General features: G+C 43.1%; 5 protein-coding genes, 3 long non-coding RNA genes, 1 other non-coding gene and 1 pseudogene across 18 annotated transcripts in view; 3 read left to right on the top strand and 7 right to left on the bottom strand.

Annotated features, from left to right (window-relative positions):
• LOC115548315 (uncharacterized) overlaps nucleotides 1–8,794 on the top strand; it is a 20,336-nt gene extending 11,542 nt beyond the window's left edge. For both annotated transcript variants that reach the window (XR_003977571.1, XR_003977570.1), the window contains 3 exons: nucleotides 2,927–3,033; nucleotides 3,505–3,571; nucleotides 8,658–8,794. This is a non-coding gene — a long non-coding RNA (uncharacterized LOC115548315). The remainder of the gene's footprint in view (nucleotides 1–2,926; nucleotides 3,034–3,504; nucleotides 3,572–8,657) is intronic.
• Nucleotides 308–4,430, bottom strand: LOC115548316 (uncharacterized). Of its 2 annotated transcripts, XR_003977573.1 has the most exons (3): nucleotides 3,592–4,430; nucleotides 761–941; nucleotides 308–663 (listed from the first exon to the last, which is right to left on the bottom strand). It is a non-coding gene; the product is annotated as an uncharacterized LOC115548316 (long non-coding RNA). The 2 variants fall into 2 exon arrangements; XR_003977572.1 differs by lacking the exon at nucleotides 3,592–4,430 and having other exon boundaries at nucleotides 761–3,030.
• Nucleotides 7,695–17,773, bottom strand: LOC115548313 (acyl-coenzyme A thioesterase 3-like). Of its 7 annotated transcripts, none has more exons than XM_030362844.1 (5): nucleotides 17,661–17,764; nucleotides 17,484–17,578; nucleotides 12,996–13,485; nucleotides 10,928–11,130; nucleotides 7,695–9,191 (listed from the first exon to the last, which is right to left on the bottom strand). In XM_030362844.1, exons 3-5 carry the CDS (start codon nucleotides 13,453–13,455, stop codon nucleotides 8,583–8,585), a joined length of 1,272 nt encoding a protein of 423 aa, XP_030218704.1. In that variant the 5' UTR covers nucleotides 13,456–13,485; nucleotides 17,484–17,578; nucleotides 17,661–17,764; the 3' UTR covers nucleotides 7,695–8,582. The 7 variants fall into 7 exon arrangements, with proteins under 7 accessions (XP_030218704.1, XP_030218701.1, XP_030218702.1 ...); XM_030362841.1 differs by having other exon boundaries at nucleotides 12,996–13,497; nucleotides 17,661–17,763; XM_030362842.1 differs by having other exon boundaries at nucleotides 12,996–13,497; nucleotides 17,484–17,531; nucleotides 17,661–17,763.
• A 14,134-nt stretch (nucleotides 17,774–31,907) lies between these two features.
• Nucleotides 31,908–32,513, bottom strand: LOC115548588 (acyl-coenzyme A thioesterase 1-like). The gene has a single exon (XM_030363337.1). The coding sequence runs from the start codon at nucleotides 32,511–32,513 to the stop codon at nucleotides 31,908–31,910; it is 606 nt and encodes a 201-aa protein (XP_030219197.1).
• Nucleotides 32,514–37,903: 5,390 nt separating this feature from the next.
• On the bottom strand, nucleotides 37,904–38,495 carry LOC115548314 (acyl-coenzyme A thioesterase 3 pseudogene; annotated as a pseudogene).
• Nucleotides 38,496–48,800: 10,305 nt separating this feature from the next.
• Nucleotides 48,801–75,392, bottom strand: LOC115548311 (acyl-coenzyme A thioesterase 1-like). Of its 2 annotated transcripts, none has more exons than XM_030362836.1 (5): nucleotides 75,101–75,392; nucleotides 72,967–73,515; nucleotides 69,487–69,689; nucleotides 66,248–66,859; nucleotides 48,801–48,954 (listed from the first exon to the last, which is right to left on the bottom strand). In XM_030362836.1, exons 2-4 carry the CDS (start codon nucleotides 73,424–73,426, stop codon nucleotides 66,251–66,253), a joined length of 1,272 nt encoding a protein of 423 aa, XP_030218696.1. In that variant the 5' UTR covers nucleotides 73,427–73,515; nucleotides 75,101–75,392; the 3' UTR covers nucleotides 48,801–48,954; nucleotides 66,248–66,250. The 2 variants fall into 2 exon arrangements, with proteins under 2 accessions (XP_030218696.1, XP_030218697.1); XM_030362837.1 differs by having other exon boundaries at nucleotides 48,811–48,964; nucleotides 66,258–66,859.
• LOC115548312 (acyl-coenzyme A thioesterase 1-like) lies at nucleotides 48,811–55,704 on the bottom strand. The gene is made up of 3 exons (XM_030362838.1): nucleotides 55,230–55,704; nucleotides 50,049–50,251; nucleotides 48,811–49,566 (listed from the first exon to the last, which is right to left on the bottom strand). The coding sequence occupies exons 1-3, from the start codon at nucleotides 55,687–55,689 to the stop codon at nucleotides 48,958–48,960; spliced, it is 1,272 nt and encodes a 423-aa protein (XP_030218698.1). The 5' UTR covers nucleotides 55,690–55,704; the 3' UTR covers nucleotides 48,811–48,957.
• Nucleotides 75,393–76,950: 1,558 nt separating the features above from the next.
• Nucleotides 76,951–77,033, top strand: trnal-cag (transfer RNA leucine (anticodon CAG)). The gene has a single exon. It is a non-coding gene; the product is annotated as a tRNA-Leu (tRNA).
• A 3,248-nt stretch (nucleotides 77,034–80,281) lies between these two features.
• Nucleotides 80,282–84,801, bottom strand: LOC115548322 (uncharacterized). Its single transcript, XR_003977574.1, has 4 exons — nucleotides 83,961–84,801; nucleotides 83,518–83,630; nucleotides 82,595–82,646; nucleotides 80,282–81,264 (listed from the first exon to the last, which is right to left on the bottom strand). It is a non-coding gene; the product is annotated as an uncharacterized LOC115548322 (long non-coding RNA).
• A 16,948-nt stretch (nucleotides 84,802–101,749) lies between these two features.
• On the top strand, nucleotides 101,750–106,615 carry LOC115549392 (SLAM family member 5-like). Its single transcript, XM_030364540.1, has 6 exons — nucleotides 101,750–101,861; nucleotides 102,210–102,512; nucleotides 102,600–102,887; nucleotides 104,089–104,205; nucleotides 104,288–104,337; nucleotides 104,516–106,615. The coding sequence occupies exons 1-6, from the start codon at nucleotides 101,774–101,776 to the stop codon at nucleotides 104,648–104,650; spliced, it is 981 nt and encodes a 326-aa protein (XP_030220400.1). The 5' UTR covers nucleotides 101,750–101,773; the 3' UTR covers nucleotides 104,651–106,615.
• The last annotated feature ends 2,655 nt before the right edge of the window (nucleotides 106,616–109,270 follow it).

Raw genomic sequence — 109,270 nt, 5'->3', positions numbered from 1 at the left:
AGCACGGTCATCCACTTTACTTTAGCCCCATTGTCTATTGGAATTTCTACTACACACTTCCAAACAAACTTTGACAACATACCTGTCTCTACGGGTCGCTATGCAAGAGAGGAACATAACAGAGATACATAACCAGACTAAATACATGCAGCAATGAGACACATATACAAACAGGCGGATTCACACTGTGGATCATTGTAGAATGAGCAAGGATCCCCAGGGATACATGCATTACATCGACAACCAGTGTGCGACTTGTATCCCACCAGGGAGAGGAGAGTTAAGGCTTGCAGTACCACCACCAAGATTCAAGATTCAAGTTGGTTTTATTGTCATATACACGACAATTACAGAGCTGTCGCTGGCAATGGAATTCTTTAGCCTTCTTTGGTCACCAGACCTAGGATGAGACGCACTGTGTCTCTGAATGTCAACGTCCCCTCTGACAGGCGTCTCAGAGGTGAAGCTGTCCACGGCGCTTAGCATTCACCAGCAGCCAGGCTGACATCACCGGACAGACTTGATGTAGTGCGATAGGAGTAGAGGCCGTGGAGCTAGAGTTGAACCTCTTTAATCTCCTTCCCGTCGCTCTTTGGGTGGATGCCGTTGTTATTGCCTCTGAGTCATTTTTGGAATCTGCCATCGTGAACCCGATAGCCACAGCTGAACACAACGAAACGAGAATGTCAATGTCTGCAGAAAAAAACAAGGTAATACTGAATGCGTAGTGCAAGCACCAGCACCACTCAGGTACACAGACCTGAGAGGTGCCCCGGAGTCAGGAAGGGGGACGTCAGCGCCGTCGTTAAATGGAGATCATTTGTGCAAATTCATTAGGGTTTTACCAATGAGTAGAAACTCATTAGCAGGAATCGCATACTGCTCTGAAGTCATGGGCCCCATGGTTCTCTTTCCAAAGCTCTCTTCTCCTCTCTCTTCTCCTTCACAAACAAAAAGAAAGGCTGAACAACAGCTGAGTAAAAGTGAGTGTGTGTGTGTGTGTGTGTGTGTGTGTGTGTGTGTGTGTGTGTGTGTGTGTGTGTGTGTGTGTGTGTGTGTGTGTGTGTGTGTGTGTGTGTGTGTGTGTGTTTCTGTCGTTCTGTTTCCCTACATCTGTCGGTCCCATGCCTTCAAAACAAACGACTTTATCCCCCATTGTGCAAGTCTTCCCGTTAGCAGCCCCTAGTGGCCGGAGTTGTACCTACAGTTATAGATATATCATTCTCAGACGGAAGTTAGTTACGGCCCACGGTGGAACCGCAGTTACATAGAACAATTCCCTGGATGAAATGACTCGGGTGGGTAAATAGCTGCAGTAGAAATGTTACGTAGCATAGCCTTAAGTATAGTTTATAGTACCATACTAGATAGTTCAGTGCTGAAATGTACTGACTCATAGGATGCAGCTTACCAGAGCTCTCTCCAAGGTTACAGTAAGGGGTGTGTGCCATTATGCACCACACTAAAACACCTATATATACCTATGCAGGGTTAGCTGGTAAAGAGGAGGAGTCCCCAGGAGTCCCTGGGCGTTGTTACAGAAAGACTGGCCTGTTGTGGGAGCACAACAGCAGGACAGCCAGTAAGATCCAGTCTATGTACCTGTCAGCCCTAAATGATAGTTCACTTCCTGTAGCGCAGGAGATAGACTAATAGGCCCCAGCTGGAGGGTGAGACCGACAGAGTGTGTGTGTGTGTGTGTGTGTGTGTGTGTGTGTGTGTGTGTGTGTGTGTGTGTGTGTGTGTGTGTGTGTGTGTGTGTGTGTGTGTGTGTAAGAGCGATAGAGATAAGAAAGAGAAGTCTGGGGAAGAGATTGGAATAAATAGTGAGTATGGATGTGTCTGGGTGAGGAGGTGGGGAGGGGGTTGCGATTGGTCGAAAGCAAACGGAACGGTTGGCCCCTCTGTGGCTGGATGATGAGTTTAACATAACAGTGTTCTGTTTTTAGTTTTTCTGTCAGTTCACCTGGTGGTTTCTTTCAGTGAAAGCGATAAGCTCTGGTGGACACTACAGCTATAATAAATCAAAGAGACGATCTATAAAGCAGACTTTTAACATTGGTACTTTATAAAACATGTTTCTAGGTACATTTTCAGATTTGAGATTTAATGCTGTTGGGGTCCAGCATAAATGAACTGGGTTCTAACTCCAATGTGTGTCCATATTAGCATCCTACGTTACCAAGAACGAATTGTGCTATCTCCCTCTCTTTCATGAGCTGCAAAGCCAAGGTGCATTCTGGGAGTACGAGGCTTATAGTCTGGCTACTATAATGGATATCTCCCGTTAATGTGCAGCGATATATTGTTGTTGATCATACAGGGATGAAAGTAAGATATCAAAATAATGGTGCTACAGCTAGCTGAAGACATTCTCTTATATTAAGATCAATGTATAATATGCAACATTTATATTTCAATTTTAACTAACTCCAAACTAATTTAGCAAAGAGATGACAGGGCAACAACAGTTGCAAACACCATAATGAAAACTTTGTTCAAAATGTCAAACTTCAAAATGTATATCTGAAATAACTGCACAAATTGTAAACGTAAATATTAAGAGTAAGTTACAATCCAACCACTCAACCTGGACACCTCATGGAGCAGCGTGACCAACGCTCGCGACAGGATTCTTGTTGACCTTGCCGTAATGGCGTCTTAAACATTTTACTGTGCTGCTCCTAACCCTGTGCCTTGGACGAGACACAGCTTCACACCAGATAGGGAAGAATTAACCACACCGACTAAATGATGTGAAACGCTGCATTCTTTGACACATTTCTAATTAGTGGTATTGATTGCAACCTATGTCTTAAGTGCTTTTTTTTTTTTTTTTGAGTGTGTGTTGTCTGTCTGTCTTTCCTGAAGCTACATATTTCCAGTGTTTTGCGTGAGCCTCGGAACCTTCTGGTTGTGATTTCAGACACCCAGGGTCGGACCAGACGATCAGCGCCTCAAACGCTGGCCCAAGACAAACCCTGCCCAACGGCCAGACTCGTTCAATCTATAATGCATGTCTGATACATAAAGGTACCCACAAAATAACAACACAAACACCCTGAACGTGTGTGTGTGTGTGTGTGTGTGTGTGTGTGTGTGTGTGTGTGTGTGTGTGTGTGTGTGTGTGTGTGTGTGTGTGTGTGTGTGTGTGTGGCCACGCACACACAAACACACTACCAAAGCAGGTAATGCAGAGACGTATATCAAATCAACCTTGCTGCATAGCTGGGATGTCTGACTCAGGAGGTGTGTGTGTGTGTGTGTGTGTGAGGGGGGGGGGGGGGGGGGGGGGTGGAATGCCTGCACCCCCTCCTCCCTACCCCTTCCCCGCCCCCCAACCCACACACATACTTCCACCAAGGTTCTTCACACTATTTTCTTAGTGCCTGTGTGTGTGTGTGTGTGTGTGTGTGTGTGTGTGTGTGTGTGTGTGTGTGTGTGTGTGTGTGTGTGTGTGTGTGTGTGTGTGTGTGTGTGTGTGTGTGTGTGTGTGTGTTCAAGGTCCCTGCAGGCCAAGAACAGAGATTCCTGCTCCAGGCTCCTTCCTCCACATTAAAGACACATGACGGTGAGGGGGTTTTCCTTTACCTTCTGCGTCTGCCATCTTGTCACTACCAGAGATCCAAAACCCACCTGATGCCTTTTATAGCTTCCGTTTTTAAGGACAACGATGTATGTTATCTATACAAGAAATATGACACAAACACACACACACACACACACACACACACACACACACACACACACACACACACACACACACACACACACACACACACACACACACACGTTCTCTTTCAGTCCTGGTACTTTCATTTTGCCATGGCTGCGGGTGTTGTGATGTGTTATCGACGCGTCCTCGCTGAGTAGCACCCGTTTTGGTAAGTACCGCCCAGGGACCTCCAGCCAGCCGGGGTCCAATAAGGACGCTTCCCCGGAAAGGCTGTGGCCCCCTGGTGGTCACTAGCAAAACTGACTTGGCTACAACCCGACCGTAATCAATTGATTTATGGCTCTAATAAACACTTCAATCCATTACATCCACAAATATAAGGGATCTGAAGTCACTTGCTTATCGGTGCTTGGCTATAGCTAATTTAATTATTGGTTATGAAGAAATGATAACACTTTTCCATGAACATAATGGCACATGGGACGTAAGCAACTGCAATATAATGTTCTCAGAATATGGCAAAAAATACCGGCGAGGAATCATGGTGTCGCCCTGCCCCACTGCCCCCCCCTCCCCCCCATCCCTGGCCCGTCCCTCGAGCCGTTATCTTAATCACTACCAGACCCCTCAGCTCAGACCTTACATAAACACCAACAGAGACGCGTGCACGTGTGGCTGCATGTGCACGTGCACTCATGCACACACCACACACACACACACACAAAAGTGCTGTGTTTGTGTAATTAAAGGGATGCAGGCAATGCTTGTGTGTGTGTGTGTGTGTGTGTGTGTGTGTGTGTGTGTGTGTGTGTGTGTGTGTGTGTGTGTGTGTGTGTGTGTAAAGGGGCGCATGGTGTTTAGTTAAAAAGCAGCCTCTGTAGGTTTGTTATTTCTTTTTGTTTTGTGTTTGTGTTGTGTGCTCTAAGTGCATATCTCCGAATGCAAGTGAGCTTATCTCCATGTGACTTTGTGTGTGTGTGTGTGTGTGTGTGTGTGTGTGTGTGTGTGTGTGTGTGTGTGTGTGTGTGTGTGTGTGTGTGTGTGTGTGTGTGTGTGTGTGTGTGTGTGTGTGTGTTCGTTCTGGTCCTGATTACATTCTGTCCATCCTCTGGTCCCTAGGGACAAGTCCAAGCTAGTCTGTAGTTTTGTGTAAATCCATATCAGACGTACAGGAACACATAGTGTTGCTATCAGATACCAGACTGTTGCCAGCAGTTAACACCATCAGTATGATGCAATGCATTGTGGGACATACACCTAGCCAAATGCTGCTCCCCAGTGGTACTATTGCGTAAAAGTGGATTGAGTCAAGTCAGCAACAAGGACACTTTGTGTGGATGGCCGATGGTTGGGAAATGGATGTGGAGGGTGTGTGTGAACACGCATGCCAAGGCCAAAATAGGAAACCGATGAGAATGATGGCATTGAATGAGGCCATCATTCTCTTATGAAGAAAATTGTGGCATGCATTAACTTAACACATTGCTTCAAAATAGACATTGTTTTGTATATTTTGTTCACAGCTAATGAACAATATACTAATACACCAACTCAGCTCCTTGGATAATAGTCTGCTATTCAAAATGAACTTAGTGTTAAGTAAGTTAAGGACAGAACATATAAAAAATAATGATACTTTTGGCCAGTTTTGTATGTGGTCCGAGAGCTGAGATATACCTGGTACGTGTATGTGTATATCTGGCTTGTGATACATCATATGTCAAAGGCATAATCTATCACTTACGCCTGTTTCTCCTCATTGCTCTTCTCTATTGCTACTTCTATGTTCTCATTTCAAGTAGTACCCAAATATTCCTCCTTATTCTCTCTTACTTCCTTGTGCTTCGCTCCCAACGGTCTCAAAACCGTTGCTTTAGGCCATGTTAGAAATCACACCCACAAACTACATTGTCTACTCTGTCACAATCATGACCCTCCTAATTCAGACAGACACAGAATATAGTGGCAGATATGAGGACCAGATTGAGTGTGCATGCGAAAACGTTGGGCTCAATGATAATCCCTTGATGAAAAGGAAGCCTTTGATGAGTTTAGATCATGGAAATTCTTTGATCTGGAACTCCGTAAGCCTGGCTTAGTCAGTGTGTCTGTTCTCCCTTTATCACCATCAAGAAATTGGAGCAAATGGGACAGTCTGAAGATGATGTGCAGTAGGTAAGATACAAGAGTTGTAAATAAAGATAGAAGAAAAGAGCGGAATTGTCCCCTCCCTTCATTTCTCCCGTTTAGAAATGTCGCATTTCATGCACCTGTGCTTGATTACAAGATGGGGTCCCCAAACTAATTATTAACGCAGCTTGCCCACTGCATCCGTCTGTCAAAGGACGACGGAAGGTATGTCTGACGGATGGGGGAGTGTTATTCGCCGACGGAGCCACTTTCTGATTGGCTGGCGGATCCGTTGCAGCCTGAAAAGTTAACATTTTCTCAACTTCTGAACGCAAGAGACGGAACAGACGGACCCACCATGCATTTCGGGATCTCCCCATGCAAAGTCAATGAGATCCATCAACGGACGGATGCAGTTGGCACAGGGGGTAACGACTCGTGCCCACTGCCTCCGTCCGTTGACTGATCCCCATTGACTTTGAATGGGGACAGACGCGCAATGCATTGTGGATCCGTTCGCTCCGTTTAGTCAGAAATAAGCCATGAACAATGAAATATCAGAACGTGGTCAAGCAGAGGCAGGCCAAGTCGACTCAAAACAGATATTCTCCCAGAGCGTTTCAATCACTGAAAGCCGACTGATGGCTGTGTACAAATGACATTCTACAAAACGTACCTCTTTTAAATCTTACCTACAGTACCTTTAAACAAGTCCTGCTTTTCATCATGGTTCCTAAGAATTGATTAGGTCCTGAGCTAAGAACCATCAACGCCATGTTTCATCAACTTTTGTATGCATCAGACAATAATCTTGTAAAGTAGTCCCCAGCCCTTAAACAGCCCTGACATCTAGACTTGCTTTACTATGATCAGAGAGCAACCAGGACATGTGTCATGCGAGTGATGACAGTCGTCGTTTCGATCCGACACACTGACTTCGTCGACAATGCTCAGCGTAGGAAGATTATGGATAACCTGATCCAACACTGCCTTGTTTAACAAGCAGCGCACACAGCATACACGTGTGATGCATCATTGAGCAACTTGCAAGAGGCTGTGGAGAGTGTGAGATCAAGGACTTTTGGAAACCCTAAGTAGTTTTTGCTCAAGTTTGTTGAAGTGTTAATCAAGGCAGCACAGACGAAAGTGCAGATAGAATCTGTGTGTGGGCCTACTCTCCTCGGTTTTCAAACAGAGAAAACCCAAGCAATCGGTACACTGATTGCTGAGGTGAGATGTAGGTACGGAGTCTGTGTGATTGGTGGCTGATTTAGGCAGCCTCACCTGGCCACCGTCAGGCTGATTACTCAGGCTGGGGGAGGCTGCAATGCACACCTGTGGTGCCTTGGGCAATCAGGGCACACAGACATCAGCCATCGCCACACACAAACTCAAGGGAGAGCTGGGACATGCCATCGTTTACCACCTGCTCTGGCTGTAACATCGTGCCAGCTCTTCAATAAAATGATAATTTCTGCATTATGTGTGACGGTGGAGCAGAGTTAAGAGTGGGGGCGTATGGCAGGGTTAACTGCCGAAGAAGGGTAAGACACAGATGCAGACACATTGAGTCAGGAGACGTCCTAGCTTACATACAGTTGACTCAGAAGCCCTGATCCAGCTGAGTTAATGACCGGGGGGCTTCCGCTATGTATAAACCTAATGACACAGAGAGGAGCGCGAAGACAGTGGCCATTGACAATAACATCACATGCTGCCACTTGGCTCCCTGTTTTAATGAGGGCCATAATTAGTTTCTAGACTCAAGTAAAGTAAACCAACAGATTAGCAATGTTGCCTACACCCATGTAGCTAGAACGCAAAAAAGCAATAAGGCACTTTGAAGTTATACACACATACGAACAATATCAGTCAATGGAAACTGGGGGATCAGCAACAGATTTATTAGTCTCAATAATCATGGCAACGTAATCAGTTAGCTTGGTAGTATCTCAAGAAAAAAAGAACAGGAGAAAATGAAGTGCTCTGAAGATTGGAAAGTGACCAAGTAGATTACGCATTTTGTGTTATGCCTTTTGTTTTTTTGTAGTCGTCTTTCATTTCAACACAAGGGGGCAAAAATCACCACCAAATTAGGAACTTTGTGAGGCCATGTTTAAGTGCAAAGTGTAACAACAGTACAACCGTGTCATTGATCGTTGACGCTACAGCTTTCACATTCTATTGGATTCCGGACAGAGGTACAGCTTATGCAAGAGACGCCGTACATGAGTCACATGGTCTGCATTGGCAACAGAACCAAAACCAATTCGGATCAGATGACATATTACCAGTGACTCAAAGCAGCAGAGAGTAGATAGAGCGCCTTGTGTCTCAGGACAGCCAGATTGGCGTCTTCCCGAGTCGGTCGTCGGCTAATGAGGCCCCAGGGACACTGCTTCTGAGGGCAGTGAGAGAAGGAGTAGTAGTGCGGCTACTATTGCGCTGCCTTCAATGTTGCTACAGTTCTTAAGAATCGTAATACTTCTAATGATTTTTTTAGGAAACCCTTGTTATATATGCTTACCTGAGAGACCATTTGCCTGATTGTGCTGTTATCGTACAATAATTATAAGATCTTTGACATACAAAGGCATAACAAGTATGAAGGTGTTAAGTGCAAGCTAATTTTGAGGATGAGATAAACAAGCCTATACGCCTGATGTAAACCAAATTACATCATCAGATAGTGATTTTGTAAATAAATTGTAAGGTTTGGGAATCAGGTCATTCCTATCCTATCAGCCTTGTTCCACGGTTAGAGGGGAACAGCCTCCTATAACCTAGCTTTGGCTGCCCCAGCCTCTGGGAACAGGTGCGTTCTGAAGAACTCTTGGATCTTGTTCCACAGGTGCATCTCAGCCTTGGCGTGGGCCTTGGGTTCCCCGCCCCAGGCGACCGGCGCCCCCACCACCCCGTGGAAGCTGGACGGGCAGTACGGCCCGAACGGCGGCTCCAGATAGTGCCCCGCTCCTGGGTACACCACCTTCTCAAAGTTATCCTTCCCCTGACGTCTCAGCCGCTCCGTCATCTGGTCGGCAAAAAGACAACTGTCCCAGTTGAGGTCGTCCTCGGCGGCCACGAAGAGGAAGTGCCCTGTGGCTCGTTCGATGGGGATCAGGGATCCCTCGTTCTCCGGAGCCAGAGGGTCGTGAAGGCCGTGCTTTATGTTCAAAGCCCCAGACTTGGTGACTGTGTTGTGCTTGGAGTCGTACATCAGGGCAGAGTGTATTTGACTTCCTCTGTAGTAGAGGGGTATGGCAACATTGGAGCAGCAGCCGTTTATCCATGCGGTGGCTTTAACGTTTGGTAAGTGTGTGGCGATAGAAAGTGCCAGATCTCCGCTCTTGGATATTGATATTATGCCAACGCCCGAATCCATAGCCTGTGAGTAAAAAACACTGTTAATGTAACATGCAATATCCCAGCATATGAGCCACTTTTATAGCTACATAGTTAATAATAATTAATAAACTTAAACCAATTCGACCAATCAAAGCAGACTGTGCTACTCGGGAGGGGGGCCTTAAAGCGACATAATTCAAATCAGACCGTTTTTGAGAGATGCTGTAAATGGTTGAGCAGAAATGAACCGTGTGAGAATAATAAGAGGTATTTCTAACATACAGGCATGTATTCTAGTAGTACCCCCAAATGCCATTATTACCCTTAAAAAGCATGATATGGGATCTGTAAGTCTAGAATCTATGTTTACTATAATGCTTCTATCATTGAGCGGAGCACCTTTGACACCAATTTTTCTAGGGATCAATTAAGGACAGAGACTCTGCATCGGCTTCTGAAACAGACCTAGCTCAGAGCAGAAGAACATGGAAGGCAGCACACAAGATGAACTAGAGGCTGAAACTTCTTGGGCCCTATCTTGCATCTGGCGCAATTGACTTAATCACTGGCGCATGTGTTGTTGCTAGTTTGCAACTGGCGCAGAGTGTTCTTTTCCCTCCTGCGCCACGCGTCCGTAAATTAGGGAATGATCTTGCGCCCCAAGGGGCGGCTCGGCGAAAGGAGGAGGCGTGTTCTGGCGCAAACGTTCCCTGGTGCTATCTTGCAGTTTCAGAAATCACTTGCGCCATAAACCAGGGAATACCTGGTTTAAAGTCAGTGGCGCGTTGTTCAGATGCTATTTTAAGGGCGCATGCATAATGTTGCTTGTGCAACTCGCGCATACACTTTGCTCCTCTCATCTACCTAGCCACACATTCCTGGTAAATTATTTGGGTAATAAGTTGTACTTTTAAATCAATGCATCTGCAAACATCGTACAGCAAACACATATTTTCTTGACACAGACATCGTGTACATGCCCATAACTTTTAGGATTGATGAGTATTTGATCGTGAGAAAACATTGTTTTACCGCGAGTGAGTGTTAAAAAGAATGAATGAATGCGGGCGCGCGTGTGTGTACGTGTAACACACACACGCGCGCCCATCTGTTTAAACACACGCAAACTAAACACGTAACGCATAATACAGTCCATGGCAATGTATATTAACGAGGGAACACAAGTCGAAAAACGATAATGCATACAATACTGATAAGAAACGATGCTTATAATGTATTGCGTATATAATTAAATAGAACCACAGTTACCGCATATCATATGTTATATCATATACGTTTTCTTTGCTGAAATTTATTTGAGGACTCAGTATTTTTGAAGTTGTGGAAGATAACCTTATTCCATGTGTGAATTAGGCCATATTATTTGGCCATAAACTGAGCCATTTTAAGTTTGAAATTCATGTGCATCTGTCTCATCAGACTGCAGACGCGCTGTCAAAATATCAACTCGTCAGATTCAAATGCGCTCATGGCTCTTAAAGGGGATGGGAGCTGGCACTCTCATTGGTTAATTGCACGTTACGCCCAAACCACACCTACGCATAATTACGCTACTTCAGACAAACCCTTTTTAGATATGCGCCGGTAAACTAGCGACATCGCCGTAGAACCGCCCACAAAGCTACTTGCGCTTGCCGCTTCTCACTTGCGTTTCAGACCGTTGAAATAGGGCCCCTTATCTCTATCTGCATTTAGATTTCATAATTTTTTGGTTTAATATTTTTCTTTTTAAAAAGGTAACCTTAGGGTACTCACCTTTGGATGCTTCCCTAACAACTGTATTGCCTCCTCAAAGTAGTCCAAGTGAAGCTTTGTGACCTTCTTGGGCTGGTCGTCATGGCCGTACAGCGCAAGGGTCAGAACCATGAGGCCACAGTTGGCCAGGAGAGCGGCTCGTCTCTCAGACAGCCCACCACCAAATGTGTAGAGGTCCAAGACAGCAGGGAAGGGGCCGTCTCCTGCACAATAGAAAGTATAGTGCATTACAAGCTTGAGAAATCATGGGTTCTACAGGCTTGAGCTTCAGAAGGCTGCTACTGCTGATACTGGTTGCACTACTACACATCTTTAATTTCATGACCATCACACCAACACAATGAAACCAACTATAATAAATGTTGGTGAGGGTTGGATACATCATGAGGTTAGTGATGTACTTATAATATATATACAGTATAAAATGTAGAATGATTATTATGGAATTTATTTGTTCGGGACTTTGTCCCAAACACGGGTGTCCCACACGGCTCCATTTCGGGCCCATTATTGTTTACACTGTACATAAATGATATCTGTACCCCATTAGAGCAGTGTGAAGCTCATTTTTATAACACAATCCTGTATGCTTATGCAACGATTGTAGAAGAAGCAGTGTCCAAGCTTCAATCTGCTTTTGATGGCATAGAGAAGACTCAAACTCGTCCTAAATGAGTCCAAGACCAAATTCATAATTTTATCGAAATCAAGGAAGCCCATCTCTCCAGCCAATAAGATTTGCTCCTTCAATGGTACTACAATTGAGCGAGTCCCTAGTCATAAATACCTGGGTATTTGGCCAGATGACAGACTGTCTTTTAAAACTCATGTACTTGAACTTAAAGTTGAAAAGTACTTCAACTTGAAAAAGGTCAAAGTAAAACTGGGTTCACTTTATAGAATCAGGCCATGTCTTACTGTAAAGCTTTGGACAGTGATGACATTGGATAGATGCATGCTGCCCCCTCAGTTATAAAACCACTTGACACTGTCTATCACAGTGCCATTCGTTGTATCACTGGAGATCATTTTAAAACATGGTGCACTTTAAAAAAATGTGGAGGGGACCTCATTGTCTGTTATGAGGGACAGGCACTGCCTTCTTTTTATTTACAATGCCCTATTTGGGAAGCTGCCTTTTTACCTTACCTCCCTGTTGAAATTCACGTCTGCCTGTCTCAGTACCCGGTCAAGAGTCTAATTTACTCCATACATTAGATCTGATTTTGGAAAATTATCTTTTAGCTTTTTTGCCCTATATAGATGGAATGCTATTCAAGAAGCTCTTAAAAACAAATATGCCAGTAAATTAATTTAAGAGTTTACAAAAATAGATGGATGTAGCTCAGTGCTGTTGTTTTAAATTCTCAAACTGCACTGTTATTTATTTATTTTCTTTTTACCTTTGATTTCTCTGATTTTATTTGATGTAATTACTGATGTTATGTTATTTCTACACCCTGTATTTCTGTCCTCTTATCAAAGCATTTCTGTAGAAGAGCCTTGAACTGAGCCAATTTTCCCTGAATAAACAATGAATTAAATTTAATTGAATTGTCATTAATGTTGGGAGATTTAAATGGGCATGTCTGACATTCCAACTTTAAAGTAAAATAAATATATATTTAAACGGATAAGAAATATAACCGCAAGCGGTGATTAACGGGGTCTGAGCAAAATTAAAAGTCAAGAACAAAATATAACATTTAATTGTCATATTTAAGGAAAGATTTTTCACTTATAAACCTGAACTGCAGCCTCATTCACATGGTCAAAATGTTTATTGAAAAGCACTGATTCTAGAGATTAATATTCTGAAAGAATTTTGATTCCAGGTCAATCTGGTGAGGAGAAATAAGGCTAATTCATATTTTTTTATAATAGCGCCACCTTTGGGTGCAGTAACACAAATTTGGGTTTATGGGTAGTGGCAGTTATTGGTAACCATACCTGATTTCAAGAGTTTTCGATTTACAGAATGGGCTGCAATACGACTTTTACAAAATTTGAGGGGAAAAAAAACTTTACAGAAACAATAGCTGACCCAAATTATCACTCTGCCACTCACCAGGGGGTACAAAGAGAACTCCCCGGATGTTCCCTTCTTTGATTGGTTGCCGTTCGACCCCATCCGCCAGCAGACGCCTCTCATTGGTCGCCTCGGCCAACAGGGGGCCGGCCCCCGCCTCTCCATCGTGCACGGAGAACCTGACCACGTGAGGCTGCCGGGAGTCGCTCTTGCGGAACTTGGTGTGGAGGGCGTCGGCCCTCAGGGACCACAGCAGACCCATGGGCTCCACCCCCGTGTAGCTCCCGCCCAGCGAGGGCTCCCTGCCGAGGTCCACGGCCCCGCCCGCGTCGGCCCTGTAGACGGCGGAGGCGTGGAACGGCACCCCCTTGTCGTCGGTGGCCCTGGCCTTCATGGTGACCACCTGGGACGGGCGCAGGCCGTCCACCAGCACCCGGACGGGCTGGGTGTACAGGCACTGGGCGCTAGGCAGCAGCCTCAGGCGCACCACGGAGGACATGCTGGAAGCACAGGGACTCTGCGGGACCAGCTGGAAGTAGAGCTGGGCGATTTAATCGATTATTAATCGTAATTGGATTTCTTTGTCAATAATCGATTTTTTTAAAGGAAAATCAATTATTGAAAAATAAAACAATATATATAAACAGATATTTGTCATATATAGAAAAAATAATCAATTAAAATTGATTATCAGGTTTGGCTTGAAAAATCAGAGATTTTATTTTTAGGCCAAATCGCCCACCCCTAGCTGGAAGGTGATTGGTCTAGGACAGCCGTTCTCAATCTGTGGTACGCGTACCACTGGTGGTACGCGAGCGCCCTCTAGTGGTACGCGGAGTATGAACGATTTTTTGAAGCAATTTTTTGAAGTTGAAGCAACCGTTAAAAAAAAAATCAGGGATGGGCGTGGGGAATCGATAACTCGAGTACTGCTCGTTACAAATGAACTCGGTTGGTGGACAGGCAAACTCGAGTTTGCATACACACAAACAAACAAAGTTTTCTGAAGCAAATGTATCAATTTTCTGTGCGGCGCCACTAACGCATGCCGTGGGCACAAAGCAAATTAAATGTATCCATTTCTGTGTGGCGCGTTCCGTGCCGTGTGCAGGCACGCCAGAATTCAAAAAGTTAAGAGATGGCGGTTAAAGCAAAGCGCAGCGAAGAATTGAAATAGGCCTACTTTAAAGAAATAGGAGATCATAAGGTGAAATGTAAAATATGCCAAGCGAAATCGAGCTACCAGAGTAGCTACTAGGCCTACAAGTAGGCCTACTAGGCGGCAACATATGCTCCGTCCTGAAACACAACGGTGAGTTCGGGAAAGCAGACCCGCAGCAACCAAGTGTGTCGGCTATTTTAACCGCCGCAAGACGCAGCCGTAATCCCGGCCGTGTAGAGAAGATCACAACGCGTAATCCATAGTCCATTTGCTGCCATTTTATTTGCATTTTTAAATTATTTGCAATGGTTAGGCTACTTGTTTCGTTTTAGTTTTTTTTAAACTGTTACAGGCCTTGGTTCGACGTGATTTAAATTGTGAGACGCATAGGCCTATTTATTTTTGTAAGGAAAATGTGTTTTGAACGTTTGCAAAAATAAATAATGAATACTCTGATAACGCTGACTGTTTTGATGGAGAATAAGCATTGCATGTTTGGTTGGTAATATTGCCGTTCATCATCAGGCCTATTCCTGCTGCAGATGCGTTGCATTCTAAAAATAGATTTGATTAAACGAGTACTCGATCTCGATTGATCCTCGAGGATTTCCTTCGATCACTCGAGTTTACTCGTGCCCATCCCTAGGCCATGTACCCATCATATGCAATCATCTTAAACCTGCATTGACTTACTGCTGTGACGACGAGTAGGGGAAGCAACATTTTTGCAAAATCGTCCTGTGACGAGACGTTGAAAGTCTGCTTTCAGAGGCCAGACATTTCTGGACTTTTGGATGCAGCGACGCAGCGAATATCATGCGCTTTCAGACAAGGCTGTGCGCTTTCTCATTCCATTTGCGACCAGGCTTCTCTTGGTCGCAAATGGTCGCAAATAAGAGCGATGACTACTGTCATGTCATCGCTCTTAATTTATCCCCAAAAACGCAGCTGATCGGACACATCACACGATTCGGAGGCATGCATCACATTTAAGGATTTTAAAAACTGATTCTTATTATTTTTTTAAAAAAAAATGCATTCGGAAGAGACTAGCGTTGCTCACGGGTTGGAATGAAAGGGAGAAAAGGGGACAGAGTTGCCTGCGGAAGCGATGTCTGAAATGCAGAGACTGCTTCACGCTACCAGCGTCAGTTTCGTACGGTGTGGAATGAGAGCTCGGGAAGGCACTATTGCGCAAGTACGACTGCGTGCTTGCGCAATAGCATACTGCCCGAGAATGCCGTATCGCTGTCAAATCTGTCCCTGGGAAAAGTAACGTTGCTTGCGCCGAATTGAAAAAGGAAACCGCTATAATGAAATGGCGGTAATATTTCCACATTAATTGATAAAATAACAGGGGATGGGAAGGGGGGATGGCTGTTTCAGAAGGGGGATGATTTTGATCATTTTAATTCCAAAGGGGGATGCCATCCCCCCCTCAACTTGTGTGCTGGAAGCAGGTTGGATACTGAACCAAGTCTGAGGCTAAAGCTAACCTCAATCGACCCAGACATCACACCCCTCCCACTAAGCATGATAGGCCTAATTTTTCAATGTGTGCCTGAGTACATTCTCCTTCAAACCTAAACATAGTTTATATTCTGACCTTATGGCACTTACTGCAGTATTTTTTAATACTGAATACGTTGTTTTTCTATGATACACTTGTTCTTACTCATGATAGTTTGATTACAGTGTTATCGCAGTACACATGATTTCTCTCTTTGCTGCGCATGATTACTTATAACAGGATTGTTTGACTCCAGTATTTAAATATTCATGTTCAATTCTTTGAATGTTTTGATGCAGTACAATTTACCTCACATGATTGGTTGACTGCAGTTGTTAAAATTAATATTCAGTGCTCTGAATGCTTTAATACAGTATACTTGTTAATAACCTCACTAGATTGACTGGTATGTTATATGCCAGATGATATCCCCATTTGCTGGGTAGCCCTATTGAGGCAGTTGTTCAATTGTTAGTATTATCCCGTTGCAAGTGTTTAAATACAATACATGAGTTATAGACAGTTGGTTGCTTCAGTCAAGTCAAGTTATGTGAATAATAAATCGTGTTATTAATATTAATGCCTTCTGTGTAAACTCTATGTAGTTATAGGCCTACGCACTTTATTTTAATTCCGGTGGTACTTGGAGAGCCAAATCATTTCTAAGGTGGTACTCATGGTAAAAAGTTTGAGAACCACTGGTCTAGGAGGATCCGTCTCCAAGCAGAAGAGGGGGCGTTCTTCAACCTACAGTGTTTTATATAAGTTATAAAAATACAAAGCTTTTGTGATGAGAAATATATATTTCAGAAATATATGTTTGCCACATGAAGGAAGATGTGTAAACAGAACGTATAACCAAATCAAGGGTCCATTAAATGGACCCTTGAACCTTATCCTTACATGAACGGACAAAATAAGCACTTGCCTAATACTGGTTCAACAGTAAGATGTAAAAAAATTGTCTGACATGAAAATCCTTCAATTTAAAGTATAAAAGCATATCGGTTTCAGATAATGCAGATTTGCAATGTTAATGTAAGCTGTGAACATTTGCTAGTATAATGTTATTCTGCATGTTTCTTTTAATACAGACAGGAGGTTTAGTCTCAGCTCAACAGGTCAGTCCATGTCTATTGGGAGTCTGTGATGCAGGCTATCGAACAACTGCAATGTCAAAGTTGTATAACTGGGTAGGCCCGGGCACCGTGCCTAAGGTCACGGTGCCCGGGCCACAGGGTTCTCTCTCTCTCTCTCTCTCTCTCTCTCTCTCTCTCTCTCTCTCTCTCTCTCTCTCTCTCTCTCTCTCTCTCTCTCTCTCTCTCTCTCTCTCTCTCTCTCTCTCTCCCTCTCTCTCCCTCTCTCTCCCTCTCTCTCCCTCTCTCTCTCTCTCTCTCTCTCTCTCTCTCTCTCTCTCTCTCTCTCTCTCTCTCTCTCTCTCTCTCTCTCTCTCTCTCTCCTGTCGCTCTGGAAGTTTAATTGCATGTCATGAATATTCATTACTATTTTTCTATTTTTTGCACCAAAACCGACTCAGAGGGCATTCATTGCTATTAGTGACCAACGCAAAATCAGAAAGTCAGAGTAAGGTCAGGGGGGCGTTTGCTCAAAAAAGGTTGAGAACCACTGTCATAGACAGTCATACATTACCATCGAAAACAAATGAAAGACTTGATAGATTATTTAGGCTACACAATTGTTTCGCAGTTAAATATTCGTTGCAAACTAACTTGTGGCAATTCCGCTTGTTGCAATTCATTACGAACTAAATCAGGCTGCAAGAATATCGATTGATATTTATTTGTTCAAATGTGTAGATTGCATATTTGTGTGGAAAAGAAACTTAAATATTTACCAACAGTTTCGTATCTTCGTGACCTTTACTCCTGATACGAGTTGGTCCCTTATAGCCACACAGACAGGGCTCTTTTTAGTGCATAGCCTACTTGCCTGGCAACCGACCAAAAACAATACTCATTGATTATTTACCGCTTTCCTCCTGTTTTCTTGCTTGGTGTCGAGTATAACCTACCTAGTTCTTACGCGTTTCCTCGCACGGGGTGAACCTCTTCGGAATGTACATAAGAGCTACAATGCACAGAGTTGACCAAGTGGTGGTTTATCCTGATGACGTCATGAACACGCCCACTAAAAGTGCAGAACAAGATCTAACAAGAGCAGGTACGTTTTATTACTGTTTTCTGGGAATAATTGACACAAGCAGAAACCGAAAACCACCCGTTTTTTCGTTTTTTCGTTTTGTCCAAAAAAACGAAAATCAAAATTTAAGTTTGTTTATTCGTTTTTTGGTGCTTCTTACCAAAACGAGTTTACCACTCAATATCTGGTTTCCGCCGGTGGGCGGGTCCTCTTGTTGGCTAGCGTGCTTCATTGCCCTGTGCTCTTCATAATAAAAGTTCTTCCGTTTGATAATGTCGACAAAAATATTACTGTATTATAGACCCTAGCAGACACAGAGGACCACACCACCCACAGTCAAGACTGACACGGCTTCAAATAACAATAATAGTATTCATAATCATTTGAAAATGAGAACTTATGAAGTTATGATGACTTCAGTGCAGTTGATGTTTAGCCACAGTTAATACATGCAGAGCAGACCTGCGATCGCTGGCTGCTGATTTCCTCAAAGCCTGAGAGCTATGAGGAATAGGCCTACAAGTGATCACAACACATTACTGACAGCTGAAAATTGCGCATTTGTTGACCTTTATCCATTTAAAATAAACAAATTATTTTTTCTTGTTGAAAGATATTTTATATTGTTTTCATATTATTATTTACTGATGGTGTTTACAGAATGCGAGTGCGTGTTATATTGAAAGCGAGGCTGAGTGTGCCTATGAATATAGGCTACAGTGAGTTTTTTAAGGTGCTGTACAAGCAAATCATATTGTCTACTCTGTACAGTGACAGGGAGTGTAAAGTAACCTACTTCATTCAATATCGAATAGGCTACTGTAGCCTACACTATGTACAAATGGTTTTGCTCATTGCAGTTGTGACAGTCATTCTAACGTGTCAGCAGGCAAGCTTCACTCATTCCAGGATGCATTATGCGTTGTCCTATAGCCTACTTGGAACATGTTTTGGAATGGATCTATAGTAGCGTAAAGAAATTTGCTCATAACAGGCCAGCTGGAATACAAAGCAATCTCTTTGTATTCCAGCTGTTTTTTTTGTGATGTTTTATGATGTTTCAATGTTGCGTTGGTAATGTGTTAGACAGCTTAGATGTTATGTTTTGTTAACCTGATTCCTATCCCACTCTGTTTAAGTAAAAGTGTGCTACTGCTGCAAAATCTCTTTGCTTTTGTTTTTTTCTTTTCTTTAATGTGTTTGGAAATGACTTTTAATGATGTTAACTAGATCTCATAACTGGCCTAAACACATAGAAATTTGTATATACCCTATACCGTTTGACTATAAGACCTCTATAAGAATCTCTATTCATGTAGTCAGTCAATGATCAAACTAGTAGCATGAATATGAATTACAGTCCAAGCGGGTTAGGCAAGGCAAGGCAATTTTATTTTTATAGCCCGTTTTTACAAACAGTTTGTCTCAAAGGGCTTTACATAGCATGAGCATCATAACAACATCCTCTTCCCTTAAGCCCTCACATCGACTGAGTAAAAACTCCCAGGAAAATGGGAAAAATTGCAGTTGGTTCAGACTGGGGGTGGAGCTGTGGAGAATATATGGAAACACAGAGAGACTGCGAGACGCCAAGGCCAAACTACAAGGTGCGAAAGGTGAGGGGGGGGGGTTCCACAGTAAAGGAGCCCAGTAACTGAATGCTCTACTTCCCAGTCTGTTTTTAGAGATAATGGGAGTCACTAACAGACCTGCATTCTGGGAGCCAATAAAAATCTTGGATAAGTCATAATAAAGGTAATGATTCATTATTGTGCATTTAAAGATGTATATTATTACATTGCAGCATTATTTGGGGATGACAATACAAGACTTCCATGAATGTGCATTTGAAGGAGTTTGCTTTGTATTCCAGCTGGCAAATTTCTATAGGCTACTATAGATCCATTTCAAAACACGTTCCAAGTAGGCTATAGGACAAAGCATTATACATCCTTGAATGAGTGAAGCTTGCCTGCTGACATGTTAAAATGACTGCCACAACTGCCATGAGCAAAGAGCAAAACCATCTGTACATAGTGTAGGCTACAGTAGCCTATTCAATATTGAATGAAGTAGGTTACTGTACACTCTTTGTCACTGTAGTCAATATGATTTGCTTGTACAGCACCTTAAAAAACTCACTGTAGCCTATATTCATAGGCACACCCAGCCTCGCTTTTAATATAACACACACTCGCATTCTGTAATCACTGTCAGTAAATAATAATATGAAAACAATATAAAATATCTTCCAGCAAGAAAAAATTATCTGTTTAAGGTAAATGGATAAAGGTCAACAGATGCGCAATGCAGGGCTCTCCAGGGGGGGGGGGGGGGGATATATTAATATGTAACTGCATACAAATTTGTTCACAGACATGGTGACTAATGTTATGTATGATAGTAGGCCTTATTGGCCCTTAACACTAATATTCAGAAACAACACTGCCTCAAAAGGATATTGGTCTAAGCAACACCAGTAGAGGCATATACTTTCCCTGAACTTTTAAACGTTGCAAACGTGCAAAACATATATTATATTTACGCGGCATTCAGTCCAATGCTTAAAAATATATCTGTGGCATTCAGTAGGCCAATGCTGTGGTAAAGTGTGCAAAGTATGAGTATGAATATTTGATGGAGTATGAGTAAGTGTTCCCTTCTGTTACATAGATAGAACTTTATCAATCCCCTGCAGGAGAAATGTGTTAATGTTTGTCCCTATAAAACAATAATGGTAAAAAAATATAATACAAAACATGACGGTAACTCTAAAGTCAAACCGTCCAATCTGAAGGCTTTACTTAACCACTCCCCCTACTCACTTCCACCAATGCAAAGCGAACAGAACTGAGTATGGGAGGGCGTAGCCCAACTAGTTTGTGATAGACCCAGAGGAACGCAACGCAAATTAAATGTCAACATGTATTGAGGCTTTATTAAAATCCCTGAAATTTCACCCGGACGCATTTGATTCCTACCCTTCCACTGTCAAATAGCGGCGCAAGTTGTGTGGCGTGTGAGCGTGTGCATGGGTTGAATTGCGTGCGTCTCACGGAGAGCCCTGCGCAGCTCTGGCCCTGCGCAATGTGCAGCTGTCAGAAATGTGTTGTAATCACTTGGATTCCTCATAGCTCTCAGGCTGTGAGGAAATCAGCAGCCCGCGATCTCAGCTCCTTTGATGTGAACGCGTACAGAGCGCATAGTTCAGAGCCGGACAATGATGTCGTAGTAAAGCCCTCAGGTCTATTCTGCATGTATTAACTGTGGATAAACATCAACTGCACTGAAGTCATCATTACTTCATAAGTTCTCATTGTCAAATGATTATGAACACTATTATTGTTATTTGAAGCCGTGTCAGTCTTGACTGTGGGTGGTGTGGTCCTCTGTGTCTGCTAGTGTCTATGATAAAGTAATATTTTTGTCGACATTATCAAACGGAAGAACTTTTATTATGAAGAGCACAGGTCAATGAAGCACGCTAGCCAATAAGAGGACCCGCCCACCGGCGGAAACCTATTGAGTGGTAAATTCGTTTCGCTCAGTAAGAACCAAAAAACGAATAAACGAACTGAAATATTGATTTTCGTTTTTTTGACAAAACGTAGAAACGAATAAACGAACTGAAATCTTGATTTTCGTTTTCTTTTCAAAACGAAAAAACGAAAAAACGGCTTGTTTTCTGGTTTCTGCTTGCGTCAATTATTCCCAGAAAACAGAGTAATAAAACGTACCTTGCAACAGCCGTTGCTCAATACCAATTCCGCTGGCAAGTCCGGACTTCAAGTAGGCCTACCGCTTCCGAGAAACGGGAGTAAGAACGGGAGTTAGAACCTGCATTCGGAACCGCAGCGGACTCAATGACGTCACCACCTCAGCTCGTCTGTTAACTGTGCTACGGCCTCATGTAGGTATATAACTACTACTGAACAATATAAACAAATTCTACAAAAGAAAACACCAGCTTATTTAGTTTTAAAATAGTATGTTAATATTTTGAATGAATATAAATGAAAAGTTATGCGAATTCACCCGGCAAGCCAGCCTACATATAGCCTAAACAATCAGTGGCTTGAAAAAGATTGTATGAGATTGCCGTTTATCAATGTTCCTATATCGCATTATTTTATTATTTGAGAGTAGTTTATTGATATAAGAATTACGAACGAGCGAGAATAGAAACGCGCGCACACACACACACACACACACACACACACACACACACACACACACACACACACACACACACACACACACACACACACACACACACACACAAATCTCTCTTTCATTTTAAAAGAATAGTATGTGTAGCAGGTAGGACGGTACACACAAATAGCTTTTTCCCCCTGGCTGTAAGGCTTCTGAATCAGAAACACTGAACCTCTGAACAGTTGCCACCTCCACCTACTCCCTGCTCCCCCACTCATACAATTCACTTCATAGATATATTTGCACCATTTTAAAAACTTTTAACTTATCCTTAGCATTTCTTTTTAACTTATTCTCTATTCACACTTAAACTGCTGCTAGCCCTTCTACTGTACTCTAATTGTGGAATGTTAATGTTAAATGTTATATTGTTATAATGTCATAGTGCTACAGAGATATATGTTGTTTTTTAAATTGTTGTATGTTAATGTTACATTTTATATGGGTTATTGTCATATTGTTTTAGAGTTTTATGTTATTTTTGCTATATGTATGACGTCTACTGCGTAGATGAATGATGCTTGCCAAGTCGTAAGAATTTTGCTGTGCTGAAGCAATTTGGTACATGCAACAATAAACACACTTTGACTTTTGACTTTGACTAGTGATGGGTAATGCACCTTGGCCCCAGTGGCGCCACCATGGGGTGGCGAGGGGTGGCTACTGCCACCCCAAAATCATTCTTTGCCACCCCATTTGCCACCCCTAAGACAATTTTTATTATGCATATTTATTTAAAATATATAATGTAGTCTAGATTATATTATAATGTAGTCCCCCCCCCCCCCCCGGCCAACAATCGCTGCCCGGGATGTTTATAGATTTGCTGTGGCCCCCATTGGCCACCCCTGGAATAATCTTCTGGAGGCGCCACTGCTTGGCCCCTCCCACTGGCACTAATCTAGATTTCTCATCTCAGGTGGCACGTTTTAAAAGAGGTGCGAACTCAGAATTAGTGCAATGTCGGTGGAAGTAAAAGCCTCCGTAGCAGCTGCGTAAGCAGAACTTTCAGCCTGGGGTCTGCACGTAACCCTGGCCTGGTGTCTTTTTATATGGTGACCAGTAGATGGTGCACACAAGCACGAGTCTACCGACACGTGTTTGCATAACAGCGATTTGTGAGTCACACGGGGTAGCAGCATGTAATACTTGCTCCCGTTCTCATACAGATGTAGTGTTTTTAGCATTTATCATTTCATGTTCGCTATTTGTGTAGGAACAGAAAGCTTACGTCAGGTGAGAGTGCACTGCTTCGCGTAATCCACACGTGAAGGCATTGGTACTGGAGTTGTAGGTCATCTAGGCTGGCCCAAACACGTAAGTTATCCACCTTAGTTAGTCTTTTACCTAATCATGGCTATACTAACACTAGGATTCTTATGAGAGGAGGTAGCGCCAACTCTAGTGTCGACTGTGGTTCTTAATTACAGGAGGATTGCCGTCATCCGTTCGACCAGCCACTGTTTTCCCAGGACCGAATTTGTCTACTTTTATCTATTTGAATGTAACCTACGAGTGCTATAGCCATCTGCCACCCGTATCGTGGGCTAATTGGGAGAGTAGGGGGAAGGCCGGCTAGTGGTAGCCCGTTAACCCAAATTGTTTTGTCGTTTGTTATTTTGTTTATTATATCTTTCTTGTGTGGCCCATGGACATTTTTACATCATCTCTTGTGGTGGTAACAGTATTTGTTTGCAGTGTTTTAGTGTTTGATTTTCACTTGTTGCTAACCAGCATGTTCATTGATTATTGCATAATAAATGTTTATTGATTGCATCAGTCCCATTTCTGTGCCTTCATTGGACACACCTGAATATAGTTTGATAGTCGAGTTTAATCATTCTCTAAACTGTAGATTCAAGTACCCCTCTGGGGGTCACATATGTAAATATTTTGAATGAATAGGCCTCCATCCTTGTTATAAGAAATGTTGCTATATATAGCCTATTTTATAGCTTGATATTTTAAAGGAGACATATTATGGTGTTTTCCCAACAAGTAAACAGAGTATTTGAGTTCCAGAAAACATGTTTTTGAAGTTGTTTGCTGGAAATAGCTTTTAGGAAAAAAATATTGTCTACCGCTAGACAATATTTTTGTCTATTCCCCTCTGTCTCTTCCCCTCTGTTTCAGTCCCTTCAGAATGCGCTGTTTCTGGTGTCCGTAGCATTGATGCAAATGAGCTGCTGCCCATTGACCAATGAGCTGTCAGACTGAACATGGAGGAGAAGGGATTGTTGCCGTTTACGGCCAAAAGCTATGTGCGCCTCGGATGATATCATGAATAATAAAGACTGCCTGACGTCTCTGGTACACAAGTAAAGACTCGTAGTGGGGGATATCTCGGCCATGGTTGAGAAGAATTGGGGGGAAGAAACTTTGGCATTGACTCTCTGAAGTCCATGAACCGCGACATGGAGGAGAAAAGGATTGTACTCCGGGAGCTGAGCTGCCGGACTGCCTCCGAGCTCCCCGCGCCAGAGCTGCCGGCCGCCGCCGAAGCCGTCCGGCAGCTCCGGCGGTGAACTCCGGGAGCTGAACTGGCGCCGAAGCTAGGTGGCAGCTCCAGCGGACTGGCAGTTCCAGTAAACTAGCAACTCCGGCGGAAGAGCTGCTCCGGCTGGGGTAGCTCAGCGGCAGTCCGGCAGCTGAGCTCCGGCAGTGCAATCCCTTTCTACTCCATGTCTCCTCCATGTCTCCTCCATGTCTACTCCATGTCTCCTCCATGTCTCCTCCTCCCGACTTCCCTTTCGGCGGCCGTTCCGGCGGGGTGAGCTCGCCCGCTGGTCCACAAAATCTTAGCGAGGTTCTGATTGGAGGGGAGTGGGAGGTAATATTTTAATGTACCCCCTTCTTACATAGGAGGGGCGCCGAAACTGACGGGCTCGTTTGGTAGCCGGAGGCGGGCTGCTTCCAGAAATGTGTAACTCACTCCAAAAATCATGTACAGACTTATTTCAAAGTTTGTATGCGTGTGGGAGCACCATCTATCCACAGCAACACCCCAAATCACAGAAAAAGTGCTTTTTTCATAATATGTCCCCTTTAAAACAGGAATGCGAAATGCATCCTGGGATATTTAACGGTCCCAAGTCCACACAAGTCACCTCCGATGCATCCTCGATGAAACGGCCAATTTAAGAACGTGGGCCTACTTTGAATTGGAACAGTACTTGGGCAACGACTGATGTCGTTTCACAAGAACGCAAGTACACAAGTACCGAAAAGACCGCAAATTGTCTACTCAAAGCCGGGGTTATTTGTGTGACTCCATGTAGCGTTGGTATTTTAGATTGTAATTTTGACTGATATCTCGAGGGGATATCCATCTAGTAATCTTTGTATTCCGTGCCTACTTCACAGGGCGATGGCCTCATTGATAATTGTACACCAACGTCGTGTGGTTATAGAGGCCTTATGGATACAACCCATCAATGTATATTGACCTTATTCACGTCTTAGAGGGAAAACATGTTGCTTTATTGTTATATAGTATTGTTATATGGCCTATAGCACTTTTCAGTGCTATAGGCCTAACTCTTTGAGTCCTCTCAAAATGACAAGTGACATGTGTGAATCAGCTCAATACAGACAACATTGCAGGTTGATCCGTGGGTGTGTTGAGGCCCACTCTCCTCTGTCTATAGATGCAGACACACAGTGAGTCAGGAGATTTCCTCACTAACCCTAAACCCAATGACACAGAGAGAAGGCCAAAGACAGTGGCCATGGAAAATAACATTGTCCCAGGCTGCCCCTTGGCTCCAGTATTTTAAACTCACGTCAAATCACGTTACATCTGCAGTTAACCAATGTTGCTTGTTGCCTACAGCCATGAAGCACAAAAAGAAAAACAAAAAATGGCTGTAGTAACAGTTTGACTACAACGACAAAAGTATCACTACACACATAAAAAGCGGTCAGTGAAAGGAAAGTGAACAGCATTTGCTAAATAGTCAAGACTGCATAATGAAGTAATTCTTATGTGCAAGCAGTGATGCTCTAATCTGACGTGTTACTATTACCAAACCAGTGATCAGATTTGAGTTACTTATCCAAATCACTGTGCGTTACTATTTTTGTCACATCTAAAAATATCTATTTTTGCTTTCTTCTTGCCTCTCGATGAAGTATCACGTGTGCGACAAGTGTCACGCAGACGCGCCGGAAGATTGTCGACAGGGTGGGTGTGCGTGTGTGGTTACAGCATTAAGTGTTATTGGCAGCTTCTGCATGTAACTAATGAAGTAACTTGTAATCTAATTTAGTTACTTTTAAAATCAAGTAATCACTAAAAGTAACTTAGTTACTTCTTACAGGAGTAATCGGTGCTCAGATTACCTTTTCAAGATAACTGGGGCAACATTGTGTGTAGGTCAAGAAAACACAACTAAGGTTCAGTAATCAGACAATGCAGTTATATGCTATAGACCCTATATGGTCTTACTACAACCTTTAGTTTTGAAAAATATATCTCCTCTTATTTTTAAGGAATTGTTGTTTGGCAACATTTCAATAGCGTCGCCATTGTTTAATCTAGAGCTCCAAAACATGTTCCATATAGGCAGTACCTATATATGTTCTTACTACAATCTTAACTTTTGAGAAATATATGTCTTCTTATTTTTTAGGATTTTTTATTTAGCAACAATTTCAATAGCGTCACCATTTTTTACTCTAGAGCTCCAAAACTTGCTCCATAAAGGCAGGGCTTCTATATGGTCTTACTACAACCTTGTAAAAAATCCTTGCGCTCTAAACGCAGCGTTAATAAATGAGACCAACTGAAAACAAGCTGACATGGAACTTAAACTTTGATTTTGAAAAAAGTATAAAGGCAATCGAAATTCTGTTTTCATTTTTATTATTGAAGATGCAAGTGTGTTGATTTGTTAAACATTTGAACAAAGGTTCACGATAAAATATTGACCAAGTCACGAAGTTTGAAGTAGTGAGTGACAGATAATGACACTATTGTAAAAAATATTATTTTAAAAGTAGAATATCTTAAGTATAAAATATTTAAAAAATCTGAAAAGGAGCGTGCGATTCCAAGCTTATATGAACATTTTAAAAATTGTAACCTCAATTTTTTACGTTAAAAAATAAAGAAGAAGACTTAAGAACAATATTTCAGCGCTGCATGCAGCACTCACCTAATAATAATAGTAAAAACAATGATACTGTAGGCTAGAAGTTGTCACAATCAGGATCAAAAGACTAAATTATGAGATAAAGATTATGTAAAAGAAAGGTTATACTGAATTAAAGGCAATAGAGTAGAGATGCGTTTCAAGATTTGATTAAAAAATAGCTACTGAGGGAGACAATTTAATATGCAATGGCAAACTGTTCCATCGTTTAGGGGCAAAAGCAGCAAATGCCCTATCTCCTCTAGATTTGTGTTTAGTTTTGGGAACAGCCAGTAAGAGCAGGTCAGAGGATCTGAGACTTCTTATAGGAGTGTATTTGACTAGTAAGTCAGAAAGATACATGGGGGTTTTTCCATTTAAGCATTGAAATATTAGTAGCAGAATCTAAGATGGGGGAAATATGTTCACTCTTACGGGTGTCTGTTAGGAGGGGAGCTGCAGCATTTTGAACCAACTGTAAGCGTGAGAGGGTGGCTTTGTTGAGACCAACATATAGGGAATTACAGTTTTTTAAATTAATTGACAGTCAGAAAAGGTTTTACTTTAGAAATGTTTCTTAAAGAGCCCATGCCATTAAAATCACATTTTTCCTGTTGTTTGTTAAATAACATAGGTCTGAATAAGTTTGTGAGCTGTGGTAAGTTTGAAATCTATGCAGTTTGTCTGCTGAATGCAATAGGCAATGAAAGGAAAAAGGCAGAAGAAATGAGCCAATCTGGATAAGGTGACACTGTGACGTAGCGTTGTCAAACTATTATTCATGGCCCTGCCCACTTGGTTGGTTCGTAACCACCCACAAGAATTCTGAAGGAGTCGTGATTGAGCTAGTGCTAAATGCTAATACGTGTATGGTAGTTGCTTAGTTCGTAGTAACAGGCTAGTTACAGAATTTTGAATGCAATGGCAGAACGACATCGAAGTACATGAACTGCGACATGCTGCCTGCCGCCGGTTGCCGCGGCGCGAGGCACCACCGCCACGAAGCACCTCCGCCCGGCAGCGGGCAGCGGGGCGCTGGTGCCTTGCGCCGGCAGCAGGCAGCAGGCAGCGCGCGGTTCTGTCTACTACAGATTGATGTGGAAGTGGAAGAACCAGAGACGTCGGAGAACCCGACGAAGTCCTTTGTGATTCATTATATCGTCTGGACGTGCACACAGCTTTTGGTCGTGATAATATGTATTATTTGATATAGATATCTATGTATTATATGATATTATTTAGATATAGAGCTCCAGGACTGTAACGCAAGTGTTGTACACTTCCTTGTTATTTGGATAACCGTTCTGCTGTTGGTGTGATGGCGCATAACACGTCGGACTCTCGTCTCTGGTATTTCTACAACGAGACTCGTAGTGGGGGTTATCTCAGCCATGGTTGAGAATGAATTGGGGGAAAGGAACATTGGCTTTGACTCCCTGAAGTAGGCATGAACCACAACATGGAGGAGAAAGGGATTGTTGACCGCGGTCGTCTCCCGCCGGGGCCTCGCTGCCGATGGACCACCGCTTCAGGAGGCGGTGATTAGCGCTGACCGCTGCCGAGGCGGCGGGAAGCAGGGCTCAAGCGGGATACATTCGCGGCCAACAATCCCCTTCTCCTCCATGTCGTGGTTCATGTACTTCAGGGAGTCAAAGCCAAAGTTCCTTTCCCCCAATTCATTCTCAACCATGGCTGAGATAACCCCCACTACGAGTCTCGTTGTAGAAATACCAGAGACGAGAGTCCGACGTGTTGTTTAGATCCTAATAACAACTCCAGCAGCGTTACAGTCCTGGGGCTCTACATCTAAATAATATCATATAATACATAGATATCTATATCAAATAATACATATTATCACGGCCAAAACCTGTGTGCAGACGATATAATGAATCGCAAAGGACTTCGTCGGGTTCTCCGACGTCTCTGGTTCTTCCACTTCCACATCAATCTGAAGAAGACGCGGTCGTTTGATCGTCTGGAGGCTCACACAGCTTTTGGCCGTGATAATATATATTATGATATAGATATCTATGTATAAAATGGGTTTCTAAGAGCCATTGCGATACATCCACCGTAAACAGAGCGCATGGTACCGTGGCTACAAGCTGCTCAGGGCCAGGTGATAATATATATTATAGATTATATGATATAGATATCTATGTATTATATGGGTTTATAAGAGCCATTGCGATACATCCACCGTAAACAGAGCGCATGCAGGGCCAGGTGATAATATACATCATATATTATATTATATTATATAGATATCTATGTATAATATGGGTTTCTACGAGCCATTGCGATACATCCACCGTCAACAGAGCGGCGAGCGCATGGTACTGTGGCTACAAGCTGCTCAGGGCCACACCCCCACCCCCCTCCTTGACCTGCCTTGACACGCCCACCGTAACCAGAGCGCATTGTACTGTGGCTACAAGCTGCTCAGGGCCACACCCCCACCCCCCTCCTTGACCTGCCTTGACACGCCCACCGAAACAGCGCGTTTGGGGGAAGCTCAATGTGCGACTGGTTTGGAGTGGCTGTAACTCTGCACCACGGCTGAATTTCGGGGACGTCTTTGAATACTGTGTTTGTAGCCCACTAATACCTATATTAAAGCATCCATAAATAGCATGGCATGGGATCTTTAACTGAAAGAAACTTGATTTTATAACAGACTTATCCCGTTTGTCAAAAGCATCCAGTATTACACCCAAGCTCCTTATATGGGACTTGACATATGGGTTGAGGGTGCTTAATTCCATACCCATGGTGTTACAAGTAGTACCTGCCTGGTCCTAATAACAGGAACTCATTTTTGCTGTCATTGAAGCTCAGAAAATGTAAGGCCATCCAAGCTTTGACATCCTCCAGACAGTTTAAGAGACATTTAATGGTGGTGGAATCTTGTCCTTTCAGAGGAATGTAAATTTGTGTGTCATCAGCATAGCAATGGAAAGAGATGCCATATTTTCTGGAAATGGAGCCTAGCGGAAGCATATATAGGGCAAATAGGATGGCTGCAAGAATAGAGCCCTGGGGAACCCCACATGATACAGGTGATGAGGTGGATTTAAAGTTCCACAGGCTGACAGAAAAGGTTCTATCAGATAGGTAGGATCTGAACCATTTCATAGCAGTACCATTAATACCGACACATTGCTCAAGGCGGGAGAGGAGGATAGTGTGGTCTCTACAGTGTCAAATGCAGCTGTGAGATCTGGCATAATAAGGATGACAGAATCACCAGCATCAGTAGCTAATAGGATATCACTAAAAACCCTTAGCGATGCTGTTGCTGTACTGTCAAGAGCTTTGAAGCCTGATTGGAATACCTAAAAATGCTATTGGTATCTAGAAAAGCTTGAAGTTGTGTCACCACAACTTTTTCCAATACCTTAGAAAGGGATGGAAGTTCAGAGATCGATCTAAAATTTGAGAGGACTGAGGCCTCCAGATTGGTCTTTTTAATTAGAGGTTGTACTATAGCATGCTTAAATCTGGTGGGTACAATACATGTGTTAAGGCTGCTGTTAATGATATTTAGAATATAAGGTCCTATAAAAAATGTCTTTAAAAAGGGTAGCATAAAAAATGTCTTTGAAAATCTTTGGAGGGGCACAGTCTGATGGATAGGCAGTGAATTCCATTCGACTAATAGTATCTCTAAGAAGGGTGAGAGAGACAGGGCTAAACTGGCAATAAGCTGCTGGGCAGGTGACAGCAAAAGAGGGGTCGTGGAAAGGGAGAGAGACAGATGCTCTAATAGCATAAATCTTGTCAACAAAAACATTTAAGAATTTGTCACATGTATCTGATGAAATATCAGTGCATGTAGATTGGGGGACATTCAGAACAGAGTTAATGATGTTCAAAAGCACAGGGGGTTATGAGCATTTTTGGATATAATATCCGTAAAGTCTTTAGATTTTTATTTTCTGACAGTTTTCTGATAGATGGAGGGGCTGTTTTTACGTATTTCATAAAACTCTTGTAATTTATCTTTCTTCCACTTGCGCTCAGACCGTCTATACTTGCCTGGCTACGCGAGTGTTGTCATTTACTCTCTCTCCCTCTCTGTCCATGCCTATGTTAAAGATACGTAATGGATTGGACTAAATTAAAGGAGTCAATAACAATTCTATAACAAATCTTTGACCATTGGCATAGCATGGCAGCAAACAATGGGCAGACAATGAGCACCCTATCATATTTTGGCATAAGCCCAGATAGGAGATCTGTAAAGTCACTTAAGAAATCCTTGTTGTATTTAGGTGGGCGGTAGATCACAGCAAACAACACCGGGTGAGATCGGTTGAACACAAACATGTTAATTTCATAGCTAGAATTTTTAGTTAGAATTTTAAATTTTAATTTTAAGACTAGGAAGAGTCCGCTGCTGGGTCTCTCCATCGCAGGGCCGTAAACCGTCCAGTGCCGGGCGGACCCGCTGCGCTGATTGGCATGAGGGGGAGTGCTGCAGCGGATGAGGATGTAGCCTTCTCAGCTGCTCCGTCAAAGTCGTCCAGGATGTGAGAGACCAAAACAGAGTCTCACAGTGTTGTTGGTAGTTGCGGCTGATGCGTAGCATGCACGACAGGCCATATGGTGGAAGCGGGAGCGTCTCCAGCTTGAAGCCGGGCCGAGGTCGGGGATGTGCGGTGGAGGAGGGCATACGATGTTTACATGTCTCCTAGCAGCGTCTGTTGTTAGGAGATGTCAATTGATCTTTTACTCTGGAGCTTAAGGTTATAGGAGGCTGCAGCCTCCTATAACCTAGCTTTGGCTGCCCCAGCCTCTGGGACCAGGTGCGTTCTGAAGAACTCTTGGATCTTGTTCCACAGGCCCATCTCAGCCTTGGCGTGGGCCTTGGGTTCCCCGCCCCAGGCGACCGGCGCCCCCAGCACCCCGTGGAAGCTGGACGGGCAGTACGGCCCGAACGGCGGCTCCAGATAGTGCCCCGCTCCTGGGTACACCACCTTCTCAAAGTTATCCTTCCCCTGACGTCTCAGCCTCTCCGTCAGCTGGTTGAGATAAAGACAACTGTCCCAGTTGAGGTCGTCCTCTGCGGCCACGAAGAGGAAACGCCCTGTGGCTCGTTCGATGGGGATCAGCGATCCCTCGTTCTCCGGGGCCAGAGGGTCGTGAAGGCCGTGCTTTACGTTGTAAGCCCCAGACTCGGTGACTGTAACACGACGGAGGTCGTACATCAGCGCCGAGTGTATTTGACTTCCTCTGTAGTAGAGGGGTAGCACGACGTTGGAGCAGCAGCCGTTTATCCACGTGGTGGCTTTAACGTTTGGGAGGTGCGTGGCGATGGAAAGTGCCAGATCTCCGCTCTTGGATAATGATATTAAGCCAACGCCCGAATCCATGGCCTGTAAGAAAGAAATAAAGATTAAAGTAGCCTACATTTTATAACTACTGTATTCTTATTTTAAATCTATCATCTATGTTTACTATAATGTTTCTATCATATTTCCCTAGGGATCAATTAAGTCCAGAGACTCTGCATTTGCTTCTGAAACAGACCTAGCTCAGAGCAGAAGAACATGGAAGGCAGCACACAAGATGAACTAGAGGCAGAAACTTCTTGTCTCTATCTGTAACAACCTGCACAAGGACTGGTCGAAATGCTAAGATGTGACCAAATAGAGTAAATCCATCTTTAAAGCTTATATGTTTGGAGGACAGTAACTCAATATGCGTCTGTTCTGTATTTGTGTTGATTCCTGAAAGTAGGTATTCGTTCAGTAATCATTTTGTTATTTTTGTTATTCAACTTTTGTTTTAATTTAAGCGTAATTGGGTTAGTTAATCATTCTGCGTAGAAAATAAAAGGTAACCTCAGGGTACTCACCTTTGGATGCTTCCTTAACAACTATATTATCTCCTCAAAGTAGTCCAAGTGAAGCTTTGTGACCTTCTTGGGCTGGTCGTCATAGCCGTACAGCGCAAGGGTCAGAACCATGAGGCCACAGTTGGCCAGGAGAGAGGCTCGTCTCTCATTCAGCCCACCACAAAATGTGTAGAGGTCCAAGACAGCAGGGAAGGGGCCATCTCCTGCACAATAGAAAGTATGGTGCATTACAAGCATGATAAATCATCTGTTCTTCAGACGGAAAGGCAAATAGTGCTGCTATTGGTTGCAGTATTACTCATCTATAATCCCATGACCATCACACCAACAAAATGAAACTAAGAGCTTACAGTTGGATGTTAAACAGAAACTTAGAATAAAGGTCCATGAGGGTAGGCTATATCATGACATTAGTGAAAGACATATGATAGAGTGCGATGTATTCAATAATCATACCCAGGTCTTATTATAATAATAATGTTCTTGCTAAAGTGAAGGACGTTATAATGGACTATGTTACTAAAGTGGTAATCTCAAACATTTTCATGTAAAAAACTCAATTCAGACACAATCTATCACAGAATAACGTAAAACATGCTGATTGAGCCCAGTGACCACTGATGAAAGCCCTTGCATTTGCAGTATTATGAATGTCAGGAACTGGGTTGGTGGCACCACTGGGTAGCCTGGAGATGACGTGCCTTCACATTGTGTATCCCTATACTAGTCTATTCCCTATTTTAGCTATGCCTGAACAACCCTTCTAAAGACCAACCTTCTGCCTCAAAGCGGCAAAGGGGTGTACACATGGTCGTACCGAGGCTTTGTTGTCTAGGACTTACGCTCGCAAGGCGAAAAGGCTCGGTACCGCCAGTTAATGACTGAACCTCGGCTGGCTTTAGCCGGCTCTGGCCCTGTGGCAGCTATCCCTCAGTAGCTCCTGCGGCGGGAGACTACAAATCGACTTCTTGGTGCTCGAGCAGTGGTCTGGCGGATGAGCACCACTATCTAGGTGGTACCAACAGTGGAGCACACGGCCAAAGTCAGCTGGGAACAGCGGAGACCTCGGACAGCCGGTAGTGTCCGGGTTGGCGTAGGAAGCGCATCCCGCTGTTTAAAATGGTACAAAACCACAGCACGACGTAAGACCTTCGACAGTGTCCCGAGGGACGTCATCTGGTGGGCATTGCGCAAGCTCAGGATTGACGAGTGACTGGTGCGAGCAATTAGCCTGGATACCAGCCTGAACTCCGCCCACACAATTTTTGTCTAGGAGATTCAGTCTGGAATTGAGCTAGTTGGGAGGTATTCAAGGCCTCGAAAAAGTGATCTGACCAATCAAATTGTAAGGGCGGGCTTTATACGTTGATGGACAGATGATACACATTAACGTAATCAACCACGTCACCAAAGAGCGAAAGCCTAAACGGAGAACTTGTTCGTACGTGCATGCACTTTTACTTTTTTTCTCAAAAATGCTGACCGTGTTGCCAATTTGTCCGTGTATCCTTAAATTCTTTTTACAAAACCGGCATAAATCGTTTATGTCCATCTTCTTTTTCTACTTCTTCGAACGTGTGCTCAGTTGAGTTAGTTTGAGAATAGCTGTGCGTCGCACAACATACGTCACATACTACGTTGCTCTGATTGGTTTTAGGTCTATCCAATTGAGCGAAGAGGCATTTTCCTTCCTGGTTCCGCCCTATAATCACAGCCCAATGGTTCGGTCTCAGACTCATATTCTGACCAGAATTATGAGTATGACATCGTCAGGCTAGCGAGCAATATCATCCCACTGCAGACACAAATGGGCGTTCTCGTGTGGTGGGGGTTCCCGTTTACGCAGACTGAACGCCCCGGGTCGGGACAATCAAAACGCTCATTGTTTAACATGAATTGGCTAAACAAATGACCACTGTAGCATATTTAAACACAATTCAAATTGTGAAGAGAATTATTTCCATTGGTCATTCTGACCGAGGACATTTAGAATTTTCGGTCCTCCTCATTTTTTTCCGGTCAATGTCTGGTAATTACCGGACAACGGAAACTATAAACCGGCCTAACTTTCACCGTCAACACCGAACCCCTTCTTCTTCGCACAGCTGTCAACATCCAGAACAAGTTCCGGATGTTTCAAAATAAGTTTCAAAATAAGATCTAGTAGTAAGTACGGCTAGCATAGAACTAACGTTAACCAAGTGGGGTCTTGTTAAAGGTCCCATGACATGAAAATCTCACTTTATGAGGTTTTCTAACATAAATATGAGTTCCCCTAGCCTGCCTATGGTCCCCCAATGGCTAAAACTTGCGTTTGGTGTAAAACGAGCACTAGCTGTTCTGCTCGCCTTTGAAAAAACGGAAGCTCAAGTGCGCTGATTTGGAATGTCTGTATTCTTGACGTCATCAGGAATCTCAGCTCCTCCCTTTACTCTGCCTGGCCCGCCCAGAGACGTTGGCCCGCCAATGAGCAGCAGGCAGCGCGCGGTTCAGTCGACTTCAGGTTGATGTGAAAGTGGAAGAACCAGAGACGTCGCAGAACCCGACAAAGTCGTTTGTGATTCATTATATCGTCTGGAGGGGCACACAGCTTTTGGCCGTGATAATATGTATTAAATTATATAGATTTCTATGTATTATATGATATTATTTAGATATAGAGCTCCAGGACTGTAACGCAAGTGTTGTACACTTCCTTGTTATTTGGATAACCGTTCTGTCGGACTCTCGTCTCCGGTATTTCTACAACGAGACTCGTATTGGGGGTTATCTCAGCCAAGGTTGAGAATGAATTGGGGGGAAGGAACTTTGGCTTTGACTCCCTCAAGAACACGAACCACGACATGGAGGAGAAAGGGATTGTTGGCGGCGAATGTCTCCAGCTTGAGACCCGCTGAGGGACCACCGCCGGAGGCGGAGGTGCCTAAGCGCTGCCCGGCAACGATCCCTTTCTCCTCCTTGTCGTGGTTCAGTCTACTTCACATTGATGAGGACGTTGAAGAACCAGGAACGTCGGAGAACCCAACGCGGTCGTTTGAGATTCATAATATCGGCTCACACATCTTTTGGCCGTTATAATATATATTATATGATATAGATATCTATGTAGGCTATATTATAATATTTTGATATAGAGCTCCAGGACTCCCGTGTGTTCTAGAATATTTACAGAACACGGCTAAAGGCTGTGTGCGCCTCGCCATTGCGATACATCCACTGTAAACAGAGCGAATGGTACCGTGGCTGCAAGCTGCTCAGGGCCACACCCCCACCCTCCTCCTTGACCCGCCTCGCTCCTCCTCATTTGCATTATAGCTACAGACACCAAAACAGCGCATTTGGGGGAAGCTCAATGTGCGACTGGCTCGGAGTGGCTGTAACTCTGCACCACGGCTGAATTTCGGGAACGTCTTTGAATACTGTGTTAGTTGCCCACTAATACCTATATTAAAGAATACATAAAATAGCATGTCATGGGACCTTTAAGTGTTAATATATGTGTCAAGTGTTAAAATATGATTACGCCCTTACTTTGAAGGGACAACTTGATGACGTCACTACGTTCTTGTGAGCAAGGCGCGGGTCAACTGTCCCGTTGTTCTTTTGTTGTTGTTGGAACTGACTGGACAGTAGTCAGTCATGTATTCTAGGGAATAAATACGCCAAAGGCTAAAGAGAACCTATCGATCTGCTCATTCTTCACCACGCAAGAGAAAAGGACCCACCGCTCCATCTAAGCTTAACAGGGCTCCATGATTGCTAAATCTAATGAGAGAGGTAAAATTGCCATTAAGGAAGGAAAGCATAGTATGCCTTGCGACTGTGCTTCGCAGTATGCCTTGCGAAACCCAGTATGCCTTCCGAAACACCTCGTGATTGGTCGATGAAACGCTACCAGGAACACCTAAAGGGCGTTCTTGTGTCAGGACGGAAACGCCCAAGCCTGCAGATGGACCCTTCTCGGTGCGAGTGGTACAATGTACTCGAGCGTGAGGGGCAGAGTGCAAGTAGGAGGAGGTTACAGTGAGGAGTTCGGAGTGGGAGTAGGGATGCACAGGGCTCTGTCCTAAGCCCCCTGCTCTTCATCATCGTACTGGAGGCGCTATTGTCTGGAGTTTCGCACTGGCTGTCCATGGGAGCTGCTATACCCAGAAGACGTGGTGGTCTTCGCTGCCTCTCTGGGGGAGCTGCAGGTGAAGGGGCATATGTGGAAGTCGGGGATGGAGAAAAAGGGCTTGCGAGTGTCACGCCCAGCTTTGCCGTGCTGGATGTGCCTCTACCTGCCTTGCTTGGCGTGTCATGATCATCCGTGTACCGTGACAGCTCCCCACTAGGGGGAGCTGTCTCTATTGGTCGTGCCAGGCCAATGACTGGGCTGATTGAGCTGGAGATAAAACACGCCTTTCCCGTGGGCTCGGTCTCTCTCACTACTGCTATGGCCTGACGGGGAAGGGCTGGCAGCAGCTTCGCTCCTTATCTTTATCTCACTTTGCTTTATATTACATCTACTGATATGCACTACGCTTTTGGTTTGGCTTCCCCTCACTGATAAAGTTTTGCATTTAGCACTTTAAATAAATAATTGTTCCATCTTTATAATCAGCGTGGCCTCCCTTTGTTATGTCAGCTCTACTCGAGCCAAGTGGTCCTGACACGAGTCAACATGGGAAAAATGAAGATCATGGTGTCAGGAGCGAATATGGACCTGCTGAAGAAGTCCGGGAGGACTTCTTCATTCCGGGAACAGGCAGCAACACAATATTCTGTGGTGTCTGCTCTCTCTGGGACCACAAAAAATGGAGTGGCATCAAGGGGCCTCTTCGCCCTGACCCAGACTACAAGTGTGCTCGCCGTCTGCGCCTCTAGACGGCCGCATAACCGCTTTAAAGTATGAAGACATTATTAATTGATCAAATACAATTAACAGCACTCACCAGGGGGCACAAAGAGAACTCCCCGGATGTTCCCTTCTTTGATTGGTTGCCGTTCGACCCCATCCGCCAGCAGACGCCTCTCATTGGTCGCCTCGGCCAACAGGGGGCCGGCCCCCGCCTCTCCATCGTGCACGGAGAACCTGACCACGTGGGGCCTCCGGGAGTCTGTCTTGTGGAACTTGGTGTGGAGGGCGTCGGCCCTCAGGGACCACAGCAGACCCATGGGCTCCACCCCCGTGTAGCTCCCGCCCAGCGAGGGCTCCCTGCCGAGGTCCACGCCCCCGCCCGCGTCAGCCCTGTAGACGGCGGAGGCGTGGAACGGCACCCCCTTGTCGTCGGTGGCCCTGGCCTTCACGGTGACCACCTGGGACGAGCGCAGGCCGTCCACCAGCACCCGGACGGGCTGGTTGTACAGGCACTGGGCGCTGGGCAGCAGCCTCAGGCGTACCAGGGAGGACATGCTTCCACAAGTTGTCTCTCCGAGATGTGCTGGAAGGTGATGGGTCCAGAAGGATCGTCCTCCACGCAGACGTGTGGCGTTTCTACAGTACAAATACAGTGGAATCAGTTATATACAGTGTATCTCATCACAAAGGTTTGAGTTTTTATATTTTTAATTAGGAAAAAAATATGTAGTCGCTAGAGGTCAGCAATAGTCGCCGTTGCGCAATGACGTCGGTTAGGAAAAATAGAGTCTAATTCAACTTAACAGTGCTGTCTTTTCCTATGTTCGAAAGGAAGCACCTTTTCATCTTGCTTGGACCCGATAACGTTTTCCACAAAGGTTAAGGAAAGGGGGCATAAAGGTTAGGAGATTTGACTTTTGGAATTTGGCCCATGTCTATTGGAAGTCTGTGATGCAGCCTACTAAACAAACAACTGCAATTTCAAAATTGGAATACTGGTTTAACAATACTGGTTATAAAACCCACCGCATACACATAATGCTTTTAGATCCACTGTAAACAGTAATGTAAACATAGATATTGGTGCCTTTGCCTGTGCCGTTTAGAAATAAAGGACAAGATGAGCTGCGCTCCTCCAAGAATCTCCAGTAGCGCCGAGATCGTTTATTGGCCTGTGGCATGTGGCACCGCGACCACTGACATACCATGGCACATGCCGTTCTGGAACGGTAACTGCCGTTCCCAATAATGGTATATGAGGTGAGGTCTAGGCCTACCCACCACATTGGAGAAATCGATTATTCTCGCTGCTGTCAGAGTAGCCTACTGGACTTTTCCTACTGTTAACATAGTGACAAGATATATAACCATATACAAGATATTATAATATTTATGATCTAATGTAATTTTATATTATTTGTTGAATAATTTCCTACAATGAAAATAAATGGAATAAGCTTTGTTGTATTTCAAACAATATGCTGAAGTAGAAGATTATCCTTTTGGGTTTATGACAAAGGGTTGTAATTAACTATTTCGTTGTGTGTCCACTAATAAGTGCTTAGGGCTATCTCAGCAGCATTTAAGGATTTTGGTGAATTTAAGAATATAAGGAGTAGCTGAGCTGCCTTCATCCTCATCCAGTCCTCGCCATCACGCTTCCTGCTCACATTAGTATCGCACGGTACCCTTGATTGATTTAACCTCTGGTCAAATGTCAAAGACGTGTCGATTTTTTCAACTTTTGATACAGATTCTGAGAGACGCCGAGATCGTTTATTGGCCTGTGGCAAGGCCGGATTAACCATTAGGGCAACTGGGCACTTGCCCAGGGCCCGTGACATCAAAGGGGCCCTTGACAACGTTTTTTTTTTTTTTTTTTCAAAGTGCAAACATACATCTTCAGACACCACATAACACGACAAAACCCAGATACGTGTGACAGACATGTAACATATACCAAAACATAAAGAATTATACGGGGACAAGGACAGATTACAAGAGGGTTCGGGGAGGTGTGTGTGTGTGTGTGTGTGTGTGTGTGTGTGTGTGTGTGTGTGTGTGTGTGTGTGTGTGTGTGTGTGTGTGTGTGTGTGTGTGTGTGTGTGTGTGTGTGTGTGTGGCCAGATGCTTTCCTCCGGCATCTCCGACCCCCAACGCGATAGAGGTCACACCCGAAGCACCTTATCCCCCCTGATGAACCCCCCCCTCCCCAGGGCAGCCGGCCCTAACAGCCATTAACAGTGGTAATGGAGGTGAGGCCTATTAAGTTAAGTTAAGGCCTACCTAGCTGTTTGCTGTCAAGACAATTGAAACATTCAATAAGTACTCATCAAGCCACCAAGTTCTGATGATAGCGACTTTACGATTGTTTGGCAGCGGCGAGGGGGGGGGGCCTTGAGCCTTGTTGCCCAGGGCACAGAAAATTGTTAATCCGGCCCTGGCCTGTGGCATGTGCCACCGTGACCACGGCCCATGCCATTCAGGAACGGCATATGCCGTTCAGAATCGCGGCACACGCCTATGTCAGTGGTCGCAGTGGCACATGCCACAGGTCGGCATGTGCCACTGCGATTATGCGGAGGGAATACAAAAAAAAAAAGTTAACAATTCAATTCAACTTTTTCGCCATGTATACAAGATAGAATTGGAATTCTCCATGAAGGCAACACACAGTAAAACAGATAGACAAAAACACAATACAAGGACGAACAGTACCATTATGAGCAATAAATTAATAGGAATGGAGATAGTGCTAAGTTCAATAAAATTAAAGCGCAATGGTGTCCAAGTTTAAGAGTTATTTAGGAGGGCTATTGCTTGGGGGAAAAAACTGTGGAGGTGACGTGATGTTTTGGACATAATGGGTCCATTGGAGATGGAGTCCTTGAGCTCACACACACACGCACACAAGACTGATTACACACACACCCCCTGGACTCACCGCCTACTGGACTCCCTCCCCCTCCCCTTCCCTCGTTGCAGCACAGTATGCCGTGAGTGATGTGATGCGCCTGTTGGCTGCGTCCGCCTCCCGGTGTCTTGAGTTGTGACACCTCCCCTCCCCAATTCCCTTCCCCCCTCCCACATGTGTTTGTGATGTTTTTGATGTGATGCTTATGAGTTGAGGTGTTTTTTTTTGCTAATCCCTACACTGTGCCCCCCTTAAAAGAGCATAGTTTGGGGTATCGACAATTTTTTTTTTCCCCTCGTTACCCTCCGCATGGTTGGGCCGCATGGTTCTTGTTGAACAAGCGCCTGACAGTCTCTCCGTCCCGTCTCCCCACACTGTCTTCTATGTTTCTTGGACGGAATGTAACTGGGAATATCGTTGCTCTGTTGCTTTGTAACATGTGTAATGACAACAATAAACTATACTATACTATAATAGCCCTGTACCGCATTCTAGAGGGGAGTAGATTAAACATTAGACTATTGGCAGCAGAGGCGGATTGTCCGTCGGGACGATCGGGTGATATCCCGGTCGGCCGGCCGGCCACCGAGTTCAGGTGGACCGGTCCACAATTGTGTAACGGCCTGGGAAGTTATTATTAAGTTGTTATCATTATTAATTTTTTTACTTCATTTGATTCTTCATTATTCAGGCGTTACAGAACTTTCATGGCCATAAATAAATAATAAGAACTACAGTTTACTTTAATTTGTTTGTTCTTGAATTGACGTAGAATGGAGCAAAGACTCCTGGGATTGGGAAATGCATTTATCCAATAAACAGCTTGCAGGTCAAGTCCATTTTCGGAAATGTAGGGGGATATATGAGCGGCGCCATGTCTAAATGTCCCAACCAAGCACCAGTGAAGAGGTTGGTAGCCAAGAAGGCCAGCCAACCCTTCTACATCCCTGGCCGTACCTGGAAGAATTCTTTTGAAAAGGTTGGACGCAAAAACAACTCAGTTCTTACTCGTTACATCTTAAATTCCTGCAGCTAAGCTTGGAACATACATTTACATTCCCAATAAAGGCTTTTGATAACATGCCTCTGAAGTTTGACTTTTTGCACCATTCCAATACTTACAGGGAACTAGTCATTATATCTTCCGCTCAATGAAACACATGTTAATTCTCAGTAGTACACATATATGGTTCTTTAATGTTTTTGCATTGTACTAATATGCGTTCATTTTCAATTGGTATAAATGTGTCTGAAACAGATGCATCCCAATTTTTTCAACATTATAGTCATTAGATGGCCTTTAGAAAAATGTTTTTTGGGGGGAAGTGGGGCAGTGTGCTATAGAGGTGTGCTGTGTGTGTCACTAATTCACAGATGGGATAAATGCAGAGACCAAATTCCTTGTATGTGTGAGCATACTTGGCAAAAAAAGCTGATTGTAATTCTATAGGCCCCTGTGGCACGGCCTACGCTTTTGTCCTTAATGGCATTTTTTCCCCCTTGCATTACTTTTACTTTAATTCTTTAAGTAGTTTTGAAACCAGTACTTTTGTACTATTACTTAAGTAAAAAGCTTGAGTTGAGACTTCAACTTCTACAAAAGTATTTTTAAACGCTAGAATCTATACTTCTACTTGAGTAATGAATGTGAATTTTGACACCTCTGGTGCCGACCAAGTGACACCTCGACACGCGGGAGGATCCGGGGTTCGAATTAGCAACCTTCCGGTTACCAGCCAACCAACTCTACCTCATGAGCCACGTAGGCCTACTATTGATTTAGATGTGAGGACAATATAGAATCTGATTATTTAAACGCCTTACCTTTAAAAAGTGAATCACAAACGGTATATGATGCTGCAACTCCAATACGTTTATTTTGGGAACTGAGAACTTGCAGGAACTATATAGCTCGTAAGTCCGCCCCTTCTGGTAGACCTCACCTCTGAGATCGTAAAATATGAACAGGTTTATGCAACAGATATGGAAAACTGTTCATTAATTGAGATGAGTTTCGCAAATGATAGAGCAGTTGTTGGTGTTTTGGAGCCATCAGCTGGTGTTATTGAGTATTGCAGATCTGCGTCCGCATTGGGTGTGTGTGCGGCCGTTGCTGGTCAGAACCGGTTGACGTGACATGACAAGTGGTAAGTTCGCATTGTAAATAGCTCCCGAGGATTTATACATTTTAAGATCGAGAATGTATGTTTATTTTATGAACCTCGACACATTAAATAATTATATGAAAACAATCTAAAATATCTTCCAACAAGAAAAAAATATTTGTTTACTGTAAATGGATAAAGGTGAACAGAAGCGCAATGTCCAGCTGTCAGATGTGTTGATCAATTGTATTCCTCATAGCTCTCAGGCTGTGAGGAAATCAGCAGCCCGCGATCGCAGCTCCTCTGATGTGAACGCGCACAGCATAGCGCAAAGATCAGGGGTCTCATTTATAAAACTGTGCGTGGGATCGTTACTAAAAGTGTACGTACGCCCAAAAGCCAAGTTTTGGGTGCGCCAAAAAATATTCTGACTTATAAAAAAAATATTCTGACTTATAAAACCCTATAGGCACACCTCTAAGCAATCTTTGCTTTATAAATGACAGAATGCCTATACAAGTGTGCGCAGCTGAATCAGCTTCACGCTGAATCAGCTACACGCCCCTTTTTAACCATAAATGGTCAATGCAAACGACCTCATGAATGCGATCTGCATATAAAACAGACTCGGATGTAAATATTAATTCTTGTCGGAAACAATTAAACGATTAAAACGAAAAAAAGAAGAAGTGGTTTGACACAAAGGTACATATTTATGTCACAGACAAAACGAAAAAACGAATTTATAAACGGCTTGTTTTCTGGTTTCTGTTTATGGCAATTATTCCCAGAAAACAGACTAATAAAACGTACATTTCTCCTCCCTTTACAAGACTCCCCTTGCACTGGTTTCACCCAGGGATATATGGTTTCCCTGTCTTTGTTGTAGCTGCATTTTCTTTTAGTCGTACGGGTCGCGCTCTCCTCCATATCTCCTGCCGTTCTGACCTGGGGTCTCATTTATAAAACTGTGCGTGGGATCGTTACTAAAACGAGTTGGGTTTGCCATGGCGCCGACGCGAGTAGGACGCTTATCCAGTAGCTCCGTGCGTGTTGCGTTGTTTTTAGTAATTTAAGTAATTTATGCGTGTTTTTGTAAACTTTTAATTATTTTATAAACTATTTATATGTGTAGATCTATATATATATATATATATATATATATATATTATATGGATAGGGAGAAACTGCTTTCACTCCAAACAATGGGACGTAACGGCTTTTTCCGTCGGTAGTATCACCGCCGTTTGTCTGGCGCTGGAACAGCAGATGATACGAAGGATGGACGGAGAGTCAGTCAACCTATTGGAACCCAATACGGGGATGGCAATTTATACCCTTTATGGGGATCCGCAATTTAAATACAAGGATAGATCGTAAAAATATAATCAGCACAAATCTATATCTATATATATATATATATATAGTGATATATATCAAATTGTGTGAGTGTTTAAATATGGTCGCTAGTGTTTACATGTGGTCGATAGTGTTTAAATATGGTCGATAGTGTTTAAATGTGGTCGATAGTGTTTAAATGTGGGCGATAGGGTTTAAATGTGGGCGATAGTGTTTAAATGTGGGCGATGGTGTTTAAATGTGGGCGATAGGGTTTAAATGTGGTCGATAGTATTTGAATGTGGTCGATAGCGTGTAAATATGGTTGATAGTGTTTAAATATGGTCGATAGTGTTTGAATGTGGTCGATAGTGTTTAAATGTGGTGGATGGTGTTTAAATATGGTCGATAGTGTTTAAATATGGTCTATAGTGTTTAATTGTGGGCGATAGTGTTTAAATGTGGTCCATAGTGTTTGAATGTGGTCGATAGTGTTTAAATATGGTTGATAGGGTTTAAATGTGGTCGATAGGGTTTAAATGTGGTCGATAGGGTTTGAATGTGGTCGATAGTGTTTAAATATGGTCGATAGTGTTTAAATGTGGTCGATAGTGTTTAAATATGGTCGATAATTTAAATGTGGTCGTTAGTTTAAATGTGGTCGATAGTGTTTGAATATGGTCGAGAGGGGTTTACATGTTTGAATGTGGTTGATAGGGTTTACATGTTTAAATGTGGTCGATAGTGTTTAAATGTGGTCGATAGGGTTTACGTGTTTAAATGTGGTCGATAGGGTTTAAATGTGGTCGATAGGGTTTACATGTTTAAATGTGGTCGATAGTGTTTATATATGGTCGATAGGGTTTACATGTGGTCGATAGGGTTTAAATGTGGTCCATAGTGTTTAAATGTGGTCCATAGTGTTTAAATGTGGGCGATAGTGTTTAAATGTGGTCGATAGGGTTTACGTGTGGTCCATAGTGTTTAAATGTGGGTGATAGTGTTTAAATGTGGGCAATAGTGTTTACATGTGGTTGATAGGGTTTACATGCGGTCCATAGTGTTTAAATGTGGTCGATAGTGTTTACATGTGGTAGATATTGTTTAAATGTTATCGATAGTGTTAAATGTTCCTTTCCCTCACTCTCCACCTCATCCCTAACTCTCCACCTCAAGCTGGTGTGTAGTGAGCGTTCTGGCACCGATTGGCTGCCGTGCATCACCCAAGTGGGTGCTACATATTGGTGGTGGTTAGTGAGGTCCCCCCTTCACTTTAGGCGTCTTTGAGTGTTATTAATTATTATTATTCTTCATGTTTAACCTCTGCTTTCCTTTTATTCCTAGTCTGTTTTACATAGTTTTGAATGATGACTATATGCTCTGTAAGGTGACCTTGGGTGTCTTGAAAGGCGCCTCTAAATTAAATGTATTATTATTATTATTATTAAAAGTGTACGTACGTACGCCCAAAAGCCAAGTTTTGCGTGCGCCAAAGAATATTCTGATTTATAAAACCCTGCGTACGCACACCGTACGCAATCTTTGCTTTATAAATCACAGAGTGCCTACAAGTGTGCGCAGCTGAATCAGCTTCACGTTCCGCCCTGTACACGCCCCTTTTTAACCATAATTGGTCAATGCAAATGACCTCATGAATGCGATCTGCATATAAAACAGACTCAGTCTGCAAGTATTATGTCTGGTCGGAAACAATGGCAGAAGTACTGAGAAAAGCAAAAAAACGAAATTTCACGGAGGTTGAAGTGGAGTCACTTGTGGGTGAGATGGAGGCCCAAAAAGTAGTTTTGTTCGTCACGGGATTGGGATCGCCAACAACAAAAAGCAGAGTGAGTGGCAACATGTTGCTGCAGCAGTGAACTCTGTCAGTAGCACGGAGCGCACAGTCCAAGAATTAAAAAAGAAGTGGACTCGCCTGACATAAAGGCACATATTTTTATGTAGCCTACCAATGAATCGTTATGGTCCTTAAATACCCTCTCCCTCCGAATCCTGCCATTTGCATGGTCCACCAGAAGTACCATATGGTGCAGCATTACCACGGCAATCACCTCTGTATTTAACAGGGTTACGGTAATAAGACTGACCGAGAACACCTTGGATAATCAGTTTGTAATCACCCACGTAAAATGTTCTTGGACATAACCCCTTTTTAATGCCTGATTTGTCATGAAAAGCATCAAGAGAAACGGACAAAAATATAACGATTGTGATGAGGAGTGTGGCTTGGTTTTCCACACATGGGATTTAAATGACATTTGATTATGTGTTTACATTGTCACATAACAATATTATGTTATTGACACATGTTGGACAGATGCTTTATTCCATGCAGTCGCGCCGTCAGTGGACAGTATGGAGTGACGGGATTAAATATAGAGATTTTTTTTTATTTCTATTCTAAGGAGATGTTTCTGGAGTTATAACTGAGAAATAACGCAGTTATATATCTGATAACATAGATTTAACGCATGATTCGGGTTGAAATTAAATTTATGAAGGGCGATGATAAAACATAATCGTTCTTCTCACTCAATAATTCTTCGGTCTGACTTCAGTTCACCACCACACCATCTGTGTCGCCAACTCTCCTTTTCCTCCAAACCATGCGTACGCATGGGTCAGAGTTTGCTTAGGGCTGCGCAGATTCTCCTGTCAAGTTGTTTTTTTATAGATCACAACCTTGGCGTGGAAAGTCACGTACGCCAATTTCCGCCCCGTTTTGTGCGTACGCAACGGTTATAAATGAGACCCCAGATTGTTTCCTGTTGGTGCGCGTGCCCTTAACCGGCGTCCGCGTCCCAGTTTGATTGACATGTTCAAACAGCCCGCCCCTCCCCCTGATGACAGCCCTCACTGCTGTCTCCGCACACAGCTATTTGATAAATGCCAGATTTGCAGTCCAGTTTTTGGCAGTAACGGGTGTTTTCTAACGCCATTCGGCGATGACGTCACGTTGGGGGGACGTGGTGGTAGGTAGTCTCAGCCTAGTGTTGGATTTAGAGCACCATATTAAGCACTATATAAATTTCAATTATTATTATTATTATTTAGTGATTTGTTTCAGTGATTCCGTTCCCGTCGCGAATCGTTCAGTCGAGTTTCCGGTAGCGGTGAATCGAATCATGCAAGGTTCTCTGATTCAGTCAGACTCAGCTCCTCCCTTGTTCGTTCGTTCAGTTGAGTTTCCGGTAGCGGTGAATCGAATCATGGAAGGCATGGTTCTCAGACTCAGCTCGTCCCTCGTTCTCAAACGTCAACGTTATAACTTTAACCAAACGCAGCGGAATGGGGGTGTAGTTGATTATTGGATGTTTAACATATCAGCAAGATAATAGACTTGATTTAGCAATGATGGTGGGGGTCCCGGGTGTTTAGGCTCTCATAAACAGAACCCTGTGCAGCCCAAGACTAAATCTAGCTGCCAAAATTAACACTGCCTTCAAAACGAGAGCTGGTTAATTGTGAAAGATGCATTAAACTGTAAATTTGAAAAAGCAGTTATATGCTATAGACCCTATAGTATCTGTGGTATAAAGGCTGGGGCGAATTTCAAATATGTAAGTGCTGAAAGTATGGACCGTCGCGATTCCCATTAAAACGAATGGCGCGGTGATAAAAAGTGGTATAAAGGCTGGGACGAATTTCAAATGACAAATATGTACACTTTATGTTGAAAGTATAGACCGTCACGATTCCCATTGAAACGAATCGCACTTCCGTCAAGTTGGGAAGAAATTGGCAGATTCAGAGTTCGCGGTTCAATAGATAATCAGTGAAACATTGTTGCGACACAAATGACACCTCTATCAAATGAGCCGTCTTTAGAGAACGGTGAATTGCATTGGCTTCTACGAGCTGTCGGCTTTCAGCCGCGAGCTTAGGGACCGTCTGCAAAGTGCAAAACTGAAAACGACCACAATGGTCAAATTTCAATAGCGTCACCATTATTGACTCTAGAGCCCCAAAACGTATTCCATATAGGCATGGCCTCTATATGGTCTTACTACAACATTTAGTTTGGAAACCCTAACCCTAACCCTATCTCCTCTTATTTTTTATTTAGCAACAATTTCAATAGCGTCACCATTGTTTAATCTAGAGCTCCAAAACATGTTCCATACATTCCATATAATCTCATTACAATTTACAGAAGTAACTAGTAATAAGTAATGAATTACTTTTTTTGATTAACTACCCCGAGTTTATAGATTCCTAAAGGTACTATGTTACACAAGCGCTGTATTCTGCGGACCACCCTAGAACTTGTTCGTCGTTGTTGTGTCTGGTTGTAAGTGTGCGTGAATGCTATGCGCAGGCTGAATCGCAATTGCGTCAAGACAAATCCGATTGGCCAACACATTGAAGATAATAAAAAAATAAAAAATTCAGGAAATTATTTTAAGTTAAACTTAAATTGTCAAGATATACATTGCTGAAGTTGCACTTCCAATAAAGTGAGCATTGGCACAACTGGTTGAAATATTTTAACTACATGCTGTAGATAAAAGATGTAGTAAAAGATTAGAGGAAAAAACATTACAAATCCCACCCTTTTGCCTCTAGTACAAATAAATGAACACATAATCAAGATGGGAACATGCCTCAGTAGTATACCTTTATTTTCGTGTGATATGGCAATTCATCAAACAAGGGTCATAGTTTCATTTCAACACAAGGAGGCACAAATCATAACATTGAACATTTTACTCCGGAGCTTAAGGTTATAGGAGGCTGCAGCCTCCTATAAGCTAGCTTTGGCTGCCCCAGCCACTGGGACCAGGTGCGTTCTGAAGAACTCTTGGATCTTGTTCCACAGGTGCATCTCAGCCTTGGCGTGGGCCTTGGGTTCCCCGCCCCAGGCGACCGGCGCCCCCAGCACCCCGTGGAAGCTGGACGGGCAGTACGGCCCGAACGGCGGCTCCAGATAGTGCCCCGCTCCTGGGTACACCACCTTCTCAAAGTTATCCTTCCCCTGACGTCTCAGCCTCTCCGTCAGCTGGTTGAGATAAAGACAACTGTCCCAGTTGAGGTCGTCCTCTGCGGCCACGAAGAGGAAGCGCCCTGTGGCTCGTTCGATGGGGATCAGCGATCCCTCGTTCTCCGGAGCCAGGGGATCGTGAAGGCCGTGCTTTACGTTGTAAGCCCCAGACTCGGTGACTGTAACACGATGGAGGTCGTACATCAGCGCTGAGTGTATTTGACTTCCTCTGTAGTAGAGGGGTAGCACGACGTTGGAGCAGCAGCCGTTTATCCACGTGGTGGCTTTAACGTTTGGGAGGTGCGTGGCGATGGAAAGTGCCAGATCTCCGCTCTTGGATAATGATATTAAGCCAACGCCCGAATCCATGGCCTGTAAGAAAGAAATAAAGATTAAAGTAGCCTACATTTTATAACTACTGTATTCTTATTTTAAATCTATCATCTATGTTTACTATAATGTTTCTATCATATTTCCCTAGGGATCAATTAAGTCCAGAGACTCTGCATTTGCTTCTGAAACAGACCTAGCTCAGAGCAGAAGAACATGGAAGGCAGCACACAAGATGAACTAGAGGCAGACACTTCTTGTCTCTATCTGTAACAACCTGCACAAGGACTGGTCGAAATGCTAAGATGTGACCAAATAGAGTAAATCCATCTTTAAAGCTTAGATGTTTGGAGGACAGTAACTCAATATGCGTCTGTTCTGTATTTGTGTTGATTCCTGAAAGTAGGTATTCGTTCAGTAATCATTTTGTTATTTTTGTTATTCAACTTTTGTTTTAATTTAAGCGTAATTGGGTTAGTTAATCATTCTGCGTAGAAAATAAAAGGTAACCTCAGGGTACTCACCTTTGGATGCTTCCTTAACAACTGTATTGCCTCCTCAAAGTAGTCCAAGTGAAGCTTTGTGACCTTCTTGGGCTGGTCGTCATAGCCGTACAGCGCAAGGGTCAGAACCATGAGGCCACAGTTGGCCAGGAGAGAGGCTCGTCTCTCATTCAGCCCACCACCAAATGTGTAGAGGTCCAAGACAGCAGGGAAGGGGCCATCTCCTGCACAATAGAAAGTATGGTGCATTACAAGCATGAGAAATCATCTGTTCTTCAGACGGAAAGGCAAATAGTGCTACTATTGGTTGCAGTATTACTCATCTATAATCCCATGACCATCACACCAACAAAATGAAACTAAGAGCTTACAGTTGGATGTTAAACAGAAACTTAGAATAAAGGTCCATGAGGGTAGGCTATATCATGACATTAGTGAAAGACATATGATAGAGTGCCATGTATTCAATAATCATACCCAGGTCTTATTATAATAATAATGTTCTTGCTAAAGTGAAGGACGTTATAATGGACTATGTTACTAAAGTGGTAATCTCAAACATTTTCATGTAAAAAACTCAATTCAGACACTATCTATCACAGAATAACGTAAAACATGCTGATTGAGCCCAGTGACCACTGATGAAAGCCCTTGCATTTGCAGTATTATGAATGTCAGGAACTGGGTTGGTGGCACCACTGGGTAGCCTGGAGATGACGTGCCTTCACATTGTGTATCCCTATACTAGTCTATTCCCTATTTTAGCTATGCCTGAACAACCCTTCTAAAGACCAACCTTCTGCCTCAAAGCGGCAAAGGGGTGTACACATGGTCGTACCGAGGCTTTGTTGTCTAGGACTTACGCTCGCAAGGCGAAAAGGCTCGGTACCGCCAGTTAATGACTGAACCTCGGCTGGCTTTAGCCGGCTCTGGCCCTGTGGCAGCTATCCCTCAGTAGCTCCTGCGGCGGGAGACTACAAATCGACTTCTTGGTGCTCGAGCAGTGGTCTGGCGGATGAGCACCACTGTCTAGGTGGTACCAACAGTGGAGCACACGGCCAAAGTCAGCTGGGAACAGCGGAGACCTCGGACAGCCGGTAGTGTCCGGGTTGGCGTAGGAAGAGCATCCCGCTGTTTAAAATGGTACAAAACCACAGCACGACGTAAGACCTTCGACAGTGTCCCGAGGGACGTCATCTGGTGGGCATTGCGCAAGCTCAGGATTGACGAGTGACTGGTGCGAGCAATTAGCCTGGATACCAGCCTGAACTCCGCCCACACAATTTTTGGTCTGGGAGATTCAGTCTGGAATTGAGCTAGTTGGGAGGTATTCAAGGCCTCGAAAAAGTGATCTGACCAATCAAATTGTAAGGGCGGGCTTTATACGTTGATGGACAGATGATACACATTAACGTAATCAACCACGTCACCAAAGAGCGAAAGCCTAAACGGAGAACTTGTTCGTACGTGCATGCACTTTTACTTTTTTTCTCAAAAATGCTGACCGTGTTGCCAATTTGTCCGTGTATCCTTAAATATTTTTACAAAACCGGCATAAATCGTTTATGTCCATCTTCTTTTTCTACTTCTTCGAACGTGTGCTCAGTTGAGTTAGTTTGAGAATAGCTGTGCGTCGCACAACATACGTCACATACTACGTTGCTCTGATTGGTTTTAGGTCTATCCAATTGAGCGAAGAGGCATTTTCCTTCCTGGTTCCGCCCTATAATCACAGCCCAATGGTTCGGTCTCAGACTCATATTCTGACCAGAATTATGAGTATGACATCGTCAGGCTAACGAGCAATATCATCCCACTGCAGACACAAATGGGCGTTCTCGTGTGGTGGGGGTTCCCGTTTACGCAGACTGGAACGCCCCGGGTCGGGACAATCAAAACGCTCATTGTTTAACATGAATTGGCTAAACAAATGACCACTGTAGCATATTTAAACACAATTCCAATTGTGAAGAGAATTATTTCCATTGGTCATTCTGACCGAGAACATTTAGAATTTTCGGTCCTCCTCATTTTTTTCCGGTCAATGACTGGTAATTACCGGACAACGGAAACTATAAACCGGCCTAACTTTCACCGTCAACACCATACCTTCTTCTTCGCACAGCTGTCAACATCCAGAACAAGTTCCGGATGTTTCAAAATAAGTTTCAAAATAAGATCTAGTAGTAAGTACGGCTAGCATAGAACTAACGTTAACCAAGTGGGGTCTTGTTAAAGGTCCCATGACATGAAAATCTCACTTTATGAGGTTTTCTAACATAAATATGAGTTCCCCTAGCCTGCCTATGGTCCCCCAATGGCTAAAACTTGCGTTTGGTGTAAAACGAGCACTAGCTGTTCTGCTCGCCTTTGAAAAAAAGGAAGCTCAAGTGCGCTGATTTGGAATGTCTGTTTTCTTGACGTCATCAGGAATCTCAGCTCCTCCCCTTACTCTGCCTGGCCCGCCCAGAGACGTTGGCCCGCCAATGAGACTCGACCGTGCGAGCGCCACGTGTGTGTGTGCGTGTGTTTGTGTGTGTGAATACACACACTGTAACGCAAGTGTTTCTTGTCGGTATTTTGACGTGTCTTGTATTTCCACAACGAGACTGTTGTGGGGGTTATCTGAGCCATGGTTGAGAAGGAATTGGGGGAAAGGAACTTTGGCTTTGACTCGCTGAAGTACATGAACTGCGACATGCCGCCGGTTTCCGCGAGGCACCATCGCCCGGCAGCAGGCAGCAGGCAGCGCGCGGTTCAGTCGACTTCAGGTTGATGTGAAAGTGGAAGAACCAGAGACGTCGCAGAACCCGACAAAGTCGTTTGTGATTCATTATATCGTCTGGAGGGGCACACAGCTTTTGGCCGTGATAATATGTATTAAATGATATAGATTTCTATGTATTATATGATATTATTTAGATATAGAGCTCCAGGACTGTAACGCAAGTGTTGTACACTTCCTTGTTATTTGGATAACCGTTCTGTCGGACTCTCGTCTCCGGTATTTCTACAACGAGACTCGTATTGGGGGTTATCTCAGCCAAGGTTGAGAATGAATTGGGGGGAAGGAACTTTGGCTTTGACTCCCTCAAGAACACGAACCACGACATGGAGGAGAAAGGGATTGTTGGCGGCGAATGTCTCCAGCTTGAGACCCGCTGAGGGACCACCGCCGGAGGCGGAGGTGCCTAAGCGCTGCCCGGCAACGATCCCTTTCTCCTCCTTGTCGTGGTTCAGTCTACTTCACATTGATGAGGACGTTGAAGAACCAGGAACGTCGGAGAACCCAACGCGGTCATTTGAGATTCATAATATCGGCTCACACATCTTTTGGCCGTTATAATATATATTATATGATATAGATATCTATGTAGGCTATATTATAATATTTTGATATAGAGCTCCAGGACTCCCGTGTGTTCTAGAATATTTACAGAACACGGCTAAAGGCTGTGTGCGCCTCGCCATTGCGATACATCGACTGTAAACAGAGCGAATGGTACCGTGGCTGCAAGCTGCTCAGGGCCACACCCCCACCCTCCTCCTTGACCCGCCTCGCTCCTCCTCATTTGCATTATAGCTACAGACACCAAAACAGCGCATTTGGGGGAAGCTCAATGTGCGACTGGCTCGGAGTGGCTGTAACTCTGCACCACGGCTGAATTTCGGGAACGTCTTTGAATACTGTGTTAGTTGCCCACTAATACCTATATTAAAGAATACATAAAATAGCATGTCATGGGACCTTTAAGTGTTAATATATGTGTCAAGTGTTAAAATATGATTACGCCCTTACTTTGAAGGGACAACTTGATGACGTCACTACGTTCTTGTGAGCAAGGCACGGGTCAACTGTCCCGTTGTTCTTTTGTTGTTGTTGGAACTGACTGGACAGTAGACAGTCATGTATTCTAGGGAATAAATACGCCAAAGGCTAAAGAGAACCTATCGATCTGCTCATTCTTCACCACGCAAGAGAAAAGGACCCACCGCTCCATCTAAGCTTAACAGGGCTCCATGATTGCTAAATCTAATGAGAGAGGTAAAATTGCCATTAAGGAAGGAAAGCATAGTATGCCTTGCGACTGTGCTTCGCAGTATGCCTTGCGAAACCCAGTATGCCTTTCGAAACACCTCGTGATTGGTCGATGAAACGCTACCAGGAACACCTAAAGGGCGTTCTTGTGTCATGACGGAAACGCCCAAGCTTGCAGATGGACCCTTCTCGGTGTGAGTGGTACAATGTACTCGAGCGTGAGGGGCAGAGTGCAAGTAGGAGGAGGTTACAGTGAGGAGTTCGGACTGGGAGTAGGGATGCACAGGGCTCTGTCCTAAGCCCCCTGCTCTTCATCATCGTACTGGAGGCGCTATTGTCTGGAGTTTCGCACTGGCTGTCCATGGGAGCTGCTATACCCAGAAGACGTGGTGGTCCTCGCTGCCTCTCTGGGGGAGCTGCAGGTGAAGGGGCATATGTGGAAGTCGGGGATGGAGAAAAAGGGCTTGCGAGTGTCACGCCCAGCTTTGCCGTGCTGGATGTGTCTCTACCTGCCTTGCTTGGCGTGTCATGATCATCCGTGTACCGTGACAGCTCCCCACTAGGGGGAGCTGTCTCTATTGGTCGTGCCAGGCCAATGACTGGGCTGATTGAGCTGGAGATAAAACACGCCTTTCCCGTGGGCTCGGTCTCTCTCACTACTGCTATGGCCTGACGGGAAAGGGCTGGCAGCAGCTTCGCTCCTTATCTTTATCTCACTTTGCTTTATATTACATCTACTGATATGCACTACGCTTTTGGTTTGGCTTCCCCTCACTGATAAGGTTTTGCATTTAGCACTTTAAATAAATAATTGTTCCATCTTTATAATCAGCGTGGCCTCCCTTTGTTATGTCAGCTCTACTCGAGCCAAGTGGTCCTGACACGAGTCAACATGGGAAAAATGAAGATCATGGTGTCAGGAGCGAATATGGACCTGCTGAAGAAGTCCGGGAGGACTTCTTCATTCCGGGAACAGGCAGCAACACAATATTCTGTGGTGGCTGCTCTCTCTGGGACCACAAAAAATGGAGTGGCATCAAGGGGCCTCTTCGCCCTGACCCAGACTACAAGTGTGCTCGCCGTCTGCGCCTCTAGACGGCCGCATAACCGCTTTAAAGTATGAAGACATTATTAATTGATCAAATACAATTAACAGCACTCACCAGGGGGCACAAAGAGAACTCCCCGGATGTTCCCTTCTTTGATTGGTTGCCGTTCGACCTCATCCGCCAGCAGACACCTCTCATTGGTCGCCTCGGCCAACAGGGGGCCGGCCCCCGCCTCTCCATCGTGCACGGAGAACCTGACTACGTGGGGCCTCCGGGAGTCTGTCTTGTGGAACTTGGTGTGGAGGGCGTCGGCCCTCAGGGACCACAGCAGACCCATGGGCTCCACCCCCGTGTAGCTCCCGCCCAGCGAGGGCTCCCTGCCGAGGTCCACGGCCCCGCCCGCGTCGGCCCTGTATACGGCGGAGGCGTGGAACGGCACCCCCTTGTCGTCGGTGGCCCTGGCCTTCATGGTGACCACCTGGGACGAGCGCAGGCCGTCCACCAGCACCCGGACGGGCTGGGTGTACAGGCACTTGGCGCTGGGCAGCAGCCTCAGACGTACCAGGGCGGACATGCTTCCACAAGTTGTCTCTCCGAGATGTGCTGGAAGGTGATGGGTCCAGAAGGATCGTCCTTCACGCAGACGTGTGGCGTTTCTACAGTACAAATACAGTGGAATCAGTTATATACAGTGTATCTCATCACAAAGGTTTGAGTTTTTATATTTTTAATTAGGAAAAAAATATGTAGTCGCTAGATGTCAGCAATAGTCGCCGTCGCGCAATGACGTCGGTTAGGAAAAATAAGAGCCTAATTCAACTTAACAGTGCTGTCTTTTCCTATGTTCGAAAGGAAGCACCTTTTCATCTTGCTTGGACCCGATAACGTTTTCCACAAAGGTTAAGGAAAGGGGGCATAAAGGTTAGGAGATTTGACTTTCGGAATTGGGCCCATGTCTATTGGAAGTCTGTGATGCAGCCTACTAAACAAACAACTGCAATGTCAAAATTGGAATACCGGTTTAACAATAGGCCTACTGGTTATAAAACCCACCACATACACATAACGCTTTTAGATCCACTGTAAACAGTAATGTAAACATAGATATTGGTGCCTTTGCCTGTGCCGTTTAGAAATAAAGGACAAGATGAGCTGCGCTCCTCCAAGAATCTCCAGTAGCGCCGAGATCGTTTATTGGCCTGTGGCATGTGCCACCGCGACCACTGACATACCATGGCACATGCCGTTCTGGAACGGTAACTGCCGTTCCCAATAATGGTATATGAGGTGAGGTCTAGGCCTACCCACCACATTGGAGAAATCGATTATTCTCGCTGCTGTCAGAGTAGCCTACTGGACTTGTCCTACTGTTAACATAGTGACAAGATATATTACCATATACAAGATATTATATTATTTGTTGAATAATTTCCTATAATGAAAATAAAGCGTTGTTGTATTTCAAACAATATGCTGAAGTAGAAGATTATCCTTTTGGGTTTATGACAAAGGGTTGTAATTAACTGTATTTCGTTGTGTGTCCACTAATAAGTGCTTAGGGCTATCTCAGCAGTATTTAAGGATTTTGGTGAATTTAAGAATATAAGGAGTAGCAGAGCTGCCTTCATCCTCATCCAGTCCTCGCCATTACGCTTCCTGCTCACATTATTATCGCATGGTACCCTTGATTGATTTAACCTCTCTGGTCAAATGTCAAAGACGTGTCGATTGTTTCAACTTTTGATACAGATTCTGAGAGACGCCGAGATCGTTTATTGGCCTGTGGCATGTGCCACCGCGACCACAGCCCATGCCATTCAGGAACGGCATATGCCGTTCAGAATCGCGGCACACGCCTATGTCAGTGGTCGCAGTGGCACATGCCACAGGCCAATAAACGATCGCGGCGCTACTGACATATTTATATGCGGATGACGTTGCTAAAAGTACATGCGTGCAGAATACTGTCAGACCGAGGAGATTTTATATTGAAATGTTATTTGACGGATATTTCGAGGGGATATCCATCTAGTAGTCTATTGGGGAGGATTTATTTTTAATAATAATATATATGAAGACATTCAATTAACAAAACTAACCTAACAAATCATATTTATCATTTGCGTAAGTGATGATCACCGTGGACCTTTGCTGCTTGTTGTTATTGTGATTTCATAAGAGCATATTATAGTGTGATTGTTACAGTCTAGCATCAAAGTGTTGATTGATATAAACTTGCATTTCCATGACACTGCTTGAGAGCAATTGAGAGAAAGCGTTACGACAAGGGTTCAAAATACTTTGTAGCCTACTTTGTTTATTAAGAGTCAATAAATGCATTGATTTACAATATGTTAACAGCACATCGTCATGTGCATCAAGATACGGCAAAATGTGTTTGTTTCAAGATTATGTGGAGGGAATACTCAAAAAAAAGTTAACAATTCAATTCAACTTTAGTTCGCCATGTATACAAGATAGAATTGGAATTCTCCATGAAGGCAACACACAGTAAAACAGATAGACAAAATCACAATACAAGGACGAACATTACCATTATGAGCAATAAATTAATAGGAATGGAGATAGTGCAGAGTTCAATAAAATTATAGCGCAATGGTGTCCAAGTTTAAGAGTTATTTAGGAGGGCTATTGCTTGGGGAAAAAAACTGTGGAGGTGACGTGATGTTTTGGACATAATGGGTCCATTGGAGATGGAGTCCTTGAGCTCACACACACACACACCCCCTGGACTCACCGCCTACTGGACTCCCTCCCCCTCCCCTTCCCCCGTTGCAGCACAGTATGCCGTGAGTGATGTGATGCGCCTGTTGGCTGCGTCCGCCTCCCGGTGTCTGAGTTGTGACACCTCCCCTCCCCAATTCCCTTCCCCCCTCCCACATGTGTTTGTGATGTTTTTGATGTGATGCTTATGTGTTGAGGTGTTTTTTTTTGCTAATCCCTACACTGTGCCCCCCTTAAAAGAGCATAGTTTGGGGTATCGACAATTTTTTTTCCCCCCTCGTTACCCTCCGCATGGTTGGGCCGCATGGTTCTTGTTAAACAAGCGCCTGACAGTCTCTCCGTCCCGTCTCCCCACACTGTCTTCTATGTTTCTTGGACGGAATATAACTGGGAATATCGTTGCTCTGTTGCTTTGTTACATGTGTAATGACAACAATAAACTATACTATACTATAATAGCCCTGTACCGCATTCTAGAGGGGAGTAGATTAAACATTAGACTATTGGCAGCAGAGGCGGATTGTCCGTCGGGACGATCGGGTGATATCCCGGTCGGCCGGCCGGCCACCGAGTTCAGGTGGACCGGTCCACAATTGTGTAACGGCCTGGGAAGTTATTATTAAGTTATTATTATTAATTTTTTTACTTCATTTAATTCTTCATTATTCAGGCGTTACAGAACTTTCATGGCCATAAATAAATAATAAGAACTACAGTTTACTTTAATTTGTTTGTTCTTGAATTGACGTAGAATGGAGCAAAGACTTCTGGGATTGGGAAATGCATTTATCCAATAAACAGCTTGCAGGTCAAGTTCATTTTCGGAAATGTAGGGGGATATATGAGCGGCCCCATGTCTAAATGTCCCAACCAAGCACCAGTGAAGAGGTTGGTAGCCAAGAAGGCCAGCCAACCCTTCTACATCCCTGGCCCTACCTGGAAGAATTTTTTTGAAAAGGTTGGACGCAAAAACAACTCAGTTCTTACTCGTTACATCTTAAATTCCTGCAGCTAAGCTTGGAACATACATTTACATTCCCAATAAAGGCTTTTGATAACATGCCTCTGAAGTTTGACTTTTTGCACCATTCCAATACTTACAGGGAACTAGTCATTATATCTTCCGCTCAATGAAACACATGTTAATTCTCAGTAGTACACATATATGGTTCTTTAATGTATTTGCATTGTACTAATATGCGTTCATTTTCAATGGGTATAAATGTGTCTGAAACAGATGCATCCCAATTTTTTCAACATTATAGTCATTAGATGGCCTTTAGAAAAATGTTTTTTGGGGGGAAGTGGGGCAGTGTGCTATAGAGGTGTGCTGTGTGTGTCACTAATTCACAGATGGGATAAATGCAGAGACCAAATTCCTTGTATGTGTGAGCATACTTGGCAAAAAAAGCTGATTGTAATTCTATAGGCCCCTGTGGCACGGCCTACGCCCATTTTTTCCCCTTGCATTACTTTTACTTTAATTCTTTAAGTAGTTTTGAAGCTAGTACTTTTACACTTTTACTTAAGTAAAAAGCTTGAGTTGAGACTTCAACTTCTACAAAAGTATTTTTAAACGCTAGAATCTATACTTCTACTTGAGTAATGAATGTGAATTTTGACACCTCTGGTGCCGACCAAGTGACACCTCGACACGCGGGAGGATCCGGGGTTCGAATTAGCAACCTTCCGGTTACCAGCCAACCAACTCTACCTCATGAGCCACGTAGGCCTACTATTGATTTAGATGTGCGGACAATATAGAATCTGATTATTTAAACGCCTTACCTTTAAAAAGTGAATCACAAACGGTATATGATGCTGCAACTCCAATGCGTTTATTTTGGGAACTGAGAACTTGCGGGAACTATATAGCTCGTAAGTCCGCCCCTTCTGGTAGACCTCACCTCTGAGATCGTAAAATATGAACAGGTTTATGCAACAGATATGGAAAACTCTTCATTAATTGAGATGAGTTTCGCAAATGATAGAGCAGTTGTTGGTGTTTTGGAGCCATCAGCTGGTGTTATTGAGTATTGCAGATCTGCGTCCGCATTGGGTGTGTGTGCGGCCGTTGCTGGTCAGAACCGGTTGACGTGACATGACATGTGGTAAGTTCGCATTGTAAATAGCTCCCGAGGATTTATACATTTTAAGATCGAGGATGTATGTTTATTTTATGAACCTCGACACATTAAATAATTATATGAAAACAATCTAAAATATCTTCCAACAAGAAAAAAATATTTGTTTACTGTAAATGGATAAAGGTCAACAGAAGCGCAATGTCCAGCTGTCAGATGTGTTGTGATCAATTGTATTCCTCATAGCTCTCAGGCTGTGAGGAAATCAGCAGCCCGCGATCGCAGCTCCTCTGATGTGAACGCGCACAGCATAGCGCAAAGATGGGTCTCATTTATAACCGTTGCGTACGCACAAAACGGGGCTGAAATTGGCGTACGTGACTTTTCACGCCAAGGTTGTGATCTATAAAAAACCAACTTGACGGGAAAATGTGCGCAGCCCTAAGCAAACTCTGACCCATGCGTACGCATGGTTTGGAGGAAAAGGAGAATTGGCGACACAGACGGTGTGGTGGTGAACTGAAGTCAGACCGAAGAATTGCAGAGTGAGAAGAACGATTATGTTTTATCATCGCCCTTCATCAATTTAATTTCAACCCGTATCATGCGTTAAATCCTAATCAGAATAATTTAAGTCCACTGCGTTATTTCTCAGTTATAACTCCAGAAATATCTCCTTAGAATAGAAATAAAAAGAAATTCCCTATATTTAATCCCGTCAATCCATACTGTCCACTGACGGCGCGACTGCATGGAATAAAGCATCTGTCCAACATGTGTCAATAACATAATATTTTTATGTGACACTGTAAACACATGATCGAATGTCAATTAAATCCCAAGTGTGAAAAACCAAGCCACACATCACAATCGTTGTCCGTTACTCTTGATGCTTTTCATGACAAATCAGGCATTAAAAAGGGGTTATGTTCAAGAACATTTTACGTGGGTAATTACAAACTGATTATCCAAGGCGTTCTCGTCAGTCTTATTACCGTAACCCTATAAATACAGAGGTGAGCGCCGTGGTAATGCTGCACCATATGGCACTTCTGGCGGACCATGCAAATGGCAGGATTCGGAGGGAGAGGGTATTTAGGGACCATAACGATTTATTGGTAGGCTAGATAAAAATATGTAACTATGTCAGACCACTTCTTTTTTTAATTCTGGGACAGTGCGCTCCGTGCTACTGACAGAGTTCACTGCTGCAGCAACATGTTGCCACTCACTCTGCTTTTTGTTGTTGGCGATCCCAATCCCGTGACCGCCGAACAAAACTACCTTTCGGGCCTCCATCTCAACCACAAGTGTCTCCACTTCAACCTCCGTGAAATTTCGCTTTTTTGATTTTCTCAGTACTTCTGCCATTGTTTCCAACAAGACATAATACCGGCATCTGAGTCTGTTTTATATGCAGATCGCATTCATGAGGTCATTTGCATTGACCATTTATGGTTAAAAAGGGGCGTGTAGAGGGCGGAACGTGAAGCTGATTCAGCTGCGCACAATTGTAGTCAGTATGTGATTTATAAAGCAAAGATTGCGTACAGGTGTGCGTACGCAGTGTTTTATAAATCTGAATTTTTAGTAACGATCCTACGCACAGTTTTATAAATGAGACCCCAGGGGTCTCATTTATAAAACTGTGCGTGGGATCGTTACTAAAAGTGTACGTACGCCCAAAAGCCAAGTTTTGGGTGCGCCAAAAAATATTCTGACTTATAAAAAAAATATTCTGACTTATAAAACCCTATAGGCACACCTCTAAGCAATCTTTGCTTTATAAATGACAGAATGCCTATACAAGTGTGCGCAGCTGAATCAGCTTCACGCTGAATCAGCTACACGCCCCTTTTTAACCATAAATGGTCAATGCAAACGACCTCATGAATGCGATCTGCATATAAAACAGACTCGGATGTAAATATTATGTCTTGTCGGAAACAATTAAACGATTAAAACGAAAAAAAGAAGAAGTGGTTTGACACAAAGGTACATATTTATGTCACAGACAAAACGAAAAAACGAATTTATAAACGGCTTGTTTTCTGGTTTCTGTTGATGGCAATTATTCCCAGAAAACAGACTAATAAAACGTACATTGCTCCTCCCTTTACAAGACTCCCCTTGCACTGGTTTCACCCAGGGATATATGGTTTCCCTGTCTTTGTTGTAGCTGCATTTTCTTTTAGTCGTACGGGTCGCGCTCTCCTCCATATCTCCTGCCGTTCTGACCTGGGGTCTCATTTATAAAACTGTGCGTGGGATCGTTACTAAAAGTGTACGTACGTACGCCCAAAAGCCAAGTTTTGCGGGCGCCAAAGAATATTCTGATTTATAAAACCCTGCGTACGCACACCGTACGCAATCTTTGCTTTATAAATCACAGAGTGCCTACAAGTGTGCGCAGCTGAATCAGCTTCACGTTCCGCCCTGTACACGCCCCTTTTTAACCATAATTGGTCAATGCAAATGACCTCATGAATGCGATCTGCATATAAAACAGACTCAGTCTGCAAGTATTTTGTCTGGTCGGAAACAATGGCAGAAGTACTGAGAAAAGCAAAAAAACGAAATTTCACGGAGGTTGAAGTGGAGTCACTTGTGGGTGAGATGGAGGCCCAAAAAGTAGTTTTGTTCGTCACGGGATTGGGATCGCCAACAACAAAAAGCAGAGTGAGTGGCAACATGTTGCTGCAGCAGTGAACTCTGTCAGTAGCACGGAGCGCACAGTCCAAGAATTAAAAAAGAAGTGGACTCGCCTGACATAAAGGCACATATTTTCATGTAGCCTACCAATAAATCGTTATGGTCCTTAAATACCCTCTCCCTCCGAATCCTGCCATTTGCATGGTCCACCAGAAGTACCATATGGTGCAGCATTACCACGGCAATCACCTCTGTATTTAACAGGGTTACGGTAATAAGACTGACCGAGAACACCTTGGATAATCAGTTTGTAATCACCCACGTAAAATGTTCTTGGACATAACCCCTTTTTAATGCCTGTTTTGTCATGAAAAGCATCAAGAGAAACGGACAAAAATATAACGATTGTGATGAGGAGTGTGGCTTGGTTTTCCACACATGGGATTTAAATGACATTTGATTATGTGTTTACATTGTCACATAACAATATTATGTTATTGACACATGTTGGACAGATGCTTTATTCCATGCAGTCGCGCCGTCAGTGGACAGTATGGAGTGACGGGATTAAATATAGAGAATTTTTTTTATTTATATTCTAAGGAGATGTTTCTGGAGTTATAACTGAGAAATAACGCAGTTATATATCGGATAACATAGATTTAACGCATGATTCGGGTTGAAATTTAATTTATGAAGGGCGATGATAAAACATAATCGTTCTTCTCACTCAATAATTCTTCGGTCTGACTTCAGTTCACCACCACACCATCTGTGTCGCCAACTCTCCTTTTCCTCCAAACCATGCGTACGCATGGGTCAGAGTTTGCTTAGGGCTGCGCACATTCTCCCGTCAAGTTGGTTTTTTATAGATCACAACCTTGGCGTGGAAAGTCACGTACTCCAATTTCCGCCCCGTTTTGTGCGTACGCAACGGTTATAAATGAGACCCCAGATTGTTTCTTGTTGGTGCGCGTGCCCTTAACCGGCGTCCGCCTGCCAGTTTGATTGACATGATCAAACAGCCCGCCCCTCCCCCTGATGACAGCCCTCACTGCTGTCTCCGCACACAGCTATTTGATAAATGCCAGATTATAAAACACGCATTTCCAAAAAAAATCGAGTCTGAGTGTCAATAACAATGCGGGACAATGTCTCCTTTTGAGGGACGTGTACAAAGTCATGGAAATGCGGGACTGTCCCGCACAAAGCGGGACATCTGGTCGCCCTAACTCCAATGCTTTTATTTTGGGAACTGCAAACTTGCGGGAAGTATAGAGCTCGTAAGTCCGCCCCTTCCGGTAGACCCCCATGGGACCTCTGAGATGAATGGGTTTCAATGGAGAGCAAATCATTATCTTCTGGTCCCAGTCTTTATATGCCATGGATTACACATATGTCGTTTATGGATTTAAATGATCATTTTTCACGTCAAGAATTTGAGTTTATTGTGCAATTGTTCAGTTAAAGGCCTACGCGCAGTGTGGCATCCCGCCCCTTGGACCTCGGCCCGGGCGGGTCCGAGGTTTAGTGTTGGACGGCGTACACCGCCGCCCCCCAGAGAGCATCACTTCTCTCCCCCCAATCAGCGAGATAGGGGACACCTGGCCGGAGGGAGGACAAGGCCCGGGAGCCATCTTAAAGGGAGCTCGACAACTGACGAGGGGGAGGAACGGGAGCGAGGGGCAAGAGGGAAGCGCTCGAGACCACGATCGACTAAAGGCTCACGGAGACCCTAAATAGATGGTGATTGTGTTCCATGTCGGAGATCATTGCAATAAACGCTGAGTGTGGCTTAACCCTCTTTCAAACGTGTGATTCGTACCTGGAACCCGTCACATTGGGAAGCAGTAACGGGTGTTTTCTAACGCCATTCGGCGATGACGTCACGTTGGGGGGACGTGGTGGTAGGTAGTCTCAGCCTAGTGTTGGATTTAGAGCACCATATTAAGCACTATATCAATTTCAATTATTATTATTATTATTTAGTGATTTGTTTCAGTGATTCCGTTCCCGTCGCGAATCGTTCAGTCGAGTTTCCGGTAGCGGTGAATCGAATCATGGAAGGTTCTCTGATTCAGTCAGACTCAGCTCCTCCCTTGTTCGTTCGTTCAGTTGAGTTTCCGGTAGCGGTGAATCGAATCATGGAAGGCACGGTTCTCAGACTCAGCTCGTCCCTCGTTCTCAAACGTCAACGTTATAACTTTAACCAAACGCAGCGGAATGGGGGTGTAGTTGATTATTGGATGTTTAACATATCAGCAAGATAATAGACTTGATTTAGCAATGATGGTGGGGGTCCCGGGTGTTTAGGCTCTCATAAACAGAACCCTGTGCAGCCCAAGACTAAATCTAGCTGCCAAAATTAACACTGCCTTCAAAACGAGAGCTGGTTAATTGTGAAAGATGCATTAAACTGTAATTTGAAAAAGCAGTTATATGCTATAGACCCTATAGTATCTGTGGTATAAAGGCTGGGGCGAATTTCAAATAAGTGTTGAAAGTATGGACCGTCGCGATTCCCATTAAAACGAATGGCGCGGTGATAAAAGGTGGTATAAAGGCTGGGACGAATTTCAAATGACAAATATGTACACTTTATGTTGAAAGTATAGACCGTCACGATTCCCATTGAAACGAATCGCACTTCCGTCAAGTTGGGAAGAAATTGGCAGATTCAGAGTTTGCGGTTCAATAGATAATCAGTGAAACATTGTTGCGACACAAATGACACCTCTATCAAATGAGCCGTCTTTAGAGAACGGTGAATTGCATTGGCTTCTACGAGCTGTCGGCTTTCAGCCGCGAGCTTAGGGACCGTCTGCAAAGTGCAAAACTGAAAACGACCACAATGGTCAAATTTCAATAGCGTCGCCATTATCGACTCCATTATTGAGCCCCAAAACGTATTCCATATAGGCATGGCCTCTATATGGTCTTACTACAACATTTAGTTTGGAAACCCTAACCCTAACCCTATCTCCTCTTATTTTTTATTTAGCAACAATTTCAATAGCGTCACCATTGTTTAATCTAGAGCTCCAAAACATGTTCCATATATTCCATATAATCTCATTACAATTTACAGAAGTAACTAGTAATAAGTAATGAATTACTTTTTTTGATTAACTACCCCGAGTTTATAGATTCCTAAAGATACTATGTTACACAGGCGCTGTATTCTGCGGACCACCCTCGAACTTGTTCGTCGTTGTTGTGTCTGGTTGTAAGTGTGCGTGAATGCTATGCGCAGGCTGAATCGCAATTGCGTCAAGACAAATCCGATTGGCCAACACATTGAAGATAATAAAAAAATAAAAAATTCAGGAAATTATTTTAAGTTAAACTTAAATTGTCAAGATATACATTGCTGAAGTTGCACTTCCAATAAAGTGAGCATTGGCACAACTGGTTGAAATATTTTAACTACACGCTGTAGATAAAAGATGTAGTAAAAGATTAGAGGAAAAAACATTACAAATCCCACCCTTTTGCCTCTAGTACAAATAAATGAACACATAATCAAGATGGGAACATGCCTCAGTAGTATACCTTTATTTTCGTGTGATATGGCAATTCATCAAACAAGGGTCATAGTTTCATTTCAACACAAGGAGGCACAAATCATAACATTGAACATGTATATACAGCCTCCTATAACCTAGCTTTGGCTGCACCAGCCTCTGGGACCAGGTGCGTTCTGAAGAACTCTTGGATCTTGTTCCACAGGTGCATCTCAGCCTTGGCGTGGGCCTTGGGTTCCCCGCCCCAGGCGACCGGCGCCCCCACCACCCCGTGGAAGCTGGACGGGCAGTACGGCCCGAAGGGTGGCTCCAGATAGTGCCCCGCTCCTGGGTACACCACCTTCTCAAAGTTGTCCTTCCCCTGACGTCTCAGCCTCTCCGTCATCTGGTTGAGATAAAGACAACTGTCCCAGTTGAGGTCGTCCTCGGCGGCCACGAAGAGGAAGTGCCCTGTGGCTCGTTCGATGGGGATCAGGGATCCCTCGTTCTCCGGGGCCAGAGGGTCGTGAAGGCCGTGCTTTATGTTCAAAGCCCCAGACTCGGTGACCGTAACACCACGGGCGTCGTACATCAGAGCAGAGTGGATTTCACTCCCTCTGTAGTAGAGGGGTAGCACGACGTTGGAGCAGCAGCCATTTATCCACGCGGTGGCTTTAACGTTTGGGAGGTGCGTGGCGATGGAAAGTGCCAGATCTCCACTCTTGGATATTGATATTAAGCCAACGCCCGAATCCATGGCCTGTAAGAAAGAAATACTGTAAGATTTTAGTTTATATCCTCAATGTTTCCCGTAATTTCCTTTTATAGATTCAAATAGCCTACATTTGATGACTACTGTATTCTTATTTTAAATCTATTATCTATGTTTACTATAATGTTTCTATCATTGAGCGGAGCAACTGCGAAAGGTATTTTCCCAGGGATCAATTAAATCCAGAGACTCTGCATCTGCTTCTGAAACAGACCTAGCTCAGAGTAGAAGAACATGGAAGGCAGCACACAAGATACAGGCATGCAAACTGGCTCGGGGTGAAAAAGGTGAGAATGATGCGTGAGCTGAGAAAAACACAGACCCACTATAGGGTTCCAGGTTTATACTCCGGGGAGTTTTCTTTTACATTTTTTAATGTATTAGGGTTAGTCACAAGCTAAAAGAAATTACAGGACTGCGCACAATTACGAACAAAGCATTAATTTATTATGTGCAAGGGCAGCCCCAATAGGTACATCACTTATTACAAAACTAAGAACGAATATTGAGAAGAATAAAAAGAGGTGGGAGGACAGGGCAATAGGAGTATGCCATTATTTATTTTTCTTCTTGGCCTGGACCAGTGTCTCATGGGCCCGCTTTTATGCTGCAAAACAGTGACTTCTCTCGGCTATGTCGACTAGTATGTATTAGGGATGTCCCGATCCAGCTTTTTGCACTTCCGATCCGATACCGATATTGCAGCTTTTAGCATCGGCCGATACCGATACCGGCCGATCCAAGCATGTATTAAAGATTAAAGATATTTACTTATTTTGTTGTGCTACTCATGTTGAAAAGGGTTTTTATTCTTAAGAACAACTAGCCAACTTAATTAGGTTAGTTTGAATAATCCACAATAGTTGGTAATGAGAAGCTGACCTGTTTATTCAGGGTTAAATAAACACAAAATAGACAAAATAATAAATAGTCAAATTACCACACACACACTGAATTGGCATCAGTGCTCTGTTCTTGAACAACAAGAGTGTAAACAATATTGTAAACAATATAACATCATATATAAAAGCAACACACACAAAACCTGAGTAGAAAATAGTCAAATTACCACACACACAGTGTGCGCTAGGTGTGCTGAACAACGCGGACCGGATTTGGGGGGAAAAGCTGAAAAAAACTGGAATGGATTACCTACATTGGTGCGCTCGGAAACACGGACCGGATTTTGAAAACAAACCGGATCGGGAGTCCGGATCGGGATTTCCCCGTGCAGGCCGATCCGATATTGATATGCTAATATCGGCGGCCGATCCGATCCAAATATCGGTCCGATATTGATATGCTAATATCGGCGGCCGATCCGATCCAAATATCGGATCGGGACATCCCAAGTATGTATCAACACAACTGGTGACCCGCTGAAAAATTCTCTTTTGGCGCGTTTCCACCGGAGGGTGCGTTCGGTTCGGTTCGCAAAGTTGCGGCACGGTTCGCGTTTCCACCACCAAAAGTGGGCGTGACATGGGGATAAAAACAAACCGCGAGGTATTATTCTGGACAATGGACGTGTCGCGTAAAACGTTAGCTTGGGCGAACAAGGAGGTGGAGCATGGACCTATTAAAGAAGACAATACTTTATTAAAGCATGCAATTGTGATGTAGAACAAAATAAAAAGAAAACAAAGTGATATGTGATATGCATGATATTGAAGCCTACAGCGATCGTTACTTAACTTGTGTGGTGGTGCCTTATCATTTGTTTACCCACGCGATTGCACTCTCATTGGCTGAATTGATGAGAACGTTTTAGATAATATAAGGTCGCGGGGAGACGAAGCTCTGTTCGTTTGTATATTTTATTTACGTGACCATATTTTTGTTATGTTTGTTTTGGGAATCAGTTCTCGTCGTTCACCTTCGGCTTCGGGATGTTTACGTAGCTGCCGCGGCGATCGACATCCGGCCTACCATGAGGGTACTGTCGGCGGTGGAAACGCTCGGTGGAAACGAGGCATTTAAAGGCTCCGCTGGGCTCACGCTTGGCCGTTTCAGATGGGAGGCGACTTTCCGCTCGCGCTGTCGGTTGGCGCTGTCGGTTGGCCGCGCGGCTTCACGAGCGCGCGCATGCGTTCGACGAGCACGGAAGCGACAGTTCCACGGGAGTGCGCCCACTTGTCGTGCCGCCTGACAGAATGCTGCGCCTTCTCTCTGTCCGCTCGCCTCTCCATTGAGAATGTATTAGCAGGCACAACAAGGACTCCATGGCTGGCCATCAGACCCCCCCCCCCCAAAATGTTTTCTCAACGGATCTCCACGAATCACACAAGTGGTCAATTTTGTCTTCAAAACGGCGAATTTCGCCGAAAGGTGACTAGTTTGCATGCCTGAAGATAAACTGGGGGCTGTAACTTCTTGTCTATATACATAACAACCTGCACAAGGACTGGTTGGTATACTAAGAGGCGCACAAATAGAGCAAATCCTTCTTTAAAGCATAGATGTTTGGAGGACAATAACTCAATGTTGTGCCAGTGTTTTTCTTTCAGTAATCATTTTGTTATTTTTGTTATTCAACTTTTGTTTGAGTTTAAGCGTGATTGGGTTACAGTTCATCATTCTCCGTAGAAAATAAAAGGTAACCTCAGGGTACTCACCTTTGGATGCTTCCTCAACAACTGTATTGCCTCCTCAAAGTAGTCCAAGTGAAGCTTTGTGACCTTCTTGGGCTGGTCGTCATGACCGTACAGCGCCAGAGTCAGAACCATGAGGCCACCGTTGGCCAGGAGAGAGGCTCGTCTCTCAGACAGCCCACCGCCAAATGTGTAGAGGTCCAAGACAGCAGGGAAGGGGCCATCTCCTGCACAATAGAAAGTATAGTGCATTACAAGCTTGAGAAATCATGGGTTCTACAGATGGCTGCTAGTGGTTGCACTATTACTCATCTATTATCTCATGACCATCACACCAACACAATGAAACTAAGAGCCTTCAGTTGGATGAGAAAGCTTACAGAGAGAGAGAGTTACATCGTGAGTCTTTGCCCTCAAGGCGATGCTCTCAACAGAGGCAACTACAGCATACAGGGGTTGAGGCACATTGAGCAAGTACTCAAGGTGTTTGAGCGTGTAGTAGAGGCACCTGCGGGGAAGCGAGTAGGGATCAACGAGATGCAATTCGGCTCCATGCCGGTTCGTGGGACCACTGACGCAATCTTCATAGTCCGCCAGCTACAGGAGAAGCACCTTGCGGCCACCAAGCTCCTCTACATGGCATTCATCGACCTGGAGTAGGCCTTCGACAGTGTCCCGAGGGACGTCCTCTGGTGGGCATTGCGCAAGCTCAATGCCGACGAGTGGCTGGTGTGAGTGGTATAGGCAAAGACCTCAGGCGTCAGGAGCAGAGTGCGAGGAGAAGGTTACAGTGATGAGTTCGGAGTGGGAGTAGGGGTGCACCAGGGTTCTGTCCTAAGCCCCATGCTCTTCATCATCGTACTGGAGGCACTATCTTTGGAGTTTCTCACTGGCTGTCCATGGGTGCTGCTGTACGCGGACTATAACTCGCCTCTGACGCAACCACCGTGCCATGATCCACTGGATATGTAATGTCAAAGCCAGGGAGGATGTCATCTCAGACTCTCTCTTCAAAAAGCTTGGCATCCAGGACATAGACGTAGTGCTGCAAACAAACAGACTGAGGTGGTTCGGCCACGTTGAGCGCAGCATTTGCTGGATCTCGCTTGTGAGAAGACGAGGTGCCCTCTGATGGGGCTTTCACACCAAAAAGAACCAAGAGCCAGTTCCGGGCTGGTGCTAGGGCCAGTTCCAAACAGGTTCCAGCCTTATCCCAGTTATGAACCAGTTGGTTTCACACCGGCCAGAGCCAGCCATGGAGCCGGCGAGAGCAACGTCATGACGTCACTGCAAACGTCTCCACTTTCCCAGCAACCCTCGCGCATTGCCGGAACTGTACAATAATAATAAGAACCCTCGCGCCAGTTTCAAACACAACAACAACAATTTCGTCTTCACGTCAATCCGTGTATGGTTCGTTCTTTGAATATTCCGATTTAAAACAAAATCAGAAAAAACAATTAACAGAGCCGTTCTTTGGTTTTTCTGATTTGGTTTTGAAGCCGAAAAAAGGGCAAAAGGAATATACAAATAAACGGTATTTTTCAGTTTTTTTTAAATCAAAAAGGGAAAACTGAATAATCCAGTTGCTTGTTTTGTTTGCGTGATATTTAGATAAAACCGCAATGAATGCCGGGAAAAGGGCTGTAACCTTCTCCTTGCACTCTGGATTAAAAAAAACAACATATAAAGACGTTTCAAACGTTCCATCGAGTCTCTCACATTCTACAATGGCCAGCTTTATTGTTTTCCGTGGGAGCCGGCGACTTAGTCTGCGAGTGGATGATCTGAAACTAAATCGGATACTAGATTTCTTCTTTGAAGGTTGTGCTCCACACAGAACCTCCTCACCGTCATAACGGAGCACTTCGGGGCACCAGATTGCTTTAGAGCGGTACTGATCACGTCGTGTGTCTTTCCAGTGTCAAATAGTTCACGAATAAAATCACCATAAGGTTCAAGTGCGGCCATAACTAAGTCTCCATTTTCCCAGCAACCCTCGCGCATTGCCGGAACTGTACAATAATAAGAAGAACCCTCGCGCCAGTTTCAAACACAACAACAACAATTTCGTCTTCACGTCAATCCGTGTATGGTTCATTCTTTGAATATTCCGATTTAAAACAAAATCAGAAAAAACAATTAACAGAGTCGTTCTTTGGTTTTTCTGATTTGATTTGAAGCCGAAAAAGGGCAAAAGGAATATACAAATAAACAGTATTTTTCATTTGTTTTTTTATCAAAACGGGAAAACTGAATAATCCAGTTGCTTGTTTTGTTTGGGTGATATTTAGATAAAACCGCAATGAATGCCGGGAAAAGGGCACGCGGATTAAAAAAAAATACATATAAAGACGTTTCAAACGTTCCATCGAGTCTCTCGCATTCTACAATGGCCAGCTTCATTGTTTTCCGTGGGAGCCGGCACCTTAGTCTGCGATTGGACGATCTGAAACTAAATCGGATACTAGATTTCTTCTTCTAAGGTTGTGCTCCACACAGAACCTCCTCACCGTCATAACGGAGCACTTCGGGGCACCAGATTGCTTTAGAGCGGTACTGATCGCGTCGTGTGTCTTTCCAGTGTCAAATAGTTCACGAATAAAATCATCATAAGGTTCAAGTGCGGCCATAACTAAGGCTAAATATAATTAGACAGTCTATTGCTGGTTTAGGTGGTTGGCTCTTTTTTCTTCGCTGCGTTCTGCCTTCTGGTGTAGCCTACAACTATAAATGTATCTATTTTTCTTTTTCTTTTTCGGGTATAAAAAACCAACACACAAAACACACAAACACAAGTAAAATGCAGTTTATTTGTTTATTCCTTTTGCCCTTTTTCCGATTCAAAACCAAATCAGAAAAAAACAAAAAACGACTTAATTGTTTTTTCTGATTTTGTTTTAAATCGGTAAACCATAAATCCTTGTATGGTTAAAACTAACCATACACGGATTCACGTCCATTGTTTACTTCGGTGTTTTAAAAATGCCGGTCTTCGTTGCTCTTCCTGTTTATGAAGGTAAGGATAACCCCGCCCCCTGCCCCCACCGTTAAAGCAGTTCTAGTTCTAGCCCAGCTCAAACCTGGGGCTGGAGTTGAACCGGTTTTTAGAGGCCGGAGCCGGTTCTCTGGCGATGTGAAACGAAAACATTGGCCCTAGCTCCGAACTAGCCCGGAACGGGCTCCGATTTTTTCGGCGGTGTGAAAGGCCCATGAGAGGAGAACAGGAAGACCGGAGAAGACATGGGAGGAGGTAGTGCGGCACGACTGAGCGAGGCTGGGCATGGATTCCACAGACGCCTAGAACCGCTCTGTGCGGAGAGGACGATTGCGACGAGTCAGACAGGCCCCACCCTCGGGAGGGGAATGATTCCGGCCTGGATAAAATAAACTAGGATGATGACATACGGATCCGTCTGCGCTTCTAGCCGTCCGCATAACCATTTTAAAGTATGAATACATTAATAATTGATCAAATATAATTAACAGCACTCTGCCACTCACCAGGGGGTACAAAGAGAACTCCCCGGATGTTCCCTTCTTTGATTGGTTGCCGTTCGACCCCATCCGCCAGCAGACGCCTCTCATTGGTCGCCTCGGCCAACAGGGGGCCGGCCCCCGCCTCTCCATCGTGCACGGAGAACCTGACCACGTGGGGCCTCCGGGAGTCGCTCTTGCAGAACTTGGTGTGGAGGGCGTCGGCCCTCAGGGACCACAGCAGACCCATGGGCTCCACCCCCGTGTAGCTCCCGCCCAGCGAGGGCTCCCTGCCGAGGTCCACGGCCCCGCCCGCGTCAGCCCTGTAGACGGCGGAGGCGTGGAACGGCACCCCCTTGTCGTCGGTGGCCCTGGCCTTCACGGTGACCACCTGGGACGAGCGCAGGCCGTCCACCAGCACCCGGACGGGCTGGGAGTACAGGCACTGGGCGCTGGGCAGCAGCCTCAGGCGCACCAGGGAGGACATGCTGGAAGCACGGGGACTCTGCGGGACCAGCTGGAAGGTGATTGGTCCAGGAGGATTCGACCAGGTCCTCCACGCAGACGACCGGCTCCCTACAGGAGGTATATAAATACACAATACAATTATAAATGTGTACTACTGATGTTAAAATATCACTCTTCAAAACGTGTTGCACTCCACTATGGCATATAATGATCTGAGAATTTTGCATAAAACTAAAAAAAGGGGGGGGGGTAGTGCCAGTGAAATCTTTGCAACAAACAATGTGCCCACTTTTAATGCTGTTTTGAGAAATTGTATGTATAGATTCATGTGCAGATTTACATGGGTCTTTGAACACGGTTATTGTGTCTATAACTGATGTAACTCACTCATCTTGCTTCTGGAAACATTGGACCTGAAGCTTGTATGGGTTTTAAATTATAATTGTGTTTGTATTATAATTGTTTTCATTATAATTGTTATAATACAATTATTAGTAAGTGTTTGTATTATAATTGTTGATACCTAGATAGATAGATCCTTTAATAATCCTTTACAGGAAATTACAGTATTACCTCATTTGCATCCTTCTTAAATGTTTTGTGTTGTTTTATATTTATATATATTTTTATTTATATGTACTGTGCCGTCTTTATGGACCTTCCTCTGTCTTGAATAAAAGTTGATACACCTTTTTTCATCACAACGGAATACAAACCCTTGAACCTTATCCTTGCATGAACTGCCAAGATAAGTACTTGTATAACAGTTGTTCAACAGTAAGATATAGGTAAAAATAAAAAGAATATATATATATCTATAAGCTTAATGGTCTCAGACTATGCTGATTTGCTGTGCAAATGTAAGAATTAATTAATTAATATTTGCTAGTATGTTAATCTGCATGTTCCTTTAAACATAGACAGGTTGTTTACTCTCATTTCAACAGGTCAGTCCATGTCCATTGTAAGTCTGCTACAGACTACTAAGTTAACAACTCTCATTTTAAAGTTGTATTACTGGTATGATAATACTGGTGATATAACCCACAAAATACACAAAACATTATTAGATTCACTTTACCCGACAGTAATTTAAACATTGATCTTGGTGCCTTTGCTTTAGAAATAGAAATGTAATTTCAAGGACTGGATGAGAATAAAGGCAGCTCGGTCACTCCTATTGAAGGAGCTAGAGTCAAGTTGCTCTTAGGATAATGAATGCTGGTTGAATAGGCCTAAGCATTTAATAGTGGACAGTTGGACATTAAAGGACAGTTAGATTTGTCAAAATCCAAATGGATATTCATCAAATTTCCCCTTTGGTTTCATGACAACATTATGGCCATATATTGGTTCCATGCTATAGCTAATATATTTTGTGAGTGGGATAAAGATAGGCCTCAGGTTTCCACACACTAGTTACATATTTTGTATCGAGTATGTGGCGCCCTCTAGCGACACAACTAGGCCAGTACTCCAATGTTAATGATATTTTCGTAAAACAATGCCTAGTATGGGTCTGTTGGTGTAACAGGTAACCAGGTAAGTACAGTTGTATCTTACTTGTGGCAATTTTGTTTTGTTTAATTCACTACGAACTAAAACGAGAATATTCTCGAGTTTGCCATATTTTTCAAATGTTATGGGTGTATTGCATATGTGTTGAAAACTAAATTAGAACAATTAGGCCTACCAACTAAGCAGTAACGTATCTTCGTGTCGCTTACTCCTGCTTCGAGTCGGTGACCCTTCGCCAACCAAACAGACACGCACTCGAATCTTTACAGTGTATACACTTGTTGCTTAGCCACCGTCCTATACCAATCGGAAGGTGACGAGTACTTCTTGTTTCGCGTCTTGTAGGACGGAGTTCTGATTTCTCGCACGGTGTCGAGCCGACCTTGTCGGAACGTACCACCATGAGGCTCGGATTTGACACAGAGCTCACCAGCATAGTCAGAGCCAGCGAGAAGCCCCTGACTGCAGCTGTCATGCCAAATTTGTACCGGGCGCGTCATCCATACGTAATCCACTCCAAATCTGCCTGGCAACAGGCAGATCGTCCATTGCCTGGCAACGGACGATCGCGTCGAATGACGTGAACATTCGCGAACCTTCTATCTAGCGATCCGTTATCTGTATTGTGCTATTTCGTCCTTGACCTGCTTTAAACACTCAGTTTACTTGCTAAATTTGATTAAACAATTAAATACAATACAAATATAAAGTAAAAACAAGTGTTATCTGTAATGATATCAACATCAGTTATTAGACCGTCACACGGAGCATGCGCAGTTGGATTGGCGCGCTGCATGTTGATGTCTGTTCCAAGATACATCGTGTGTTTATTAAGGAACCCAACAAAACATTACATTATCTAGCGATCCGTTAACTGTATTATGTTATTTAGTCTTTGGCAACATGAGCGCGAATTTTTTTTTAAACCTGCCCGGCAACGGACGACGCGATCATCTGCTGCCATGCAGGTTTGGAATGGATTACGTATGGATGACGCGACCGGTACAAATTTGGCAGCCGGTACAAATTTGGCATGACACAGCCCGCAGACGGAGCACCACATGGAGGGGCGGGCACTTATGGAGTCAGTTTCCTGCCATAATTCAAACCTGAAAAAAAAAGTTTCAAAGGCTTGTAAGTCTGGGTTTGAAAACTCAACACCTTGTAAAAAAGGTTTTGCAACACTGAAAAAAGAGATTATAACCTGAAAAAAACTAAAACTAAAATTCAAACATCTGTAGACATGATTTTGTGTTCTATTTTATCTTCTTCATCATTTTCACCAACACATTTTCAAAGTTCAAACAATTTCACCAGCGCATTTGCAGAGTTTCAAATCTGGCACTGTTCTAACAGTGTATTTCATTGTTGCCCGGTTTTGAAACCTTGTAAATGGGATTCTGCAAACAGGTGTTAATACATTGAGAAATACGTTTTGAAAGGTTGAATATTTAGTTTTAAAAACTTGTAAAGGTGTACGTTTACGACATTGCAACGTATTTTTTCAGAACTGACTTTTCAGCACTGACTTTTCAGAGATTTGACCACACAGGCGCAAGCTTTGAGTCACGTGAATATTGGCAGTGTTCTGACGCCACTCGTTTTGAAACTCCTGACAGTCGAATCTGAAAAAAAAGAACCGTTCCTGGGGGCGGGACCATTTAGCTCTAAACCTATTGGTTGCTCTCGGCTGACGTACATTCCAATCACATGTGCCGTTCACCGGGCTGTGCGTGATTGACAGTGCTCTGCCGGTGACACGAATAAGTGTCACAGACTTTCGCGGTTGATTTTGATTTCCATTTTCTGGAACCATGGCTGTTTCCCAAAGTGAAGGCTGCAGCCTTGCTAGGACGCGTCCTTGCTAGTCGCGTCCTATGGAGATGAGAAGCTGTGTTCGAAATCGTTCCCTATCATGGATGTAGTGCACTAAATAGGGTGCACGCCATTTTGTAGGGTGTTCGAATTCTCAGTGGTCCACTATATAGTGGATTTAAAATAGGGTACATACGATATTCCCTACATGTCTGGATGGCCGAGCGGTCTAAGGCGCTGCGTTCAGGTCGCAGTCTCCCCTGGAGGCGTGGGTTCGAATCCCACTTCAGACATTCTTTGTTGAATGATTCAGCAACAAATGTTTGCCTCAGCTGTGAAGACCCAACTGCCAACATATCCAATATATCTGCTATAATTTGAAATAGTAATTGAGATATAAGTAAATTATTTATGCATCAAAGCACAGTTACAGCGACAGCGGCCTCTGTCTGGAGTCAGTTTCCTGCCATAATTCAAACCTGAAAAAAAAAAGCTTCAAAGGCTTGTAAGTCTGGGTTTGAAATATAACCGCGAAAACGAATACATTTAATGATGGAGTCTCCGGCTTTCGTTTAGAAATGTCAACAATTTATTTGTGATTTGACATAGAATATTTAACATTCAAAATTAATTAAACAAGGAAATGTAACATTCAACATCAATACAACCTCCAGCTTTCGTCGTGAGTGACCGGTTTGTTTACATGATGTGGGCGCCTCTGTCTGCGTCACACAAATACCCGGCGCATTTACTGACGCAAATGACGTTTAGAAATGTTCAGCGTAGTGTCCAAATTCTCGTTCCCTATTCCCTATATAGTGCACTATATCATGTACACTATATAGGGAATAGGGAACGAGTGTATAGGGAACGATTTCGAACACAGCTATTGGTTCCAGAAAATGCAAATCAAAATCAACCGCGAAAGTCGCTTGTTATTCGTGTCATCGGCAGAGCACTGTCAATCACGCACAGCCCGGTGAACGGCATATGTGATTGGAATGTACGTCAGCCGAGAGCAACCAATAGGTTTAGAGCTAAATGGTCCCGCCCCCAGGAACGTTTTTTTTTTTTTTTCAGATTCGACTGTCAGGAGTTTCAAAACGAGTGGCGTCAGAACACTGCCAATATTCACGTGACTCAAAGCTTGCGCCTGTGTGGTCAAATCTCTGAAAAGTCAGTGCTGAAAAGTCAGTTCTGAAAAAATACGTTGCAATGTCGTAAACGTACACCTTTACAAGTTTTTAAAACTAAATATTCAACCTTTCAAAACGTATTTCTCAATGTATGAACAACTGTTTGCAGAATCCCATTTACAAGGTTTCAAAACCGGGCAACAATGAAATACACTGTTAGAACAGTGCCAGATTTGAAACTCTGCAAATGCGCTGGTGAAATTGTTTGAACTTTGAAAATGTGTTGGTGGTTATTAGATTAGCCCAGTAGAACCAGCACCCCCTTTTATTAGATTAGCCCAGTAGAACCAGCACCCCTTTCATTAGATTAGACCAGTAGAACCAGCACCCCCTTTTATTAGATTAGCCCAGTAGAACCAGCCCCCCTTTTATTAGATTAGCCCAGTAGAACCAGCACCCCCTTTTATTAGATTAGCCCAGTAGAACCAGCACCCCCTTTTATTAGATTAGCCCAGTAGAACCAGCACCCCTTTCATTAGATTAGACCAGTAGAACCAGCACCCCTTTTATTAGATTAGCCCAGTAGAACCAGCACCCCCTTTTATTAGATTAGCCCAGTAGAACCAGCACCCCTTTCATTAGATTAGACCAGTAGAACCAGCACCCCTTTTATTAGATTAGCCCAGTAGAACCAGCACCCCCTTTTATTAGATTAGCCCAGTAGAACCAGCACCCCTTTCATCCTTCCTTCACCTTTCCTACATAAGGACTTCTTTGTCACCATTTACAAACTGCAACTTTTATGAAGTCAAATGGCCTTCAGCGAAGTAGAGCGCCAACAAGGCGTGGCCAGCAGGGTTAGACAAGAGCCTGAGGGTGAGTGATGACTACATAGTGTTTTTTTATTAAAAAAAATATGGTGGTCAGTATTTATACATAGCCTGCTATTCTTGGTGTTTTATAGTAGCAATAAACACTTCACCTAGATGCATTCAAAACAGATTTCCCTATTGTGACAAATTTGAAAGACATTCAACAATCCACTTCAATTACTCTTTATTCATACTCTTCAAATTAACAATCGTAATCAATGGCCTCAGCCATAATGCAATCTAGCAAGAACCCCTGCAACACTGTATGGCACTCCTTCAGATTCCCCTACTGCGATAGCCTGGTAACAATTACAATTAGGGCATTTTTATCCAAAGCGACTCAAATAAGATCAAATAAATAGGCATTTGGTTCCATGTTAGATATTTAGCAATCAATTCGTTGTTTACTCCTCGATCATTATCTACCTTGTCTTTTCACATATTCAGCCTTATGTTATTGGCTTCGTTACGTATTTTAAGAACCTGAGCTGCCCCCACATAGCCCCAAGGAAGCAGGACCAAACATATAAGCCGTAAATACTATACATAGCCACAAGGGGAGCAGGACCTTATTGAAGGCTGCAATAGCTGCTCCAACCACACAGAAGGCGGCACCTTTAGATAGGTGAAGCCGAGGCTAATACGTCACATAGGCCACGCCCACTTCATATAGGCCACGCCCACCCGACCATATCAATCTCAAAAAGTATAAAAAAAAGGTTCAAATAATTGTATTCGCCATTTGTGCATAAACCAGACAGTTCAAACACATTGGAATTCTTGTGCAGGGCTTCCCAAGTCAAGTACAGTATTAATACAAAGAGAGAGATCGAGAGAGAGGGCGCAGCACAATAAATAGTAATAATAAAAAATATAAAAAGTTTTAAAAATGGAGATAAGGACAAATTGCATGTTGTGCATTGCATTTCAGTTCAATCTCGACAGAGAAGTTGGACTTCAGAATCTTCTAGCTGCTGCCAGACAAAGGGTTAATGTTTTTGATCTGCTGGGAGACGCTCAGCACGTGCTCAACACGCTTCCACCTCCTTTTGCTCCGTAATTACCATACCGAAATACTTGTGTGTTAAAAGCTATCCTGGATTGGAACCCTTTCTTGGAAGAACTCTGCAGCTTCATAGTCCTATGATTGATATCGTCAGATCAGATTCACCAGTAAGGATGCTTAAGCTGCTCAGCTGTCCCAATTCCCCAAAACAAAATCTGTAAAGATGAAGTATCTTTATTCAATTCAATTTTATTTGTATAGCCCTTAATCACCATTACAGTCTCAAAGGGCTTAACAGGCCAAATATTTGTGACACCCCCCTTTACCCATGCCCCCCGCACGGGCAAGAAAAAACTCCCTTGAATCAGCAAGGAAGAAATCTTGAGAAGAAACGCAGTGTAGGGGATCCCTTCTTCCAGGGATGGTCAGGAGTGCAATGGGTGCCACAATTGACATACAGGTAAATACATGCACATCATATTCAAATGGTGATGGGGTTCTGGCCGGTTATCCATGAGTTGCCACACTGTATAATGTAATAAGAAAAGCACAACAAACAGAGTGGTCTTCACTTCGCATCTGTTTTTCACACTCCAAATTAATCTCATTATTAATTAAACAAGTTTTCAAATATCATCTGAAGTACTTGGAGTCCTCAAGGAATAAAACACAGATGCAGGGGAAAAGAGATGCCTTTAAAGAAACAAAGTGGAGCGACCCAGGGACAAGTCTGGTTTGGGTTTAAGATTAAGGATGGTTAACTTTTATTATTGGTGTTTGTTTAAGTTTAGGCATTAGTGATTGTATTAAAGATTGTTTAGGTATTAGGAAAGAGTTTAGTTATTAGAGATGCTTAGTTAGATGGTTCAGTTTAGGTACTAGGTTAAGGTAAGAGTTTAGGTGTTTGAGCTCTTCAGTTAGATGGTTAAGTTTGGGTATTAGGTTAGGTTGAGGTAAGCGAGTTTATGCCTTTGAGATGTTTAGTTAAATGGTTTGGTTTAGGTACTCGGTTAAGGTAAGAGAGTTTAGGCATTTGAGATCTTTGGTTAGATGGTTAAGTTTGGGTATTAGGTTGGCTTTTTGTTTTGTTAGACAAGTTACTTTAGGCATTTTATACGTTTCAATTTAGGACATTTGAAAGAAAGATTAAAAAGATTTTTAAGCTCAGGTTTGGTCCAGCTTTGTCCCTTTAGTCGCTCCCTTAGAAAGAGGGTTCAGAGGTAACTGGGTTAGAAATACAATAGTTGGGGTCACAGAAATAGAATGTATAAATCATTGAGCTAAACATGCTTTTCCTACAACATGGTGTGAATTACAGTGCTTTTTTTTTTTAAAGTTAAAATGGTAAAGTGGTAACAGTATGGTGTGTAGGAGGCAGGAGGAGTTGTAGGAGTTGTTGAGCTCCGAGTGGTTATGTCTGGGGTAGATTGGATTGTAGGTGCAGCCAGGGATCCTCAGGGTGGATGGGGAGTAGGACATCGTTGTAGATCAACTGTTCGGTCATCATACTCTGAAATAAATTGAAGGCCAAAAGTAAAGTCAGTCTCACAGTGTGCTGGCAGATTTAGAAGACATTTTGATGACCAAACGTGAAGGCCAATCAAAGACACAAATGCAGTAACAGCACCATCTGGCTTCAAACATAGGTCATTACATTCAGTAATTTAGGTTGGATTTTATATTGATTTACAGGAGAGAAAAGGCTTCAAGTCATTACGGCAAGAACATCAAAATCGTCAGTGCTGGATTACCATCTTTCATCAATAAATGTATGTATAATTGATACAAGTCAGTTGAGCTATTCCCAGGGAGTCTTCAACCTTTTTATGAAACAACTGCAATTGTCCAAGTACAGATCGATTCAATGGCCGAAGCATGTCATGTCCCAGTATGATAGGTGGCATGGCATTGTACCCATTTCAATCACCTTTTTTAAATAAATCAGTTTCTAGTCTTCCTCCCATCCATAAACTGTAAATTGTGCACGTATTTTAACTGGTACATCATGGTGAGTTTCCTCGTCAGTCCAAAAGTGTGTCTTGCTCCTGGACCTCTCCATCGTGTTTGCCGTTTGACAGTGACAACACTATGACTATTGTCTCCTTCTATTTCCTGCTCTGGGAAAAAATCTCCTGCATGCGCAGAACGCATAACCCTGATTGAACGTACATGCCCGATTAATGAGACCATCAATCGAATAATCTAGAGGTCTTAATCCGACGATGAGAAACCCGATCCGGTCTGATTTTAGTCACACTAAGGTGTATACATGCATCTTAAAAATACAATCATAGTGAGACTAACCCAATAATTTGGTTCTCGAGTGTCATCTAAACACAAGTCTCACTGGTGATAACATGTTTGGATGGATTGAACCAAAAGGACACCGCCTGAGAACAATCACAAAGGAACCGCACTGCACATTTTCCGTCTTATACTGCACAGAATAAAAATCGTACAATGCATAGAATTGCAAAGAATTTAAATCGCAGTGCATAGAATTGCAAAGACTTAAAATTGTATAGTGCATAGAATAGCAAATAAATAAAATCGTATAGTGAATAGAATTGCAAAGAATTAAAATTGTATAGTGCATAGAATTGCAAAGAATTAAAATCGTATAGTGTATAGAATTGCAAAGAATTAAAATTGTATAGTGCATCAACATCAAAACCACATTAAAATAGTCAGTGCTGGATTACCATCTTTCATCAATAAATGTATACAAGTCAGTTCAGCTATTCCCAGAGTCTTCAACATTTTTATTAAAATCGGGAGGGATTATGTGATTGCCATTTGGTCCATTTATGAATGAAGGAACCATTTATCAAAGTTCTCACCTGGGTCTCTCCACCATGGCAACTGCACAGCCATCTGCTCTTCCGTCGTGACCTGAAAAAAACAGTAATTTGTTGATCCCAAGTGGAAATTAGTCATAGCAAGGAGGGCAAAAAATATACACCAAGGGTAGGTATAAAAATTATACAAAGGATGGAAGCAAGCATTGTGTGACCGGAAGAGCAATTATTCATTTTTACGATCCTTAAGCATTAGCCAATATCAGTTTGACTAAGCGAAAAAAAAAAATCAAAAGCACACACTATGAGAGCATTATTTTGAGATGGTATCGATGGATTAATTTTATACAATGGCCCCAACCAAGTGTAAATGTATCTAACAGCGGCATTGTCAGGATGCACTGAAAGCTTCCCGAAATGTTAGCGTTGGGTTTGACAGGTTACAACATTAAGACGTTGGGGATACGGTACCGCTGCTGGGAGTTGATCCCCCGAGCATCTTAACAGGTCATCCGTTTCATGTACCATCTCTCGAATAAATATCACACACCTCTCTACCATAGGTAATAATAATAATAAATAATAATACATTTAATTTAGAGGCGTCTTTCAAGACACCTAAGGTCACCTTACAGAGCATATAGTCATCATAAATCGTTTAAAAAACAAGACATTGTGGAAAAATAAATAAAAAATAAAAAGGTAGATCTCTAACTCCCCCCCATCCCCCACCCCCCTCTAGGGGGGGGGGGAAGAGAGATAATAAATAAGGGGGGGGGGGGGGGGGGGGGGGGGGGGGGGGGGGGGAGTCACCTGAGCAGTGCTCCTCAGCACCATTGACTTTTATTCTGGTGGACCAAAAGCCCAGCTACAATTTGCTGATGAACCCAGCTACTGTGTCCTCGATTTTTTAGATGATAAGATTTACTTTATTGAACCTTTGAAGAACGGTCTGAAGAATTCACCTTTCCTGGACGAGGAGCTGGTTGGTCTTGACACCTCCCGCTGACCGCCACCGCAGGGACCTCCGACTGCGTCGCCTCAGTCCCATCAGGAACACACGTGACCCTTTGGCACACTGGACATTTGTTTTCTCCCCATTAATGCAGTCCAACACCTCACTCAGATGTCAATAGTGTATTTTACTGCACTTTTACAGCACAGTACATAGTGGGCTGTTTTGATAGAACTAATTACAATAGTTATTACTCCCAACCCCAAAAGCCAGCCACATGTAATACACATCCTGACTAGTCCTAGTGGCCGAGAATGCTTTCTTAACAGCCAGTCAGAATGAACATATCTGTATGGATTACTTTAGATCTGTACGATGAGTCGCTGACCGTGTCATTCTAAACAATCTAAACAATCCAAGCAAGCCATCAATATGTGTATTCCATTGTCTTACCCTTCAGCATCTGCAGAGCTGCACCATTCCTGGTCTTCCCTCCACCTACAGCATCCAGTGCCAGTCCTGAATTTGACAAACGCTGTAGAACACTGATCTTGAAATTAAATGTTCAGGGGCAAACCCTACCCCTGAACAAAAATAATTCAATTCTTTCATGGTTCAACGTTCATAAATAATTGTCAATGCTTAAATTCCTTGCAAATAAGTAATATAAAGGACAGCATGAGGTATATCTAGCAAGATGATTATGGTACAGTGAGAACCATATGTTTTTATAGAGCAAATAATTTAACTCAAGTAAATTGCCATAGAAAGTGATAAACCTTACTTGCCTCCATTGCTGAAGTTCGTACATATCTTGGAATGGACTTTGTGAAATTTGACAAAATATTGAAATGGAAAATTTGTCAAAAATTTAAATTTGCAGTACTACAAATCTGAATCTGCCGGTGTTGATGTTCATAGGACCAAGTGCAAGTACTAAAAATCGCTAGGCTAACCCATTCCCCGTATACAGCAGCTATAGCTAGCTAATGCAGATGCTAGACAATTAAGTAATATGAATAAATACAACACACAGGTTAGCTACCAGGCGAAACGCTCCCAACACAGTTGTGTTGGAGAGAACTGCCTTCCAGTCTACCAGGTGAAACGCTACCAACACAGTGGCGTTGGAGAAAACGACCTTCCAAGCTACCAGGTGAAACGCTCACAACACCGTTGCGTTGGAGCAAACTAGCTTCCAGGCTACCAGGTGAAACGCTCCCAACACAGTTGCGTTGGAGCAAACTACCTTCCAGACTACCAGGTGAAACTCTCCCAACACAGTTGAGTTGGAGCAAACGACTTTCCAGGCTACTTTGTGAAACGCTCCCAACACAGTTGCGTTGGAGCAAACTAGCTTCTAAGCTACCAGGTGAAACACTCCCAACACAGTTGCGTTGGAGCAAACTAGCTTCCAGGCTACCAGGTGAAACGCTCCTAACACAGTTGCGTTGGAGCAAACTACCTTCCAAGCTACCAGGTGAAACGCTCCCAACACAGTTGCGTTGGAGCAAACTACTTTCCAGAATACCAGGTGAAACGCTCCCAACACAGTTGCGTTGGAGCAAACAACTTTCCAGGCTACTTCGTGAAACGCTCCCAACACAGTTGCGTTGGAGAAAACTAGCTTCTAAGCTACCAGGTGAAACGCTCCCAACACAGTTGCGTTGGAGCAAACTACCTTCCAGGCTACCAGGTGAAACACTCCCAACACAGTTGCGTTGGAGCAAACTAGCTTCCAGGCTACCAGGTGAAACGCTCCCAACACAATAGCATTTACTGTACAGTCAGTACGTTTACATACACATCTTATAGCCAAAGGTCGACTATACTCCCCAATTGGACAACTGCAATTGTCCGAGTACATATTTCAGATTATATTGCACAGAATAAAAACACATTGCAATGACTTAAAATCGTAGTGCATAGAATTGCAAAGAATTGAAATCGTAGTGCATAGAATTGCAAATAATTAAAATCGTATAATGCATAGAATTGCATAGAATGAAAAATCGTAGTGCATAGAATTGCAAAAAATAAAAATCATATAGAGCATATAACTGCAAATAATTAAAATCGTAATGCATAGAATTGCAAAGACTTAAAATAATGCATAGAATTGCAAAGAATTAAAATCGTATAATGCATAGAATTGCAAAGAATTAAAATCATAGTGCATAGAATTGCAAAATAATTAAAATCGTAGTGCATGGAATTGCAAAGAATTAAAATCGTAGTGCATAGAATTGCAAAGAATTAAAACCGTATTGCATAGAATCAAACCACATTGCAAGGAATTAAAATCATTTAGCACAGAATAAAACCACATTGAAGTATGAAGCAGCAGTAGCCTACAACTTCACCAGCAGTCAACAATTTGCAAATGTATGGAAAGTTGTAAAAAGGAAAGATTCAAAAAAGGGAGAATGTAGAGTACTGTGTGGATGTGTAAATCAACTAATCCATCTCCTAAATTCAAACCTACCAAGCCAAAAACCAACAATTGAAACCAAACCATAACATGCCCGCAGTCATTCGTCTGGTGAAGTCAGTCTGACAGCTTTTCATACACCAGTCCAGTGGGGTTACGGGTGGAGCGAAAACAAACCCCATTGTGGAAGTTTGAGGTCACAACTTCATACTCGCCCTAATTTCGGTTTGCCAGACATCCGTTCTGGGTTTTTCCCAGAACTTCCAGTTCTTTGTGGATTCCTGAGGGAGGTGAAGCATCGGCAGAAGGTGCTGTGACATCAAATTGTAAAATCCAGAATTGCACCGATGTCATTTCCACCAGGGATGTTCTGTAGTTCAGTGGTGCTGTGAAACAAAAAACAATTGGCGAAAATAGTTGCATTCGCCAATTGGTATACTTACCATTTAAGCTTGTTTGCTTTCACCAATTAAAATTTTGCCCAAAGGTTGAACTTTCACAATAGTTGCAGGTGTTCTTCCATTTTGCGTCCAGTTTCAAGAGCACACCCTTCCCAGTGTCAAGACAGGTTGTTGTTGTTGTTGTAGCGGTCCGCAGCGTTAGTAAAGTCAGTCGTTTAGTCGTCCCCCGTTAGGCTTCATACAAACACGTGCAACAATGCACTCAAAAACAACCTACAACACTGCACTAAACTTAGAATGAGCCAAAACCAAACAGACGAGCGGTAAAATCCAGGTTAAGTTTAGGGGAAGGGAAAGTGATGCGTGTGCGGTGGACCAATTCCCAAGTTCTGAGGCCGGCAGCCAAACACAACCAAACAAGCTACCTTCTAAGCTACCAGGTGAAACGCTCACAACACCGTTGCGTTGGAGCAAACTAGCTTCTAAGCTACCAGGTGAAACGCTCCCAACACAGTTGCGTTGGGAGCAGGCTACTTTCCAGGCTACTTCGTGAAACGCTCCCAACACAGTTGCGTTGGAGCAAACTAGCTTCTATGCTACCAGGTGAAACGCTCCCAACACAGTTGCATTGGAGCAAACTACATTCCAGGCTACCAGGTGAAACGCCCCCAACACAGTTGCGTTGGAGCAGGCTACTTCGTGAAACGCTCCCAACACAGTTGCGTTGGAGCAAACTAGCTTCTAAGCTACCAGGTGAAACGCTCCCAACACAGTTGCGTTGGAGCAGGCTACTTTGTGAAACGCTCCCAACACAGTTGCGTTGGAGCAAACTACTTTCCAGGCTACTTCGTGAAACGCTCCCAACACAGTTGCGTTGGAGCAAACTACCTTCCAGACTACCAGGTGAAACTCTCCCAACACAGTTGAGTTGGAGCAAACTACTTTCCAGGCTACTTTGTGAAACGCTCCCAACACAGTTGCGTTGGAGCAAACTAGCTTCTAAGCTACCAGGTGAAACACTCCCAACACAGTTGCGTTGGAGCAAACTAGCTTCCAGGCTACCAGGTGAAACGCTCCCAACACAGTTGCGTTGGAGCAAACTACCTTCCAAGCTACCAGGTGAAACGCTCCCAACACAGTTGCGTTGGAGCAAACTACTTTCCAGAATACCAGGTGAAACGCTCCCAACACAGTTGCGTTGGAGCAAACAACTTTCCAGGCTACTTCGTGAAACGCTCCCAACACCGTTGCGTTGGAGAAAACTAGCTTCTCAGCTACCAGGTGAAACGCTCCCAACACAGTTGCGTTGGAGCAAACTACCTTCCAGGCTACCAGGTGAAACACTCCCAACACAGTTGCGTTGGAGCAAACTAGCTTCCAGGCTACCAGGTGAAACGCTCCCAACACAATAGCATTTACTGTACAGTCAGTACGTTTACATACACATCTTATAGCCAAAGGTCGACTATACTCCCCAATTGGACAACTGCAATTGTCCGAGTACATATTTCAGATTATATTGCACAGAATAAAACCACATTGCAATGACATAGAATTGCAAAGAATTGAAATCTTAGTGCATAGAATTGCAAAGAAATAAAATCGTATAATGCATAGAATTGCAAAGAATTAAAATTTTAGTACATAGAATTGAAAAGAATGAAAAATCGTAGTGCATAGAATTGCAAAGAATTAAAATCGTATAATGCATAGAATTGCATAGAATGAAAAATCGTAGTGCATAGAATTGCAAAAAATAAAAATCATATAGAGCATATAACTGCAAATAATTAAAATCGTATAATGCATAGAATTGCAAAGAATTAAAATCGTAGTGCATAGAATTGCAAAGAATTAAAATCGTATAATGCATAGAATTGCAAAGAATTAAAATCGTAGTGCATAGAATTGCAAAGAATTAGAATCATAGTGCATAGAATTGCAAAGAATTAAAATCGTAGTGCATAGAATTGCAAAGAATTAAAACCGTATTGCATAGAATCAAACCACATTGCAAGGAATTAAAATCATTTAGCACAGAATAAAACCACATTGAAGTATGAAGCAGCAGTAGCCTACAACTTCACCAGCAGTCAACAATTTGCAAATGTATGGAAAGTTGTAAAAAGGAAAGATTCAAAAAAGGGAGAATGTAGAGTACTGTGTGGATGTGTAAATCAACTAATCCATCTCCTAAATTCAAACCTACCAAGCCAAAAAACCAACAATTGAAACCAAACCATAACATGCCCGCAGTCATTTCGTCTGGTGAAGTCAGTCTGACAGCTTTTCATACACCAGTCCAGTGGGGTTACGGGTGGCGCGAAAACAAACCCATTGTGGAAGTTTGAGGTCACAACTTCACACTCGCCCTAATTTCGGTTTGCCAGACATCCGTTCTGGGTTTTTCCCGGAACTTCCAGTTCTTTGTGGATTTCCTGAGGGAGGTGAAGCATCGGCAGAAGGTGCTGTGACATCAAATTGTAAAATCCAGAATTGCACCGATGTCATTTCCACTAGGGATGTTCTGTAGTCCAGTGGTGCTGTGAAACAAAAAAGCAATTGGCGAAAATAGTTGCATTCGCCAATTGGTATACTTACATTTAACTTGCGCTTGTTTGCTTTCACCAATTCCAATTTTGCCCAAAGGTTGAACTTTCACAATAGTTGCAGGTGTTCTTCCATTTTGCGTCCAGTTTCAAGAGCACATCCTTCCCAGTGTCAAGACAGGTTGTTGTTGTTGTTGTAGCGGTCTCAGCGGTCTAGGCGTTAGTAAAGTCAGCGTTTAGATCGTCCCCCCGTAGGCTTCATACAAACACGTGCAACAATGCACTCAAAAAACAACCTACAACACTGCACTAAACTTAGAATGAGCCAAAACCAAACAGACGAGCGCTAAAATCCAGGTTAAGTTTAGGGGAAAGGAAAGTGATGTGTGTGCGGTGGACCAATTCCCAAGTTCTGAGGCCGGCAGCCAAACACAACCAAACAAGCTACCTTCTAAGCTACCAGGTGAAACGCTCACAACACAGTTGCGTTGGAGCAAACTACATTCCAGGCTACCAGGTGAAACGCCCCCAACAGAGTTGCGTTGGAGCAAACTACTTTCCAGGCTACTTCGTGAAACGCTCCCAACACAGTTGCGTTGGAGCAAACTAGCTTCTAAGCTACCAGGTGAAACGCTCCCAACACAGTTGCGTTGGAGCAAACTACTTTCCAGGCTACTTCGTGAAACGCTCCCAACACAGTTGCGTTGGAGCAACTAGCTTCTATGCTACCAAGGTGAAACGCTCCCAACACAGTGGCATTGGAGCAAACTACATTCCAGGCTACCAGGTGAAACGCCCCCAACACAGTTGCGTTGGAGCAAACTACTTTCCAGGCTACTTCGTTGAAACGCTCCCAACACAGTTGCGTTGGAGCAAAACTAGCTTCTATGCTACCAGGTGTAACGCTCCCAACACAGTTGCATTGGAGCAAACTACATTCCAGGCTACCAGGTGAAACGCCCCCAACACAGTTGCGTTGGAGCAAACTACTTTCCAGGCTACTTCGTGAAACGCTCCCAACACAGTTGCGTTGGAAGCAACTAGCTTCCAGGCTACCAGGTGAAACGCTCCCAACACAATAGCATTTACTGTACAGTCAGTACGTTTACATACACATCTTATAGCCAAAGGTCGACTATACTCACCAATTGGACAACTGCAATTGTCCGCGAGTACATATTTCAGATTATATTGCACAGAATAAAAAACACATTGCAATGGACTTAAAATCGTAGTGCATAGAATTGCAAAGAATTGAAATCGTATAGTGCATAGAATTGCAAATAATTAAAATCGTATAATGCATAGAATTGCATAGAATGAAAAATCGTATAGTGCAATAGAATTGCAAAAAATAAAAATCATATAGAGCATATAACTGCAAATAATTAAAATCGTAATGCATAAGAATTGCAAAGACTTAAAATAATGCATAGAATTGCAAAGAATAAAATCGTATAATGCATAGAATTGCAAAGAATTAAAATCATAGTGCATAGAATTGCAAAATATTAAAATCGTAGTGCATGGAATTGCAAAGAATTAAAATCGTAGTGCATAGAATTGCAAAGAATTAAAACCGTATTGCATAGAATCAAACCACATTGCAAGGAATTAAAATCATTTAGCACAGGCTTCATACAAACACGTGCAACAATGCACTCAAAAACAACCTACAACACTGCACTAAACTTACAATGAGCCAAAACCAAACAGACGAGCGGTAAAATCCAGGTTAAGTTTAGGGGAAAGGAAAGTGATGCGTGTGCGGTGGACCAATTCCCAAGTTCTGAGGCCGGCAGCCAAACACAACCAAACAAGCTACCTTCTAAGCTACCAGGTGAAACGCTCACAACACCGTTGCGTTGGAGCAAACTAGCTTCTAAGCTACCAGGTGAAACGCTCCCAACACAGTTGCGTTGGAGCAGGCTACTTTCCAGGCTACTTCGTGAAACGCTCCCAACACAGTTGCGTTGGAGCAAACTAGCTTCTAAGCTACCAGGTGAAACGCTCCCAACACAGTTGCATTGGAGCAAACTACATTCCAGGCTACCAGGTGAAACGCCCCCAACACAGTTGCGTTGGAGCAAACTACTTTCCAGGCTACTTCGTGAAACGCTCCCAACACAGTTGCGTTGGAGCAAACTAGCTTCTAAGCTACCAGGTGAAACGCTCCCAACACAGTTGCGTTGGAGCAGGCTACTTTGTGAAACGCTCCCAACACAGTTGCGTTGGAGCAAACTACTTTCCAGGCTACTTCGTGAAACGCTCCCAACACAGTTGCGTTGGAGCAAACTAGCTTCTAAGCTACCAGGTGAAACGCTCCCAACACAGTTGCGTTGGAGCAAACTACTTTCCAGGCTACCAGGTGAAACGCTCCCAACACAGTTGCGTTGGAGCAAACTAGCTTCTAAGCTACCAGGTGAAACGCTCCCAACATAGTTGCATTGGAGCAAACTACCTTACAGGCTACCACGTGAAACGTTCCCAACACAGTTGCGTTGGAGCAACTAGCTTCCAGGCTACCAGGTGAAACGCTCCCAACACAGTTGCGTTGGAGAAAACTAGCTTCCAAGCTACCAGGTGAAACACTCCCAACACAGTTGCGTTGGAGCAAACTAGCTTCCAGGCTACCAGGTGAAACGCTCCCAACACAATAGCATTTACTGTACAGTCAGTATGTTTACATACACATCTTATAGCCAAAGGTCGACTATACTCCCCAATTGGACAACTGCAATTGTCCGACTACATATTTCAGATTATATTGCACAGAATAAAACCACATTGCAATGACTTAAAATTGTAGTGCATAGAATTGCAAAGAATTGAAATCTTAGTGCATAGAATTGCAAAGAAATAAAATCGTATAATGCATAGAATTGCAAAGAATTAAAATTTTAGTACATAGAATTGAAAAGAATGAAAAATCGTAGTGCATAGAATTGCAAAGAATTAAAATCGTATAATGCATAGAATTGCATAGAGTGAAAAATCGTAGTGCATAGAATTGCAAAAAATAAAAATCATATAGAGCATATAACTGCAAATAATTAAAATCGTATAATGCATAGAATTGCAAAGAATTAAAATCGTAGTGCATAGAATTGCAAAGAATTAAAATCGTATAATGCATAGAATTGCAAAGAATTAAAATCGTAGTGCATAGAATTGCAAAGAATTAGAATCATAGTGCATAGAATTGCAAAGAATTAAAATCGTAGTGCATAGAATTGCAAAGAATTAAAACCGTATTGCATAGAATCAAACCACATTGCAAGGAATTAAAATCATTTAGCACAGAATAAAACCACATTGAAGTATGAAGCAGCAGTAGCCTACAACTTCACCAGCATTCAACAATTTGCAAATGTATGGAAAGTTGTAAAAAGGAAAGATTCAAAAAAGGGAGAATGTAGAGTACTGTGTGGATGTGTAAATCAACTAATCCATCTCCTAAATTCAAACCTACCAAGCCAAAAACCAACAATTTAAACCAAACCATAACATGCCCGCAGTCATTCGTCTGGTGAAGTCAGTCTGACAGCTTTTCATACACCAGTCCAGTGGGGTTACGGGTGGCGCGAAAACAAACCCCATTGTGGAAGTTTGAGGTCACAACTTCACACTCGCCCTAATTTCGGTTTGCCAGACATCCGTTCTGGGTTTTTCCCAGAACTTCCAGTTCTTTGTGGATTCCTGAGGGAGGTGAAGCATCGGCAGAAGGTGCTGTGACATCAAATTGTAAAATCCAGAATTGCACCGATGTCATTTCCACTAGGGATGTTCTGTAGTCCAGTGGTGCTGTGAAACAAAAAAGCAATTGGCGAAAATAGTTGCATTCGCCAATTGGTATACTTACCATTTAACTTGCGCTTGTTTGCTTTCACCAATTCCAATTTTGCCCAAAGGTTGAACTTTCACAATAGTTGCAGGTGTTCTTCCATTTTGCGTCCAGTTTCAAGAGCACATCCTTCCCAGTGTCAAGACAGGTTGTTGTTGTTGTTGTAGCGGTCCGCAGCGTTAGTAAAGTCAGTCGTTTAGTCGTCCCCCGTTAGGCTTCATACAAACACGTGCAACAATGCACTCAAAAACAACCTACAACACTGCACTAAACTTAGAATGAGCCAAAACCAAACAGACGAGCGCTAAAATCCAGGTTAAGTTTAGGGGAAAGGAAAGTGATGTGTGTGCGGTGGACCAATTCCCAAGTTCTGAGGCCGGCAGCCAAACACAACCAAACAAGCTACCTTCTAAGCTACCAGGTGAAACGCTCACAACACAGTTGCGTTGGAGCAAACTACATTCCAGGCTACCAGGTGAAACGCCCCCAACAGAGTTGCGTTGGAGCAAACTACTTTCCAGGCTACTTCGTGAAACGCTCCCAACACAGTTGCGTTGGAGCAAACTAGCTTCCAAGCTACCAGGTGAAACGCTCCCAACACAGTTGCGTTGGAGCAAACTACTTTCCAGGCTACTTCGTGAAACGCTCCCAACACAGTTGCGTTGGAGCAAACTAGCTTCTATGCTACCAGGTGAAACGCTCCCAACACAGTTGCATTGGAGCAAACTACATTCCAGGCTACCAGGTGAAACGCCCCCAACACAGTTGCGTTGGAGCAAACTACTTTCCAGGCTACTTCGTGAAACGCTCCCAACACAGTTGCGTTGGAGCAAACTAGCTTCTATGCTACCAGGTGTAACGCTCCCAACACAGTTGCATTGGATCAAACTACATTCCAGGCTACCAGGTGAAACGCCCCCAACACAGTTGCGTTGGAGCAAACTACTTTCCAGGCTACTTCGTGAAACGCTCCCAACACAGTTGCGTTGGAGCAAACTAGCTTCCAGGCTACCAGGTGAAACGCTCCCAACACAATAGCATTTACTGTACAGTCAGTATGTTTACATACACATCTTATAGCCAAAGGTCGACTATACTCCCCAATTGGACAACTGCAATTGTCCGAGTACATATTTCAGATTATATTGCACAGAATAAAAACACATTGCAATGACTTAAAATCGTAGTGCATAGAATTGCAAAGAATTGAAATCGTAGTGCATAGAATTGCAAATAATTAAAATCGTATAATGCATAGAATTGCATAGAATGAAAAATCGTAGTGCATAGAATTGCAAAAAATAAAAATCATATAGAGCATATAACTGCAAATAATTAAAATCGTAATGCATAGAATTGCAAAGACTTAAAATAATGCATAGAATTGCAAAGAATTAAAATCGTATAATGCATAGAATTGCAAAGAATTAAAATCATAGTGCATAGAATTGCAAAATAATTAAAATCGTAGTGCATGGAATTGCAAAGAATTAAAATCGTAGTGCATAGAATTGCAAAGAATTAAAACCGTATTGCATAGAATCAAACCACATTGCAAGGAATTAAAATCATTTAGCACAGGCTTCATACAAACACGTGCAACAATGCACTCAAAAACAACCTACAACACTGCACTAAACTTACAATGAGCCAAAACCAAACAGACGAGCGGTAAAATCCAGGTTAAGTTTAGGGGAAAGGAAAGTGATGCGTGTGCGGTGGACCAATTCCCAAGTTCTGAGGCCGGCAGCCAAACACAACCAAACAAGCTACCTTCTAAGCTACCAGGTGAAACGCTCACAACACCGTTGCGTTGGAGCAAACTAGCTTCTAAGCTACCAGGTGAAACGCTCCCAACACAGTTGCGTTGGAGCAGGCTACTTTCCAGGCTACTTCGTGAAACGCTCCCAACACAGTTGCGTTGGAGCAAACTAGCTTCTATGCTACCAGGTGAAACGCTCCCAACACAGTTGCATTGGAGCAAACTACATTCCAGGCTACCAGGTGAAACGCCCCCAACACAGTTGCGTTGGAGCAAACTACTTTCCAGGCTACTTCGTGAAACGCTCCCAACACAGTTGCGTTGGAGCAAACTAGCTTCTAAGCTACCAGGTGAAACGCTCCCAACACAGTTGCGTTGGAGCAGGCTACTTTGTGAAACGCTCCCAACACAGTTGCGTTGGAGCAAACTACTTTCCAGGCTACTTCGTGAAACGCTCCCAACACAGTTGCGTTGGAGCAAACTAGCTTCTAAGCTACCAGGTGAAACGCTCCCAACACAGTTGCGTTGGAGCAAACTACTTTCCAGGCTACCAGGTGAAACGCTCCCAACACAGTTGCGTTGGAGCAAACTAGCTTCTAAGCTACCAGGTGAAACGCTCCCAACATAGTTGCATTGGAGCAAACTACCTTCCAGGCTACCAGGTGAAACGTTCCCAACACAGTTGCGTTGGAGCAACTAGCTTCCAGGCTACCAGGTGAAACGCTCCCAACACAGTTGCGTTGGAGAAAACTAGCTTCCAAGCTACCAGGTGAAACACTCCCAACACAGTTGCGTTGGAGCAAACTAGCTTCCAGGCTACCAGGTGAAACGCTCCCAACACAATAGCATTTACTGTACAGTCAGTATGTTTACATACACATCTTATAGCCAAAGGTCGACTATACTCCCCAATTGGACAACTGCAATTGTCCGACTACATATTTCAGATTATATTGCACAGAATAAAACCACATTGCAATGACTTAAAATTGTAGTGCATAGAATTGCAAAGAAATAAAATCGTATAATGCATAGAATTGCAAAGAATTTAAATTTTAGTACATAGAATTGAAAAGAATGAAAAATCGTAGTGCATAGAATTGCAAAGAATTAAAATCGTATAATGCATAGAATTGCATAGAGTGAAAAATCGTAGTGCATAGAATTGCAAAAAATAAAAATCATATAGAGCATATAACTGCAAATAATTAAAATCGTATAATGCATAGAATTGCAAAGAATTAAAATCGTAGTGCATAGAATTGCAAAGAATTAAAATCGTATAATGCATAGAATTGCAAAGAATTAGAATCATAGTGCATAGAATTGCAAAGAATTAAAATCGTAGTGCATAGAATTGCAAAGAATTAGAATCATAGTGCATAGAATTGCAAAGAATTAAAATCGTAGTGCATAGAATTGCAAAGAATTAAAACCGTATTGCATAGAATCAAACCACATTGCAAGGAATTAAAATCATTTAGCACAGAATAAAACCACATTGAAGTATGAAGCAGCAGTAGCCTACAACTTCACCAGCATTCAACAATTTGCAAATGTATGGAAAGTTGTAAAAAGGAAAGATTCAAAAAAGGGAGAATGTAGAGTACTGTGTGGATGTGTAAATCAACTAATCCATCTCCTAAATTCAAACCTACCAAGCCAAAAACCAACAATTGAAACCAAACCATAACATGCCCGCAGTCATTCGTCTGGTGAAGTCAGTCTGACAGCTTTTCATACACCAGTCCAGTGGGGTTACGGGTGGCGCGAAAACAAACCCCATTGTGGAAGTTTGAGGTCACAACTTCACACTCGCCCTAATTTCGGTTTGCCAGACATCCGTTCTGGGTTTTTCCCGGAACTTCCAGTTCTTTGTGGATTCCTGAGGGAGGTGAAGCATCGGCAGAAGGTGCTGTGACATCAAATTGTAAAATCCAGAATTGCACCGATGTCATTTCCACTAGGGATGTTCTGTAGTCCAGTGGTGCTGTGAAACAAAAAAGCAATTGGCGAAAATAGTTGCATTCGCCAATTGGTATACTTACCATTTAACTTGCGCTTGTTTGCTTTCACCAATTCCAATTTTGCCCAAAGGTTGAACTTTCACAATAGTTGCAGGTGTTCTTCCATTTTGCGTCCAGTTTCAAGAGCACATCCTTCCCAGTGTCAAGACAGGTTGTTGTTGTTGTTGTAGCGGTCCGCAGCGTTAGTAAAGTCAGTCGTTTAGTCGTCCCCCGTTAGGCTTCATACAAACACGTGCAACAATGCACTCAAAAACAACCTACAACACTGCACTAAACTTAGAATGAGCCAAAACCAAACAGACGAGCGCTAAAATCCAGGTTAAGTTTAGGGGAAAGAATATAGCGTATATGTGTGTGTGCGGTGGACACATTCTGAAAACAGCAGCCAAACACAACCAAACAAGCTACCTTCTAAGCTACCAAGTGAAACGCTCACAACACCGTTGCGTTGGAGCAAACTAGCTTCTAAGCTACCAGGTGAAACGCTCCCAACACAGTTGCGTTGGAGCAGGCTACTTTCCAGGCTACTTCGTGAAACGCTCCCAACACAGTTGCGTTGGAGCAAACTAGCTTCTATGCTACCAGGTGAAACGCTCCCAACACAGTTGCATTGGAGCAAACTACATTCCAGGCTACCAGGTGAAACGCCCCCATAACAGTTGCGTTGGAGCAAACTACTTTCCAGGCTACTTCGTGAAACGCTCCCAACACAGTTGCGTTGGAGCAAACTAGCTTCTAAGCTACCAGGTGAAACGCTCCCAACACAGTTGCGTTGGAGCAGGCTACTTTGTGAAACGCTCCCAACACAGTTGCGTTGGAGCAAACTACTTTCCAGGCTACTTCGTGAAACGCTCCCAACACAGTTGCGTTGGAGCAAACTAGCTTCTAAGCTACCAGGTGAAACGCTCCCAACCCAGTTGCGTTGGAGCAAACTACTTTCCAGGCTACCAGGTGAAACGCTCCCAACACAGTTGCGTTGGAGCAAACTAGCTTCTAAGCTACCAGGTGAAACGCTCCCAACATAGTTGCATTGGAGCAAACTACCTTCCAGGCTACCAGGTGAAACGTTCCCAACACAGTTGCGTTGGAGCAACTAGCTTCCAGGCTACCAGGTGAAACGCTCCCAACACAGTTGCGTTGGAGAAAACTAGCTTCCAAGCTACCAGGTGAAACACTCCCAACACAGTTGCGTTGGAGCAAACTAGCTTCCAGGCTACCAGGTGAAACGCTCCCAACACAATAGCATTTACTGTACAGTCAGTATGTTTACATACACATCTTATAGCCAAAGGTCGACTATACTCCCCAATTGGACAACTGCAATTGTCCGACTACATATTTCAGATTATATTGCACAGAATAAAACCACATTGCAATGACTTAAAATTGTAGTGCATAGAATTGCAAAGAATTGAAATCTTAGTGCATAGAATTGCAAAGAAATAAAATCGTATAATGCATAGAATTGCAAAGAATTAAAATTTTAGTACATAGAATTGAAAAGAATGAAAAATCGTAGTGCATAGAATTGCAAAGAATTAAAATCGTATAATGCATAGAATTGCATAGAGTGAAAAATCGTAGTGCATAGAATTGCAAAAAATAAAAATCATATAGAGCATATAACTGCAAATAATTAAAATCGTATAATGCATAGAATTGCAAAGAATTAAAATCGTAGTGCATAGAATTGCAAAGAATTAAAATCGTATAATGCATAGAATTGCAAAGAATTAAAATCATAGTGCATAGAATTGCAAAGAATTAGAATCATAGGGCATAGAATTGCAAAGAATTAAAATCGTAGTGCATAGAATTGCAAAGAATTAAAACCGTATTGCATAGAATCAAACCACATTGCAAGGAATTAAAATCATTTAGCACAGAATAAAACCACATTGAAGTATGAAGCAGCAGTAGCCTACAACTTCAGCAGCAGTCAACAATTTGCAAATGTATGGAAAGTTGTAAAAAGGAAAGATTCAAAAAGAGAATGTAGAGTACTGTGTGGATGTGTAAATCAACTAATCCATCTCCTAAATTCAAACCTACCAAGCCAAAAACCAACAATTGAGACCAAACCATAACATGCCCGCAGTCATTCGTCTAGTGAAGTCAGTCTGACAGCTTTTCATACAGCAGTCCAGTGGGGTTACGGGTGGAGCGAAAACAAACCCCATTGTGGAAGTTTGAGGTCACAACTTCACACTCGCCATAATTTCGGTTTGCCAGACATCCGTTCTGGGTTTTTCCCAGAACTTCCAGTTCTTTGTGGATTCCTGAGGGAGGTGAAGCATCGGCAGAAGGTGCTGTGACATCAAATTGTAAAATCCAGAATTGCACCGATGTCATTTCCACTAGGGATGTTCTGTAGTCCAGTGGTGCTGTGAAACAAAAAAGCAATTGGCGAAAATAGTTGCATTCGCCAATTGGTATACTTACCATTTAACTTGCGCTTGTTTGCTTTCACCAATTCCAATTTTGCCCAAACGTTGAACTTTCACAATAGTTGCAGGTGTTCTTCCATTTTGCGTCCACTTTCAAGAGCACATCCTTCCCAGTGTCCAGACAGGTTGTTGTTGTTGTTGGGTAGCGTTAGTAAAGTTAGTCGTTTAGTCGTCCCCCGTTAGGCCTCATACAAACACGTGCAACAATGCACTCAAAAACAACCTACAACACTGCACTAAACTTAGAATGAGCCAAAACCAAACAGACGAGCGGTAAAATCCAGGTTAAGTTTAGGGGAAAGAATATAGCGTATATGTGTGTGTGCGGTGGACACATTCTGAAAACAGCAGCCAAACACAACCAAACAACTTCAACCAGCTCAAGGAATAACAAACGATTGGTGACTTGCATGCGGGGGTCCTCGCTCCCCCGTTGGTGGCCACGTTGTCCGGATTGTTCAGTCAAAAGCGCCCAAAAAACCAACAATCAACCGCGGGACCATTTTAATACGCGTTTGGGAGCAACGCAAAAATATTCATCCCGCACGTGCGGGGCGACACAGGTGAACTCAATTAATAGCTAATGAGAACGAGAACGGGATGGCTGTGACAAGCCAGAAGCTCGAGCCAATAAAGAGTTTCCCTCCGTATTAAACGCAGGGCATGAAAAGCCTGTCTAGAATAAAAGTGATCAAATATTAATGTAGGCTACCTTTTCTATTTAGTATTTGGGTCGCATACGAACTAGGTATAATGAAGCCATTTGGAAATGTGATTATTGCAATTAGTGATGTCTACTGTTTGGTTTATTAATCTGTCCTGTCGGGCTCTCATTAACCCCTTCATAACAAGATAAGCATCTCCCAAATTGATGAAAACCAACTCTGTTATTGATTGTCCCTCTCCATTGTGAGGCTTTACCCCAAAGAAATGTAACAGTGCCCAGGTCAATCCAAACACGGGATATATTATATTCAAGAATTTAATTATTTATCGTGTTTACGTGTGTGTGTGTGTGTGTGTGTGTGTGTGTGTGTGTGTGTGTGTGTGTGTGTGTTTGTGTGTGTGTGTGTGTGTGTGTGTGTGTGTGTGTGTGTGTGTGTGTGTGTGTGTGTGTGTGTGTGTGTGTGTGTGTGTGTGTGTGTGTGTGTGTGTGTGTGCGTGTGTGTGTGTGTGTGTGCGTGTTTCTCCCTTTGTTTATTACATTTATTTAAAACAAGACACATTTGCAGTTCGGTGGTCCGAGGATCTCGTCACTGCTTTTTGCAGATGATGTGGTCCTCATTGGATCATCGGCCTGTGACCTTCAGCACTCACTGGATCGGCTGGCGGTCGAGTGTGAAGCGGCTGGGATGAGGATCAGCACCGCTAAATCTGAGGCCATGACTCTTAGCAGGAAACCGGTGGATTGCTTACTCCGGGTAGGAAATTAGTCCTTAGCCCAAGTGAAGGAGTTCAAGTACCTCGGGGTCTTGTTTGCGAGTGAGGGTAGGCCCTATATGGAGCGTGAGATTGGCCGGAGAATCGGAGCAGCGGGGGCGGTATTGCGTTCGCTTTACCGCACCGTTGTTACGAAAAGAGAGCTGAGCCGCAAACAAGTTTTCTGAATCTCTCCCCCTAAACCATGACAATGCAACGTCAATAAAGCAGCAGCGTGTAACGAAAATATAAGTAAAGGACCAAGAAATTCTTCCGTTGACTGCACCTTCTGCGCTGCATTGGGTTTGTTGGCAACTTGGCATGCAGGCGTAAGGATTTTCAGGTAATCAGGTCGTGAGACTGTCAGAAATCAATCCGATTACTAAATCATAGCTCATTGAAGCAATTAATCGGAGCACCGTTACCACCCTTAAACTGCACGTCAAACGACAAGTGATGTGGCTCAAATACGGGGTGACTTTGAAATGAGTTCATTCATAGTTAGTTTTCAGGGGCGTTTAGGTTTCATCATTAAGCGGGAAGTCTGGGTATTCATTGAGCGTCAAACTATTCTGTAGAGGTTTAATTTTATGGTGGGAATGTCTTTATTCATGTAAAGGAAAACCCAAAATTCAGGCAGTGGAAGTTTGTAATTATGATGGAATGTATTGCTTCAAAATATGTAATCAGCTGTAGATCCACATTTCTCATGTTGTAGATAAACGCAATACATTAACACTAACAAAATAAGGGAGAAGGCCGAAGTTTGAAAGAAAAATACAGTTGCACGAAAGTAATAACAAAACATGAGTTGGTTTGGCAAACAACTTGTTTAGCCTAGGCAAGGCAAGGCAACTGTATTTATATAGCACTTTTCATGCACAAGGCAGACTCAAGGTGCCTACTTCACACAAGGTGCACAGAGAGGGCTGGTAAAGAGAAAGACACACACCCTCGATGCAGCCCAGTCTCACGGAAATATGTGACACTGTCACGTCACGTCATTTAATCTATTCATTCGTGATATGGAACATTTAATCTCAATTTATTCGTGCCAAAAGCACCAATTTCAAACTCATTCGAAAAAGAAGAGATGAAGCAGCTACCTTTTTTCCGTTGCGGTTTGCCTACAGAGCAGCGCACCTGCATTAAATATATCTGTGAATTGTCACAATTTCTCTGAATCAAAGGTGAAAGTAGAAACGGGTCGCCAAAAGCTGTCATATAGTTAGACATTTGTGTATTTGGCACGAACAGATTGAAATTACGTGTCTCAGATCACGAATGAATAGATTAAATGACGTGACAATGTCACGTATTTCCGTGAGACTGGGTTGTACGACGCTATAGTTCAACGCTTGTCTCTAGTTCCCTCATTCGAGGAAAATGATCCGTAACCTATCTAACATGTATCTCTGCACTATATTTCTTCATGCTCTGTATTTTCTTAATTATTGGTTCGTAGGCCTACAAGGTAAAACATTTAACTCATTTTCTACCATTTTTCGTGGTATTTTGTAGCCCATTGCTTTCATTGTTATAAGGGAATAGTTTTACAATTAACGTCATCCGTGTTTACAACATCCGCATTAAAAAACAAAAAATATTTTTTCTGTATGTCCTGCTGCATGAATCACTTTGCAATGTTATGCTCAGTTTAAAACCCTTGCATTCAATTATTTTGTATCTCTATGTGAGAAAGGATCATTCATAGCTTGCTTTATTCAATGTGACATTGTGTTAGTACATCATGTATCTGGACAATTAAATGTATGCACATCATTAAGTTACTTATCTTGGTATCTTTTCTTGTTTTTTACAGGGTCAGAACTTAATTTGCCTAATGTTTTTTTGCTCAAGGGAAAGGATTTATTCATGGAGTTAAAAACACAGAAACCCACCAGTCAGTTTACATGGCGCTTTAAAACAAAAAATAATATAATAAGACATAATCCTGGTCAATTAGGGGATTTTGAAAATTTCTATGGCAAAAGGGTAGAGTATTCAACAAAGAATTACTCATTGCAAATAAAAAATGTTGGATTGAATGACAGTGGACTTTACCACGCAATAGAAAGTGGTGCAGAAGTAACAATTATTGCTGGATACAACGTCACAGTTCAAGGTATGTTCACTGAAACAGAGAACAGACATTCGATACAAGCTGTTTCTTTGTTTGTATATTAATGATATCTTAATCTCCTTGTTCCAGAGCAGGCATCACCAGTGGTCCTGAAAGTGTCGTCTGTATCTCCCAGTCCTGAATCCTGTAATGTGACCATGACCTGTAGCACTCAGAGCTCCTCCTTAAACTCCACCTTCACGTGCACCAATCAAACCTGCTCTGGGGATGGAGGAGACCCAGCAGAGGTCGTGACCTCTGATGTCTCGCTCAACCTCTACCTGTCAAATGGTTCGATCGCCATCTGTAACCATAGCAACAAAGTGAGCTGGTCAAAGGCCACGATGGAGATTGAACCTCTGTGTTTTGAAGATTATGGTAAGATTGGGGAAAATAGTGTTTTGACAAATGCAAATTACAAATGAATTTCAATTTGCCAGTGTGTGTATGATTGGACAAGCATGAATAGATAAGAATTCTTAAATATCAGTGACTTTATTGGTTGTGTGGCATTAAAGTTGCTGTGATTGAAGTGCTGGAAAGAGAGAGAGAGAGAGAGAGAGAGAGAGAGAGAGAGAGAGAGAGAGAGAGAGAGAGAGAGAGAGAGAGAGAGAGAGAGAGAGAATGAGAATGAGAGAGATAATGAGTGAAGTGAGCACGATTTTGTAACAAAACGGTGTCCAAAATATTTACAGCTCCTAACGCTCTTGCGATTTTGCTTTTCCATTGAAAGGAGCCGCGCTTTTTGCCTGCACGCTCGTAGTTGAGGCAAGTGCTGCTGCTGATGCCGAACCATAAAAACACGTTTGGTCAATCGAAAAAGAATAATAAGCATAAATACACGAAACACTGAATAGCCTAACTAATTAAATGATTGATTGCTTATATGCTAGATTATAGCTTAGTTGATCGCTATTGTGTGTGTGTGTGTGTGCGTGCGTGCGTGCGTGCGTGCGTGCGTGTGTGTGTGTGTGTGTGTGTGTGTGTGTGTGTGTGTGTGTGTGTGTGTGTGTGTGTGTGTGTGTGTGTGTGTGTGTGTGTGTGTATTGTTTATTATGGAAAGGATCCGCTCAACGGAAGCATTTGTGCCAGGCAAACACACGGCAAACTGACAAACTAGAAATATTTTTTTGTGCGGTATCTCCCTGCTTCTGAAATGCGCGCAAATCTCCACCCACCGCTTCGCTGGTTTCCATGAGCATTCCATGTGCGACCATCCCTGTTGCGTAATGCGGATTGCGTATGCCCTCATATATTGTTGAAATCATATGCTGGATGCTTTACTCTTTCTATTTGTTTTTTAGTTAAGGCTCGGTCTATAATAAGACCACGTTGGCTATGCAATCGCGGACAAATACGATGCCCTGCAATAGCCGCATAATGGCTGTCGGATGGCTATGCCATTTCTAACCAACTGCCAAAAAACATTGCAGACAGTCCCTCATATATATATATGTAATCAATTTGAAAGCATTCATTCACACAAGATATACAAAGAATTCTAGTTGAGTGGAGAATGTTCTGTTTGATGACATACAACGGTAGAGTTATTCCTTTTTCTGTTTTTGTTTGTTGACAGTTAGGAATGCCATCAGCAGCCCAAGTGTTCCATTAATTACCATTTCAAGCTGTCTAGTGGGCTTCATCATGGCAATGTGCATTCTGGGAATTTGTTATTGCAAATGGACGAAAAATAGTAAGTTACAATTTTCTCACCAGTTTGCATTACGTACAATGTCACATATATCTAAACATTTTTGGAACCTTTTATTCTTAAGACCACCCTACCGATAACCGGGAAACCCATTCTCCTGGTAGCGATGACCAGGTAAGCTGATTTCCTACACGTCATACTTAAATGTTCTATAATCAGTAAAACCAAATACTTCAAACGTATGTAAGACAACCATACATCTATGACGTGTCAATAAAATGGTGAATGGTACTTCTTGTTTATAAGATAACTGAATAATGCAACAAACTTATGCATTAAATGTTCTTTCCAGAGTCCAAACTGTGACCAGTCTCCCACCGTCTACAGTATGTTAGGACCCTCTTCTCTCCCTTTAGAATCCATTCCCCTTCAAACAGCCTCACCCGAAAGTATTTATGCCGAGGTTGACAATCACGGAGGTGCTTAGAAGGTTGCAGGTTCTATCAGGGGCGAAGCACCAAATTCTGGGCCCTATACACAAGAAGTCCTGATGCTTTCTGAGCCGCTACTGAGCCTAGTCGACGGTTATTGGATACGGTTGAGGCGGGATATGACGTGAGTACGATGTATGATTAAAGGTGCGTTCACGGTCCTGGTGATAACGAGACGCCTTGTCAGTAATAACGAGATGCCACAATTATGACCCTCACGCTTACTTACGCGTCTTGCCGATACCGCCGGTCATGTGCACTGCGTTGGGAATCTAAAAGTTCTTCACAGCAGGTTTTTTATATCTGATAAAAACCTGTCAGAACTAAACAGAGCTTAGTACAATCAGTTTCTAGTTTGAACGCCTTTATTTCTTTGGAGCCTATCACCTACTACCCGTTTCCTTTTATTTAGGAGAAGCACATTGTATATTGCCGCTGAATGGAAGGCTACACTTCCCCTTATCTAGAGCTGGTTTACCAGAACACAACGTTTGAAACCGAGCAAAGTTGATGCCAACAGACCTTACAACTTCAATCGATAGTAAAGTATGCGATATGATGGTTGATTGTTTTATATTGTGTAAAACGTTCATGTTCAGCAATGTTAATGTGCGTCACTATTAAACTATACGTCACCAACTGGGTAACTCTGTTATCAGAATCTGCCCCCAGTTGCCGAACAGAAGTAGAATCATAAGCGCGCCATGAGGTGTCGTTCACGAGAACTTTCCGACGTCCCAAAAATGTTTTTGCCATTTTTCCAGCGATGTGAACGCGGCACAAGGCGGGATATGGGTCTTTTGAGCGTCGCGTCACTGACGTTACGGTCAAAAATGTCGCTAAATAATTGCGTAAGACAAAAAGTGTCGCAGAACTAATTATGTAGCGGCTAACCTTGTTGGTTAGACGCTACAAATGCCGCCTTCAAAGCAGCTCGGAGGTTCGGAAGCTCTTACGTGTATTTACGTAAACCTTCACTTCTTCCGAAATAAGTGTTCAGGAAACGCCCCTCAGAAGTTCGTAGGCTATGACGTTAACCCGGAAAAACTGATCGTTCGTGAGACTATACCAGGGCCCCCAGGAACAATGCATGCTTCCGCAATCCACCAGTGCTCAGCGGCCAAGCCTGGATTGCACCCGTTTTAGCGGGCTGTGGACGGGTCCGTCAATTCATTGAGTCCCAGAAGTAGATATCGCCTTTCACTCCAATACAAGTGGGGAACAGGAATGTGTCTCCGCAAAAAATGTCTGGATAACAATCAAAGGCTCCTAATTATATTTATACCATGTTCTAAAAAAAATTATGTTTTCTCTTTTCAAAACGCCTCCTCAAGCGTTTTATTAGCAGTTTTATGCATTTATTTTTTGCTGTAGAAGGAGGGGTGGGCAGCTGAAAGGAGTCGTAGTGAAACAAACGGCTCAGTGCCATGGACCTATTAAAGAAGTGCACGGCTCTATTAACTTCTCGTGTCTGAGGTTTTTCCATTTACTTAACAGGAATGGCGTTGAACACGGATATACAAAACATACATATCATTGAAATAGCTGTTACAGGCACTGACGTATTGATTACCTGAATGATTATGGGAGACCTAATCTTCATAATATTGTTAATAGTCTAATATTAGATTTCAGTTGCGTTGTATTTAATTTTCATTTGCTTGTTTAGCTATGTATGACAGTTTAACAATGTTGGTGTGTTACAATCATTATTACAATTCATTATTTGGGTAGGCTACTCAACTTCGTTGCTGGTCAATATGTAACCATTTACTTTACATAAATTATTGATTGCATTTTTCATAAATAGTTAGTAGGAAGGAATCTGTTTCTTAAGCAATAAAATTGAACAGTATTTTTCTAGGCCTACATACGTTTACTACGTTGTTGGTGTTATATGTTAGATGGAGCAATCTTATGAAGTTCCCAGACCAATAAAGTTCTATCTCTTTTTATTTGAACTGCCTGTATGTCCTCTTGATTATAGTATTACAGGGTTAGGGTTAGGTTTTTCAGTTATTTGTTATACTACATACGTAGTATAAGAAATAGTAGGCAGACAGTAGGCCTGATTTCCTCTGAATATTGAAATAAAAAGATTAATTCAGATCTGATGGGTCTGTGTATATATTTGGTCATTCGATTCTCGCTTTCAGAAAAAAGAGTTGTAATTAAGATTTTGTTTTAAAATACAAAAATGAAAATGTATATACAAGTTGTTTACTTTATAAGGTCAAAAATTGACTAATCTAAACTATTCTAAAATAATAATATAAATTATATATATTTTTATTATTGTTAAATAATAATTGTCGCCCAGATGGCAGGAGAGGAATGTAATTTAAAGATCACATATAGAGAATCATTGGGGGGGTTAACAACTTACACTTCCATGGTCGGTAAACAATGCGAGTGTGCTCGTTCGTGATGCTACAATGCTAACAATGCTAGAAAAACGAGAATATTTCTGCATCCGGTACGTCACGGACTAGGACATTTTTGCTGTCGTCGGCCCAAATCTCAAGTAAAACACTCAACGTCACTATCGCACCAACGTAAACCCACTCGTGGACCGCTTGCTGCCATTGTTTAAAATTATTGTTGTGGGGAAGAAGGGCATGGACCTATAAAGAAAGAAGGGTCGCGCAAGGACTACGTCATCCAGCTCACGTTGCGTATCATCTCATTAGCATCTGTACTTTGGCCACGGCACACCTCTCCCAAGTGGGCCGTGGCCAAGGGGCTGTTCCGTGCTGGAATACGGATGGCGTGGTCCACACTAGCAAAGGGGTCGGCAAACCCTAGGCACGCGTGCCACCACTGGCACGGGGCAGCATAATCACAGCACAATGCGGCAGCATAATCATTACTACCGATTTTGTTTTGCACTTTATTCTGTTTTGGGCATTTCCTCCCAGTGCAAATATGTTTCAATTAGTTACAGTAAGTAGTGTTCTGAAACGGGATCAATTAATCCTTTTTAAACCTAAGTTGTGATTAATAGAGAAGAAAATATTTTAAATATTGTTGCAAGTGGCCTGTATGCATCGCCTTCACATGGTTTTGCAAAACTGTACATGTCTTAAAGATATTGATTTGGATGGTTCCAGCATTCTCATATTCTGTTTTATTTTTATTTCTCACAGTGCAAATATGTTTTTGAATAAGTTTCTGAAAAGGGTGTTTTAAGATGGAACATTATCATTTGTAAACCTTTGTTGCAAATATAACAACCAAAAACATATTTAAAATGTTGATGCATGATTGTGGACTATATAGAAATAATACAATTCCAGTTCTTCTGAAAATGTTTTTGGTCGCTGTGTCATATTTCAGCTTAATTTTTAATATATTGTTGCTTAAGGCACACTCATTAACGAGAAAATGTCAAACTGGCACTGCATGTTGAAAAGGTTGCTGACCCCTGCACTAGCCAAACGTTCTAGACTTTAGTATGCAAATGACCTCAGGCACGGAGCCGTGGCCCTAGTGTGAAAAAATAAATAAAATGACTTCCTCATTTTTTGTAAAGGCCTGTCAGTGTTTCTGCTTTTTTCAGCAACAACGTTAGAACTTTTTTCTTAGTTCTGTTCTTATGCACCCTGCATTACCACTTCCCCTTTCATGTAAAAGGTATGGGGGGGGGGGGTATCATTGGATGAAGAATGTGTAAGTATTTTTTACTTAAAAAAAAACAGTATCTTCATTATAATACAAAGGACAATCATCGTTTTTACAAATATAATCCACATTCTTTATTTTCGAAATATTTTGTACCAACCGGACCCACCACCATGTCTGTTATTATTTCATAGCATTTACTCTATCACTCTATTATTATCATGTTTAACATTGCTATCCTACTATTTTCATTACTAGTAGTTTATGTGTGCAGAAAAAAATGGTTAAAACGAATTTCTATTATGTGGTAGGTCTGTCTGATACTGGGTCTCCAAGGAATAAGCAATGAGCATCTGTTGGGGATCTGAACAACGTGGGGGCCGGGGCCAGCAGTTGTAAGCTATTAAATTATTCTTTATTATGTATAAAGAATATATGTATATCTATTCTTTGTGTCTCATCACTATCACTACATAGAAAACCGGATTGGTTTCTTTGGCAACAACTATGGCTGACTTTCCAGCTGGCTCCGTTAGTGGTGAAGGAGCCGGTCCTGTCGCATGACATACGTCTCGACCAAACGCTATGCGATTGGTTATGGCAGATCCAGAGCGGCACTGGGAAGATCCAATCATTTTAAAACTTCAACAGACACCCGCCTCCAAGTGAGTGAACGTTTGTCAATTGGGCAGTTCCAGACCTTCTGTACAAATGAAATGAAGCACGATGGTCTGGTAGGACCAGGCTAGCAGACGTCCTGGTAGCACCGTAAAAGCCAGATACTTTTTATTGCTCTCTATTCCTAGTTCTCATCCTGGCCCCCACCAGAGTTTAGGCAAAGATTAACCCAGCCTGTTAAAACACACACACACACACACACCACACACACACACACACACACACACACACACACACACACACACACCACACACACACACACACACACACCAACACACAATACTACTACCTCCCCAAACCGAATGGAAGCACGCTCT

The sequence above is a fragment of the Gadus morhua genome, chromosome 8, assembly GCF_902167405.1.
Source record: "Gadus morhua chromosome 8, gadMor3.0, whole genome shotgun sequence".
In the NCBI taxonomy this organism is placed as follows: Eukaryota; Metazoa; Chordata; class Actinopteri; order Gadiformes; family Gadidae; genus Gadus; species Gadus morhua.
This window is presented reverse-complemented; position numbering and strand designations above follow the sequence as displayed.

Excerpts from the sequence above, each read along its gene's own strand:
- LOC115548313 (XM_030362839.1), bottom strand. The coding sequence starts at position 13,455 with ATGTCCTCCGTGGTGCGCCTGAGGCTGCTGCCTAGCGCCCAGTGCCTG. Across the intron at positions 11,131-12,995 it reads AGTTCTCTTTGTACCCCCTG|GAGACGGCCCCTTCCCTGCT; the intron begins GTGAGTGGCAGA and ends TCTATTGTGCAG. Across the intron at positions 9,192-10,927 it reads TGTTAGGGAAGCATCCAAAG|GCTATGGATTCGGGCGTTGG; the intron begins GTGAGTACCCTA and ends TTTTACTCACAG.
- LOC115548312 (XM_030362838.1), bottom strand. The coding sequence starts at position 55,689 with ATGTCCGCCCTGGTACGTCTGAGGCTGCTGCCCAGCGCCAAGTGCCTG. Across the intron at positions 50,252-55,229 it reads AGTTCTCTTTGTGCCCCCTG|GAGATGGCCCCTTCCCTGCT; the intron begins GTGAGTGCTGTT and ends TCTATTGTGCAG. Across the intron at positions 49,567-50,048 it reads TGTTAAGGAAGCATCCAAAG|GCCATGGATTCGGGCGTTGG; the intron begins GTGAGTACCCTG and ends TCTTTCTTACAG.
- LOC115548311 (XM_030362836.1), bottom strand. The coding sequence starts at position 73,426 with ATGTCCTCCCTGGTGCGCCTGAGGCTGCTGCCCAGCGCCCAGTGCCTG. Across the intron at positions 69,690-72,966 it reads AGTTCTCTTTGTACCCCCTG|GAGATGGCCCCTTCCCTGCT; the intron begins GTGAGTGGCAGA and ends TCTATTGTGCAG. Across the intron at positions 66,860-69,486 it reads TGTTGAGGAAGCATCCAAAG|GCCATGGATTCGGGCGTTGG; the intron begins GTGAGTACCCTG and ends TCTTTCTTACAG.
- LOC115548588 (XM_030363337.1), bottom strand. The coding sequence starts at position 32,513 with ATGGATTCGGGCGTTGGCTTAATATCATTATCCAAGAGCGGAGATCTG.
- LOC115549392 (XM_030364540.1), top strand. The coding sequence starts at position 101,774 with ATGATCCGTAACCTATCTAACATGTATCTCTGCACTATATTTCTTCAT. Across the intron at positions 102,513-102,599 it reads ATACAACGTCACAGTTCAAG|AGCAGGCATCACCAGTGGTC; the intron begins GTATGTTCACTG and ends TCCTTGTTCCAG. Across the intron at positions 104,338-104,515 it reads CTCCTGGTAGCGATGACCAG|AGTCCAAACTGTGACCAGTC; the intron begins GTAAGCTGATTT and ends TGTTCTTTCCAG.